Source organism: Humulus lupulus, chromosome 8 (assembly GCF_963169125.1).
Source record: "Humulus lupulus chromosome 8, drHumLupu1.1, whole genome shotgun sequence".
NCBI classification, from domain to species: domain Eukaryota; kingdom Viridiplantae; phylum Streptophyta; class Magnoliopsida; order Rosales; family Cannabaceae; genus Humulus; species Humulus lupulus.
The window spans coordinates 3,398,138-3,542,316 of record NC_084800.1 but is presented as its reverse complement, the minus strand read 5'-3'; the positions used below and the strand labels follow the sequence as shown (position 1 = coordinate 3,542,316).

The following is a 144,179-nucleotide window of genomic DNA, read 5'->3' as shown; positions in this document are numbered from 1 at the left end:
AAACTTGTGTTTTTATCGAGCACGTTCAACAGGCAATATATCGCAGTGTCTTAGGCGATATATCGGCACAAGCTGGGAATCACTGAAGCATTGAACGGAGCTGGCCTTCAGCTCCTGGGCTACCCTTAGCCCGACCAACAAAACTTCGTATTCGGCTTCGTTGTTGGATGCCTTGAATCTGAATCTCAGCACCGAGTGGAATCTATGCCCTTCTGGGGATATCAAAATGATTCCAGCCCTGGAGTCGTTCTCATTAGATGAGCCGCCCACGAAGATCTTCCATGACGCCTGGGCCGAGGTGACCTGGGGTGAATCTTCCACAGAATCTTCTCTGAATCCTGTGCATTCCGCCACAAAATCGGCCAGGGCCTGGCTTTTTATTGCAGTTCGTGGGGTGTACAAAATCTTAAACTGACTGAGCTCAATAGCCCACTTCAACAGGCGTCCCGATGCTTCAGGTTTTTGCAAAACCTGCCTTAAAGGTTGATCGGTTATGACGTGTATTGAGAGGGATTGGAAATACGGCCTGAGCTTCTGGGAGGCCGTGATAAGACAAAATGCCATCTTTTCCATCAGCGGGTATCGGGACTCAGCCCCGAGAAGTCTCTTGCTGATGTAATAGACTGGTTTTTGAACCCGGTCTTCTTCTCGGACCAATACGGCACTGGCTGCATCTTCTGTGATAGCTAGGTAAAGGAAAATAGGCTCCCCTGTCGTTGGCTTGGACAATACGGGCAGCTCGGCCAGATGTGCCTTCAGGCCGAGGAAGGCGCTTTCGCACTCCTCTGTCCACTCGAACTTCTTATTTCCCCGGAGCAGGTTGTAGAATGGCAGGCACTTGTCGGTGGATTTAGAAATAAACCGATTGTGGGCCACCACCCTTCCTATTAGGCCTTAAACGTCCTTTCGCGACCGTGGTGAGGGCAGCTTGAGAAACAACTTGATCTTATCGGGGTTTGCCTCAATTCCTTTAGTGTTGACAATGAAACCCAGGAATTTTCCAGACGCGACCCCCTGTGGGTTAAGCCTCATGTCGTACTCCCTTAGTATCTTGAAGCATTCCTCCAAGTCAGAAACATGGTTATCGGCAGTTTTTGACTTGTTCAGCATGTCGTCCACATATACTTCCATGTTCTTCCCGATCTTTTTGGCGAACATCCTATTCACCAATCTCTGGTATGTAGCACCGGCGTTCTTCAGTCCGAACGGCATGACCTTGTAACAATAGATGTTAGTTGGGGTCATGAAGCTAGTGTGCTCCTGGTCCGCCAGATTCATGGCGATTTGATTATAGCCTGAGTATGCATCCATAAAGGACATGAGCTCGTACCCCGTCGTGGCGTCTACCAATTGGTCGATCCTCGGCAAGGGGAAGCAGTCCTTGGGGCAGGCTTTATTCAGATCAGAGAAGTCAATGTAGGTCTGCCATTTCCCGTTGGGCTTCGGGACCAGCACGGGATTGGCGACCCAAATCGAAAACTTGGCTTCACGAATAAAACCGCATTTCTTGAGCCAGGCTACTTCTTCTTCTAGGGCTTCAGCTCGGGTTGTTCCCAGGCGCCTTTGTTTCTGGGACTTCGCAGGAACGCTCTTATCCAAATGAAGGGTGTGCATGATGACCCTTGGACTGATTCCCACCATGTCCTCATGTGACCATGCGAACACATCCAGGTTCTCCTGCAGGAACTTGATCAGCTCCGCTTCCTCTTGCCACAGAGGTTTCTCCCGAGCTTAACCATCCGTGAGGGATTCTGTGGATCGATATTTACTTCCTCGAGCTCTTCAATAGCTTGGAGCTCAGAATTATCCTCGCCTATTCGGGGGTCAATATCCTCACTTAGGACGACATTTTCCCCTTCGGCGCTCTGAGGTTTTTCAATTTCAGGATTAGGCAAAGGTTCCTGAGATTCCTCTTCTCCACCTTGGACGACCATTGTTAACTGCCCGGGTTTCAATTTTCCCTTCATAGAAATGCTGTAGCATTCCCTGGCAACAAGATGATCGCCATGGACGGTGCATATCCCTGTGGAAGAAGGAAATTTCAGCGCGAGGTGGCGGACGGAGGTGATGCCTTCAAAAGCTATAAGTGTAGGTCGACCCAAAATGGCATTGTATGCGGCGGGACAGTCGATGACCATGAATTCAAGGAGTTTTGAGACTGTCCGAGGTCCCTCCCCTAAGGTGATCACCAGCTCAATCGTCCCTATAGCCGCCGATTCTTCTCCAGAGAAACCATAAAGCATCATGGAGGTCGCCTTCAGCTCGGCGACAGACAATCCCATCTTCTCTAGCGTGGACCGGAATAGAAGGTTTACCAAGCTCCCATTATCGATCAGCACTCTCCTAACCCTCCGATTAGCGAAATGCACTGCTACGACCAGAGGCTCATTATGAGGGAACTGAACGTGGCTGGCATCTTCTTCAGTAAAAATGATTGGTTGCCTTTCCAATCGCTGCTGCTTTGGCAGATGCTGCTCGGGGACGAACTCGACTCCATTATGAGCCTTATGTTCGTTGACGTACCTCTTTTGGGCACCTCTGCTCGTGCCAGCCAGATGAGGACCTCCAGAGATTGTGGAGATCTCTCCTCCTATCACTAGAGGAGGGACGTCCTGATCTACCCTAGACCCGGGCTGAGTGACCGGGACTTCCGGAGCTGGACAGGCTGCGGGAACTCTGTACTGCGCGTACTGATTCAAGGGGCCGGCTCGGATGAGAGTCTCAATCTCATCCTATAGTTGTCTGCAGTCATCGGTATTGTGGCCAACGTCATTGTGGAAACGGCAAAACTTGGAGGGGTCTCGCTTCCCCTTCTGGTGCTTTAACGGCTCCGGCTTCTTCCAGGGGAGGCGAGCAGAGTTTGCTAGGAAGATGTTCTCCTTGGAGTGGGTAAGCTCCGTATAAGTCGTGTAGACCGGCTTAAATTTTTCTACGGACTTATTCTTCTTTGGGCCGTGCTGGTTTCCCTCGTCGTTCCCCTTTCTCTTGCCTCCACCAAACTGTTTATTATGTGTAACGTTCTGGGTCGCTGTCACGACCTCCGTTCCCACTCCAGTGAGCTGCTCAGGGACCTGGCTGGTTCCTGCAGCTGAGGCTTGGGCCTCCTCCAAGTTGATCCACCCCTGGGCTCTATTTAGGAATTCATTTACGGAGCTGACTCCCTTCCTTTGTATCTCATTCCAAAGTCCCCCTCCGACGAGGATTCCAGTTCTAAAAGCCATGAGCTTGGAGCTGTCATCTGCGTCTCTAGCCCAAGCAGCGACGTTCGCGAACCTGCTTAGGTAAGCCTTCAGAGGCTTGTCGAGTTGTTGCCTCACGTTGGCCAGGGAGTCGGCCTTGACGCGGGCAGCCTGGGAAGCTCGGAATGCTCTCTTGAAGTCAGTAGAGAAAGTTTTCCAGGTGCTGATTGACTGTTTCTTGCTTTGTTTGAACCACTGCCTGGCCGGCCCAGTTAGTGTGGAGGGAAATATTAAACACCTCAGCTCGGGGCCAATGTTGTGGGCCATCATCAGGGTATTGAACATACCAAGATGATCTGACAGATCTCCGTCTCCGTTGAATTTGGACAGGTGCGGCATACGGAAACCGGGTGGGTATGTCGTTGCTGTTATGCTGGGGGCGAAGAGTTCAAGTTCGTCCCCTGAATCATATTCGTCCTTTTCTTTCTCTGACATGAGCTTCCTCATTAGATCCTCCATCTGAGCCAGGCGCTCAAGGGTTTTGTCCTGATTTCCATGGTTATTCCGGGGCTGTTCAACAACTCCGGATCCATTGTACGCATTTGGTGGGTTATTGTCCCTCCTATCTTGAGATAGGTTATATGGGACATTCCTGCTGTCGCGTACCTCGGACAGGTCTTCCCTTGGGCGAGCATGGCTGCCATTTCCCACTGGGTCTCCCCTTTGAGAGGTAAGACGATCTCAGAGATCGCCCCTCGGGGCGGCTTGAGGACTCTGTGCCGAGCTTAGGCGTTGACGCAGGTCTCTACCGGAATATCTCAGACTGCTCCCATAAGCTGGAATATCTCAGACTGGCCGAGGAGGAGACGGATATCTTATCGGTGAAGGAGGATGTCTGACCAGGGATGCAATCTTGGTCCCGTCAGGGCGGACTAGGTTAGGTAAGGGCCTCTTGGCCCTGCCAACCTGCGGGTCTTGCGCTTGGCGGTCTGAGCGGGGCGCAGGACGGCTGGCCGAGACGGGCTGTCGCTGTGAGCCCTCCCCGAATCTCCTTCTAGAATTCCCTCAAGCCCTCCTGGGTGCGCTTGAGGGTGGTAGTGAGCTGGGAGTTGAAGTTCGGACCGATCGGCTATACTGTTGCTCGGCCCTGGGTAGTTCTTCGAAGGTTGTCTCTCGATGGTGCGATGAGGGAGTAGAGTTGGATGTCGGGGGTCTGGCCGACTGGTTAGGCCTGGACCGATTAACCTGGCGGGACTTATGAGTCTCGCCTTGCCTCTTTCTGATGTTAGCGTCGGTTGTAAGAAGGGGTAGTCGGGCCAACACCTCCTTAATCTGTTGATTAGCTTTCGCTAGCTGACTCCTCAGCTGAGCATTCTCCATTTCTACTGCCGTGTAAAAATTCGGATTCGGATTAGGAAGCCGGGGTGCCGAACTTCTAGTGTCATCCTGGCTTATTGGCTGCTTGCCCGGCCGCTGCTGAACTTCGAGGTCCTGCTCACCGGAGATGGCAGCATGATGGGCCTCCTGCCCATCATGTTGGTCCGCCTCGTTACCGTGTCTTGAGCGAGTGATCACCATGGTTGGGTATTTGCGATAGCACCAATCTAACAAGCTCTCAATGAAAGCACCAATCTGTTGACGCGGTTCTTCGCCAACAGGTAATTAAGAAAATAAGAGAATGAGATTAGTGCTAAGTAATGAACCGAAACAGATGAATGATCTTAAAATGAACTGACGATACGAATACTTTTCTTAGGTGGTTCAAAGGTTAAAATCCTTCTACTCCACCAGCCACTGTTATTGCTATATTTCAGGTATTCTTTACAGGGTATTTCTTTACACAATTGAATCTAACCCCTTGCAACTCCCAGGGTCTCCATATTTATAGGAGAGGACACCTGGGGGGTTGGCAAGGGGGGGGGGGGGGGGTCATCCCGTGACCTCCTTTCCCATCATGTCTCTTCAGTGACATTCATGATTAATTCCTAAAACCTGACAAATGAAGTGTGGTTTAATCAATAGGTAAGGGGGATAATGGGCCGCACGGCCCGACCCAGTCGTGGGTGCCTGGACACGCACGTTTATGCTACGTGTCCGAGAATTCAGGGATATATCAAACATGTGATGTCTGATATATGCACGTTTACATTGCGTGGTTGACTCTATAAAGGGTCACGGCTTCCAACGCAAGCTCGTGCCTCGAGCTGGGTGCCTTCTCAACCCGCGGTCTTCATACCTCCGATTCGGCTCCTTGGTAATCTTAATAAACTTTCGGCTACCTCAAGCTAAAGAGGTAGGACCTGATAGCAGCAGCTTCGGCCTCGTGGCATCCACGTGGCTGATATAATTATGCCATATCTCAGCTCGCTAATAGCCCGTGGAAAATTAGGGCGTACATAATCCATATTAATATAATTAATAAAAAATCAGGATTATATAATAATATTTTATAATATTTAAATTTATATTAATATAATTATTAAATATCTAGTCTTGTATTATATATTATTATAATAACGATATTTTATAACATTTAAATTTTAATTTATATTAATATAATTATTATATATGTAGTATAATATTTAAATTTATATTAATATAATTAGTAAAAAATTAGGATTATATATTATTGTCATAATAATATTTTATAATATTTAAATTTATATTAATATAATTATTAAATATCTAGTCTTGTATTATATATTATTATAATAATGATATTTTATAACATTTGAATTTGAATTTATATTAATATTAATATAATTATGTACTTTTATATTAAATATTATTATAATATTTGAATTTATATTAATATAATTAATAAATATCTATTTTAGTTAGTTTTAAATAAATATTCCATTAAATATTTAGAATATTTTATTAAAGTTAACAAAACAAACCATTAAATCAAGAATTTTCGTTATCTACACACTTTTTATTAAATATCTAGTCTTGTATTATATATTATTATAATGATATTTTATAATATTTAAATTTATATTGATATAAGTATTAAATATCTAGTCTTGTATTAAATATTATTATAATAATAATATTTGAATTCATATTAATTAAAAATTAGGATCATATATTATTATCATAATAATATTTTATAACATTTAAATTTATAATAATATAATTATTAAATATCTAGTTTTGTATTTGTTACACCCAGATTTCGAGCCTTAAGAATTGTGATCTCGAAAGCTGGATTCGTTAGGAATGGGTTCATAATGTCTGGAACACGTGTCAGCAAACCTAAGCACTAGACCTACAAGCAGCGGGCAGCTTTGAAGATGGTAGCCTCGAAACCATTACAAGCTCGAAAGACAGACATCATAACACGTCTGTTCTCGGATGGCCTCGGATCAAGGTCTCCGAGCCTGACATAAGTGTGAGCTCGAAGTCGTATGACCTCCGGGAAATGTCATAGCTCGAAAGCCAGTAAGAGACCTGGGTGGGAACAGCATTAACAATGTAGATTGATAACTCTGAATATCCTAGTGAGTCATTTTGGATAGACACGGTCTACATTGATTGTTGTAAATCCCCTATAATAAAGGGATATTTATTATTTAGTTATACGCCCCCTGATCTTCAGGGGACGTTTCCTTGTATATAGGATTACAGGCTTTTAATGCCATTAAATTTATTTACATATCCAGAATAACTTCCCGAAATATGTGGGATAGTATTATGAAATTTCCTCTATAAATAGAGAGGTCATGCACCATGAAAAGAGACCGAAATTTTGTGATCTTGAGAGAAAACTCTGGTGAATTCATTCTTGAAGAATTTCCAGAGATCATCTTAAGTTTTAATAACAAAGACTTGTGGACTAGGCAGAGTTAATTGCTGAACCACGTAAAAAATCTCATTTGTGTTATCATATTTCCTTGCCCATAACCAATTATTGTTTTTGTGCTCTTATTTCACTGTTGACGAAAAATGGCGTCAACAGTTTGGTGCATTCATTGAGAGCCTTAAGCATCCAGTCCCTGAACAAGTTATGGCCGCTAATGATTAGAACGTTCCTGAAGAAAATTATCCGAGAGGCCCTGGGAAACAGCCGATGGTAAACCCAGATGTTGAAGAGAGAAGCGGATCCTCCGATTCTCGGGGACCACCCGCACCACCAAGGGATGAGGATATGTATTACAATCTTGAGCGGTACGTTCCCATTGTGGAACTTGAAAACCGGAAGCTGAAATGAGGAGTTAGCAAGGATAGCCACACAGGCGCAGGCGACTCAGCCCCCGCCTCCGCGTGAAAACCAAGCTCCCCCTCCTAAGGACGTGCATGTTCCTCCCCGCAGGCCTCGTGGGGGTCCACGAAAGAATGCTGCCACAAGAAGGCCGGAACAACCTCTGGCACTAGCAGAGCCATCCGCTCCCTCGAGACCCCAGAGAAGTACTTGAGCTAGGGCCCCGGTTAATCCACCTGTGGAGGTACCTGCAGGAACTGAGAACAACCGAGCCCCTACAGAGGCTCGAACTCAAGTCCCTGGGAACGCGCAAGATACAACCAACCCATCTCGGGCAAACTCCGGACCGTCCAGACCATGAAATGGGTGGCAGCCACCGTCACCCATACGGTTCCCTCCATCGCCTATAAGATATCCTACACCTCCTCACAGGAATGCTCAACCAGTTCGAGATCAGGACGAAAGGCGTGCGGGGAGGAGACAAGGAAACAGGGAAGCTTTCCAGGAGCGGAGAGGCGCCCTATCTGAAAAAAGTCAAACGTCTCGGTCTCGCACGGCAGAAACGAGGCGGCACGAAAAAGACCGATCTCGAAATAATCATGCGACAAGTTTTACTAGTGATGACTCTAGAGATACTAGATCGGTCAGCATGATCGAGGTCGAAAGAATACTGGGAGCCGTAGGAATCGCTCCGACCTACGGGAACACTTGAATCAAAGTCGGGGTAATGTTAACCCGGTAAACCCGGACATGAGGGATCGCTTAAATAGGCGTAAAGACCCCCTGCGGAGGCGCGAACCTGGAATTGTGATCGACGACAACCGATTCCAGACAAGACCCCTCGCGGACCCAGTCCAGGAAAGAATTGATCAGTTAGAAAAGACCTTCAGGCTTTTGAAAAATGAGCAAGGTCAGGATCGATATGAAGATTCTGATGAAGAGCTTGAACCGTTTGCTCCCCATTTTTCCAACACTCCATTTCCCCAAGGATTTTAGATCCCTCACGTCCCAACGTTTGAGGGAAAGTTCGACCCGCACAGCCACTTGAGTACATTCAATACCATATTGAGAGCAAGTAACGTGGGTTACGAGCTCAGATGCATGTTATTTCCAGCATCACTGACAGGACCAGCCAAAAGCTGGTTCGAAAAATATAAAAGACACTCAATAACTTCTTGGGATCAGCTGTCTAAAGACTTCAAGAAGCAGTTCAGATCCATGATGGGGATTAGACCTGAGGCGTCAACCCTGACTAACGTTCGGCAGCAGTCAAGAGAGACATTGAAAAGTTACCTTACAAGGTTTAACTTGGAAGTTGCCCGAGCTCAGAATGTGGATGACATCGGTCACTTAATGGCTGTCCAAGCTGGAGTTATGCCAGGAAGTGTTCTCTGGGACAACATGCAAAGAAACCCGGTGAGGTCCTTAACCGAGTTTAACAAACAGGCACAGAGGTTTGTCAATGTAGAGGAAGCGAGGTCGACACTTAATGTGACTTCCCAGCCCGTAACTACAACGACAAACATGAACTCTGCCTCAACCTCGGCAGACCCATCAGCTTCAAAGCCTGCTGCGGAAAACCCTTCCAAGAGAAAAAAGAACGAAGGGAGTAACCCCGAGGCCGAAGGAGGAAAGAAAAAGAAAGGGGAGAGATATTTCTCCGTGTACAGAGTGTACACCGAGCTCAACGAGTCTTGGGAGAACATATACCTGGCTAATGAAAACCAGGTCCCCTTCAGGCGTCCTGACCCAATGAGAAATCAGAAGTCCAAGAGGGACTCCAGCAAATATTGCCGATTTCACAGAGACATCGGGCATACTACTAACGAATGTCGACAGCTGAAAGACGAGATCGAAGGATTGATCTCGAGGGGTTACTTCAGAAAATATGTCAAGAACCAGAGTACTAATCAAGCGACCGCGAGCCAGAGATCAGCCACGTCGCAACCCACACAAAACAATAATTCCCGAGCTAGGGAAGAGGATAGGCCCCCGCCGATAGATGGAGAAGACATGATAACCATCTCGGGAGGGCCTCATCCCGCGGGCATGGGCAGAAATGCCCAAAAGATATACGTTATAGAGCTGAAGACTGGGGATGGGTCTCCCTATGAACCCGAACCTAGAGCTCCAAAAATTCAAAGGATTGAATCCCAACCAATAACCTTCACTGAGGAAGACGCGTCCCATGTTCAGTTTCCTCACCATGATCCGTTGGTCATCACTCTCCAGCTGGCAAATAAAATGGTCCACCGAGTTCTCATAGACAATGGGAGCTCAGTTAACATTCTCTATAAAGCAACCCTTGAAAAGATGGGACTCTCCCTTCGCGACCTGAAAGCATGTGCGACTACATTATACGACTTTTCAGGAGAAGGGACCGCCTGCATGGGGTCCATCGAACTCCCCGTGACCTTGGGAGACTACCCAGTCTCGACGACCAAGATGATGGAGTTTGTGGTAGTGGACCTGCCTTCGGCCTACAACGTGCTGCTCGGGAGACCCGCCCTGGTTGGGCTGGGGGCAGTCTCGTCCGTCAGGCATCTGGCCATTAAATTCCTGACCCCTAGCGGCGTCGGGACGTTGAAGGGAGATCAGTTAGCTGGAAGGGAATGCTACAACATTTCCTTAAGAGGAAAGAAACAGACTAGCGCACAAGCACTCGTCATTATTCAAAGTAAAGACAGGACAGTCCTAGAGATTGATGAAGAAATCGATCCAAGGGTTGAGGAGAAAGCTGACCTCGAACCCTTAGAAGAGCTCGAAGAGATTCAGCTCGAGGAGTACGATCCCTCGAAAAAGGTAAAGGTTGGAAAACACCTCCAAGAAAAGACAAAATAGCAACTAATTTGCTTTTTAAAGAAAATCAGGACGTCTTCGCATGGTCACATTCGGACATGGTAGGGATAAGTCCAAATATAGCAAGCCACACACTAAATATAGACAAAATCTTCCCTCCGAAGCAACAAAAGCGAAGACAGCTGGACGACGACAGAAAGAAGGCACTGAAGGAGGAGGTCGACAGGTTAAAGGCGAACCGATTCATTAGGGATGCTTTTTACCCTAAATGGGTAGCCAATCCAGTGTTGGTCCCAAAACCTAATGGGATGTGGCGGACCTGTATTGACTATTCGAACCTCAACAAAGCTTGCCCGAAGGACTGTTTTCCATTACTGAGGATTGACCAGCTCGTGGATGCTACGGCGGGGCATGGACTGATGTCGTTCATGGATGCCTATTCTGGATATAACCAGATTCCCATGCATGCCCCCGACCAGGAACATAAGAGCTTCATAACGGATAAGGGGCTACACTGCTATAATGTCATGCCATTCGGGCTCAAAAATGCTGGGGCCACATACCAGCGACTCGTGAATATGATGTTTTCAGAAAAAATAGGGAACAACATGGAAGTTTATGTTGACGACATGCTTGTCAAGTCTCAACTTAACAATAACCATGTTGATGACCTCGAAGAGTGCTTTGGTGTGCTCCGGAAGTATAACATGAAACTAAATCCTCAGAAGTGCACCTTCGGGGTATCTTCAGGAAAATTCCTGGGCTTTATCGTGAACGCTTGTGGAATAGAAGCCAACCCTGACAAGATTCAGGCTCTGATCGACATGCCCTCACCTCGAAGACACAAGGATGTCTAAAGTTTGACCGGCAAGATGGCGGCACTGAGTAGGTTTATATCAAAATCTACAGACTGTTGTCTCCCGTTTTCAACCATTTAAGGGGAGGCAAGAAATTCGAATGGACAATGGAGTGCGAGCTGGCCTTCCAGGAGCTTAAAAAGCACCTCGCAGAACCCCCCATCTTATCAAAACCTGTTACGGGAAAAGTACTATACCTATACCTTTACACCACCGAACACGCAATAAGTGCAGTGCTCGTGCGAGAAGAAGAGAAGGTACAGAGACCCGTCTATTACATCAGCAAAAGGTTACTGGGGGCAGAGTCGAGATACCCCTTGATAGAAAAGCTGGCTCTCAGCTTAATTCATTCATCTCGTAAACTTCGACCCTACTTTCAGGCGCACCTCATCCATGTGTTGCCTGATCAACCACTTAGGCAAGTCCTGTCTAAACCGGAGGCTTCAGGTCGACTTCTTAAATGGGCGGTTGAACTCGGACAGTTTGAGATCACTTACCACCCGAGGACGACCATTAGGGCCCAGGCATTGGCAGATTTTATAGTGGAATGTACTGGCATGACCAATGATGAAGTTATAATCCCAGCCCACGAGTTGTGGAAACTTTACGTCGATGGTTCATCTAATGAAAATGGATCGGGGACAGGGGTCATTTTGATTATCCCCGCAGGGAGCAGATTTCATTCCGCCTTAAGATTCGACTTCAAGGCGTCGAATAACGAGGCCGAATACGAAGCTTTACTGGCGGGACTTCGTATAGCCAAAGAGCTCAAAGCTAAAGCAATACATTGCTACAACGACTCCTAGCTTGTGGTCAATCAAATCTTGGGAGAATACCAGGCTCGTGGCACGAAAATGGCAGCTTATTTAGAGAAGGAAAAATCCGCATTGGAACATTTCGAGTTTTATGCAATCGAACAGGTTCCCAGAGAGAAAAACTCAAATGCAGATGCCTTAGCTCGACTCGCTACTTCCACCGAGAATGATGAACTAAACGTTGTGCCCATAGAACACCTCTCGGCACCCAGCATTAACGAGCCGAAGGAGGAAGACGTGTGTATGATTGAGTCTGAGCCTACTTGGATGACCCCGATAGTCGAATATCTTGAGACCGAAGTCCTTCCAAAAGACTGGAACCAGGCTCGAAAGTTAATGTATCAGCTTCCCCGTTACACCATTTTGGACGGAAAGCTGTTTAGAAGGGGGTATTCCATGCCATTACTTCGGTGCGTAACTCCACCCGAAGCCAAGAAAATCATCGAAGAAATTCATGAAGGGTTCTGTGGAGACCATACCGGGGGGCATAGCATGTCCAAGAAAATCATACGCCAAGGATATTTCTGGCTTACCATTAAATCAGATTCTTTCGAGTACGTAAAGAAATGCGATAAATGCCAGAGATTCGCCACGATTTCTCGAGCTCCACCATCCGAGCTGACCATGTTGACTTCCCCATGGCCATTCGCGGTATGGGGAATCGACCTCATAGGCTCTCTCCCAACTGGCAAGGGCGGTGTGAAGTATGATGTAGTTGCCGTAGATTACTTCACAAAGTGGACGGAGGCTGAACCATTAGCAACAATAACTTCCAAAAAGGTCCTTGACTTCGTGGTAAAAAACATCGTATGCCGAGGAAAATTGTATCCGACAACGGAACCCAGTTCGATAGCGACTTGTTTACCAACTTTTGCGAGAAGAATGGAATAATAAAGAGTTTTTCGTCAGTAGCTCATCCTCAGGCGAATGGCCAGGTCGAGGCTGTAAACAAAACTCTCAAGAGTTCGCTAAAGAAAAAGTTGGAGGAAGCAAAGGGACGATGGCCCGAAGAATTGCCCCAAGTCCTATGGGGATATAGGACTACAGCTCGGACGTCAACGGGACATACCCCATTTTCTCTAGCATACGGTTGCGAAGCTATGTTGCCTATCGAGGTCGAAATTCCTACAATCCGAACTCACATTTATGACCAAAACTCGAACCACACTCAGCTCGAAGAAACCTTAGACTTGATTGAAGAAAGAAGAAACAAAGCTCAGTTGAGGAACGCTGCCTACCAACAACGAGCTACCAGGTACTTCAACAAGAGGGTTCGAGATCAAAAATTCGGTGTGGGAGATTTGGTGTTAAGACGCGTATTTTTTACAACACGAGATCCAGCAGCTGGTGTGCTCGGGCCAAATTGGGAAGGACCATACCAGATAGAATCAGTCATCCGGCCCAGTGTTTACAAGCTAGCGAGATTGGATGGGAGCCTGGTACCGCGAGCATGGAATGGCAAACACCTAAGACCTTACTACCAATAGTATAGGAAGGATGTTGCCTATAACCATGATTGTTTATCTGTACTATTTTGTCTACTTTTGAATTCCATCAAATAAAGATCTATTTCGTTCAATATGTTATGTTTCTCTTTATTTTTGCAATCTCTCTTAATTTAATAACCTATGATCACACTCATAGGATATTAAGGGGGCATCATTGGTATATATACCATCAGCTTGAAAAATAAAATAACATAAACGAAATACATGCAAGCATTTGGAGATAACCAAATGCGCCAGTTGGGACGGCTTGGATATAACCAAGCTGTAAAAAACGTACAAGTGTTTGGATGTAACCAAATGCGCGAGCTAGGATAATCTGGATATAACCAAATTATAAAAAAAAAAGTGTATGGATTACAAACCAATCACAACCTTAAAAGGTTTGGAACAAACCAGCTAGAACTAATCGACGATAAGTTGGAACCTAAACCTACTTCGAGATAAGTCGAGATCAAGGCTGGAATATCTTATGGAAAATTAGTTTCGAACTCATAACCTTGGAGAAATAACCGAGGACGAGAAAAAGTAACTAAGCAATAAGATATAACTAAACCGTTTGCATTACACACCATACAAGTACTTTCGGGTTCATGGTTAAAGTAATATCCGACCTTGATAAATAACGAGATCGGAAGCGAATAATTCGAGCAAACGATGCATGAATGCATTGAGTCTTGAGCCTAAATCCAAACTATGTTTGTACGAATAAATAAACATATACGATTCTTTAATATAAAATGTGCAAAATATTTCAAACCAAGAAATAAAAAGCATGAGTATTAAAAGAAAAATAAATTGTATCAGCCATACGGGCAAAAAATAAAACAATTACAAAAATAAGGGGACACAGCCCCAAGATGAGATTCAAGAAGGAGCAGTCTCCTTGGCCTTCTCAGCATCAGTGGCATTGGACCCCTCAGGATGAATTGCATGACTATCCTTCTGAGCAACCTCGGTGGCGGCCTCCCGAGAAGCCTCCTCCGCCTCAAGCCGAGCATTCCACTTATCAAGGAGCTTTGCCTCAAGAGGACCTAGGAAGCTGGTATCGAGGTCTTCATTATTGGCCCACATTATGTACATGGCCAAATCAACCGCCTAGTCCTTCTTCTCTTTATACTTGGCAAGGAGGCGAGCCTTTTCACCTTCAATTATATCAAAAGTGGCGGCCTGGTCTTCTTCGAGCTTTTTGTTAGCCTTTTGGAGCCGAGTGTTCTCCTTCTCAAGCTCTGTGAGCCTGGCATTCTCCTTCTCAAGCTCCGCGAGCCTAGCATTCAGCTTCTCAAGCTCGGATGCCATGGCCTTAAGCTCCTCGGCTCCTGCCTCAAGCTTTGCATTTGCTGCCTTCAGGTCATCACTCACTTTGATTTGAAGATCCTTCGCCTCCTGAGCATAGGACTTGCTCGAATGGATCTTGTTATTCAACTTATATTTGAGCTGGGCAGAAACAGCAAGAGTCTGACACAAAAAAAAACCATCATTAACACTCGGACCGTCTATAAATATAACTAAGAAAAAGAAAAGGGGGGACGAAAAGTTACCGCGGCGGCAAGCTCGATACTCTTCTCATAGAGGGCGGTGCAGTCTCGGGCGTTGTTCAAAAATTGCCATTGGGGAGCGTCGAAGCTGCTAAAGCTTTGGCCGATTCGGGACAAGACGTCCGAGCCCAGCGTAGCCCCATGGGATCCAGTAGCATTGTCAACTACATACTCCTCAACGTGAGTACAAACTGACAGCTTGTGAGTTAGAGAAGCAAAAGGCTTTTTGGGAGGTGGACCGAGTGTCGGGTGAACCAATACAGGAGGTTTAGGCTCGGCCATAACGGAGGCACCGACCTGTGAGGTCGGCACCACAGTAGAGCTCGTGGCAGGTAGAGCCGGGGGAGGAGGTGTCTTTTTGGTCCTCTTAAGGACCTTGGCAGGCCGGTCGACCTTTTGCGACCCCCTGGGGCGTTTGCTCCTCTTGGCACCGCCACTCTCGAGGATATTGTCGAGGTCGGAATCCATAGCACCTGCACAGTTCCAATCAAGGTTGAACATATTGCTAACAAACTTGGAAGATAAAAAAAAAACCAAGTGGAGAGAAACCTAACTGGAACTCTCCTCCGAGCTTGAACTCGGAGACCACGAAATTCCCCCATCTTCAGAAGAGGCGGGGGGAGTACCTTCCCTATAGGTGGACGTCAACCTCGAAAGGTCCCTATAGTCATTGGTCCCATATTGGACGGCTATTCTGTCCCACACCTCGTTCAGACTGTACATAGTGTCATACTTCCCGAGCCAACTATCAAACCTATGAACCCGATCATCTACCCAAGTCCATATATAGAAATGGTCCCTATCATCCTTGCATAATACTAACCTATCGGGTTTGTGTTTTAATAGGGTGGGGGACCACATTTTTGAGCTTAGGATGACTGTACCTTGATCATCCGAGCCCGAGCTCGAGGCTTCGTCGTTGGCCTCGTTCCCCGACTGCGGGCTCCGTCGGCGAACCGGAGGCGGGGGCCTCGCCTCTCTCCTTGGAGGGAGGATGCCTGTTGGCAAAGGCACGAGCTCCCAGAGGTCGTACTTTTTGTTGGACCAATCCGAGGTGGACTGGCCATCTCCCAAAAGCCCGCAAGCTCGGAGCTTACTCTCATGCAAAAGATATGAGAGAGACCTCCTGCCATAAGGGAGTTGGAGCAGAGCCTCTTTATGCTCCTTCATCACGTCAATGGGAGTAGGACGATGATAGTTTGCTGGAAAATAAAACACATTTAAACTAAGTACGAGCCTACAGACAAAAGTCTGAGCACAGAGATAAAGAGGGTTGGGGTACTTACGAATCCGTCTGAATGAATAGTATCGAGACGGGGACAGGCCATCTGTCCAGAAGAAGGCCTTCTTGAAGTTAGGAGGATGGTTGGGAAGATCCTTGAACACCTTTTTCTCCTTGGGATAGCTCGAAAGATAGTAGAAGCCGTCCCCTCCTCGAGCTCGGGAGGGATTGCTTTTCAAACAAAAGAGATACAAGATCTCTTCTGGCGTGGGTCCTTCCCACTTCAACTCGTGGTACAACGACTTCAGGGCAGACAGAACCCTGTAAGAATTAGTACTGAGCTGTAATGGAGCCAACCCAACAAAGTTTGTGAAGTCCTTGAAGAAAGACTTCAAAGGCAGTAACGCTCCTGCCTTCATATGCTCCTGCCTCCAAGTCGCGTACCTCAGCTTGTTATCAGGATTTCCATCTCCTGGGGCGCGACAGCTTCGCTCTTGTGAGGTAGGAGCTCGACACCTCAAGGAGCTGGACAGTCTGAGACCATGGAAGGCCAGGTCATCATTTATCTGACCTAGTGAGGTAACCGAGCTCCAGTAGTGCTCTGCCTCGAAGAAATCCCTCCTCGGCTGCGAGGTAGAAGGCTCCCCCATCAGTGAAAATTGGAGCTCTCCCGGACTGTACGCGATGGTCACTCTTAACTTAGGGTCGAGGGGGATCGGCCTGGGTCCTGAATCAGATTCTGGATAAAGGGCCTCTCGAAGGGTTATCTTCTTCATTTCTATGACCTCGACGATTTGGCGGCGATAGTGAGCTCGGGTTTCCTCTTGTTCGCGCGCGAGATCGTATTCACAGATCAGACGTTGATTCCGAGCAAACAGCGGCTCTGGGCTCGGGGTTTTTGGCGAGTAAGGAATTGCCAGTGACGACCCCCACCGTCTTTCCAGATTCTGTGGCATCTAGCGAGAAAGAAAAAATGGTGAGGGCCATGCATGAAAGGATTCAAGAATTGCGAGCTTGACAAGACAAACTCAGGTGCTTAGGAGCGAAACGAACACGATACTAAAAACCCGATTAAGAGTCGGAACGTGTATTCTACGAGAAAAAGGAGGAGAGTGGATAAATTTTTTTAAAATCCCAAAATATCAAGAAAAAAGGGTGACGGTTATTCAGAAATGGTAAACTTGGGTATCGTGCATTCTTTAAAACCAAGATTTTGTACCCGATATCTTGGTGTGCAAGATATGTCTTTTAAATTTTGAAAACCCAGAAAAAAGAGACCTTGTTCTACATCAAAACAGGATTTGGAACCAGTGACTTAAACCTAGCATGGAGACTTAAACGTGAAAGCCTATCGGTCAAAAGCTTCCTAGCGTGTCAAACTAAGAAAATAAACTAGTGCATCCCAGAAATAAAAGAACAACACAGACAGAATCCGGCATAAAGGAAAATGAAAAGATCATCAGATACTTACACAATGATGGCGATTGCAGAGAAATTGTTGATTGAAGGAGAGGCTGCAAGTTTAACCTTACGGTCTCGAACAAACTGGCGGTCCTTTGTTTCTTTGGCAAGGAGAACATGCACAAGCAAAAAGCTCTCTGAGATGGCTTCTGGTTTTGCCTCTTTTCTTTTTTTCTTTTTCTGATGAGTGTAAAATAAGAGGAAGACGATGACTAGGGCCTTATATATAGATGGTAAAAAGTGGTAAAAAAGGGATTAATCTGAGCCATTGGCAAGAATCCTTATAAAATCCGACGGTCAGGGACTAATGACACGATGGCACCGAAAAGGTGGCAGGCGAACGATCGTGGGCAGATTTCCAAGGTACTCGAGTACCTTGGATGGGAAATACCCAATTGACACGTGTCCATTCTCAAATGTGTGACGGTGCGATTCCCGAAGAAAGTAGTTTAAAATTTCCTTCTCATAGGATTCGAACAAATACTTTTGAGGGGGAAAAATGTTACACCCAGATTTCGAGCCTTAAGAATTGTGATCTCGAAAGCTGGATTCGTTAGGAATGAGTTCATAATGTCTGGAACACGTGTCCGCAACCTAAGCACCAGACCTACAAGCAGCGGGCAGCTTTGAAGATGGTAGCCTCGAAACCATTACAAGCTCAAAAGACAGACATCAAAACACGTCTGTTCTCGGATGGCCTCGGATCAGGGTCTCCGAGCCTGACATAAGTGTGAGCTCGAAGTCGTATGACCTCCGGGAAATGTCATAGCTCGAAAGCCAGTAAGAGACCTGGGTGGGAACAGCATTGACAATGTAGATTGATAACTCTGAATATCCTAATGAGTCATTTTGGAGAGACGCGGTCTACATTGATTGTTGTAAATCCCCTATAATAAAGGGATATTTATTATTTAGTTATACGCACCCTGATCTTCAGGGGACGTTTCCTTGTATATAGGATTACAGGCTTTTAATGTCATTAAATTTATTTACATATACAGAATAACTTCTCGAAATATGTGGGATAGTATTCTAAAATTTCCTCTATAAATAGAGAGGTCATGCACCATGAAAAATGACCGAAATTTTGTGATCTTGAGAGAAAACTCTGGTGAATTCATTCTTGAAGAATTTCCAGAGATCATCTTAAGTTTTAATAACAAAGACTCGTGGACTAGGCAGAGTTAACTGCTGAACCACGTAAAAAATCTCATTTGTGTTATCATATTTTCCTTGGCCATAACCAATTATTGTTTTCGTACTCTTATTTTACTGTTGACGAAAAACGGCATCAACAGTATTATATATTATTATAATAATAATTTTTTATAATCTTTGAATTTTAATTTATATTAATATAATTATTATATATCTAGTCTTATATTAAATATTATTATAATAATAATATTTTATAATATTTGAGTTTATATTTAACATAATTAAAAAATATATATTTTTAAGTTAGTTTTAAATGTATATTTCGTTAAATATTTATAATATTTTGTAAAATATTTAGAATATTCTATTAAAGTTAGCAAAACAAACCGTTAAAACAAAAAAATTTCGTTATCTATGAGTCTGATTGGTATGTAATTTGAGTCTAATTTTATAGTTTTGAAAACTTAAAGTTTGTGGGTCCCATCAAAATAAGTGATTGGTAAGTTATTTTGTAAAATCAAATCCAAATCAATGTCCAGATTTTGCAATGCAAAATGAAAAATGAGAAAATATCATTTTCTCCTTTTTGTGAAAGCTCTTCTCCAAAATCCTAAAATCTAAAGCCATTTATTCTCTTTCTCTCTACTCCCCTACCCTCTACCTCTCTTCTACCATTATCAACTTAAAGTATCACTAAAATCTTCTATGTTTTATGTATATATATGTTGTGAGATTTTTATTTTTAATCTTTATGAAATAAAATCTGTTATGAATATATATGTTAAATGTGAGTTTCTGTGTGCGTATATATGTATATACATGCTAAATAGGAGAGAGAGTGGACTCTTATTAATGAACATACATTTATCATTTTAGAAAGAGAATGAGGAGAGAGTGGACTTTGTAGTGCCATTCTATTGTGTATGCATGAGGAGACTGAGAAGAGTGACAAGTACAAAAAAATTAAGCATTTTATGTTGCTATATCTTTGTTGTTTGATGTTTTAGCATGTATTGATCTATTAATGACATCATGTTTCAATAAGGTGGAGATCAATGTGAAATTCATAAGACACCATATATTAATTTCAGTCAAAACTTATACCATGAAGATGAAGAATGTTGGAGATGATTATTAAATATGTAGTCTTATATTAAATATTATTATAATAATGATATTTTATAATATTTAAATTTATAGTAATATAATTAATAAAGATATTTTTTTAATTAGTTATAAAGGTATATTCCGTTAAATATTTTATAATATTCTATTAAAAGTTAACAAAAAAAACTGATAAAACAAAAAATTTATGTTATCTACACACTTTTTATATAAAGAGATGTGTTATACCCACTTTTGGAGTATCACTACCCTTCAGCTCAGATCATGCCTAGGGCCTAGTGAATTGTAACTTTGTATAATTCTTGGACCAAGCCCAATTACTTATGCCCATTGTAGAGTCTCAAATTTTCTAATAAGGTTTAGGGCCTTGATTTGTGTGCTGGGAGGGCAATAATTGATTTAATTATGTTTATATGTGAATTTAATGATTATGTGAGTAGAAATGCATGTTTAGGTAAATTAAATATGCATGTGGGTCCTATTTGGCTATTAAGGGCATATTTGTAATTTGAACCCGTTGAGGGTATGATTTTGCGCTTTGTGTGGTGTTTCCGGCATGAGGAGATCCTGTCCCGCGGTGTTAGCAGATAGTCACGAAATTGGTGTTTGGTTGTGAGATTGGTAACTAATAGTAGTTCTGAGAATTGGTGTTGTTACTGAAATAATAAGTTAAAGGTGGCATTTTCGCAAAAGGGTGAAAGGACCTAGATACCCTTGTGGGTTAGCCTAAAACTAAGTTAGAGGAAAGGGTAGAATGGTTGTTTGGGCAGTAATTAGATAACCTTTGGCTGAGGGAAAGCCATAATCGTTCAACACTCTCCCATTCATACTCATTTGGTTCTTAGGAGCTCTAGAAGGAGAAAACCCAACAACAAGCTTGAGGATTTTGGGTTTTGAGGAATTGGAAGTGAAGTTCAAGTTGTGGATAGGGATTTGTTAGGATTAGTTTTGGTATGTTTTAAGATGAAACCTTAGTCTTTTATTTGGTTTTGTGCGATATTATGAGGGAGTTTATTGTGTTTTCAGGATTATGTGTGGTTATTAAGGAAATAGCTTGAAATTGGAGGAAAATTGCTTAATTCTTGAAGTAACGGTGTTAAACGAGCTAAGGAATGGAAATTGGGCGAAACTGGGGATCAAATTGGTGATTTGGTGAACATTTGGAATTAGAGTCACAACTCGATGGTGTAGAGCTGCAACCCTAAAAGTTACAGAGAAGAAAACAAAAGTCAGCTAGAATTAGAGTTGCAGCTCTACCAGACAAAGCTACTGTAACACCCTGGATAGCCAATGTAACACCCTACTACCTTAGAGTCGTTACTAAGTGAGTTTAAAGTGTGCAATTAGCTTGCTAATCGAGGTTTTAGGACAAAAGTGTAATTAAACCATAATCAGAGTTATAAACTTGAGAATAAACCTTTCATTGAAAATTATAAGACATTTAACACTTGGGATCCCAAAAACATTGTTTATAAATATTTACAATTCAAAATATAACCATAGTCGACTAACCGACAAAATTCAAGTTTAGTACAATCATCTCCCAAAAGAACCCCTGGTCGTGGCAGCCAGGCAGACCAAAGATGTACGCGCCGCTCGTCACGCTCACCATACTCAAGGTTGATCGACTTTCCCCTTACCTTTACCTGCACCATAGAGCACCCGTGAGCCGAAGCCCAGCAAGAAAACCCTCACAAGCAGATAATATATGCATATCAAACACTTAATATAAAATAAAGCCATCATTAGGCAATACACGTACGGCCATGCCGTCCCAAGCGTTTTACCAGGCCCTGGGCTCGCGGTTTATACCGTAAGGATATCCCAGGTATCCCTTAGGCTCTCGCCCTGGCAACTCACACTCCGCGTGCTAAATGCTACTCCCGGCCCCTCGCCGTTCTCGGCCTTCGCCGTTCCCGGCCTTCACCGTTCCACCATTTATATTACACATAATATAACTGAACATATATTTAAACACATATAAATGCAATCAAAGGGCCACGCCCTGCAACATAGTCATATAGGGCAGAGCCCTGCAACTCAATCATATAAGGTCGAGCCCTGCAATACAAGCTTTATGGGAATAATAGTTTTCTTACCTGTGTCCCGAGCTTTCCCAGCACCGATGTCCCCAGCATAGTTCCCTAGTCCGAGCCTCGCCGAAACCCTAGTCACAACGCATTAACAATTTCCACCCATCAAGTTCTAATCCATTAACTAGCTTTGGGTCATAATTCTAATCTCTGGAACATTGAATTCTATCAATCCGGGTGATAGAATCCATCCCGAGCCTTAACTATTGAATTCTCGAGCCTAAAACCTCTTAAAAACCCAAAAATGCACTAAGCGTCGCATCCCTAGGGACTCATACCGCGACCCCTAGCTCAATCCGAGGCCCTGCCTCAAAATAGCCCACACGCGCCGCGGCCCTTTCTGAAGGGCGCCGCGGCGTGCCTTCAATTCCAGACGCCCCAAGTTCTAAGGGGTCGCGGCTCAACAAGAATAGCGCCGCGGCCCGACCCCTCGAGCCCAGAAAATCCCACCATTTTCTCTACCAAAATCAGTCCAAATACCCCTAAAATCCATCTAACAACCTTATTTATTTATCCCGGAAGTTCTGCTATGATTCCAGCAGCAAAACCTAACAAACTCTAGCTTTAAAACTCATCAAACCCCAAAATTCAATGTCAAACTTTAGAACCTTAAGATAACTAGATACTCAGCCAAATAATCATATAATTCAATGGTTAGAATCACAATTAAAAATTTACCTTAGCCCTACTTGAATCCACAGATTGATATTGAGCAATTTTCCAAGTTAGAAGCTCAAATTCTAGCTTGATTTGCAAAACTCCCCTTGGTAAGACTTAGAGAAAATAAAGAGAAAGAAGGGAGGATGCTTGGGTCAGTTTAGTGTATTCTGCATGCTTCTTATATTTTGTTTTATTTAACTTAGTCTCTAAGGTTACCTCAAGGCTCGGGGTACCAAAAACGTCCCCGAGGGAAAAATGGTAAATTTCTCCAATAATCCCTCCTAGACATTCTAACCTCAAATATATCTCCAAATATTTATTTCCATAACCTGATAACCCTATAAAATGATTGACACCCGAAATACCCCTCGACTCGCCCCGAGTCGGATTTTCGACCCCATTGTGACTTTTTAGCTAACCGCTCCCTAGAACTGTCTCGGATCATGCAACACAGATATATCGCAGATATATCACTATTATCACATCTATGCCCTGAGCGGGCTAAAACCAGACGGGGCCCACATGCATATTTAATTCACCTAAACCTGCATCACTAATCACATATTCACACAAATTCACATATTAGACAATAATTCACTTATTGCCCTCAAGGCATGCTAATCAAGGCCCTAAGCCTTATCAGCGAATTCAGGTCGTTACAGCCAAGACGCTACAATGTATATTTATAAAGGTGCAGGACTTGCTAAGCAAGTCATTTAGTTAAAAACATGTCACTGAAACCATTAATGAACTAGGGTTAAAAGGTTTTGCTCACAAAAGATACATTTTATTTAACTAAACATTTTGTACAAGGGATCCCAAAAGAAACAGTGTTTGAAAGTCAGTTTACAAAATTTCCAAAGTACAAACAACCACTAGCCAGTCTAAGGTCAAAACATATATTATGGCCCTCATGTTCCTGTCTCCTCCTCAACCGTGGTGGCCGAGCAGCTGATCATGTACATTCTGCCATCAGAGCTCTTCGATTCAGGGCTCGTCAATCTTACCCTTGCCTTTACCTGCACCACGTAGCACCCGTGATCCAAGGCCCAACAAGAAAACACGACTTCTTATCACAAACAATGATAACAATTAGATAACTCTTTAAGCATGTTCGTACACTTAGCAGTCCACATTAATCATATAGTTCATAGACATAACTAGAGAATCCATAAACCAACATCCAGCTATTTAGCATGACAACTTCATTAATCAATAATAATAATCAAATCACATGATAAGTAGGGTCGACGCCCTTAGGTCGCACCCTCCATTTACTCCACTTACTTCGGTCTGCTTAAACTGAGCTCAGTGATTAATAAGCTGTCCTCAGCTACCAGTGGCTGAGCCGCGCCCTGTGCGCCAATGTAAACTCCGACACTCTTAGTCTGTTTACTTGTTATTCACATGGAATAATACCATCCTTCAAAAAGCATACAAAACAGGGAACCTTTAGTCCCATTATAAATTCATAACCGGGTACATTTTTCTTACCTTTCATTTCCAAGTGTACTGGTTACGTGAGACGCCTCTTGAGCACGATCTGTTTCCCGAGCCATAGCTTATACCTAGTCACAACCAAGATAAGGGATACCATTAATAATTATAACAAAGGTTTCCGGATAAGGTTCTAGCCTCCGGGACATCGAATTCCACCCAACACGGTAGTAGAATTGATCTCGAGCACCCTAGGTTATGTTCCTGCGCTTAAAAACTCCATGAGGCCACAAAACACAACTAGAGGCTTAGCCTCGCCCAAAAACTGACACGGCCCGCGACCCTACATACCCCATGCCGCAGCCTGCCCTCCATCTCCAGCACCCATCAGCTTCAGAGGGCCGCAACACACCAAGAACTATGTCGCGGCCCGACCCCTTCGAACCCAGAAAAACCACCATTTTTAACACCCAAACCTCACTCAAAACCACCCATAACCATCCCAATAATATACTCCAATTATCACAAACATTCTTGCATGATTTCAGAAGCATAAGCCAGCATAAACCTAATCTAAAAACTCATCAAAACACCACTTTAATTTCTGAAATCCACACACTCAAGAACACCAAAACCAGTCAGAAAAAACCCAGAATTCAAATACTATATCATAAATTGGAGCTTACCTTCACTGAAGAATCAATCCTTCAAACACTCACTGAGCTAACTCCCAAGCTTTCTGCCTTAATTCAACCTTTAATGCCAAAACCCATAAACACTTTAGAACTCAGCCATAATCACAGAATTTAACCACCATGCATAAAACTCATAGCTTACCTTAACTCTTGACTGAATCCTTAGCTAATCTCCTAAATCACAGCTCCAATTCTCTAAGTTCCAGCCAAGTTCTTCTTGGTTCCTTGTGGTTTCCTTTAAGAGAGAAAGAGATGAGGAAGGAAGGTCGGTTTGGATTTTGTTCTACCATTTTCTAGATTTTATTTAGTCTATTCTTAAGCAATTAAGTCAATCCCGAGGCTCAGGGTACCGAAAACGTCCTCGAGGGGAAAATGGTAAAATTCCCTAGTATTCCCACCTAAGCTTCCTAACCTCAAATATATCTCCAATTATTTATTTCCATAACTGATAACCCAAATAACCATCTAGTACCCGAAATACCCCTTGACTTGCCCCAGGTCAAGTATTAGGTCCCGTTGTGACTTTCCCGTTAACTAGCTCCATAAGATCGCCTCAAGTCGCATGCTGCAGACTTACCCACATAATAATGTGGTCCTCAAAATTATAACATATAATCACATTTACGCCCTCAACGGGCTAAAATTACAAATATACCCCTTTAAGCTAAACAGGGTCTATATGCATACTAATACTCGTAGACATGAATTTCACATATACATTCATATAACCATACAAGCATGCTTATCACCGAATCATGCATTAAACTACTTAATTTACACATAATCCAATTGTGCTCTTCCGGCACACTAATCAAGGCCCTTAAGCCATATTAGTGATTTTGGGTCGTTACAACTATCCTCTCCTACTGAGAATTTCCTCCTCGAAATTTACCTAAATAGCTCGGGATACTAATCCCGCATCACCGTCTCAAGCTCCTAGGTCGCTTCCTCGACCTTACTATTCCTCCACAATACTTTAACTAGCGGAAGAGGTCTTATTCCGTAGAACTTTTTCCTTCCGATCTAAAATTTGAACCAGTCGCTCCTCATAAGACAAATCTGTCTTCAATTCTAAGTCCTCATACTTTAGCACATGCGTTGTATCTGAGACATACTTCCTCAACATAGAAACATGGAACACATCATGAACTCTCAACAACGACGATGGCAAGGCCAACCTGTAAGCCACCTATCCAATCCTTTCTAGAATCTCGAAAGGTCCAACAAACCGAGGGCTCAGCTTGCCCTTTACTCCAAATCTCCTTACCCCTCGCATTGGTGAGACTCGTAGAAACACGTGGTCCTTGATTAGTGTGCCTGGAGGGAAATAATTGTTATATTGTGTTAATCTATGGGAATTTAAATGATTATGTGATTGGAATGCATGTTTAGGTGGAATAAATATGCATGTGGGCCCCGTTTGATTGTTAGGGGTAAATTGGTAATTTTAGCCCGCTGAGGGCATAAATGTAATGTATGTTAAATTTATGGTATAATGGTGATATAATTGTGATGCACGTGCCGAGACGGTCCTAGAGAGCTAATTAGTTTAAAAGTCACAACAGGATTAAATACCCGGCTCGAGAAGGGCCTAGGGGTATTTTGGGAATTTGTAAGTAATGCTTAGTGACATTTTGGTAACTTGAGTGACCATTTGTTACCATTAAGTATAACTATTCTTGGTGAGAAAATGGTATATTTGTAAGGGATGTGAAATGTCTAGGATGCCCTTGAGGTTTAGTTAGAAAAGGGAATTAGATGGAAGGGTAGGATGGTCTTTTGGCAGGGATTGGGATAAGTTTGGCTGAGGGAAAAAGTCATTCACGTTTTTACACTTAGGCAAATTTTGTTTTGGCTGAAAGAGAAGGGAAAACTAAGAACCTAGAAGGAAAAGTGGAAAGGAAGGGAACTGATAGTTTGAGGCTTAGAAGGAGAATCAAAGTGGCTTGAGGCAACTAAAACCAAGTATAGGCCAAGATTTTCTCAGAGGTAAGAATTTATCTCTGTTTTGTTAAGTTCTAATATTGATTTTTATAGTGTGAGCATGAAAATTGAAAGTTGGTTTGTGGCTGGTTTGTGTGGGAATTCAGTTTGAGAAACGAAGAGGATTTAGCTTAAAGCTGGAATTGAAGGAAGCTTAAGGTCGAATTCTCCACTTGAGGTAAAAATTCTATGTAATTCTGAGGTTTGTTTCTGGTATGGTTTAAGAATTTTGAAGCATGGTATAAGTTTTTGGTTTACTGGTTTAAACTTCTGAGATTTGAAACCAAAGTATGAATTATGGGTGTGATTATGTGTTTGTGCTTGTTGTTGGTGTTTATAGGTTGCTAGATGGTTTATTTGAGGTTTTAAGTTGAATTTGAGGCTTAGGTATGCATTGGGAATGATTTGGGAGTGTTTTGGCTCGGGGAAAATGCAAGGGAAAACCCAGAAATCTGGGTTCGCGAAGGGGCACTGCGGCCCTGTCCTTCTGCGTCGCGGCTCTAGGTTGCATCAGGGAAAGAGGCCACGTTGGGCACCGCGGCCCTTGAGGGCTAGTGTCGCGGCCCTAGGCCATTTCTGGGTAGGGGAAAATTCAGTTTTTAGGCTTTTGCCCAGGGGGCTCGGGGGACGCTTCCGCGACCTTGTGTGGGGGTCTGGGAGGTCCCGAGAGCTCGGGATTGGTTCTGGGAGATGTTCTTGAATTGGTTAGCAATGGGGATGCTATTTATGTGTTGTGACTAGCTTCTCGGAGAGGCTCGGATTAGAGGATTATGCTCGAGGGTTCAGTGCTCAGGAAGCTCGAGACTCAGGTAAGAAAACTATTGTTTCCCGTAGAGCATGAGTTGTTGGGCTCGACCCTATACGACTGTGATGTGGGGTTTGACCCTTTGGTTGCGTTTAAGTATGTTTAGCTTATTGATTAGCTTTTTCATATGAGAGTGTGATGACTGAACGGCATGAGCCGTAAACGGTGAAGACCAATAACGGCAAAGGTCGAGAACGACAATGGGCCGGGAACGACGATAGGCATGTGGAGTGCAAGGCCGAGAACGGCGATAGGCACGTGGAGTGCAAGGCTGAGTGCAGCAAGGGGATAGGGCCGGAAGCAGCGTTTAGCACGCGGAGTGCGAGTTGCTAGGTTGAATCCTAAAGGATGCCTGGGATATCCTCACGGTATGGATCGCGAATCCAGGGCATGGTAAAGCGCCTGGAACGGCTTGGCCGTATGTGTTTAGCCAGTTGGTGGCCTGTTTAACTAATAAGTGTTTGATATGCATATATTGTCTATTGTGAGTTTTCTTGCTGGGCTTCGACTCACGGGTGCTCTGTGGTGCAGGTAAGGGCAAGGAGAAAGTCAACCAATCATGAATATGGCAAGCATGAAGCGGCGTGTACATGTTTGGTCAGCCTGACTGCCACGGTCAGGGGCATTTTTGGGAGATGAATGTACAAAACTGGATTTTTTCGTTTAGTCAACTGCGTTTATATTTTGAGTTGTAAATATTTCTAAACTGTATTTTGGGATCCCAAATGTTAAACTCTTATAATTTTCAATGAAATGAGACTATTTTTAAAGATTATGACCTTGATTTTAGTTTAGTCACACTTTTGTTCTAAGAACCTCGTTTAGTGAGTTAATTACACGATTTAAACTCACTTAGTAACGACCCTAAGGTAGTAGGTCGTTACAATGTCCTCTCACTTCCACTCGAGGATACCCAAAGGCTGAAGCAATCCTGCTGGTCGCTTATGCTCAGCCTTCACCTGTTGACATGTCAAACATCTGGCCACATACTCCACCACATCCTTCTTCATCCCAAGCCACCAATATAATGTCCGTAGATCCTGGTACATCTTCGTGGTACCCGGATGAAGCGAGTACGGCATAGTGTGAGACTCGTCTGGTATCTCTCGTCTGATCCCTTCATCTGTCGGAACACAAATCCGTCCCTGATATCAAAGCATACCGGCCTTGGGAACAGAATAATCCTTAGCTACCCCCGCTAAGACATTCTGTCGAACCTCCTGTAACTGCACATCTACCAATTGAATTATTAAGTTTATTTTAATTTTATATATTTTTGTGTATTTTTATAGTTATATTGTTGTAAAATATGGTACTTATTTGAATTGTTGTTATCAAGTTTGAGGTCAAAAAAATCTTGTTTTATTGAACTTAAATGCTAAATTAAATTAAGTTATGATTAATAGTTTCAAAGAATTAATATGATTTATTTTATACTTTAAAAATATTTTATTATGACTTAATTTATGTTTATTTGTAGGAAATTATTGTATTGTTGGCGCTTGAAAAACAAAGAAAAATGAAGAAAAGAATATGGAAAAACTGAAAAGAGAAGTGCTAAAAGTGTCAAGGCCCAAAGCCAAATTTCCTCTCAGCCACGCACCCACAGGCCCGAAGCTCCTCCTCGGCCCGCCTGCTCCCCCAGCCCATTCGAGCCTCCTGCCCTTCCGAAGCCTAGCTGCCCACCCTTCCTCCAGCCTAGGCCCGCGCCAGTGAGCCTCCTGGCCCACCCGAAGCCCCCTGCAGCACAGCCCAGCCTAGCCTCCCAGCCATTTCCTTCACCCATCCGAGCCCAACACGCCCCCAGGCCCACCACCGAAGTTCACACAACTAGCTGCCCCCCTGCCGGGCCCAACCATCCAACCAGCCCCCCGTTGTGCTTTTTGAGCCCAAGAATTGCATCCTTGTCCCCTTGTCCCCAATGTCTAAAAATGCAACATTTTTACCCAAACTTTTCCACAAATTTTACCCCAAAATCATCATTACACCCTAAAATTTACCCCTATTTGCCATATTATGATTAATTTATTCAATTTAATTAATTTAAATTGATTATTTTAATACTCTCATTTTAGTTATAAATGGGGAATTTTCAAGACCATTTGGGGGGTGCTTATTTTAGGAGAGGTTAGACTACACAATTTCTACACTTTCAAGACCATTCCATTCTCTTCATCTTTTTGGTCATTTTTTTACGAGTTTTTAGAGGAAAAATTTGGTGGTTCCTCCTCCAAAATTTTCTATTTATGTTTGTAATTTTTGGTTTGTAATTTCTATTCTAGTTATGAGTTTCTAATATTTTTAAGATTATTAAGGTAATGATTAAACAATATGTAACTAGATAATATTTATGTTGTATGTTGATTTCCCTTGTAATGCAACAAAGTTTATGAATATCTCATATTTTGGATTGTTAGATAATATGTACTTTGTTCTTCATGTTGCAAAACATAATATTCTTTGTGTAAGATGTGTCATTAAATTGTACACATCCAATGCTTAGAACAAAAATATTATGTTTTGCCTTATAATTAATGTTATTTGATTTTTTGTTGTTTCATTAGGTTGATTCACATTAAATACTTTGAAATTATACTTTTTGAAAAGTGAAGAAAAATCATATCTTTTTAGAAGTAATTTGTGCTTAAAATTATAAATCTATTTGGAAAATGATAGTTTGACTTATTTTAACTATCACTAAAACTTGGGAATCAATATACTAATAAGTATTATAAAACTTTCATTTTGTGGATTCTAGTATCTTAATAATCTTTCCTTCTAACATTTATTTTCAAATCATTATTGGTTTATTTTTATTCTCTTAAATAGCTTTATTTTAAATCTTTTATTTTATGTTCATGATATTAAATCTCATCAATCTTTGGAGCTAGGTTAGAATTTATTAATTTTGGTTTAAAATAGTTTTCTTTTTTATTTTAGACAACTCCTTTGGGTTCGATCTCGTGCTTACACGAACACTATATTTCATATACGATTCGTGCGCTTGCGAGTTATAAATTTTTAAAACATACCCGTTTTGGGTCCATCAGCAAAGGAAAGGTCAACCAACCATGAGTGCGGAGAGCGTGGGGCGACGGGTACATGTTCGGCCTACCTGGCTGCCACGACCAGGGTAATTTTGGGAAGATGTATTGTACTGATTGTTTTGTCGCCTAGGTCGACCTTAGTTGTATTCTTGTGTTGTAAAGTATTTTCTAAACAGTATTTTGGGATCTCATCTGTATAACTTTTTCAAAATTTCAATGAATGTCCAAATTTTATAATTAATGATGTTAAACGAGTTTTGTTTCGGTTTAGTCACACTTTTAACCTAAAACCACGATTAGTGAACTAATGGCACATTTTTAACTCACTTAGTAACGACTCTAAGGATGTAGGGTTTTATACGCACACTCAAATGTAACATTAACTCTTCAATATAAATAAGAGGAGTAGGGACCAAAAAGAAGGGAGAAGGGCGGCAGCTTTTTACAGAGAGTGCTCTCCATCTTCAATGGAGTCTAATAGCTAAAAGCTAAATACAAATGTAATCCATGATTTGCAAGAACAATGACAATAATTAAGTGGATGAAGGTCATCTTTTTGGGGCTAAACAACTATAAAATTCTCTCTCTATCCATTATTTCTGGGCACTAGAAACATCTCATATACTTTATTTAGCTCTCACAAATCTTCTCAATATTATTCTTTTGGTGTTAGATGAATTAACGAAAAAAATGAGTCAACATTTTGGTGCTTTTATTGAGATTTGAACACAAGGAAAAAGACATTGGTGTCATTGAAATTAACCCCAGCAACAGGCTGCACCAAACCACTCTGTTCAGCAATATTTCAGACATATGTGTACATTAGCTCGCAGATCCTCATGTCTGGAGTCGCTTGGGAGTGCCTGGAAGGAGGAGTTACTTTGGAGCATTCCTTCTCCTATGTTCCTAAAGGTCCTCAAGCCTAGAGGACCTCGCCTGGAGGACCACGCCTAGAGGGCCTCACCTGGAGGACGACGTCTGGAGGGCCTTAGCCCTGGAGGACATCTCGCCTGGAGGACCTCTCACCTGGAGGACCTCGACCCCAAATAACCTCTCGCCTGGAGGACCTCGGCCCCAAAGGACCTCCCCTGTATGACCTCGCCTGGAGGACCTCGGGCTTGGAGGACTTCACTTGGAGAACCTCGACAGTGGAGGACCTCGAGCCTGGAGGACCTCGAGACCTAGGGAACTCCAAAAGAGGAGCCTATATGGGGCACCTTAGAGTAAACCTAATGTCACAAGTCCCAAGTGTTAGAAAAAGCTTATACAGGATCTTTATTTATTTTCATGTATATCTAATATTAAACAAATTAATACGAGATAGCCTAAAACATGTTTCTAAAATTGAACTCAAAGAGAAACAAAGAATAGAATACTTACAGTATACGCAGCGAAATTAAAGAGTTATTCATTCAGTTTCTCTAACTCTTGAATCTTCTCTGTCGCAGAGTATTATCAAGAAACTAAACCGATCTTCTATTTTCTTCACAATCTTCCAATGTATCCTTAGAACCACCTAGACCAGTGTGGGCAATTCTCAACACATGAGATAGATATAGGGAGAAGAAGAGAAAATAACAAAGAGGCTTAGAAAAAGACTTATGTTTAGAGAGAATCTAAAACTATCAGATGTTATCCCCAAAATTTGAAAATGATGATGTGGCAATAGAAATGACAAGTGGCAAGGAATGGTTGGGTGACCTGGCTTAGAGCAGCCCAGTGCATCAATGAAGAGTTTTGACTGCTTGAGAGGTGTCATGACCGACCGGTTAAGTTGATGCATCCGACCAGGAACGGCTTTGCTGCCCAGTAATGACTTTGCTGCCCAGCAATGACTTTGTTGCCCAGTAATGGACTTGGCCGATCGGCCATGCGCAGGTCCAACCAAATACATGCATGTCCTACCAGCTAAGTGCATGTCCTACCAGCTAAGTGCATGACTGCCCAGCAAAGGTATGACCGACCAGAAAGTGATATTCATCAACCAGGTAGATTAGACTACGTCAAGATTCCCAGAAATGGCTTCAACAAGAATCGGTCTTGGCGTACACGGGAATCTCTCATTCTTCCCACAAATTGGGGGTTTTGTACATTTTGAATATTTTTGTAATTTAAATATAATAAATATAATGGAATATCCCAATCCTAGGGGATATCAAGGTATGATCCTAAGCCTATAAATATATGGCTTATGGGATCAGAAATGGACTTTTGGAAATTCGGAGTTTTGATCTGAATTATCAAGAGAGAGAAGGCTTTTCTTGAGAGAACTATTTTGTATTATGAGAATTTACACTAAAGAAACTCAGTTGACACAGGTTCATCTGATCTTGAGTGTAGATAAATAATCATATCTCTAAGTGGATTAGGCTATTATCAACATATTGGGGCTGAACCACTATAAAAATTGCGTGTGTTATTTGCTTTCTGTTCAAAATTGTCTGTGTCGTTTAATTTCTCTTGAAGGCTTTATCGTTTTTGACGTTCTCACGTCGTTGGCCAAAAACGCGGTCAACATCAAAAAATCTAACTTGTGACTTATATTTTTACTTCTCTCTAAGCACTCATTTTATAGACTCAATTAGGCCATTTAATTTAATTAAAAAATCAATAAATAACAGCCATTTTGAAGCCCTGGGTCGAAATTATCATGGGCTATAGGCCTGTGAAATTTCCCATTTGATTATAAGTCCATTGGACTTAAAATCAAGGCTTGTGTTATTTTCTATTGATTTAATTAATTAAATAATTATTTAAATCCTTTATCAAATTAATTATTTATAATTTGAACCTTGATTTAAACTTATTTATTAATTTAGATACCAATTTATCTTAATTAATAAATCTGCCATAATTTCTCTTTTCTTCTAAAAATTACACAACTCTCTGAAACTATCCAAAATTGACCAAGTCAACTTTGATAATTCTAATTGATGATTAAATCAATTAATTGAGACTATCTAGATGATTTTATCCAAGATACAATGGGGACCATGGGCCTATGAAATCAAGCTCCAATAATTTATCATAAATCTAACAAATAAATTTACTAACTTATTAATTCCTCGTGACTCCACTATAGACTTGGAATTGCACTCTTGAATTCATAGAACGCTCTATAACAAATATAGATACGCTATTAATTATCCATTGTTACAACCATAATTTTCACTCAATCCTCTATAGACGGTCTATAATGAGATAGGACTAAAATACCGTTTTACCCCTCATTGTATTTTATCCTTAAAACACTTAGTTCCTTGTAAATGATATTTCAATAAACTAATTTAATTACTGAAATGAGATCTTTATCATTTAACACATTGAACCAAACTAAAAGGAAACTATCGTTTCACTTCTTCATCAGAAGCTATAGATGTTCATATCTATGATTAACACTCCCACTCAATAATGCTACCGAGTTCCCAAGATGTAAGTATGGGCTAGTCCGTAGGGTAAGCTGGTAACGAACAAGTCAAAGAACTCAAATAATACAATCAGTTAGAATACTAACCACTCAGAATTGAGATTGAATTGACCCATGGTCAACTATATGATATGACTCGAATAGATAATAACGGTATGTTTACTTATCTTATCAACTGTCAATATCGGTCTTGTCCGATGTAACAAATACATCCAATCTTATCTACTTTGCTAATGTTTTGGAAAGAACATAATACTGTAATGTGTAAGTAGATCATATCGTAGATTGGCAAGTCAGTGTAAATCCTGTGCACTGACTAATCTTATGACTAACTTATTTTGAACATATAATCATATTTATATTCCACTGTGATTACGTCACTATAAATAAGATTAGTTATATGCTCGGGATTTAATAGAAGTTCATATTAAACAAATAATCATGAAAATAAAACATGTGAGCAAAGTGATTGACCAAGTCAAAAAATGATTTCTATTCTTTTATTGATAATAAAATGAGATTACAAAGAATTTGAGTTTTAATTAGGGCATAAAACCCCAACAAACTCTCACTTGCACTAATTGAAACTAATGCCTTAATTCTATTAATCACATTTCCTTGATATGCTTATCAAATGTAGCTTCTGGTAGTGTCTTTGTAAACGGATCTGCAAGATTGTCTTCAGTTGCAATCTTCATAACCTTCACATCTCCCCTGGCCACATATTCTCGAATAATGTGATACTTCCTTTCTATATGCTTACTCCTCTTGTGATTTCGAGGTTCTTTCGAGTTGGCTATCGCTACTATATTGTCACAAAACAACACAAGCGGTTTATCCATTTCTGGAATAACACCAAGATCCGAATAGAACTTCTTTAGCCAGACTATTTCCTTAGCTGCTTCTAACGCAACTATGTACTCAGCCTCCATGGTGGAATCTAAGATTGCAAACTGCTTTACGCTTCTCCAAATCACAGCTCCACCCCCAAGAGTAAACACCATTCCAGAAGTAGACTTTCTGTCATCGACATCAGTCTGAAAATCTGAATCGGTGTAGCCTACAGGGTTCAGATCACCATCCTTGTAGACTAACATATAATCTCTAGTCCGTCTCAAATACTTAAGGATATGCTTAACTGCTATCCAATGTTCCGGTCCTGGGTTTGACTGATACTAGCTCACTACTCCCACTGCATAGCAGATATCTGGTCTAGTACACAACATGGCATACATCAGACTTCCAACTACAGATGTGTAAGGAACTTTTCTCATTGTATCTTCCTCTTCAGGAGTCTGGGGAGTCTACTTCTTTGAAAGATGAATTCCATGGCGGGACGGTAGACGCCCTTTCTTGGAATTTGTCATTGAGAAACGTTCAAGCACTTTATCAGTGTAAGCTGCTTGAGATAAAGCTAAAAGTTTGTTCTTTCTATCCCTGATGATCTGGATACCTAGAACATAACTTGCTTCACCCAAATCCTTCATCTGGAATTGAGTGCTCAGCCAATTCTTCACATCTGATAATTTCTTAACATTGTTTCCAATGAGTAAGATATCATCTACATAAAGAACCAGGAATATCACTATTTGATTTGCCTTCAGTTGGTAAACACAGGGCTCATCAATATTTTGTTCAAAGCCATAGGTTTTGATTATTTCATTAAACCTAAGATTCCAGGAACGAGAAGCTTGCTTAAGTCCATAGATGGACCTATTCAACTTGCAAACTTTTCCTTCTTGTCCAAATACTTTAAATCCTTCTGGTTGATCCATATAAATGATTTCGTCAAGCTTTCCATTAAGAAAAGTTGTCTTGACGTCCATTTGCCAGATCTCATAGTCGAGAGCGGCTGCTTTGGATAGGAGGATGCGAATGGATTTGAGCATGGCTACCGGACTAAAAGTTTCCTCATAGTCCACGCCTTCTCTTTGGGTATAATCCTTTGCCACTAATCGAGCTTTATAAGTCTCGATATTTCCATCAACACCTCGTTTCTTCTTGTAGATCCACTTGCACCCAATGGCCCTAAAGTCCGCAAGATCCCAGACGAAATTTGAGTATATGGACTCCATTTCCTATTTCATGGCTTCGAGCCATAATTCCTTTTCAGGGCTAGCCATTGCATGTTTGAAAGACAATGGATCATCATCACTAGTGTCACCAACAACCATATTGGTTTCACCATCCAAACCATAGCGAACTGGGTTTCTAGAAACCTTCCCACTACGATAAGGCTCTGTAACTATTTGCTCAGGAACAGTGGTACTTTCTTCATTTAAATCGATTAGCGTTGGTTGGACATGAAAAGTGGGAATTTCATCATTAACTTTAACTTGCGTTGATGATGATGGAACATTGGTTGGAGTCAATTCTTTAACCATCTCCTCTAAAACTACTTTGCTGTGAGGTTTCAAGTTCTGGACATAGTCATTTTCCAGAAAAGTAGCATTTGTAGAAGTAAACACTTTCTTTTCTGAATGACTATAGAAAAGTCCACCCGAGTACCTTTAGAATAGCCAACAAACATGCAAACTTCTGTTCGCGGTTCTAGCTTTCCCTCATTTTTCCTCGGGACGTGAGCGGGACACCCCCAGATTCTATAATGGCGTAAACTAGGTTCACGACCATTCCAGCGTTCTAAAGGTGTTTTGGGGATTGATTTTGAGGGCACGACATTGAGAATGTCATTCGCAGTTTCAATTGCATGTCCCTATAACGAAGTTGGTAGAGTTGAGTAACTAAGCATGCATCTAACCATTTCCAATAAAGTTCTGTTTCGGCGTTCCGCTACACCATTTTGTTGCGGAGTACCTGGGGCAGTAAGTTGTGATAAAATCCCAAGTTCAGTTAAATGATCTTGGAACGGCATAACCAAATATTCTCCACCCTTATCAGATCGCAAGATCTTTAACGTTTTACCTAATTGATTCTGAGCCATTGCTAGGAATTCCTGAAACTTTGAAAATGTTTCTGATTTCCTATGCATTAGGTAACAGAGGCTAGCATCTCCCTGAAGCACACACGGGCCGCGGCGCGCATCAAACATCTCGGCCTCCCATGGCCGCGCGTGCACACGGGCCGCGGCATGCCCCTCCTAGGGCTGCAGCCCTAGCCTCCAACCCAGAAATATTCATCATTTTTCTACATTTTTCCTCAAACCAATTCACCCAAAACTTAACTAACAGTCCTAGATTATCACCACAAAAGTTCTAACACAGTCTCAACATCAAAACCTATCAGGAACCAGCTTCAAAACTCAACCACAATCAAGAACATCCCAAACTTAGCTAACATGCAATCTCTAATAGCCAATAACAATTCTAAACATAATCTTTATAATTAAAGCTTATCCTTGCTGGATTGAACCTCAGTACCAGCTCTTTATGCTCCAAGCTTCAAGCTCCCCTAAATCCCCAGCTGCAATTCCTTAGCTTCAAGTTGATTTCCCCAAGTTTTCCTTGCTAAGCCTTAGAGGAAGATGAAGAGAAGAAAACCAAGTGATGAGGGAAAGATATGGGTCGGTTTCTATGTGTTCCAAACTATTCCAAGTTTTGTTTTATTTAACTAAAGCTTCAAGGTTACCTCAAGGCTCGGGGTACCAAAACGTCCCTGAGGGCAAAATGATAAATTTCCCCAATACTCCCTCCTAGACATTCTATCTTCAAATATATCTCCAAATATTTATTTTCACAACCTGATAACCTCATATAATAACTAATGCCCAAACTACCCCTCGACTCGCCCCGAGTCAGATTCTCAACCCTGTTGTGACTTTCTGGCTAACCGCTCCCCAGGACTGTCAGAATCGTGCTGCACAAATATATCACATTTATACCCCTAATATCCAAACGGGGCCCACATGCACATTTAACTCAACTAAACATGCATCATTATCATTTATTCGCATAAATTCACATATTAACATATTAAATCATTTATTGCCCTCCAGGCACGCTAGTCAAGGCCTTAAGCCCTATTAGCAGATTTGGGTCGTTACAATATATATACATATATATATGGGCACAAGAAGCCACATAATCACAAAACATAACAATCATCATCATTTTTAAACATCATAGGCCAAAAAAAAATTAAAACAAGACAGATAAAAAAAATATAAATAAAGACATATCCAAAAAAAATGAACAAGCAAACAAGGCAGATAGAGTTCTAATTTAATTCCCAATTTGTTTTTTATAAGAATGGAAAAACTAGCAAAATAAATAACTAAGTACATAAAAAATTACTAATTGAATAGACAAAGATACAAAATTTTATTTAGAAACAATAAACAAGATTTATATACACAAAGTAAGGTAAAAAGCATTTCTCATCAAAATAAGAAAGCATAGGAGAACTCTGTGAGGATAAAAAAAACTGAAAAATATAAACATGAAAACATAAACCAGATTACAACAATGACACATAACTGAAAAACTCTAAAAAAAATCACAACTAAATAACAGTGAAACAACTCAGACCTGAAACAGAGTAATAATCAAACCAAAATTTTCTCAAATCATAACAATGAAAACATAAATCAGATTACAACAATGACACATAATTGAAAAACTCTAAACAAAATCACAACTAAATAACAGTGAAACAACTCAGACCCGAAACACAGTAATCATCAAAACAGATTTTTCTCAAAACATAACATTCATAAAGCCTCAGAACAACAATAACAAAGCCTCACAACAAAAATAACAAAGCCTCAGAAAAATGAATCATCATTAATCTTTCAGATCAATGGGGATTTAATAAAAAAAAATCATAGATTTATACCTTAAAGCCACCAAGCCAATTTTTCCGAAACTCAAAGCCGCAAAAAATCATACTTCCAAAAATTTTGCAGCAACCAATCCAACGTAAAAAACACTCGAAAAATCACAAAGCCAGACCAATCCACCCAATTCGAAATAATCAAAGCCTCTAAAGAAACCAAAATCAAACCTTAAACAAAAAATTACCCAAAGAGAATTGACCAACAATGGTGGTGGCATAGAGAACTCAACAAAGATGGAGGCGGCTCAGAGAACTCAACAACAATGGCAGCGGCTCAGAAAAGTGAACAACGATGGTGGCGGCTCAGGGGTTCAAAGGATGATCGTGGCGGCTCAGATATTCGAAGAAAAGTGGCAGCGGCTCAGGGATTGAAGCAAGCGTCGATGACCATGGACAGAGGTCTGAAAATGCCAGTCGACCATGGAGAGAGGTCCGAAAATGGGAGAAATATGTTGAGAGGGAGTCCGAAAATGGAGAAGAGGTCGTGAGAGGGAGGTGAGAGATCTGGTGAGAGGGAGTCAAAAATGGAGGGAGTCGAAATGGAGAGGAGATTGTGAGTGGGGGAAGCGGCAGATGAGTGAAAGAGAGAATGAGAGTTATGTTAGGGTTAGATAGATTTTATTAGGTTTATATAAAAAATATATTAAATTAAAATAATATTAATTAAATTTTAATTTATATAGTTTTATAATTTATTTTTTAAAATATATTATCAGTGACACGTGTCACATAGTGATACACCCACATGTATCTGTCACTTGACATGTCACCATATTCATCATATGTCAGCAGCCACATCACCTTATTTTTCTGCCACATCACCTTTTTTTTAATTATGTAAAAATGGGAGGGAAAATAAGTGGGAATCATTAACAAATTTCCCTCCAAAAATAATCGTAGGTAAATCTAATACCTACAAATACTAATAGTAGGTAATAATAAATTTTATAGCCCCACCCATTTTCTTAAGGAATCCCCTACCAATAGTCGCTACGAAAATATAATCGTAGGAAAAAGAATTCTTTAGCTACCAATAAATATATGTAGGTAAAAAATTGGTAGGAAAATGCCGAATTTCTTGTACTGTGAGTGAGTCACTAACTTGGGCTCCGCACCCTTAGCCATGTGACGATGCAATCACCTGGGCCTTCTGGCACTAGCTCTAAGTAACTAGCCATTACATAGACAAGCACTTTTGTTTTCATCGAACTTAAGGTCGGTCAAGCATTTCATGTTTATGACGATAATGCTTTTGTCGATTAGATTTAGTCTTTTCGGCTTGCGTTAAACACGCTAATACCGTTCTTGACTCATAAGCCAATACCATACGACCAGTGCTCAGTACTACTGCCAAACTTGACTAATAAGTCGCAGCTTCACAATCAATATTGTCGATTCCTGACTCATAGGTCAGTGCCATTCATAGATAAGCAAGATTGCTAAGCATTTAATATGCAATCAATGTCCACATATATAACACTCAACATGCCTCATTAATAACCATGCATGTCACATACTGGATGCAGTTTTCTTATCTCTTGTTCGAGCGAGAAACAAGTTAAAAGATCGACCCTTGAGAACGATCAATCATTTGATTCCTTAGCGGTCACCTAGTCATAACCAAATATAACTTCCATCAATGAAAATGACCAATAAAAGGTTCTTTACCTAAACCTCACTCCCAGGACCTCGAATCGTACCCAAACAACTAGTAGATTCGATCTCGAGCCTTAGGAGTTGAAACCCCAAGCCAAAAAACTCTCAAAAGTGCCCAAAATAGGAACTAGGAAAAATAGGGTAGCGCTGCCCCCCTAGCACCATAGCGCTACAGATAGGGATGCTTTGCCCTGGTTAGCGCTGTAGCGCTAGGACTAGGCTGGTCGACCCTGGTTTTTCCCTCCTTCGATTTCTTTACTTCCAAGCTCCAAAACTTGGTACCAAACTTCATTCAAACTCCCAAATGAACCCAAATACCCACTCTACAAGTCCTAGGCATCATAACCCAAGCAACCTTTACCAAAAACTCCCATCAATTCTCACTATCCAAATAAAAGTTTCAGCTAAAAATCAAATGGAAAACAAGGCAAGAACCAAAGTTTCTATGGTTAAAAACTTACCTCAAGCTCAGTATGGAACCCTCTTCAATGGTGGAACACAACCCTAGACCCTCAAGGCTCACTTCCCTAGCTTGATTCCTCAAATGGAGCTCAAAAATTCAAAGAGAAAAGATGAATGGGAGAAGAAGAAACTATGCTCTGTTTTCTTAAGCTTTCTACAGCTTCAATGGTTCATATATATCCTTAGGTCAAAAGACAATATTGCCCCTAGGTCATTTAATTCCCTCTAAATGCTTCCAAGGGTAAAACCGTCATTTTTCCTCTAATCCCATTAATCATAATCAACGCCCTCCAATTCTCGTTATTCTCAATATTCTCAAATGCTAATAAATCATATTCCATTACCCTTTAATTCCCGGAAATGCACTAATCACCAAATTACCCCGAAACTCACCCTGAGCCCCGAAATCAACCCCGTTATGACCAAACCGCTAACTTGCATTAAAAGATCGTCTCATGCCGAATAGCTCGAAAAAATCCACATTATAATGTGGCATTATCAATAATTCACCAACATGCATGAAAATATACAATTATGCCTTTAACGGGCCAAAGTACCAAAATGCCCTTATATTGAATGTGGATCCACATGCATGCATTTATCATCATATAATAATATAATTCACATAAACATGTACATAATCATTTAATGACATAATAAATCAATTATGGCCCTCCCGGCCTACTAATCCAACCATTAAACCTCGTTAGGGATTTTGGGGCATTACACCTAGTGTCACAAGTCCTAAGTTGCCCAATCTTTGAAGGACCTCGACTGGAGGACCTCGAACACCTTGGCCCTGTAGGACCTAGAAACCTGAAGCACTCATCTTGCTTGGTTCCCTGAGGTCCAAGGAGCCTGGAGCATTCATTTTAGCTTGTTTTTTGGAGGACCTAGGAACCATGCAGGTCAAGTTTGTCTCCTTGAGTCACTTGGATCTTCAAGTAGAAGAATTGGCTAAGGTCTTTGGGCATCTCAGATCTTTTTATCCTTGTGAGGAAGAGAGTTCACACGATAAGTCAGCCTTATGCAAACATGAAGACTGTCTAGGGGCAATTGTTATAAAACAAAAATTGTAATCTTAAAAATAAAAAAGGGATATGATTATTTTTTGAGAAGGTCAATTACAAAGTGGAATTTCTCAACCAGTAACAAGGATGTCAACTTATTATGATTACAATATTGTAAGGATGGTAATATTGGAAAAGAGTAAAGAATTATTTGTAAGGATGTTAATTTAGGCTGAGGCTGAGATATAAACACTAAAGCTTTTGCCATAACCAATCCAATTGGTTCTGCCATCCCATGCAACTTCGAGGAAGATTATTAAATAATTAGGAGAGAACAAACGGCCATGAATGCTAGCTGTATTATTATATTACGTCAAAGTCAATTGCCTCATCACCTGTGCCCTTTTGTATTAATAAGAACTACTCCTTCCTCATCAACTCTTTCCTTTTAACCCTCTAACTAAGCCTTAATTTTTGTTTTACTATTACATTAACAAAAAGTTTTAATTTATTACATTATTCTAAATAACACTCAACAATCTATTGTTGTGTAATTAATAAAGAATCGATTAAGGGTATATTCATGTACTCAATGATCTATTCATGCATTTCAAATAGAATTTTGGTATGGAAAAGTAATTTAATATCGAGACTCACATATATTGTTGACGCAGTTGTGGTCAACTTAGAATTAAGTATAAAAATACGAGTTTTAGGCTTATATAAACATAATAAAAGAGAATAATGAAATCATACAACAATTTTTAAGTGATTTAGTAGTTAAAATTCACTTAGTTCATGATCTAAAAACCGTCTAGTAAATCCAAGATCGTTAGGGATTTGCTTGCGCATCTTCTTTATCGTCAATCATCTGTGAGCTGTAGTTACACCATGACGACTCAAGTAGATTTATTACATTGAGTGATGAGCATGAGTCAAACTTTCGAGCTATCGTGATGAGCTGAAATAACCTCCATCATAATACTATGCCTTGAACTCGACTTGACTTTTGACATAGAAACTACAAACTTAAACAAATACTTAGTTCGTATTTGATCTTAACCAAAGAACCATGATCGCCCTTATCATGTTTCAAATGGGCTCAACCAATTTATCTGCCATCATTTTGTACTACCATCGCCTGCTCGTATTTTTTGATACAACACATATTAATTACTATAAGCTCATTATGTAGTATGGGATATCTTAACCTAATATTTGGTAGAGGAGAGAAATGGATGGAGAGCAAAATTTGAAGTTATTAATTTGGTGAAGGAGAAAAAATGAGAGAAAACAAAATGGAGAGAAGAATATAGGTGGGTTCCACCAAATTTTTTTCTCTTAATGCATGGAGAGAAAAGTAAATGCCAAAGTTTTTTTACAAAAGTAAAATGTAAAAATTTACTAAAGTAGAATTAATTATACGAGTTAAATAGTAGAATTATAAATATACAACTTTTTTTTTCTCTTCATTTTTCAACTTAAATATAAAAACTACTTTTCTTTCTTTTCCTAAAGACTTTCTTTCTCTCCAACTTTTTCTATCTCTTTCTGTTCTCTTTCTTCCTTACCAAACATAGGGTAAGTGTCATAACACTCTTAAAAGAGAGAAGCATACGTCAAGACCCGACTAATAATTGGTATTTCGTGTAAAAAATAAAAGCAACTGTTAACATATAAAGTACAATTCCTTGTACCGTTCGGTAAAAGCACTCAAAACTCTTGTTAAACTACATATCCATATATAATAGGAAAAAAGTATTGGATGCTTCCAAAAATGGATTTCCCTGAAATTTCTTGGGAATTCCCTTCAATTGTAGTCGTATTATTAGGTTCTTTTGCTAAAAACTCTAGTGCTAGTGGTTCAAATATTTAGGTTGATTACTTTTGAATTATCTTGCATTGGATTTGGCATGGCCCAAAAATTAGTGCCAATTGATCTTACTCTATTGAACTCCCTGGACATACATACATATATATATATATATTTGTATGATATTCACTATATTATATGGAGCCAACAATTGTAGGATATACATGAGCTCATATAGAAGGAGCCATTGTATCCATCTTCAATAATAGAGGAACCACACGAAGATATCTGACAAAAATGTGTGATGGATGGCAGAAATAGTAATTATATATATATTCTTGCAAAAAAGACATAATAATGCTCCATGAGCTTACCGTCCGTACAATTCAAATTTATTTTTAGCTGTGGCTGATAATTGTTTTCTTGTAAATTATGTTAGAATATGGTGCTCTATTTTTTTTTCAAAGTCCAATCTGAGAAAGTTGTTGGGCAATATTTATTGTGGACATCACTCTTGCATGATAGTTGATATTTTTTTTTTCTAATATTTTTCTATAGTGATCTTTTTTTTCGTCAATTGCTTTTTTTTTTTTTACATAAATGTATGTGTGTTTTACTATTATTGTTTTAAATCACTTATAATAAAGTAACATTAATTAGTTATATGTGTGAGAAGCGTAGGGAAAAAAACGGCGCTTGATATAATAGCAAATGTAAATGTGAGGTGAGACATATATAAAGATTTCCATACCGACATGAATCTAGTCTAGTGCCCTTATTTTTATTTTTATTTTTATTTTCATTATAGCGCCTTTAAAATAAAAAATTAGAAAAATAACCCTCCCTCAATTAATGGTACTCTGTTCCTTTAATTAAGTGTTATTTTAATTGTGTTGTTGCATCTTAATTAATTAGAGTGTTGTTATTTCACACTTTAATGTGTTCAACAATATATGAAGTGACACTTTATGATTGGTTAGCGACACTTCATAATTCTTATTAAAATCAAATATGTGGGACCCGATATTGGATTCCACCAATAATAGTATGTCACCCCCTTATAGTGTTGGACACCAATAATACCTCTTAGCATTTCTCAATTAATTAATCATATATGGGAACGTACAAATATTAAGAGTTACACGAACGAATGTGGATGTGGCACATAATAGATTCTTTTCAAGAACTCAAATTCTATGTTGCATATGTTATATGTCCTTTATATCCTAAATCAATTCAAATGCAAACTTTATTGATTATATAAAATTTATTAAACTTAATTATAAGATGTTATTTTAATTGGGTTGTTGCATTATAGATTGTTTTTGTTTTCAAAATTTTCCTACTAAAATAGGATTCTCTTTGCTTTGCTTTGCTTAAGTCAATAGATCATGATTAAAATTTAATAAAGTTATTAACAATGAGGATTTTAATTAGAAAAATAATAAAGTAATGTAAACGGCATAAAATATACAAGTACTACAAGGCACCGCCACGTGGCACACAATCGATTCCTTTCAAGCTCAATCCTCTACAACTAATATTCACATTGACTACGAACGCTTGCAATCAATGCTTTTTTTTTTTATTACTTACAAGAAATTATATGACACTTTAGCTTCCTATATACAATTTTAAAGAAAACTTGAAATGTTATGTTTCAAAAAGAAAATTAAATAATAATAATAATAATAATAATTACTTGGGCTTGGAAAAACCTGGCATTTTTGTTGGCTGGGTCAAATTATACTTAAAATAGCTAAACGACTAGTATTAATTAAGAACTAATAATGCCTTGGCACGAAGGTCATCGATGGAAACAAGTTAAGTTATTATTGGGAAATGGTTGCCATGATATTTTCTTCTTCTTCTGGTACTTCCCATGCAACTTCGTGGAAAGACATAATCCAAAACAGCTTTCTCAACACACTTAAATCAAAACCCATGCCAACGACCTCCTCCAATAGCTAATAAATTCTAAATTTATTTCAACCAAAGCAAATTTAACTCCTTTTTACATGTACCCTTTGGTCTCATCCATTGCCACCTCTCTTTCCTACAAAACTTCCCAAAAGATTTCATCTTATATATATATGAGCCACATTCTTTGCACAAACACAAAATATCTTATAACTTAAATCATCAATCAATTATTAGCTCCGATCGAGATCCTCGATCTTCTAATATATTATATATTATGGCGTGCGAAAACGGGGTTATGTTTGAGGATTTCTTTCCGGCCATGGTGGACAAGTTGGGAGCTGAAGGTTTCATGAAGGAGCTCTGTAATGGGTTTCGGTTGTTAATGGACTCGAGGAAGGGAGTCATCACTTTTGAGAGCCTGAAAAGAAGCTCAGCTTTTCTGGGTTTGCAGGGATTGAGCGATGAAGAGCTAATGTGCATGCTTAAAGAAGGTGATTTAGATGGAGATGGGACTTTGAATGAGATGGAGTTTTGTACTCTAATGTTTAGGTTGAGTCCTGCTTTGATGCAAACCTCAGATGAATTGTTGGAAGAGGCTCTGATTAGTGGTATTTAGTACTATATATAGCTTAGTATAGTACTGTGGTATATCTACATGATTTTTTTTTTATTATTATTATTAACTTAATTATTATTGATTAGAGATTAGAGTCTCGTGTTGTTGTTGAGAGCGTATTTTATTTTTCCATGAGTTCTCCTGATCATTCTGATTTGTATTCTGATTATTTCTTAGAAGGATTATTATATATTGCGTGTTTGATTTCTTAATTTCATGACCTTGCATATTTATTTTTATTTTTTTTAAATAATCGTATTAATTACAAGTTATCAGTACAAAAAAGAAGAAGAAGAAGAAGATGATTGGATTTTATCAGTGATGGAACAAGTATATAAAAAGGTACTTGAAAGAAAGTGACGACTTCGATCTTCTGACACTTCCGTCAGAAAATTATTAATCGCATATACAGAGTTTAGACATGGAGATAACCAGAGTTTCAGATGTACACAATCTACATAAATTAATAAATTTAATCATGATCCTCATTGACAACAAAAAATAGATTTTTTTTAAAACCAATTGTAATTTTTTTTTTTAAAGATATGTGATTCAGTCATGCCTTGTACAAATTTTGGTTTTATCTGTAGTCCTAAAGTTATTTTGTGAATATATAAACACAATTAATTTCGGTTGATCGAGCATTATACACTCTCAAATTTAAGTCACTGTTTTATCTTCTAACGAAAGTATGTTGACTTGTTTTCTTGTGGACTATTTAAGTTTTACTGTGCGTATGTACACTCTTCCAAGTTGATCAACGTCCCAAAATTGTTGGGAGAGGAAACTAACTATTAGCAACCAATAAAAATAAAAACTAAGAAGAAAAAAAAAAGCCAAATTATTCATTTGAATTTAAGGGTTCTTTTTAAAAAATAAAAAATAAATAAAAGAATATCAATGCATGTTACAAATGGATAGAATAAGGTGGAAATACTCTGCGATGTTGATAGCACATTCTTTAATGCTTATTTGGAGAAAAAGAGTGTCGAACTAAAATACCATCAATATGAGGACAATAAATACAACCCAACATCGTCCACAATATATAATATAGATTTGAACCCGATCAATTATCAATACCAGCCAACGCCCTCATTACTCCACCTATGGGTAGGGTTTTTTAAGATGCATTTCTAATACCCAAAAAAAAAAAAAATTGCTAAGGGGCACCAGTGATGTACCATAAGGAGGTGTGATAATGTTTTGGGATACAACTCAATATCGAGTCTCACATATTTTAATTTAATAAGTATTATGGGATATCGCTAACCAATCACAAGATGTCATCTCATGTGGTGTTGGACACCTTAAGTTGCCAAATAACAACACTCTAAAAAAAGGAAGGGAAATTCACAAAAATACCTTAGGTTTTTTTTAAAAAATACAGAATCTGTAAAAAATTAAAAAAATACGGAGTGGCATAATCGTAAATACAAAGTTTATAAATTTGTAACAATACAATTGTTTTGTAACCAAAGTTTACAGATTTATAATTAAAATTTACAAGTTTGTAACTGTATGTTACAATTTTGTAAACAACATTTACAGACTAAATAACAAAAATGTAACAAGTGATTACAGAACTGTAACAAATTGTTATCTGTATTTTTTGTAATTTTTGTAGAATTTCGTATTTTTCAAATTTATAGTACTGGGTATAATTTTTCCTAAAAAAAAGCTCAATTTGAAAGAAGGAATAAAAAAACAGATGCACAATAAATAGAAAAGTCATAATAAAATGTTCATAAGGAAACAACCAAAATTTTTGTCTCAAGAACACAAATTCTAGCCACCCATAACCACTTTTTGTATGGGTAAAAATTTCGAAAGAAAAATGAGGTAAGAACAATGTTGTTGTATGCGGTAATCATGACTAAAATGGTTATTTTTCAAATAGAATGGTTAAGGTTAAAAACGTTCTTATAATATAAGGTTAAAAACTTATTATATGGCTTTCTTTGTGGTTGAATCTCTCTAGGATTTTCAACTCCCAATTTTACCTTTTTTCTCCTTAAAAAATAAAATGAAATTGTTACCAAAAAAGCATACTACATTTTTGAATACTAGCTAATTGGGAAAAGCAATGACAAAAAATAAGCTATTTTTCTACCCAAATTGGATAAAGCCAATAAATAAAAAAGTGTAAAATTGGTGCCAGGTTGAGTAACTTCGTTTTTGGTGTGGTGTGGAAGTGGGCCTGTACTATGATAGCCCAAGCCCTCTTTTCTGCTTAGCTTAACATAGTTGATGGTCCATCCCAAGTTTATCTTTGAATTATTCTTCTATTTGTCTATTTGAGATTTTAAGTTGTCGAATTCCACCATAACATTTTATAATTAACTAGTTGTATTTTATAATACTTATTAAATTCAAATATATGAGATCCGATATTGAATTACTTTAGCAACTGCAGTGACTCTTACCAATTCTTTTTTTTATTTTTGTTATTAGTCTAGTGTTACGTTTTAGAGCACACCGACGAAGACCAAGAAAATAAAGGAGCAAGAGTTTTGTTTTTAAAAAAATATCGTCAGAAAGATCATGAACAGAGTCTAACATTATGTATGTTCAACTAAAACAAACTAACATTATTTTTTGAAGGACAAAATTAATAAAGCTACTTTCGTACATGCATGCTTACATTATCTGCTATTTATTGTATCAAACTTTCCACCTATAGATATAAATACTATTTTAATAATTAGCATCAATAATGCACGAGCTACATATGGTACATCTACTTCATGCACATTAACACACCTAAGCCACTGATTAATTATAATTTTGTTTTCTTAATGTATAATGAGAAACGAAAACCAGGTTATTAGAAGGCCATATCTGATCTGGGGTAGACAAGTTAAAAGATTTAGTACGAAAGCAAGTTCCATCATAAGATAAATACAGTCTGATGCGATCCACCTAAGCCATATATGTACGTCCCGCTCGTACAAAATCGCTATACCAATACACATATACGATGAACCATTTTTGTCCGGCCAGGTTCGGTGGTATAGCTTTGTAAACTTTACAAGAACAAATTCTTGATATCATTAGAAAACCATGTTTCATGCTGACATTATCAATTCTGGTGTAATTATTTAGGGGGTGTTTGGTATGAGGTTTATGTTTGAGGGAGTAGAGTCAGAGGAGATTTAGATTAAGGGAATGTGAAACTCAAGTGTTTAAAGGAATTAAGATTATCTTCAAATTATGCTAAAAAATGAGACTCACTTGGAAATACAAACTCCCAAATCATTAAAAATAAATTTACTAAACATGAGTTAGATTTGACATTCTCATTCCCACTAAACCAAACCCCCATACCAAACACCCTCGTAGTGTAACACTCTATTAACATGTCCTCGTAGTGATTAGTCAAATGATCTGTTTACAAACCTCGAAATCTCACCCAAAAAAATGACCTATATATATGCATGGGCGGACACAATATGGAACGAGTGGGGTCAACTGACCCCAGTGAACTTTTATAAATTATATGTACATATGTTAATATTTTTGTAATATTTTAAGTATTTTAATAATTAAATGTATTGACCCCACTAAAATATTTACATTTTCTTTTTTCTTTTTTAAGATTTTATAATTCTGTTTATTTATTTCAAACTTTACCTTATGTACTTTGCTTTTAATTCATGATAATATGATTCATATGTATTTTTGTTTATAGATGTTTTTTTTTTTTTTTACCCCAGTAAAAATATATTCTAAATCCGTCATGTATATATGTATATATTTGCTCAAAATGCTGTTGCAGTGAGATGTGTTTATGAAGATAACCACAGTTGGTGACACACGTGTTTATAAATTCATCTCTACATCAAGTCCTAGGTGAGCGAGTGAGTGAGTGAGTGACTTCTTAGTCATGGCCTTGACATAACTTATAAGAACCACTCAATAGAAGATTGCCACGCCAGCATGGATATTGTTCTAGCCACCCAACTCAACCCTGCTCGATCTCAATCATCACAAAACTATAAACTATCCAGTGTAGCCACAGAATTGAGAGAAAACATCTAATGGTATCATTAAAACCAAGCTGTGTGTGCTAGCTAGTAGGAATATGGGTACAATAATTGATTAGCCAAGGACTGTGGGAAAGTTCCCAAAAAAAATCAGATAAAACCATAAATGGAAAGAAAAGCTTGTCTTTACTTTGGCATTAAGTGCCAATAGCAGTATGTACAATGCACAAGGAACCACAAGTTGCAAGAAAATTGCAAAAAAGAAAGAGAGTGTCAAAGCGAAGAAGGTAGCATTAGATGCATAGATGGACCTCCCATATGCCCCACATGGCCACAGTAGTGACCCATTTGCGGTTGGTGCCATCAGATGTGTCAAAATGTTTGGTTTAGTGCTCGGCTTCAGAAACCGCACCTAATTCCCACCATGAACTCGTACAAGTCTATGACCATGATGCAAGCCAAAGATCTTGAATGATCCACATTTTTTTTTTCTTTTGTTTCTTTCTCTCTCTCTCTCTCTCTCTCGTCATTTTCAATTTTATTTTTCTCTCGTAAAAACATCTTGTCTCTCACTCAATAAAATAATAATAATATATGACAGACTTTATCTTTCTATTCTTATTTAATAATAAAGGGTAGGTAATAATTTGTTAATTGTATTTTTGTAAAATATTGTTTAAATATTTTGTATTTATAATAGTGTTCCTTTGCTATTTTATATTTTGAAATCATACATATTTAATACTTTTTATTTTGAAATCATACATATTTCGTGCTATAAATTTTACCAATTTAATCAATATATTTTTTAATTATGTGAGTTCTATATTCAAATTTAATTACTTATTTTCATATAACTTATGATCGTTTGGTCGTATTGATAAAATTTAGGGAAATTTGCGGCATAAATACCTATTTTGTTCATTTTGTTGCTAATAAGTACCCAATTTTTAAAAATTGCGGCATAAATACCCATTTTGTTCATTTTGTTGCTAATAAGTACCCAATTTTTAAAAAATGCTGCATTAATACTCAAAATTCCACTTTTTAGACTCTGTCGTTGGTACTCACTTAACAGAGTTACTATTAAGGACACGTGTACTATCCTGATAATTTTTCTTTTTTTTCACCTAATTAATTAAGAAAATACATAAAACTAATTAAAATAAAAATTAGTACTCTAAAGTCTTACAGACAGATGACATCTGATAGTAAGTACTCTAAAGTTTCCTCTTGGACTTTTTATCGGGCTAAAAATAAAGCTAGACACATTATTGATGGTACTTATTGTATTTTCTTAATTAATTAGGTGAAAAAAAAGAAGAATTATCAGGACAGTACACGTGTCCTTAATAGTAACTCTGTTAAGTGGGTACCAACGGCAGAGTCTAAAAAGTGGAATTTTGAGTATTAATGCAGCAATTTTTAAAAATTGGGTACTTATTAGCAACAAAATGAACAAAATGGGTATTTATGCCGCAATTTTTAAAAATTGGGTATTTATTAGCAACAAAATGAACAAAATAGGTATTTATGCTGCAAATTTCCCTAAAATTTATTTATCAAATATAGGATAGGATATAAAATATGTATGATTTTAAAATACAATGTACTATATGAGCATTATTGATAAAAGGGTGTATCAAAATAATACTTTGACAAATGAGTAAATTCACTTTAATAAATCAAGTTGAAGAAAACTTTAGTTTTGGTTTAGACACTTGTGATTGCTTCCTAGTTTCCTCCTATTATAAGAAAGGCTCATTTTGTTTCACTTCTCTACCTTCCCATAAATTTCCCACTCAAATTCTCGAAGTGAATAATTAAACCAACTCCTAAGTCCAAACTCAGAAGTTTCTAAAAAACAACAGATATTCCAAGATGCCGCACTGCCTCCACGTTTTTTATTTTTTTTCCTATTAATCCTTATTTATATATACGTATACACACAACTGAGGGGGGGCCTTAATAGTAATAATTATAACTATAGAGAGAGGCGAAAACTGTTAGATGTGATTCAGAGTCTGAAGACAGAACAGAGAGATTAGTCATCAATGATGAAGAAGTGTGAGCTCTGTGATTCACCAGCAAAGATGTACTGTGACTCGGATCGGGCTAGCCTATGCTGGGACTGCGATGCCCGAGTCCACAGCGCAAACTTCCTGGTAGCTAAGCATTCGAGGACTCTGCTCTGCCGTGTGTGTCAATCTTTGACGCCTTGGAGCGGCTCAGGCCCCAAACTCAGCCCCACTGTCTCGGTCTGCCAAAACTGTGTTAAGGGCTGCTATCAAAACGACACCAGAATCCAACCAAACGATAACGAAGAGGAAGAAGGAGAAGAAGACGACGACGATGATGATGATTACGAAGATGACAGTGAAGAAGACACCGATGAGGATGTTAGTAATGATGATGGTGGTGGTAGGGACGAAGACAACGATGAAGAGAATCAAGTAGTTCCATGGACAAATAATCCACCTCCACCAGTGCCAAGCTCTTCAAGTTCAAGTGGCGAGTCTTCCAAGTCCAACGGCTTGTTTAGCAGTCGAGAAAAGCTTTCTGAATCAGAAACGACATTTTTCTGGAAAGTATGTATGTTGTCATCTAAGTCTTTCTGGTTCGTTTGTTTTGTTTAATCAGTTTCTGGCTCTGTTTTTTCATTCTCTGATTGTTCGAACTTTGGTGTAAAACAGAGAAGCTTTTCAAAAGCAGGGTTTTCATAAGAGCAGCTTGCCATTCTCAAACAGAGCACAAAAAACACAGACGAGGGAATTTCGAAGCTGGAGCAGGCTAGACCCAAAGGATCATGGCATGGCTTGTGTCGTTGGCTGGCCTGGCTTAGTAAAAATGCTCCACCATATTTTGGTAAAATGTGACAATTATTTCTCGTACTAACTAATAGACCTCTAATCACTTTCACATGTAAAAGTTTTTCTTTTTTTATTTACGTGTAATCGTAATTAATGTAATGTAAATCAATTTGCTTTAGAGATAATCAAGTGTCTGGTGGACCATATTCGCAATCCTTATTTGCTCTGTCTCGCAACTTGGTTTTATGTAAAGCACTTAACTTAGCAGCAGGAATGTTGTTTACCCAATTTTGTTGTTTGTTTTTTTCAGGAACCAAAACTGTTATCATAAACTAACAAAAAAAACTTAAATGTAGGGTAAATATGCTAATAAATGTGTAATAAATTGTTAGATATGCAATAATGCACCTTCTCTCTAAGGCGACATAACGATTGACCTTGGGGAATGTGGAAACCGTTGGTTTAGGCTTTGACAAGTGACCCTCTTGAAACCAGAAGACAAAAACCATCAACTCTCGTTCAAAGGTGGTTTGGTTGTATTCAATGTCTCTATACTCTTTCTCTCTATCTGCCACGAGTTTTTTCTTTTCTTTTTTTTTGTTTTTTTTCCCAAATACATTACCAAAACCATCGTACACTTTTCTACAAACTTGACAAACAAGTAAAACTTATGCTTTGACATTGAAATTTAGATTATTGACGGCTTCCCTTTTTACATGTGTTGAAAGATTAAACCCTGATTGGCTCCATTAAGTGGAAACTACTAATGCTTTTCTTTCAACGGCCGATATCACAAATAAACATCTTGAGATTCTGATCACACGCACTTAGCATAAATTACATTATTAAAGTTGACAGGTATTATTCAATCACCTTACAACTCAGAACGAGGGTAAGAAAGAGAAAGAAACAAAATTGTATTATATTTTAGTCATAACAAATCAAAATATGCTTAATAGAGAAAATGAAGGATTGGAAGGGATGGTGGGGCCACCCTTTTGGACATGCCCACGTGCTCACCACAACTCATTAATTAGTAGTTTAATTGCAAGTTGAATAGGGATTTATCAGAAACTCTATTATATTAGAGAAGTTAAAGAAATAAAGAAGGAATAAAAAATAATAATGGGGCCAGGTCCCTATCTAATTAGTCTTTTTTTTTTTTTTTACTTAATTTTTGTGGTGGGAAATTGTTGCTTGTACAGAGAGACAATTATGTGGCTATGGCATACTTTGAATTATTCTTTTGCACCCTTGGAGTTTGAGATTTTTATTGTTTGCATTTAAATTGTTCTGTGGATTCTGTTTTCCTTGACTGTTCATCTTTTTCATTTGTAAAGAGTGACATCCACAAAGTATGTGATATTCTTCTAAGGGTACAAAGCTTATATTGTTCATATTATTAGATTATATTAGTTTATTAGTTAGAATTGTTATTATTTATAATAAAATAATATTTTGTATGAGATTGGGAGTGTCAAAGATATTTAGTTTTTAGTTTGTTACGAGTATCCACTCTTGTTATATAGAGTTCTTGGCCACTTCTCTAATAACATCATTTGTATAGTGAAAATGAAAATATCTTATCTTTTTTAACTCATATATATAGGACAATTTTTTTACACAGCTTCACTTTAAGCCCTATTAATAGGGCTCTCAGTATTTCTTGACCTGTGAACAGTTTTCGACGCGATTTTTTTATATAACCGTGTATATTGTAGCTATTTAGAGCATCCTGTAAATTTTTAGAAAATTTCGAATAGTTTACAGTACCGAAAACTATGTTCAAACATGTTATTTTCCACTCGCATAAAAAAAATTAGTCATGCTTGCAACAACATGTTTGAACCTAGTTTTCGGTACTGTAAACTATTCGGAATTTTCTGAAAATTTGCAGGATGCTCTAAATAGCTACAATATACACGGTCATAAAAAAAATCGCGCTGAAAACTGTTCACGGATTGTAAACATTGAGAGTCTTACCGGTAGGGCTTAAAGTGAAGCCCCTATAAGAGAATTCTCTTATATATATATATATACTAGATACAATTAACTTGCAATGCAAATTTACTTAGTTTTATTTATAAAATTAATTAATTATTTTTATTAAATTTATATTTGTTCTAGTTTTTGAATTTGGAAGTGACAACAAGAGATTATATATTATATGTTTAATGTAATATTAAATATTATACATGGATTTTAAATTCAAGTTTTTTGCTATTTTTTTTAAAAAGTAATTTGTTGTTAATTGATAGCAGATTATATTATATGTTTAATATAATATTATTCTATGAAGTGAGTTTAAGTTTAATTAAATTTTATTTAAATTATAAAAAATATGATTTTATTATTTTTAAATAATTATTATTATAAAATATCTAAAAAAATATCATATTTTAATTTATTTAATTATTTATTATTTTAAAATAATTATCATGGTAAAATATCTTAAAAATATTTTATTTTAATTTTTATAATTATTTATTTTATTATATTTAAGTTTAAATATTTACAAACTACCATTAAATATAAAAATATTTTGTTTAATATAAAAATATTTTGTTAAAATTAACATTAAAAAAATAAAAAATCATTAAAATAAAAAAAATTTAATATCTACTCATTTATTATATAGTAGAGATATATGAAAATAGTTAAGAGGGTGTTACAACATTTCAAGTACAAGTGTTTTTAAGTGGCTTCTATAAAATTCCCTTTGTCAGTCGATTTCTCTCTTTCTCTCTCTCTCTCCTTTTAGAGCTTTCCAAATTCAAGGATATGTGATATGAAGTGATGATTTTCACTTTCTAGCACTGCGAGGGTGTTTAAAATGAGTCCCTACGATATTTTTACACTACTGAGATCGAGAACTGCCAAAAGAAATATATAGCTTGTTATTTGACCTATTCGGTTAGAAAAACCAGGTTCATTGCTTCAGAGTTCATGTGTGCACTCCTTACAAACGACAAAGATCACTAGTCACTGTTAGTGAAAAACGACAAAAACTCAATTGTATGAGATTAAGATAAGAATCTATGATGATGCCAAAGTCCAATCCCAATCGGTGACGTGCCCAAATATTTTGTCTTTGTGAATTTCACTCTCGGGATAGCTAATTCTTTTTAAAATATATATATATATATCGATTTTTTTTATTGTAAGTCGTAATCTGCATTCCATGATAAAATATTTCTTTTCACACAATTTATTTAAAATATTCATAGGTATGAACCCAATAAAAAAAAGTTTATACTTTTTTAGAACTTTTTTTTGTTTAGATATCTGTTAAGATTTTGTATTTTGATAAGTTATTTTTTGAATTATGTATTTTGTAATATGATTTAAATAAATATTTAAATCTGATTTTGACAAACAAAAAATTGAATATAACAACACAATTATTAGCCAAAATAACTATAATTTTGTTCTGATTTTGTTAGTTTGATGAATTATATGTGATTTTAGTTCAAAAAATTTTGATCAAAATCGAGTTTAAGAGTTTATTTGAATTATTTTAGAAAATACAGGGTCTAAAAACTAATTAGTCAAAAATATAAAATCCAAACAATTAATTACGTAAAATCCAAGATCTAAAAAGACAAACCCTACAAAAAAAAGTTGCTAATATATAAGGACTTAAATTAGGGACAAAACTATGATCTCATAGATTGAAGATTAAAGTATTTACAAAGATTGATCAAACCACAAAAAGAAAAAGAAAAATGTTTCCTTTACCATTATCTCCAATCTAGAACTAAAAATACACAACCCAATATACTTCCCCCCCAATGGACTTTGGAGTTGGGCAAACACAGAGAGTTTCAATTTTACTCTTTAACATTCCTTTTCCAGATTTTTTACTAACTGAATGAATTATATTGTAAGCCTAGTTAACTAATTAAGGATTTTCTGCTTAGTGGTTCAATTTGGCACCAGACCAGCTAAAGTTTTTATGACTAATCAAAACTTGGAGCTAGAGATGTCAAATGAGGTTTATGCTGCTAAGCTAACACTAGACATGAACAATGTAGACCCATGTGCCTTGTGCATGATAATTTAACACAATTCATATGAACTACAAACATATAGTGATACTTGTAGTTATAATACTAATATTATTGTGTTAAGTTGTATACTTTAATTTGTACAACTATAAATGTCTTACATTTATATAATTAGTAGCGGATCTAGAATTTAACGTAAGGGTGACATAATTTTTTTAAAAATAATATATAATATGACAAAATTATTATTTAAAAATTGACACGTATAAACTTTGTACTAAAATCTAAAAATATTACTAACACATCCAAAACAATAAATATTTCAAAGATTCTATATTGCACTTTACATTTGACAATTTTCCAATGGAGTTGTTGCAGAGAAGAGAATTGGAACAAATTTTACTCTCTAAACGATACGAGACTTTCTGTTTCTTTTTTCTTTTATGAGAACTTGTGTTTATCTTATATTAAATAGTATTCAACGCTTTTAAATAAAAAATAAAACTATTGACTTAGATGATTAAGCTGTCTTTTACCCATTTTAAGGCGTGAGGTTTAATCCTTGCTGAAGTAAAAGTTACATTTTTTTATATAATGTATTTTTTTTTCAACATGGGCAGCTACCTACCTTGTGCACACGAGGTTTGCTAGTGGATATAATATATAAGTAATGATACATGCACTCAAATTATATACTTAAATATTACATACAATGATAATATTTTAGCCTAATCAATCACATTTATTAAAATTGACTCACAATTTTAAAAAATAATAACATAGTAATATATATAATATTTGAGTATATATTTTTGGTTTATAATTCATTACTCATAATATATACAGCAGAATATTCAAAGTAATAATCATTGTTTTAATAAATGGTTGAGACGAGGCGGTGAGAAAACGTATCTAAGGTTACACCTCTTAGGTTGGCAGTGAGGCACACACCTCTGAGGTGAAACGCAGTGAGGCGCATGCCTCATCTTATTTATGTGATTTGACAATTTTATTAGGCCTCACATGGGCTTTTTTTAATTAAGAGTTGTTTTTTGGACTTTTAAATGAGTTAAATGTGCTTTAATTTGGGCTTTTTTTTAGCATAATTTTAATAAATGAAATAGGCAAAAGAAAGCCCTAAAACATTTTCTTCCTCTTCTGCTATCATCACCTCACGACAACTCTTCTCCCCTCAGCCTCCTAAGTCACAAAATAGTTGCCCTCCTCTCTCCTCTCACGGCAGATTTTAAAACTTATATAACTAGTCCTTTTATGATTTTGATATAGAATTATGTATTGTTTGTTATGAATTTTATGATATTTTTTTAATTTTATTTGTTCTTATTGTTAAGGCATTTGCCTCACAACATAATAGAACATATATACATAATATGAACAATTATCTAATGAATAATTATATGGGCACTAAAATTATGTACCAAGATATTATAACAATTGACGTGTCTTAAAATAGTGAATCTCACTTTAAATAAATTTGATTAGTTAAAAGAAACTATTACATCAATTAATATAATGTTTAGTCCATATTTTTTGTACAGATATCATTACTCTGAATATGCTTATATGGTAAAAAAAATGAATAAACAAAATGGCTGAAATTCTTATACTGTACTGGTATCTTGTGATGTGTTGGCCACTGTGGTTTCAGTCATATTAGGTGGTGTTTTTATACCATTTTTGTAAGAATATTGATAAGGAGCATGCTTGAATCAATAACACTGTCCAAGTGTCTTTTGTTAGTTTCTACTATTGCCCACATCAAGAAGAATTTTTTTTTCTTCAATTCTTAGCTGAATCATAATTTAGCAGCCTATAAAAAAAGAGCCACCTCTGGCTCGTGATGCATCCCGTTAAAAAGCTTGTTTATCGAACTTTTCTCAGACCACCACAAAAATACAGAATTTTTTTTTATCAGACTACAAGATAAAAGACCATACATTTTGTGGAATAGCAAACTCGAAACAACTATTTATTCTCTTTTTTCTTCATTTTCCCAGTTGATGTGATCATGCCCTGAAAAGATATTCCACAATCCATAATGTTAAAATGGTGCCTATGGTTACTTCTCAAACCCTAGTTGACAAGAGACTCTCTCTCTCTCTCGTGACTTTTGTGCGTTTGTCATTGGATGCCTATACTCTGATAAAAGCTAAATTTGTACCGATTCCACTAACAATCTTAGCACCAACATAATTTTCCTTTAAGGAAAAAAAAAACCAATACAACAACTACTTTTTAATATTATTTTTTTTATTAATGGAATAAAGAGATTCCAACATAAATTATAAAGTACAACAAGAAAAAGAAATCACGCCAACTTCATCATCCCCAACTCTACACATGCGCGAGGCAGTAAAAAGTTAATAGAACCAGACATCATCTCCACCAGACTTTTTGTACAACATTCAACCATATTGAGTATTTGAGCTCAAAAACATCTTAAAGCGCTTCAGCATCTACTCAAATCCTTCTATCTGCAAGGAAGGAAAGTTTCGTTTTCATACCAAAGCGGCATAAGCAATATAACAAAGCCCTATTTTACTTGGAAGGAAAACTCGATGAACTGCAATATAACAAAGCCCTATTTTACTTGGCACTTAAGGATAAGGAGTAAATGGTTTCACAGTACGATGCCTTGAAGCAGAGATAGCAAAAATTATTATGAAACTATGACCATCAAAACCTGCTGCATTGACGAGGACAGTCAATATATTTGGTTGAAAGTTTTAACAACCTGCATTCTTTAGAATGACTTTTTTAACTATGACTTAGTAGTGCCTAAAGATGCAATGCAAGTAACAAGAGAGATTCAATGCCAAAAAAAAAATTGCAGAGGAAGCCTGTTAATCTGCAAAAGTACAACCTCAAAACCTGTGAATTTATTACTACCTTTCAATGCTTGTTTAATGCTTCAAATTTCATTCACCCAAATCATATTGAAAATCTACCCCAGTTAGTAGATTTCTTTCTAAAACAATATAAAGATTAGTAAATTATCAAGAAAGCTTCTAAGGTAGTATTATGACTATCCTTCTATTTAAGAAGTCCCTGAATCTTACACTATTTGTGTTTTTTACTTGCAGCATTCAGATAGTAAAACATTTGAAGATCGTATCAACCTTTACTAGAGTATCATCTATTTCTTGAATGAAACACCTTAGGAATTCATTACTATTGAGAGGCAGCATCATCTGTTACCCTATAACTGCTTTAGTAATTAATGATGCAATGGCATGATATTTGCGCAGGTAAAATATAAGTGCATATATAAGAAACCATCAATAAGAAAGTCCAATAAGAATAAACGGATGTGTTGGTGGACACACTAAACATTTTAGAAGTACATGAACCAAAATGGTGATCCAAACAATTCAAGGATGCTTTTTTTTTAATCCCAATAATAGATCTTTAAACAAGCATACAACTTTATTCCCAGTTTTTTCTTCTCTTTAAAAATACAATAATCTACAACTAGCAGAGCCAGCTGCTTACCATCGAAAAATTACACTCATATATCACCTCAATTCCCCTATGCTTACTAAGAAACAAATTGAGTAACTTCTGAGCACAACAAAATTTCTCTTACAAGCGAGACACCTACTTTCAAAAGTTAAATCTGCGCTTGGCCAAACAAAGCTTATAAGGGTGGAACAACTTAGACACGAAGCCTTGATATTAAAATTGTTGAGGGAAAAACTAGTAGAAACCATTAACTTTAATGTATATTTTGGCCTACCAAGAAAGAAAGGGTCACTTCAGCGATAACAACAACAATTATATGAAACAGGCAAACCAACCCAATAATCACTGTCTGGCATTGTCACTTCTGAAATCAGATGTTTCTGCATGAAAGATAACGTTTTATACTGTTTAGGATTTCTTTCTGCTTCGACGTATAGGCAAAGCTTAAGCAAGTAAAGTATTTGCTTTGGCTACATTAGTTAGCCAACAAACCCATTTAGCTAAAGTAACTACATTTAACCAACAAACCTCAGAACATTTAATTTGTCATTGAACAAACAACTAACCAAGTATCATCAAACACGTTTGTTCCATTCAGTAACCAAACATATTGAAGATTTCAAAAGCAATAAGAGAATATTAGATTAGAGATGAACCTGTTTAGTTGTCCAAAGCATCGTGAAACTCTTGGTCGTCCTCCGATTTACGAGTCTTAAGATCAGTAGAACCATTCCCGTCCTTTTCTTGGGCAGACCTAACCACAATAACGGGACAAACACAGTGATGAACACAGTAATCACTAACGCTACCAAGCTTAGCTTCGGTCTCACGCTTGGAGGCGCCGAAGCCTCGACTGCCCGTGATAAGGGCACTGAGACCAAGGCGCTCCACCTCCAAGCAAAGCCGCTCCTTCATGTCGTGATCCTTCACAACATGGATCTTGTAAGGGATCAACGCCTTCTCCAGTGGCCGAGCGACGTCGTTGGCTTTGGATGTCGTAAAGGCATCGAAGTCGTTAGCGAGCTTCCGCTTCGCCTCCTCGCCGTCGTCGGCGTTGGCCACCGTGGCATCGACAGAGCCCCAATCCGCACCGTAGAGGACGTCCGTGGGGCTGACGTGGACGAGGACGACAGCGTCTCCGGGGCGGAGGTAGTTCTGGACGGCCCATTTGACAGCGAAGGCGCTCTCGTCGCTGAGGTCAACGGCTATGCCAATCTTCCGCTGGGCACCAGCAGTGGGAGTCCCACTTGCCTGAAATCTCGGGGAAGATGGTTGGACCAGTATTGCAGTGGCCGGAAGTTCCGATTCAGCTGGGCTTCTCGGGGATGTCATGGCTAAATTTACAATTTTGATTTTTGTTTCTTTTTCAAATGTTGCGTTTTTGGATTGGGGGGGTTTGTTCTTGTTCGTTGTTTTGATGGGGTTTGTTTGGGTGTCGGTTTTTGGTTTGGGTTTTGGGTTTTGGAGAAGATATAATATTAATGAGAGAGAGAGAGAGAGTTGTGTTTAAGTTTATGATACGATAAGGACCGGGAGAGGGCCCTACTTTCATTGAATGCTTGTGCAGCCAGTGATGGTGGTGGTGGCTATTGTTTATTCTAACGCAAATGACGGTGCTGCTGGTGCTAGCCTCCTACCTCACTCTTTCGTGCGTTTAATATTTATATTAACACCCTACACTCTTTTAATCACGAAAATTGCCAAGAGATAGGGTTGGTACCAATGGTGTTTAATATTATAAGCAGACGTTATATTTTTTATTGGTGTAATATAATATCGGGTGTCATATTAGTATTAGTATAATCTAATATCGAGTCTTATATATTTGAATTTAATAAAGAGTTATTTAGCAAAATTGTCTATTTTTTAAAGTCATTTTATACTCTAGTTTAGTTTTAATAATATTTTGCAAAATTGTCTCTCATAATTTAAATAAGTAGTCGAAAATTTTAGACAACTGATTGATTTTTAAACAAATATTATTTTGCAAAGAATGATAAAAAAATAGGGCAAACCGCAAAATCACTTAAAAACATGTCATTTTTACAAATTTCTCTTTAATAAATATTAAGAAATATCGTCAACCAACCATATGGTACCACCTTAAGTGGTGTTAGATACCTTATGATGTCAAATAGTAATTCTCTTTAATCAGGCCATCTTGTACTATACATTTGTCCTTTCTTCCTATAATTGATACCCCCACTTTCCACTTAGTATTGAACTCCAATGAGGAAAAAAAATAGAAAAACAATATATGGATTTTAAGATGGTTGAGTTGAGTGGAAAAACAAAAGAACTATTTTTGTGAAGACCTTTTATTAAAATATGTTTTTATTAAAAATAAAAATTTATATGATGGTACTTGTGTCTATTTATTTTTTAATTACATTTTAGTACAAAGTCTGCATTTTTATCTTTCTACTTTTCTTTTTAAAAAATTAGACATTTAATCCTTTTAAAAAATAGATATTTAATCACAATATGATTAAAATGAGGAAATACAATAAATAAAGGGATCATTTTATCTCAAATTTATTGTCTAACAAAAAGCATCCAAACAAATATATTAGTCACTTTATAAGAAAAACAAGCAATAAAAAATAAAATTATCCTAAAAGTTTAAACAATAAAGCTATAAAAATAAATTAAGAAATTTAAAAATGAGAAACGAATATTGCAGCCGAAAAAAAGTCTATTCAATAATAGAGTTTCTGTTTGAAAAGTCATTAATATACAGTAAAAACACTCTCAACGAAGGATTTATAATATAGAGAAAAAATTATTAAATAGTCTTCTAATAGGTGATGTAAAGTTATATTTTTTTTTATCTAAATAAATAATATTCTTTATAGGTAGTGAAATATTATTCATCAAGTTATAAATACTTTATTATTTTTTATAAACTTTTGTATATATATAAGTATGATACTATTATATTTAGTTATTTTATTTCTTAAAATGAATAAAATATTTTTTTTAAATATAATATTTAAATAATGTTAAGAAAAAATAGAGAAGTTGATGTATGGTATAATGTAAAAGTTTGAGGTAAATTATAAAAAAAAATATTTTGGTGGTGTATTTTGTAAGGGAAATTTGACTTTTTATGCTTAATAGTGTAGTGTAATACAAAATAATGCTAGGCATTTTTAACATTACAAAATAATGCCAAATTTTTTGCTAGTACCCAAAATACCCCTGTCACAATTCCCCCCATCCCAGTTTTGATTCTCCCTCTCTCTCTCAAACTCTCGGTCACAAACTCCCAACCCCCCGACCATTGAACTACCCAAATCTCCCCATCGGTTTCTCAAGCTTTCTCAAGCTTTCTCTCTCTCTCAAGCTTTCTCTCTCAAACTCTCGGTTCGAGTCCCCGTCGCGCCCCCCGTCGAAGTCGCGTTGCCCCCCGTCGAAGCCGCGCTGCCCCCCGTCGAGCCCCCGTCACAGCCCCCGTCGAAACCCCGCGCCTCCGTCTTGCCTCTCGCCGTCTGTCATCCAAAACCCACGGTTCAAGTTTCTCCATACCCAAAACAAAGGTAAGCTTATTGTTTGTGTTTGTGTGTATGTGTATGGATTAGTGTGGAATTGTTTGTGTATGGATTAGTGTGGGATTGTTTGTGTGTATGGATTAATCTGGTTTGTTTTGGGTATGGAATAGTGTGGGTATGTTTTAGTGAAGCCTGGGATTTTTGTGGGTCTGTAAGGTTGCTCGATGGGAGGTTCGATGCATGCTCGATGGGGGTTCGATGCATGCTCGATGGGGGTTCGATAGGTTAAGACATTAAGGGTTCCAAGTTTAGGTTCGATGCTCGATGGGGGTTCGATGCATGCTCGATGGGGGTTCGATAGGTTAAGCTGTTAAGGGTTCCAAGTTTAGGTTCGATGCTCGATGGGGGGGTTCGATGCATGCTCGATGGGGGTTCGATAGGTTAAGCCGTTAAGGGTTCCAAGTTTAGGTTCGATGCTCGATGGGGGATCGATGCATGCTCGATGGGTTGTGTATTTTTTGGGTTCGATTCATGCTCGATGGGGTTCGATGCATGCTCGATGGGTTTGGTATTTGTTGGGTTCGATGCTTGTCGATGTTGGTTCGATAGGATAGGCCTTAGGGGTTCGATGGGGTAGGCCCATTATGGGTTCCGGGTTTAAAACTAAGAAATTAGATGCATGCTCGATGGGGGTTCGATGCATGCTCGATGGATTGGGTCTTATGTTGGGTTCGATGGTGGTTCGATGCATGCTCTAGGGGTTCGATAGGGGGTTCGATGGGTACTCGGGTTGGGGTTCGATGGGTGTTCGAGATGGGTTCGATGGTTGCATGTATGTTTATTTATGGATTTTTCATGCGACTTTATTTAAGTGTATTATTGTTATCTTTATTTTTTGCAGATGCCGAAGTATCTTTTACCCTTGACAGATCACTTTCCTGGACGAGTCACATATAGGGGCAATGGTTACTTTAAAACAATCAAGGACAAGTTTGAGGAGCTCGGGTTGATAGAAAGGGTGAAGGAATCCCCATTCAAACAATTTTTCATGGCTGAGAAATTGGACTTCTCTGCATCTCTCATGCATCAATTAATGTTGCGCAAGATCCAGTGCTTCAAAGAGGATGAGTTGCATTTACATTTGGGATCTAGACCCTGCAGATTTGGTAGAGGCGAGTTTGCTTTGGTTACGGGGTTGAACTTCAGTTCCGGGCCATCTGAGACTGATTTGAAGAAACACTTGACTAGTGACCGCTTAATCAAGGAGTACTTTAATGATGAAGAAACAGTGAAGTTAATGCATTTGGAGGCTGCTTTAAAAAACTGCACTATAGTTGAAGATGCCTACAAGTTGGGCCTATGTTTCTTTGTTGAGGGGGTTTTACTTGCACGAGAGGGCAAGTTAAATGTCTGGATAGATTCGCTGAAGATGGTGGAGGACACTGAGTACTTCTTTACTTACCCATGGGGGAAGGTGTCTTTTAACAAGCTTATGGATTCATGTAAGAAAGACATGCATCATCAGAAAAGGAACTATGAGAAGAAAAAGGAAGTTAAGGGGAAACAGAAAGAAGCAAAATACAGTTTGTATGGTTATGTCCCTGCATTGCAGTATTGGGCATATGAAGCCATCCAGCAGTTTGCACGTGAGTATGGTATTAACCATGGAAACCAGTTTCCGAGGATGCTTAGTTGGTCGAGCAATAAGGAGCGTCCTATTTCGAAGGCCGACCTTGCACCGATGTTCAAGAAGACGAGTGTAAGTTCTGCTATATTATGTCAAAATAGAGTATTCTTTGGTGGTTTCAAACTGACTTAATGCTTTGTATTTGATGCAGTTGATTGTGTTGTCCATGTTGAAGCCCCGGCCTTCGGAGATAGATTATTATAGCGCTCTGACGGAGGGTGATGCTCCCTTGTATCCCGGGTTGGGCCAAGAAGAAGAGGTAGAAACTCCCACTGATTTTGAGAAGGTGGCGGAGATAGCTGCTGAGGTTGCGAAGGCAGCAAATATTTTTGTTGATGGCCCTGATGATGAGGATACCCCAGCCCCCATCGACCCCACACCCTCGGCCCCAGCCCCATCGGTACACCCCAGTCCTGATCAACCTGATTTACGGGAGGTGTTGGAGAGGTTGGAGCGAGTCGAGAGTCGTCAGGATACCATCCTAGAGAACCAGGCGGTCATCATGGATGTTGTCAATAAGATCTTGACATTCGTACAAGATCTTCCAAATGATTCTGATTCTGATTCCGACTCACTTGACCTCCCAGATGATTTTGTCTCACATGACATAGGCACTCCTCCCCCGATAGTACTCACAGCAAATCCTGAGACCCTAGGTGTTGCTATTATAGAACCTGGGGATGTTGTTGGTGTAGAGTTTCAATTGGCCAAGAGGAAAAGACGCAAACCTAAGAAATTTGAAGACTACACCGACCCAACCAGAAAGAAAGCTCGTTTGGATGCGATTGATGACGTGCCATTAGTCCTCGACCCTCTAAAGAAGCCACTTGCTACACAGTACAGAACGGTCGGCAAGTGGTTGCTTGGAGATATTCCGAACAAGACGAAGAGGGATGTCCAATCTGGTGTGTATGGTCCGAGTTGGTTTCTGACGATGAAGACACCACAGTTTTGGATCGATGATGGGGTAAGTAATTTTATTAAATTTATTAATATTTGTTATCTGGTATAAGCAGTGGGTTCAATAGGGGTTTCGATAGGCTGATTAATTACTTTCCAATCATTTTTGCAGCATATTGATGCGGCCATGCATATGCTACGTAGGCGTCGACAGTTCTATCCCGGGGCGTATCGGCAAGATGGTGTTGTGATGAATATTATGTTCTCACAAGTGGTACCGGCTCGTTATGATGCATATCAGACTGCCAAGGAAGCGGATAAGAAAAGGTTTTTGTGGGATTCAGATGTGATATCAATGATTACGGGAATTGACAATCAATTTCTGGCATCGTGGAAGGGAGTAGACACTGTATATTGGTGCCAGAACTACCTTCAAGCGCATTGGTTTGCAGTTGAAGCCTCCATTTCTACTTGGACTCTGAATGTTTATGATTCGGACGTGACCGTGATAAGTGATAAACAACTGCAATCTTTTATGAAGTCATGGTCTACTTTGTTCCCATCGTTGTTATTACAGTCACAACTTTTCAAGGACGACCCTCGGTTGACGATTCCACCTGGAGCTAAAAGATGCAAAGAGTTCAATGTGCACCGCATGCCAGTTGATTCAGTACCCCAAACCAAAGTCAGGTAAACAAAAGTCTAGTTTTTATTCAAGTTTTTTAAATTAAATTCCATGTTGATTTTGTTACTAATGCAATTTATGTTTTGGTTACAGTGGAGATTGTGGTGTGTACGCCATCAAGCACATCGAACACTTATTGGGTAGGCTACCACTTGACACGATTTGCGATGACAACATGGAGTTGTTCAGAAACAAATGGACAGTTGACTTATGGTATCAGAATGTTAGACATTGAACATTCTCATGTTATATTTATTTGCTTAAAATGTAGATTTTTAAGAAATTTTTTTGAGTCGAGTATCTTTTTATTAACGACAATTAACAACCAAAATTCATTAACGACAATAAAAAAAGAAAACGAAAAATAACCTTCAACTTCAAGTTTAAATAAAATACAACAAAAAATAAACTCAAAGCCGAGCTTTGCATGAGGATTTGTTGTGGCCACGACCACCACATCTACTACACTTACGCATTGTAACTGGTTTTTCCCCGCCAGATGGCCAACGATTTGTCCTTGGTCTTCCTAGCTTTGGTTTTTTTGGGCGACCAACTTGTTGTTTCTCTATGGGTACACCAACTACCATATTCTTAATGTCATCTGGAAGTATCCAGTCATCCTCGTTCCCAGTTGGGTAAATGGTTTCTTTGTACGAATTCCTCCATGACTCAATGGTGTAAAACGGTGAACACAAGGAGTAAAGGTTCACTCCACGCTCTATAGCTGCTGCAGCTGCATGGGGACAAGGTGTGCCTATGAGCTGGAATACCCCACATGAGCATGATTTCGTCATCAAATTCACCTCAGCATCGCTGTCTGCACCAGTTACATGAAACTCGAATTGACCAAGGGCATAGACATTCATGAACCTTCCTTTGTCAGCATTGTTCGATACATCTGCCTCCATCAGGGTGGATAATTTGGTGGTAGTCTTCTCTGTCACACTACGTCGTTCAGAAAACCAAGACTGTAGTGTGAACCGAATGAATTCTAAAAAAATTGTAACTGGAAAGGTTCTTGCATCCTTGGTCTTGTTGTTGAAGCTTTCAGCGTAGTTGCTAGTCATTATATTGTATCGTTTTCCAGGAAAGAAAGGACGAGACCACTTATCGAAACCAATTCCCTCCAAATAGGCAGCTATAGGAGGATCCATTCGCTTAATATTTTCATAATGCTTTAGAAATTCCGTCTTCTTCCATGCATAGGCTGCTGCCCACATCTCACTGTGACAGTGATCAGTCTTGAACTTGGCTTTCACATTCATACTGATGTGATGGTAGCATGCGCCGTGGTAGGCATCAGGAAAGACAACCTCTAGAGCATGAATAATACTCGCATGCCTATCTGACACGAAAGCCAAGTCATCAACGTCCCCAATGGCTTCCTTCAACTTCGTCATGAAATATTTCCACGAGTTGTGGTTCTCACTATCCACCAACCCGAAGGCAATTGGATATAAATGACTATTCGCATCCAAAGCAACGGCACATAGCATGTGGCCACCGTACTTATTCTTCAAGAACGTGCCATCCACACATATCACAGGACGACAAAATCTGAATCCTCTCCTACAAACTCCAAGGGCAAAGAAGCAATATAGGAAACGACCATCTTCAGTGACAAAATCAGTAATTGTACCTGGATTCTTTTGCTGCAACATGTGCAAGTAGGATGGCAACTTGCAATACGAATCCTCATATGTCCCCCTAACATACGTAAGTGCCTTCTCTCTACATCTCCATGCCTTTTCATAACTCATATCAATACCAAAATTTTTCTTCATATCCTCCTTTATGTTGTTTGCCATGTAACTGGTCCCATCAACTGCGTATTTGTTCTTTATGAGGTGTCCAACGACCCACGGTGCAGCTTGACGATGACCTTTTTGTCGCACTTCTAGTGAGCATGTGTGTACGCTCTTGTATACCGTGATCTCAAACATGGGGGACATTGGTTGTTTTTTCCCTCTCAATCTCCAACAACAGTCAGGATCTTTGCATGTGATATACCACACGTCAGTACCAGACTTTTTCACCATATACTCAAAGTTATTCTTCATTGCAAATAGAGCAGCTTTGGTTTTTAAATCATTCTTGTCCTCAAAAGTCTTCCCAACATATATTTCTCCCATTGGTCCACCAGATGATGAGGAATGGGTTTTAGCAGATGCCTCAATATCTTCTTTTGTAAACATTGGGGCACTCCATCTGGTGTGATCTTCTCTTGATACAATTGTCTCTCTCCACCCAGTGTTATCTTCTGTCCTAGCAGGTTGATTACTGCTTCGAGCAGGTGCTCGGTGTAACGCCCTACTTCCTTAGAGCCGTTACTAAGTGAGTTTTTAAGACAAAACAGTGTGCAATGGACTCGCTAACCGAGGTTTTGAAACAAAAGTGTGACTAATTAAAAGTTAAGGCTGTAATCTTTGAAAATGCGTCATTTCATTAAAACTTCTATTATTAAACATTTGGGATCCCAAGATAAGGTTTGAAAACTATTTACATCTTGAAATAAGTTCACAGTTGATAAATCATAAAATCGTAGATTATTACAGCCATTTTCAAATAAACCCCCAACCAAAGCAGTCGGGCAGGCCAAACATGTACGCGCCGCTTCACGCTCTCCGTACTCATGGTTGGTTGATTCAGTCATTGCCCTTACCTGCAACACAGAGCACCCGTGAGCCGAAGCCCAGCAAGAAAACTCATGCAGAACATAACATATGCAATGTATACAGTTTATCATAACAGATAATCCACAAATAAACAAGTCAATCATTAGACTAAGCAAACACGGCCATGCCGCCCCAGGACCCTTACCAAAGCCCTGGGGTATCGGTTCTCACCGCGAGGATAACTCATGTATCCCTTGGGTCCCACCCTGAATATATATCATAACACATGTATCCACCGGGCCCCGCCCTGATTATAGCATCCCATGTGCTAGGTGTTACTTTCGGCCCACGGCCGCCCCGGCTTACGCCGTACTCGGCCCACGGCCGCCCCGGCTTACGCCGTACTCGGCCCTTGCCGCTCATTTCATCATAATCACACGTATAGTACATTTGAAATAATCATTCACACACATCATGATTCATTTAAGGTTAAACATTTGCACATAATACAATCTGGGGCCATGCCCTAACCTCGGGTGTTATAGTTTTCTTACCTGCAGTCCGAGCCTCCTGATGCACTAGAGCCACGAGCACGGTCCTCAAGCACGAGCCTCACCAACAACCTAGTCACAACACACAAGAAACATCCCTCAATACTAATCAACCCAAAACCACTTCCCGGGACCAATCCCGCACTCTCGGGACCTCTAAAACCTTAAAACAACATCCCGGAGACATCCCCCGAAGCCCCGGAGCAAAGGCCTAAAATTGCCTAAAAATGCCATCCTGAAATTTGCCTTGTGCCGCGGCACAACTTTCTTGTGCCGCGGCACCCAGAAACCAGAGGCTCCCCGCCGCGGCAAGCAAAACCCGTGCCGCGGCACGCCCTCGCAGACCCAGAATTCTGGGTTTTTCCTTCGCGTTTTCCCGAGCTTCAACCTCTCCAAATCCTCCTAAACCAATACCTAAACCCCAAAACTCAAATCCAAACTTCATATGAACATTCTATCAACCTACAAACACTAGAATCAAGATCCAAAACACACTCATACCCAAAATTCAACCCTTGATTTCTAACTTCAGAAAAACTCAAACCAAGGCATGAAACTAACTCAAGCTTTAGATCCACAACTCAAAACAGAAATCAAACTTAAATATGCACAAGATCCTTACCTCAAATGGAGAATCCACTCAAAAGCTCCCTAGATCCTCCTCCCAAGTTCCCACTTCAGCCCTTCACCCTTCTTCTTCTTTTCTCTTCACTTGCCCTAGCTCTTCTTTCTCCCCCTCTTTCTTCTCTTCAATTTCTATCAATGCCACAAGTGACCCCAAATGCCCAAACCGTACCCCCTTAGATCACAGCTGAAATTTTCATAATCCCCTTGCCAAAAGACCAAATTACCCCTTCCTATTAATCTTTCCAATCTAAACCTTCAAGGGCACTTAAGTCATTACTCTTCTATTTCATTTCTACCATTTTCTTTCTAAAACTTGTTACTCACAGCAGTAACTAATGGTTACCCAGGTTACTAAATCTCCAATAACCATTACCCGCTAAACCTCAACTTAACCATAAAATCCCCGAGGTACCCCTAGGCTCCTCCCGAGCCGGGTACAAAATCCCGTTGTGACATCTAAGTTAACTAGCTCTCTAGGACCGTCTCGGCACGTGCATCACAATAAAACAACCACACCCACGTGGTACAATTCACAGAATACAATTATCACATATCAATACAGTTATGCCCAACATGGCCAAAATTACAATTATGCCCTTCTAACACGATCCGGGCCTACATGCATACTAGTAAACATAGCCATGCATCTCAGTTAAACAAATAGCCAAATAACATGCTTTAAATCATAATCATGCATTTAATTCATAAAATCACACATAAATCCCAGCCTGCCCTCCTGGCACACTAATCAAGGCCCTTAAGCCTTATTAGCGAATTTGGGTCGTTACAACTATCCCCTCCTCATAAAAAAATTTCGTCCTCGAAATTTATCCAAACACACCAGTCAATAAACCCGCAGTTTTGACCATAACTTCCAAGGTCCACCGCCTTTACTTTTCTTTTCAACAACACTCTTACAGGAGTAACAATCTTGCCCTTCAAGATTTTGTCTAATAGCCATGCTCCCGATAGCTTCTTGCTTACCCCGCAACCCTTCTTGAACTTCAGGGTCTGCCTAGATTACAATTACTAATTCATTGTCTTCTCGATAGCCAATTCATTGACCAATTCATCACCTCTACTAGGTGGGATCAGCTTATAGGCCCCGCTGGCCTAACCCTTAGTACAACTTCTGAATTTCATGTTGAAATAAGAGTCAGAACTCTCCCTTCTTTCTCTGAACACCTTACAGATCCTCGTCTGCTATTACGTAGAGCTACAAATCTTTCCTTCCGGAACTTTATTTCCTCAACATTTAACAATTTACCTGCTCTTTATTCTCTCGAATATGCAGACACTCCTGCCTTAAGGATTCCAACAACCTCTCTGGCATTCTCTCTAAACCAAAGCCAACCCATAGTATTCATTATGCGTTACATTAACAAGACACCAACAACTGCCACCGCGACTAACTCGTCAGGGATTACACTTCCCTTAATACCTCAAGTATTCGCCTACTCAGCGCTTAATTCTTTAAGATCTTTAATAACTTTCAGACTGCCAATTCACTTGCAATCAACTGACAATTCCAGGTTCCCACTCTGTTCTTTTCGTTCTCTAAGTCCATTCCAAAATTTAAACTACTAAAGGGTCTCAATTCGATATCATCGACGCTCCGTCCTGAAGCCAGTTCACTCGACCCAACCAACATTAACTCAAACAACCGAGTCAAACTTTTCATGTCCAAATACCTTACTTAAGGTCTAATGTGGTCTATTCCCATGATACACTACCACATCACCTAACCCCTCAGGGTCCAAAGGAAAACGCTATATTCCGGCACCCGCTCGACCCTCCCGGTACGACGTACCCTAGGAGGTGGAATGATGTCCATTCAGAATTCTCATTCACAACCCGAATCTAATTGGATCCTTCGTCCATTTCTGGTATTCCAACTTGTACCACCTTAGCAGGGTCCTTCTCTGCTTCAACCAAAGCCGACACTTCGGGTTCCATAGCTCAGTGACACTCACGAGCTAATCATACCTGCTAACGTTACGCCAATCTCAGTCGTTGCCTTATATCCTCCATCGCAATCTATGGCATTATTCCCTGACTGATACTCGCCTCACAGTTAGGGGCTCCGCCTCTAATTAAATTTCTCCTCGTCCAATCGAGAATTCAAACACTGATCATCAGTCTGTTACTTTTCACCACAACTGGGTCTCAACATTAACCTTCTTACTAATACCCACAACTCAAGTACCTCATCATAGACCAAGTCCTTTATGCCACCACTCTTAACTTAGCCATAACACACACACATTCCAGCATTCCCAGATATTAATCAATTCTTACCTTGTCTTCTGAATTTCTTTCTGATTCGACACATTCAGTCCGTCTAACCTCAAGTTTTACTGTTCTCCTCATCTCTGATGTAGTTGTCTCTGGAGGTGCTTGTGCAATAGATGACGCGCTTACCAGTCTTGTTATGCCTTCAATTCTTCGGACGTTCTTCATTAGCTTCTTTGCGGCTTCAGATCAAATCTCCTCATGCCTGACCTTTCACCTTGTAGCTCTAATCTGAGTATTCCTGACGACGCTCAAACTAACAATCCGTAGAACCTTACCTGAGACTCTGCCTTCTGGGTACAAACGTCTTTCGCATAGTCACTTGCTCACCATTTCCGTCTGGGAGTAATCCACATGTACTGCTCGTGAACTTGAAGGGAACTTGCCTGAACCATTCTTGTATCCTCTACTTAAAGAACTTACCTGTGCTGCCGTAGCTTGAACCAAATCTAGAATCTTTGATACCAACTCCTCGCACTTTACTCAGTTCAAAACAAAATTCCTGAAATGTCTCTTTCCTCGGTTTCCAACTGAAATTAACAGGTCATAGATCAACTCTTGGAGACATCGTCCTACCTTGTATCCAACATCGTACTTTTCGTCCTACCCCGATGATGCTAACAATCCCCGTAGTATAACACAGTGGCTACACCAGGCTCAAATTCCTTCGATTGTTTCAATAGGCTTTCTGTCGACCAAAACCGTCTTTTACAACATTCCCTATACCAATCCTATCCGTAGTCTGACCTTGAAGTATTCCCTAAATCGTCCTTTGCATACCCACATAATTTTCCCACTGATCAGCTCCGTCTCCTTTACGTACTCCAGATGACATCCTCAACAATCCATCTGCCAGAGTTTCTAATTCCTTCTCAATAAGTATCACTATCCTCAGCCTCTCGAATGGCACCATAGAGGCACCCTCTCCATGTCCATCACCCTCTCGGAGCATTCGCAACACCGAATCCTTCCAGTTCGCTACATGACCAAAGCATAAGCTCGTCAGATACATACTCACCCTTGAGGACTCGGCCTCGAACTTTGAATGTATCGCTGCACTCTGGTTCTCCGTTCCCTCACCATGGGAAATCCATCCCAACATCTCCAGTCCTTCTACGTAGAAGTCATGCCCTCACCTGACCTCCTCTCAGGTGGCATCCTCTTCCTCATATGCATACCAATTAACCTCCTGGTTCCTGTCGCCATCTCGATATCTACCTTTTCAATCAGGCTTCTTTCAAATCTCAAATTATGTGCCCAAGCACTGTCTGGGGTCCTTCTACCTCAACAATCGTGAATCCAACCTTGCTGCGTTCTATCAAATAACAGTACCATCCTTTCACCCAGAACTCTCCCCTTTCTTGGCAATTCCAGAAGCCACAACCCTATCCGGGGTTCTTTCAACTTGATTATCACGAATCTATCTTTGCTAATTCCATCAAAGGAAGCACCGCCCTTGCGGCTCTAGCACTCATGCTCTAAACATCAACCATCAGTTCCTCAAACAATATGGCCCTCTCCGCCATCCACATGCAGACCAAAAACTCTTTCCTCAAAGCAGCCCAAATGCCTTAGGTTATTCCAGATCTCATGCCCTTAAATGGGTCGTCATCCAATTCCGGATACATCCATCAGTATAACTTCCTGAAATGGACTACCCGCTTTACCAAACCCATTGATCTACGCTGTTGTTACCCCTAACAGTCCAAACCAGACTCACACATTTGCCCGCCTCCACGATTCTAATCATGCCTTTAGAATCTCTTCTAACCATTCATCAACTAGGTTCTTTCCAACCCATTAAGCCAGTACCTCCGCCCGAGTACCAAATCCAGGCATCTCCCTGCCTCAATATTTAACACAACCCTCTAATCAGGATCTCTCATCCTCTTAACCAAGGGTGGAATTAACTCTGCTCATCTATTGATAAATTCCTTGCCAACTCGAACTCTCCTCAAAAACCGAGGTTAACACCCTTTAAGCCTTTCATGTAATACCCTTATCTGTCCATACCTCATAGTAGACCAACACTGGCCACCTTACTGTTAAAACATCGAAATCAGCTATTTCCCCAGAGAAATCCGCTGCTCTTCTATCCCGTCTCAACTAACAACTCCACAGCTACCCACACACTAGTGACCCTCTGCTGCTACACTCAGGGGTAACTGGAGATTTCAACTCCAACTTATATCTAAAAACCCCCCCTTTCAACACAATATCAGGTCCCCAAACCCTTCTAGGAACCAACAACACAATTCCACCTGTCAAAACTGACCCAACACTTGAACTCTGGGGTTCCTACTCTGAACCAAACCACCACTAGGTCCAAATATCCACAGGTATAATGCACACCCAAGCATATACTAGCTCAAATCCACAATGATATACATTTAGCTACCAGATTCAATCATCACCAAGTATATCCAGGTCTCAACATGCTTCATACAAGCAAATAAACGGATAAACTTATGAATTTAATTCAGAAAATTAACCACATACACTCAATATTCAAACCATTATGCCAATATTCATCCACATGCATAATAGTATTATTCAGCATGCATCAATCTCAACATGCAATACTAAAGGGCTCAGCCCAACAGCATCTTCTGCAAATGTCAACTCATTTCTCATGCTCCATATAGATAAGCAGGCAAACAGGGCATTCAAACATATATTCAGACATGTCAATTAATCATACCAACCAACCCTGAGTCGAGCTTGTCACTGACAGCGAGCGTACATGTTCGGTCGATCTCCAGAACCAATAAACCTTGGCTCGCTCTGATACCAAGTTGTAACGCCCTACTTCCTTAGAGCCGTTACTAAGTGAGTTTTTAAGACAAAACAGTGTGCAATGGACTCGCTAACCGAGGTTTTGAAACAAAAGTGTGACTAATTAAAAGTTAAGGCTGTAATCTTTGAAAATGCGTCATTTCATTAAAACTTCTATTATTAAACATTTGGGATCCCAAGATAAGGTTTGAAAACTATTTACATCTTGAAATAAGTTCACAGTTGATAAATCATAAAATCGTAGATTATTACAGCCATTTTCAAATAAACCCCCAACCAAAGCAGTCGGGCAGGCCAAACATGTACGCGCCGCTTCACGCTCTCCGTACTCATGGTTGGTTGATTCAGTCATTGCCCTTACCTGCAACACAGAGCACCCGTGAGCCGAAGCCCAGCAAGAAAACTCATGCAGAACATAACATATGCAATGTATACAGTTTATCATAACAGATAATCCACAAATAAACAAGTCAATCATTAGACTAAGCAAACACGGCCATGCCGCCCCAGGACCCTTACCAAAGCCCTGGGGTATCGGTTCTCACCGCGAGGATAACTCATGTATCCCTTGGGTCCCACCCTGAATATATATCATAACACATGTATCCACCGGGCCCCGCCCTGATTATAGCATCCCATGTGCTAGGTGTTACTTTCGGCCCACGGCCGCCCCGGCTTACGCCGTACTCGGCCCACGGCCGCCCCGGCTTACGCCGTACTCGGCCCTTGCCGCTCATTTCATCATAATCACACGTATAGTACATTTGAAATAATCATTCACACACATCATGATTCATTTAAGGTTAAACATTTGCACATAATACAATCTGGGGCCATGCCCTAACCTCGGGTGTTATAGTTTTCTTACCTGCAGTCCGAGCCTCCTGATGCACTAGAGCCACGAGCACGGTCCTCAAGCACGAGCCTCACCAACAACCTAGTCACAACACACAAGAAACATCCCTCAATACTAATCAACCCAAAACCACTTCCCGGGACCAATCCCGCACTCTCGGGACCTCTAAAACCTTAAAACAACATCCCGGAGACATCCCCCGAAGCCCCGGAGCAAAGGCCTAAAATTGCCTAAAAATGCCATCCTGAAATTTGCCTTGTGCCGCGGCACAACTTTCTTGTGCCGCGGCACCCAGAAACCAGAGGCTCCCCGCCGCGGCAAGCAAAACCCGTGCCGCGGCACGCCCTCGCAGACCCAGAATTCTGGGTTTTTCCTTCGCGTTTTCCCGAGCTTCAACCTCTCCAAATCCTCCTAAACCAATACCTAAACCCCAAAACTCAAATCCAAACTTCATATGAACATTCTATCAACCTACAAACACTAGAATCAAGATCCAAAACACACTCATACCCAAAATTCAACCCTTGATTTCTAACTTCAGAAAAACTCAAACCAAGGCATGAAACTAACTCAAGCTTTAGATCCACAACTCAAAACAGAAATCAAACTTAAATATGCACAAGATCCTTACCTCAAATGGAGAATCCACTCAAAAGCTCCCTAGATCCTCCTCCCAAGTTCCCACTTCAGCCCTTCACCCTTCTTCTTCTTTTCTCTTCACTTGCCCTAGCTCTTCTTTCTCCCCCTCTTTCTTCTCTTCAATTTCTATCAATGCCACAAGTGACCCCAAATGCCCAAACCGTACCCCCTTAGATCACAGCTGAAATTTTCATAATCCCCTTGCCAAAAGACCAAATTACCCCTTCCTATTAATCTTTCCAATCTAAACCTTCAAGGGCACTTAAGTCATTACTCTTCTATTTCATTTCTACCATTTTCTTTCTAAAACTTGTTACTCACAGCAGTAACTAATGGTTACCCAGGTTACTAAATCTCCAATAACCATTACCCGCTAAACCTCAACTTAACCATAAAATCCCCGAGGTACCCCTAGGCTCCTCCCGAGCCGGGTACAAAATCCCGTTGTGACATCTAAGTTAACTAGCTCTCTAGGACCGTCTCGGCACGTGCATCACAATAAAACAACCACACCCACGTGGTACAATTCACAGAATACAATTATCACATATCAATACAGTTATGCCCAACATGGCCAAAATTACAATTATGCCCTTCTAACACGATCCGGGCCTACATGCATACTAGTAAACATAGCCATGCATCTCAGTTAAACAAATAGCCAAATAACATGCTTTAAATCATAATCATGCATTTAATTCATAAAATCACACATAAATCCCAGCCTGCCCTCCTGGCACACTAATCAAGGCCCTTAAGCCTTATTAGCGAATTTGGGTCGTTACACTCGGCGTCCTTGAGTTGGGAGAGGTGCCTGTGCAAGAGGCAGTCCTGACTCTTCTTCTACTTGTTGGGCTTGGGAAATGTTTAACTCCTCATTTGAAACATCTGCACTATAATACGAGTCATCCTCGGAACCATCATCATTATCTTCAAAGCAATTACCAACTGGATCATCATTCACATAGGGATCGTACTCATATGCCTCAAGCACACCTGTGGGACCTCCTTGTGGTATATCAAGCTGAATAGTAGCCATCGGATCAGTAACTGGAACAAAAGTGCCCACCTCGCTAAGATGCTTGTAACTGCTACCTGCAAGAGATGGATCGATACTAGTCGTGTCTTTTTTGTTCACACTAGGAGAAGGATCTGATATGAAATTCTTCTTAAGTGGAGTCACACATAAGACTACCCGTTCATTCAAGCTTATTCCTAAGAATACACGAACTTGACGATCATTCTTCAATTGAACCGGTGCAAATGGTTGCTCGCCGCATACGTATGGCACCTCGAGTTTCAATTCATACACCTCTCTATCCACCTGAAATGTCTCGTGCAGTATGTCAAGTAGTTGCAAGTAAGTGACATCATTCTCTACTGGTATCACTTCACCTTCAGCATCCTTAAAATACCATTTCCTACCATGCATTTCCCAAACACCGTTGTAAGAAACAAATACGTAAACAGTAGAACCTGAAATAAAAAAACACAAACACAAATGGTATTTTAATGATGTTGAAAAACATGACCATCGAGCTTGCATCGAGTAGCTACCGAGTAACCATCGAGCACATGCAACGTAAAAAAATATGTGCAATCGAGCTTGCATCGAGCATCTATCGAGCATGCATGAAAAGTGAGAATGCACATTACCATCGAGTACCCATCGAGTAGGTATCGAGTACCCATCGAGTACAACATGCAACGTAAAAAATGATGTACCATCGAGCTTGCATCGAGCAGGCATCGAGCATCTATCGAGCATGCATGAAAAGTGAGAATGCACATTACCATCGAGTACCCATCGAGTAGGTATCGAGTACCCATCGAGTACAACATGCAACGTAAAAAATGATGTGCCATCGAGCTTGCATCGAGCAGGCATCGAGCATTTATCGAGCATGCATGAAAAAGTGAGAATGCACATTACCATCGAGTACCCATCGAGTAGGTATCGAGTACCCATCGAGTACAACATGCAACGTAAAAAATGATGTGCCATCGAGCTTGCATCGAGCAGGCATCGAGCATGCATGAAAAAGTGAGAATGAACATTACCATCGAGTACCCATCGAGTAGGTATCGAGTACCCATCGAGCAGAACATGCAACGCTAAAATTGGTGTGTCATCGAGCCTGCATCGAGCAGGCATCGAGCATCTATCGAGCATGCATGAAAAAGTGAGAATGAACATTACCATCGAGTACCCATCGAGTAGGTATCGAGTACCCATCGAGCAGAACATGCAACGCTAAAATTGGTGTGTCATCGAGCCTGCATCGAGCAGGCATCGAGCACCCATCGAGCACAACACTAACCCAGAAAATTCCCAGAAAACGCAGATCGACAAAAAACCAGAAAAAACCCAAAAAAATGTACAAATATTGCTTAGATCTATACGAAATGCTCAAAAAGTTTAAAGGAAACATCACTAATCCAAGTATTTAAGAAAAAATTGCTTACCCATTAAATTTTTCTCCAAGATTTCTCAACCCTTACTTTAGTCTACAAATGGCTTTCTTAGTGGCGGTCCCAAGCTCTACCGTGGTCTCTTAGTGGTGGTGTGAGGTGAGGTGAGGTGAGTGAGAGTGAGAGTGAGGAAGAAACAAGAAGAAGGAAGAGATGAGGAAGGAAGAGAGGGGGAGGGAAGAGATGAGATAGTTGTTTTTAGGGGTATTTTGGGTACTAGCAAAAAATTTGGCATTATTTTGTAATGTTAAAAATCCCTAGCATTATTTTGTATTACACCATGCTATTAAGCATAAAAAGTCAAATTTCCCTTTTGTAATATATTTTCTCTATAATATTTAGCTAAAACTCACAAAAATATATTTTATCAGCTCTTTTATACATATATTTATAATAGTTATGCACATATTTTTTATATAATATTTTAATATTATTATTTTTCTTTATAAGTTTTCTCTCACTTATTTAGTATATATTTTTTTTTCTTTTTTAATTATTTTATTTTACTTTAATTAATAAAATATATTTAAAGATATAATATTTAAATGATGTAGAGAAATATATAGAAAAATTGATATATGATATAATGTAAAATTTAAAAGTAAAATAGAAAAATATATGTTTTTTTAAAGTATTTTAAATAATAATAAAGTATTAGATGAAGAGCTTTATTTAAAGCCTACCAAAAGAACTTGAGCTTTTCCTTGATAGAGCGATAAAACACAAGTACATCAAAACCAACCAAAATAAATAACAAAATAAAGCAAAAAAATGAATAAAGTCAATCCAAGGAACTTAAAAATATTATTTAGAATTAAAGATAATGATAATGACTAAAAAATAATAATAATAATAAAATATAGTTGCAATTATTAAAATTAGATAAAAGAACTAATTGCCAATATTTGAGGAAAGTTTTTCTTTCTTGATAACGTGTAACATCATGTTTGTTTTCACACTAGTCATAACAGAAATATTATGACTGGAAAGTAGAGAGATTTATGCAAGCATGATGTGATCAGCTTGTTGACATGCACCAGATTTTTTTATTTTTTTTACGAGATGCTCCAGCTTAAGGGAAAGATTTGATTTTTTTTTTTTTCATTTCAATCATGTTTTTTAAAGGTATATTTGTAGTGAAAATACTTATTTATTATGTTTGTAGTACTTAAGTACTCAAGTTATATTTTTAGCAGCGAAAATATATTTTGTTTATGTTTTAGTGCAGTTTAGTACAATCGTTAATTTTCACAGTTAATTTCGATTGTGATACATAGGCGAAAATATCCAATTAAATAAATATTTGCGGGGAAAGTACCTAATTTAAGAGATATATACGGTAAAAGTACTCAAGTTATAAGTAAATTTCACGCGCATGGTGACAGACTTAACGATGAAATAATAAGATATTTTCGTCGAAAGGTATTTTCATCGCCAAAAAAGTAACTTATGTACTTAAGTGCTATAAATACAATAATTTAGGTACTTTCGTCGTATATATCATGTTTACCCAAAAAATAGCTTCTGATGACATGGCAGGATTGACTTACACGTGGCTGGCACATGGCAGTTTCAAGTGGATAAATCCTGTTCGACCATCGACTAGAAAATTATTGATTCGTTAAGCTTCACGCTTAGGTGCGACCAGTCTAGTCGCATACTTTCATTTACGGTCTTGTGGATATGCAATCTTGTAATATTTGCATTAATTGTATTTTCCTTCATTATATTGATACGCAAGTCTTAATTGTAATTAAGGCCCATGAGCCTATGTAACTTTCTTGAGCCTATAAATAAGAAAGGGCTCAAGGAATATACTTTTGGACTTTTGAACTTTTTTCCTTGTACTTTGAGAGGAAAAGATAGTGGGATTATTTTATCGAAGTTGTAATCCTCCCAAGGCTTGTGAAACTCGTGAACCCTAGTTCATTGATCACAGTGTTGGGATTCAATATCAATAAGAACTCTAAGTAGACGTAGGTCATTACCATCCAATTGGGGCCGAACCACTATAAATTGTTTGTGTCATTTGCTTTCCATTTGATTTTTCTTATTGTTTTCATCTCATTTTCTATCGTTTATCTAATTCTGTGTCGTTGACCAATTTGAAGGTCAACATATCATTTTTTCAACAAAAAAATCACGAAAATAATGTTTAGAGGAGATAACATTGCTTCAATGGGAACGATAAAATCAAAATACAATTTTATGCCAAAAGTTACATGATAGATAAATAAGTGTTGCAACTCTATTGCTAAAATATAAGGAAATAGAGAAAGATGATGGTGAACAGAAAGATGATTACAACTTTGTTGCAAAACAATACAAGTAAATGGAAATAGAAGGTGGTACACATATAGAAAATACAACTCAAAAGCATAATAATACAAATAAATATATAAAGAGTGAGGCGAAATGTAAAGGAAGTAGAATAACAAAATAAAAAGAAGAACAATAGAAAAACTCTCACACGACTAAATAAGTGTAGAGTAGTGATGATCACCAACTTAAACAATGTTTAAGACATTTGCCAAAAGCTTATTTTCTTTGTTCTCTAAGCACCAAGGGAACTTTCAAATGGAAGTAACTCTTTCGACCTATTAAGCGTTTTTTGTGTATTTCTAGCCAAGTGTGTATAGTGGATAGAAATGGTATGTCTTGCAAGTTAACACTAGACTCCTATTATAGATTTTGAGACACTATTTGAATTTCAAATTTCACCAACCTCCTTGATTGTCACCAATATTTAATTGAATTTTTATGGAATTAAATTAAAGATTTGGGAATTACTTAGGTTGTTGAAAATATTCAAATTGAAAAAAAAGCAAATGGAATTCGGCTGTGAGCATCCCATGGCACGACCATGAGCTTATGACTTCTAAATCGCAGCCTGGGATACTTTCAGTACTACAAAAACTAGTTTTAAGGACACTCACCTAGATACGACAAGCTCTGATAACATCTTATAGAATTTTTAGGATACTCAATAAGAGTCCTTAAAAAATATATTTTAGGACACACAGTGTGAGCCCTAATTACTAATGTGGATCTTAAAAGACTATAAGGAAATTTGAGTTAGTGGAGACTTTTAAAAGCACATTTTAAGTGTCCTAAAGAAGTATTGAGAGCACACAAAGTGGTCTCTAAAAAACTAATAATAAATAAATAAAATAAAACTTTATTAATAACTAAATTAAAAAAAAGCGAAGAAACATAGTCAAGAGTAAAATTAAAACTTTAAAAAGTTTTCTTTTAATTTGAATTATTATTTTTTATTAGAAAATAATTAATAAGAAATAACTAAATTGATAATTGAAATGGCTTATTTGGATATAAACATGGATTGTAATTTTATTGGAAAAGTATTATAATTCATATTAGGTGAAAAAGCAGTAAATTTAAAATTTTGAGTGAGCCTGGAAAATTAATAAGCACCAAAATGAGAAAAAAAAATGTGGAAATTAAACTCGATGTTTATTTTAAATATTTTACTTTAATTTTTACTTATTATTTTTAACTTTTATTTTAGTACCCAAATTTTTAATTAATGTACTCATTATACTCCTTTAATTGTATGTTTTTTTTTTTCTTATTAAACATGCTACAATTAGAATGTAATTCCAATCTAATTATAATATAACACATATAATATATATTACAACAATACTTAAAATTATGTGCTCAAATAAAGATAATGATAATTTGAGAAGTCTGTTAATAATAATAATGAGTAAAGTTTAATTTTAGTTAATTATTCTTAAAAATGTGTGGAGTTATCAACTTTTCAAAAATTAAAATTAAAAAAAAGGAAAACACGTCTCTCGACACTCCCAACTCACTCTGTCCTCACACACTTTTCTTGTTTTCTCTCTTGCCGAAGTCACTATGTCTTCTCTCCTGTCACTCTAGGGAGTTGTGCCTCGACACTCCTTCATCTCACTCTCTCCCTCAAAATCCTAAAACCTAATGCTCTCTCTCACCTCCGACTCCGGTTCCGGCATCCCTCTCTATCGCGCTCTACTCTCGGTGTCTCATCCCCTTACGGTAAGGTTTTAAATTTTATTTTCCTTTTCTTTGCAGTTTTCATGTATCTCGACAAATACCATCAATCTTTGTGAATCGTGACCCAATATTGTCATCATAAACTGTTCTCTAATTGACTAGTAAGTTTTTTTCTTTAAAAAAAAATTCACGGCTTTATAATCTTTCTTCTAATAATTGTGAGTTAGTGTTAGTGTTTGTATTTGATTGTTGTGGTTGATTATTCATGATAGTTATATAATATTTGTTGGGTCAGCTAAAAACTCTTAGTGTTTGATCAAATGCCTAAATAAACTAAAAAAATTGTTGTTTGAAATATTTTGGATATTGTTCAAGAATTTGAATGATGACACAATTTTGGAGTTACTAATTTAAACATTTAGTTATTTTGGGGGAAATTGCAGCTAAAAAATTGCTTCTTGCGGTGATGGATTATTCATATGATTGTTATTTGCTGGATGTGCAAAATGAAATCTAAGTGTTTGATGAAATGCCTAAGTAAGCCAAAATATTGTTGCTGGAACATTTTATTTTAATGGAGTTGTCACTGGCATTCGAAAACAAAGTTGATACAATATATAATTGGTACTGTCATGTGCAGTAGGATTTATTTTTAGGTTAATTATATATCTTTTGATTGCAGTGGATGGAATAATTATGTTTTGGCAGGTTGTATGCAGTACAAAGCACAAAGGAAGTATGCATTTACATTTAAAGGCTAGGATGCATATATATGCAAGGTAGTAACTAAAGGGAGATGTGTTTAGGTAAGTCTCTTTGGCTACTTTTGTTAGTTTCTGTCTGGCTCTGAAATTCATTTCACAGTTCAAGAGGCAATGATTCATCTACTACTTTTCATTTTTCAGTCCAATATAGGGGCCAAAATCCATGTTGTTGTCTTGCCTGGTGCAAGTGAGGATGCTACTTTGAATGCCCTTGTTGCTCCTGGATTTGGTGTGGCAGCACAGAGGTGCATGGTGCTAGGTACAGTTGGTATTGAGACCTTTTATTCTTTATGTTTTTTTTTAAGTGGAATTAGCGACAAAATTACCCAAATGTTTTGAAAAATTTGTCAATTAATACATTTTTTTTTTTAGAAAAAGTACCCAATGTCCACTTTCTTTAGTATCCGTGGGCCAATAAGGAGTTGACACATGTGTCGAGGGTCAGCTTTTACCGCATTTAATAGGCTGGGTACTGATGGATACCAACTAAAGTAGACATTGATTGCTTTTCCCACCAAAAAAAAGAGATTAGGTATTAATTCACTAATTTTTCAAAATATTGTGTACTTTTGCAGCTAATTCTCCTTTTTTAAAGAAAAAAAATCAGATTTATGCCTTCTATAATTAGTTAGAAGCTCTTGTAAAATAAAAGTGTAGTTTTGATTAATATTAGTTTTGAACTTGTTAGGTGGTCAAGGATTTGTTTTGATAAAGTTTTGGGCAGCTGCACTATTTGCACACTATAACGAGTTGGCAGAGTATGGTAGGCTTAGAGAGGGAACAAGTGTTATTGAAGTGGTAAGTCTTGCCTAATTACTTGGAGTGGTAAGTCTTGCCTGATGAAAAATATTGGTATGGTGGTTGGTAAAATGTCTTTATGAGTTTTGAAAAAAATGGTACAATTATATGCAGCTATTTTGTTTGTTTCTCAAGAAATTTTTTGGGACAATTGGTTGTTTTGTTCTATGTATATTATTTTAAGAGTGATGATATGTGCACCCAAAATATACACCAAAACATTACACACAATGATGTAGCGGTTTAGCATAGCCAATCACATTTATAAAAATAGAGACCCATTATTTTAAAAAACAGTGACACGTCACTGTGTGTAATGTTTAGGTGCATATATCATTACTCGTTATTTTAATTACAGGGTGTTGCTTAGCTTCAGTAATTTAATCCACATTCTACGTGGTATTATATTTATGTTCTTTTCCTTCCTCTCTCTGTGCTCTGTTAATGTATAAAGAGTTGTATGTTACCTTGTTTTGCATTGATTAAGAACCCATTTGTGTTTGTTTTTGGGAAACCTTCAAAATGCCTTTTTAGGTAGTATATTATCTCCACTATAGTATAGTAAGAATTTAGTTCAAGAATTTCAAATTGGATATGTATACATCAATTTATTAGGAAGCATGCATGTATATATTCTCAATGATCTTTTTTAATTTTAATTGTGACAAAATTTATTTACTATTTTAAAGCAACGAATGAAAGAAATAAGTATTAGTTATTACAAAAAAATGTTGAATGAGACTTACTTGATAATGGTTTCTCTAATTTAGAATTATAAATGGATTAAAACTTGTTTAAAATTATGTTTTTTTTTTCTATGATCGCTTGCTTGGCAATTTAATTTACCATATTTTTTTTACCTATGAATTGTTATATATGCTTTATTATGCATGTTTATAATTTTTGGGATATCCGATTTACAGGCTGTATTGTTCTGTATTGTTGTTGGATTTCTAGTAGAAATTAAGGTTATACATAAGATAAGTCATAAATCTTATCGGACGATTTAAAGTTAACAATAACTAATTATTGACTCAAGCTTTGGAGTGTTTTATTATATTTATAATTACAGAAATGTTGTGATTAACATTATGAGTAAGCTTGTATTTTGAAATTATGAGTAATATTTCCAGTATTTAAATGACTACTTGTTCATGCACGAGACATGCTCTTTTTGGACAGAATTAATTAATAATAAGTTTTTGGTAATAGCGATATATTTTTTTTTTCAAAGTGCACATATCTACTTTGTTTTGTATAGAATAGCTATAAGAAAAATGGGTGAGATGACTATTGTTGTGACTTTGGATTCTTTTTTCTTCTTTTATGTGCAACTTCAAATTATGAGAGACAGCAAGTGAATACTACTAGTCAACTAGTCAACTTCAAATTATGATAGGCTGATGCTAGCTTAAAGAGGCTAACATAGATGGACTTGATGGGAATAAATAGTTCAAACATCTTGTAAGACTTGTCATTTTATATTTGTAATGCATAGTGCAAACATCAAGATTGTTTCTTTTTTGAGATTGGGTAGAAGTTTAATATATTTAATGTGTACATTATTCATATTTGTTCCAAAATTTATTTTTTTAGATTTGTACCTAACTCATTGAATGAATAGGTTTTGTTATTTTAATGTATAAGTTTTCATATTTATATATAAATGTTTTTATATAAATCATAATTTTTTAATTTAAAAATAAATATAAATTAATATTTTAAAAAAATTAATTATCTTTTAAGAGCACTCGTTGTGCGTCATAAAAATATTCTTTTAGGGTATGTGAAGAGATCTCTAAAATCTTTATTTAAAGGCATTTAATGTGATCTTTTAGGATACAATATAAGTTTTAAAAACATTCTTTTGGTGTTTGCAATGGGTGTCTTAAAAGATTTAATTTTTTAAAGGTCTCAAATAAAAAGTTTGTAATAGCATCCTAAAAAGTCTTTGTGTAGTAGTGTTTTGGTCATGACGTGGAGGGGGTTGTAACTTTACAGTTTTGCACATTTTTTTAAAATGTTCTGATAGATTTTTCACATGATTTTGTAATTTTTATATACCTAATGGAAAATTTCATTACTTCTAATAACAACTTCATACAGAAAACAATTTAGCACCTCAATACAAGGCCAAACAAAAGAATCAAAACAAACAGCCCTTTTACAAAACCCCAAACCAATCTCTATCTCTTTGACTAATTTTCTTTGGCAATATGTACAAAATTCTATTTTTAACACTAACTTTAGTATTTTGAACAATTAACTCAGGCCGCATAATCTTCCCGAGCCATAAAGCATCATTCCTAGCCTCCCAAATTTGATAGAGAAATGCTGCTAAGGCAGCCGAAAAAACTTGTTTATGAAATTTGCTATTTGAAGCCCTCTCAATCCACCTAATGACCTTCCTCGAGGAAGATAGGTTAGTTCTCCAATTCAGCCACTGTAAAATCTGATGATAGCACGCTAGACTAAACTGGCAATTAAAAAATAAATGTTCACAGGATTCTTCAACATCATCACAAAACAAACATTTAGATTGGTCAAGAACACCATGTCTTTTAAGTCTATTTTTGGTATTCAATCTATTATGAATAGCCAGCCAAAAAATAAAACTATGTTTAGGAGTATTCAATCTTCCCCAAACCTCCTTACTCCAATGCACTTTATCAAGTGGAGGATGAATATAAGAATACCCTGTGCTGATCCGATACTCTTCTTTGTGCACTTGCAGCCTTACTATCAATCTTTTAAATTTTCTTTTAACTTCATCAATTTTCCTCCAATGCCAACTACTATAAACAGGGCCGAGTAAGTCCACCAATCTTCTTGCTTGATATAGACATGATGAACCCATTTAACCCACAAGTTATCCTTCTTCTCAGCAACAGCCCAAACATACTTTCCCATAGCTGCAATATTCCAAGCTGTGCTATTTTTAAAACCCAATCCACCAGCTTTCTTTGGCTGGCAAACAGAATCCCAAGATAGCCGACCCAGACCTGCCAAAGAAGCTTGACCACTCCAAAGAAAAGCCCTACACATAATAACATATTATGGCTTCTGAAATTCAATCTTAAAATGTGTAAGTTTTAATATATTATTGGATGATATTTAGAAGTTACAAATTTGTAATTGATTTTATATTTTTAAAATATGTTATAATTAGATATATATTTTTTACATTATTTAATCTAACATTATATTATATAAAATAATATAATAATATATAATATAATAATATGAGAGATATAAAGATACAAATGTATTATGCGATAATCATTTGTTGGTTTAATGAATATCTACCCTTTCAAAAAAAAAAAAAACACTAAAGCAGCATATAAATATATTATGTTGGAATTAGGTAGAGTTGATTAGAATTAATTCCATGTGAGGAGAGGAGAGAAGTACATAATTCAATTGTACTTATCAAAATTTATGCTCCTGCCATTGTAATATTATTATTATATTAGTCATTGTACCCCAACAATTAATGAATGATAGCCAAAAATGTGCAGACATCCCAGAAATTAATCAAACATACAACGTGGTTTTAGAAAAAAACTGAAAAATTAATCAACGTCTATTTTAGCGATTCAAAGTGATTGCCGTAGATAATCTTAATTAATTAGATGATGGAATTAAACTCCAATCCATCTTGTCAAAGGTGAATTCATCTTAACAAAGATGGCTCTTGAAATAATCTTTTGTGCAGACTCCAAATTAGTAGATTAGTTATTTTGTAAATATGTTGAAACATTTTCCAACAGATTTTAACTCAAGAATCAATAGCTGAAAATTTTGTGTGCTAGTTGGAGCTGATTAATTGTTAATAAAAAACCAAAATTAAAAAATAAATATAAAAGTAATTTTCTCTAACTTTGTTGTTTACACTAACTAATGTCGTCTTTTATATATATACTTTTTGCTGTTTTTTTCTATTAGTGTCGTTTTTCGGATTATTGTCGTTTCATTGATGTTTGTCGTTTCATCCGTGTCTTTTTCTGATTACTGTCGTTTTTTGTCGTTTCTTCCAAATAGTGTCGTTTCTGATTATTGTCGTTCTTTCAAATATTTGTCGTTTTTGATATTATTGTCATTTTTAATATTTTGTCGTTTTTTCTCTTTCGTGTCTTTTTCTGATTATTGTCGTTTTTATTATTTTTTGTCATTTTACTTGTCCATGTCGTTTTTCTAATTATTGTCGTTTTTATTATTTTTTGTCATTTTACTTATCCATGTCGTTTTTCTAATTATTGTCGTTTTCCAAATATTGTCGTTTCTACTAATGATGTCGTTTGTATAATTTTAGGCATATCTATTGTGTTCGCGAACATACCTGCTTATTTTTTTCCTACTGCAGAAGCAATCCCAAATCCAATCGACCCAGTTGGACCTAGCAGCGCTCACTCCTCTCGCAATTTTCTAGGGTTTTTTCCCTGCTAAATTGGGTGCGAAGCCATATCGATCTGAATTCAAATCGTCGAGGTTTTGAATTGGGGCTTCGTTTTTGCGATCGGACGGAGAAGAAGGTAAAAGGGCGAAATGCCTCAGAGGCACTCAAAGAACAACAACGACTTAGCTTTCTTCACTTACGATGAGAAGCGTAAGCTTGGTTATGGAACTCAGAAGGAGAGGCTGGGCAAGGACTCGATAAAGCCTTTCGACGTTTGCTCTCTTTGCTTGAAGCCCTTCATCGACCCCCTTTGTTGCCAGAAAGGCCATGTCTTTTGCAAGGAATGCATTCTCGAGTGCATGCTTTCTCAGAAGAAAGACATTCAGAGGTTGATTCTTGTAACCTTATATCTTATATATATCATGGTGCATTTACTTGTTTTTAGTTTTGATACTTATCACATAATTGTTGGCATGTAAGAATACATAAGTTATACAGTTTTTGATTAGTAGAAGAGAAAGTGTTGGGAGAAAGGAAAGAGGAAATTAAATACCGTCTCTGTTGTTGTTGAGAGTGATAGCAGTTTGGTAATGGGGTGAGTGTTTGAGGCCCATAGTTTCCCCATTGAGTGTAGTGTTCGGTGAGACACCCTAGTATTAAAAATGAGACGCCATAGTTTCCCCATTGACGTTTTAGTAATTAGCACATAGGGTTTTTACCTTGCGTTTAGAATTGCTTGGTGGGGAATCTTTTCAAGCATCATTTTGAGAATGTCTTCGCCATTCATTTCCCTCTTATGGGAAAACAAATAGAGAGAGAAGATGTTACTAAGAAAGATCTAAACTTCTCAAATATGTGGTCAAGGTGACATAGTGTGCTACCGGCCTGTAGGTGCGAATATAAACTTATGTTCCTTCTCAACATAATGGTCTTCAAACTTCAAAATAGGTAGTAAGGCTAGCAAGTTAAACAAGTACTTGTTTGTACATTGGTGACGCGACCAAATAAAATTGCTTCAACTTGGTGGGTCAAATAGTTTACACTAACGGCATTCATGGATCATTTTATATGCGTGGTTTTTGGCTCTATAATGGCATACCAACTTGATTTATAGTTTCTTGTTTTCTGTATCTTTTGTTTCCCTAACTTAGCTTGTCGATAATTTTAATTATGCACTAAAGATTTCTTCAACTTGGCAGGAAGTTAGCTGCACATGTTGCACAGCAGAAGCAAGAGAAACACGAGGAAGAAGAGAAGATAACCCAGCAGAAAGCTCGGGAGCTTGTTGCATTTGATCAACAAAACCATGGTGCGGTACCCCAGTACAGTGATAGAAACAACAGCCGAGATAAAAATGGCTTTCATGGGGCAAATAGTGTGAAGGCCACATCTTTTGAAGAAGAAGCACTCCGCACGATGAAAGCTTTTTGGCTTCCTTCTGCCACACCTGCAGCTTCTGTCAAAGTAGAGGCCCCCTCCACCAGTACTGTGTGTCCTGAAGGCAATGAGAAACTTAAGCTGAAAACTCTTTTTCCTGTAATCTTCACGGAGGACAATAGCGACAAGAAAAAGTCATCTTTGGATAAGAGCTATATCTGTCCCAGCTGCAAGGTTACTCTAACCAACACACTTTCTCTTGTAGCCCTTAGCTCTTGTGGGCATGTCTTCTGTAAAAAGTGCGCTGACAAGTTCATGGCAGTTGACAAAGTTTGTCTCGTCTGCAACAAGGTATGCAAAGAGAGGAATCTGGTAAACTTGGAAAAAGGAGGGACTGGGTTTGCTGGGCATGGAGATCATCTTGAAGCAAAAGACTATAAGCATTTGGGGAGTGGTTCAGGACTGGGGTTGGTCAGACCCTCAACGAAGACTTGAGTTGTTAATCCAATGCAGTAGGTTTATTTTCTCAGTCCCCTTTAAATAGTTATACACTATGCTTCTCTATGTCTCTTCAGCTGTGAATGAGCTTATTGTAAGATGGCCCCAACATCAACGCATCCTTACATGCAAAGTCAAGTATGGTTTTTGGCTAATTTCGTTTTGTTAAAAACAGTTATTCCGTATTTTGGATCCTAGCATTATTGCTAGTTGTTGGTTCATCCCTTCACTTTGAGTTGCATTCGGAATTTTTATCTTAGAGCATCTTTATGGCAATGTTACATCTAATACATAACTAAATGTTGTATCAATTGTAACTAACACAGAGTTGGGTCAAATTTTGCACTTATATGCCAAATCAAATTTAGCATGATAATAAAAAAAAAAATTAATACATACTCCTTAAAGTTGATAAACTATTTTTATTTGTTACTAATAGAGTTTGGAGATGAAATAAATTTTTATTTATTTTTTTAATTTTGACATGGGTGATTACGTTAATAAAGAATACAATGATTTTTTTTATATAATTATACATACCAATTTTTTTTTGAAAATTTAATCATTTTTTTACAAATGTAAACAAAATAATTCCATATTTTTAAAATTTATTTATTTTTAATTTTTAAAATTATATTTGCCTCTTAATCTAATGAATTATATAGCCTTTGAATCATGTTGGGGTGCCATCATCTAAGGAACTAATCACATTGTTCTTGAAGGTTCGAGCGGGAATAGTTCAAATTCTTGTCCACCACTCGTCGGGGGCTACTGTTGAGTGTAATTCCCAAACATAGACATTGGGTGCCCAAGGTGTGTTAAGATGGCTAGGGCTATTCCTCTGGTGTCCCTTCAGTGACCATATATGCCCAGTCCTAAACACTTGTGTGGACATCCCCTAGGTCTAGAAGACTCTGCCAAGTGCTCAGACTCTTGAGCTATTGCATGTGGCTTCCCTCATACATTATGGGAATACATCGGGCTCGTCTTTGAATACTTCAAGTCAATTCTTTTATAAGAAATGGGGTGTCACTGTGAGAGTCAGAATCTCACAGTGGGTAAAAAGTTGTGCAATCCCACACTGCCTGGGAAAGGTCAAGTGTGATAATTCTAAGACTGTGTAAGTATGGGACTACAGAGTTGAAGATGACTTAAATAGATTGATGGATACTACCTATGCCAATAAGATGCATCTTCTTTTCGGTAGTCCATCACTTGAGAACTCCAAAGTTAAGCGTGCTTGACCTGGAGTAATCTTAAGATGGGTGACCTCCTCGGAAGTTTTCTCAAGAAGCATGCGAGTGAGGAAAAAGCACGCTAAAAAGACTCGTGTTGGTTTGTAGGGTCAGTCGTCATTCCAGAAAGCAACCATAGTGACGTGGGGCGTTACAGTCACGATGCCAATCATTGACCCGTCGCAATGATGAGAATATTGACTTTGGAAACCAACAAGTGGACATTGCATGCAGAATTGGAAAGGTCAACACAGACCACCTCAATATGCCAATCTACTAAATGGATTCGCCCCCAAAACCATTACATGGATAAAAGGGTGAAGCCTTCATTTTGTCTCCTAGGACAAGTTATTTTCTAACACGTCTATTGTAACGCTCTGGACAAAATCATTACACCGTGTATTTTAAATAGTGCTAGACTCGCTAATCGAGTCATTTGGTCATATACGTGCAACTAAAACGTGATTAACGACTTATGGTTAAAATTTTGGTAAAAAAGAATAGTTATTTCATTAAAACGTTAAGTATGTACATGAGATCCCATAATAAACGTTACAAAGTTATTTGCAATTTCAAAAGGGAGATTACTACTCAAAAGTTACAACCAGCCGACCTAAGTGGCAAAATAGGGCTTGACCCTAGTTCCTCTAAGGAACTCCGACCGTGGTGGTCGAACGATTGCATATGTACATAGCACCATCGAAGCTCTCAAACTCATGGTTGGTCCAACTTCTCTTTCCCCTTACCTACACCACATAACACCCGTGAGCCAAGATTTAGCAAGAAAAATTTAAACATGCTCATAAGTAGTTAATAACATATTATTGAATCATAATAGGCATGCCTAGCAATAATAACCTTACTCATGCATGCATTCTATTAATATAAGTGACTACAACGTTATATCGGGGCCAGTTGCCCTAATTAACTGACTAATAAGTCAGACTTGGGCCAATGCCCTAGGATATGGGACTAATAAGTCACCACGGGGCCCGTTGCCCTATCCTCTGTATAACCAGCTTTGGAGCTGGTCCAGCATACCTAGCGCTTTAAATTTCCACGACCATTGGGTCGGACAAGCGTATAATCCGCTCCTGATTAGGCCTAACCATATCGACCAGCGCTCAACGCACTATTGCCGCCCTTGACTTATAAGTCAATGCTTTCGACTATCGCTCAGCGCAATTTTTCCGTTCTTGACTTATAAGTCAAGTCTTTTCAATCAGATAATGCAAACAAGCATATATCATTTAACAATTATCCAGATACAGAGCATTCAAGCGTGCTCAATCAAGCAATCACATGCATAATCATAATCATGCTCATTTACAGGGGCACAAGCCTTAATCAAATCTATATTCAACAACTGGGCCAAGCCCTAATCACGTACATCACGTATTGGGTGCAGTTTTCTTACCTCGGTCTAAGTAAAATGTAAATTAAGAACGACCCTCAAGCACGATCCTGGTTCCGAGCTCCTGGCGATAACCTAGTCACAACCATAATATAGAATCCCATCAATAATGATCGAATAAAGGCTTCCGGGCCAAGTCCTAGCCTTCGGGATGTCGAATTCTACTAAACTGAGTAGTAGAATCGATCCCAAGCCCTTAGGTTTAAGTTCCGGCACCCAAAACCTACTAGGGGCTCAAAAACCTTTCAAGTACCACGGCCCAAAACAAAAGAGTCGTTCCTCGCCCCAAGTCAGAGAGCCCACGACTCTCCTCTAGACAACAAGTGCTGCGACGTGCCACTACCGGCGATGTGACTCAAATAGGCTTTCAGCACCTGCTTCTCCCCGCGTTCATAAGAGTCGTAGCGCCCCAAGAACAGGGTCGCAGCTCAACATGAAAAACCAGTTTTTTCTTTGTTTTCTTCTCGCCAAATCCCACCAAAAACCTATCCAAACATAGCTAAATCCAAAAAGCAAGATTCCCAATCAACTCAGTAGCTCAAAACACCCAAAACCCAAACTTAAACTTGGCCAAAACCTCATCGAATTTCCAAATTCAGATTGAGTTTCTTAAACTCTAAAACTAAGCCAAATACCAGAGAAACACTAAGATTTAGGGCTAGAAATTGTTACCTCTATTGCCCCAAATCGATGTTAAACTTTTCCCCAAGCAATCCCGAGCCTAAGCTAGCCTCGATTCCTTCTAAGTCGTAAGAAATCCCAAGGAACTAGGAGAGAGAGAGAAAGAGAGAGAGAGAGCACCTCCTCTGTTTTTATGTGTTGTTCGTTTATGAGAGGTTACTTAGAGTTCAAGTAACTCTAAGTGAATCTCGAGGGCTCGGGGTACCCAAAAACGTCCCTGAGGGTAAAATGGTCAAAATCCTCACAATTCCCTCCTAATCTCACTAACTCCGAATATATCCCTGAATATTTATTCTCATTACCCCATAACTCGATAATGTACTGGGTACCTAAAATACCCTTTGACTCACCCTGAGTCGAGTATTAGGTCCCGTTGTGACTTTCCCGCTAACTTGCTCCCTAGGATCACCTCGTGCCGAGTAACCCAAATATATCCACATAATAAGGTGGTCTCACACACATATCACATATATGCACATATATTCCAAATATACATGTAACATGCCAAATTACGAAAATTGCCCTTCTGATAAGAAACAGACCCACATGCATATTTAATACACCTAACACATGCAAATATAGTCATATTATAATATAACTCACATATTTCATATAATCATGCATAAAATTCCAAATATGCGCATAATATTCATTTATTGACCTTCTGGCCCCCTAGTCAATGTACTAAGCCTTATTAGGGAAATTGGGACTGATAAGTACCGAATTTGTCTATTTTTAATTCATTATTCCTCTATTATTATGCACTTGATTATTTATTTATATATGTTTAATTAGTTTATTTTGTGTTTTTAGGATTGTCAAGACATTTGGGTGAAAATGAATGAATTTGTGATGTTTTATAAGCAATGGTTAAACTCGGAATTACAAGTCTAAAACTTCACACTTGATTTTGATAATTTTTCAATATTTTTTTGGAAATATACCTAGAAATAGAAGTTTTAGATATTTTTTTTAGTTTTCTATAGCTTTTTGAATTGTCCAATTCCGAGTTATATCGAGGACGTTATGCTTAAAATACTTTCGGTAACTGCAGCAGAAGAAAACCGAAAAACGGGAAAACTTGCTACGGCCGCAGCCAGCCTTATTCCAGGCTGCAGCTTGGGGGACAGAATGTAGTGGCCGCGGCCAGAAATGTCCCAGGCCACGGTCGGAGCCCGATTTTCTGGAAAATACATTTTTCTAGTGGCCGCGGCCACCAAGAATCACTGACCGCGGCCGGCGATCGATTTTTTCTTAAATTTCAATTTTTAAATGTAATTTGTGGGGTGCTATAAAAGGGATTAGGGTTAACTTTTATTATAACTTTGGATTGCGATTTTTAGAGGCTAGAGCAGAAGAGAAGGAGGAGAAAACATCATCATCTTTATTCTTCAATCTAGTTTTTCTTTCTTCTCAAAACTCTTTTATTTTCATTAAATATTTATGTTTATGAATATGAATATGATTATGGAGTAGTTTTCTTTATAGTTAAGGGTTATTTCAAAACCTTAGACATGAGATCTTGAATGCATTGATGAATTTTATTCCTTTTATTCCCTTATATTAAATTGCTTCTATTTTTCTATTTGAATGTCATGGATCTTGTAAAATCTTGTTTAGATGGCCACTAATTAAGGTTTTGCATTGTTCTAGTATCATCTTAGGATTTCTATTCACCTAATAGTTTAGGATTCTAAGTAAAGTGATAAAGTGCAATTAAGGTATTGTGACGGGTATTTTAATTGTGATGAGAAATAGAACCTAGGTTAAATGAATTGCATGCTTAATGAATTTGTTGCCTAGATTAACTTGTTTCCACAAAGTGTAATGCTTTTACTAGGTTAAATAGATTGCATGCTTAATGGGTTTATTGCTGGGTAAAAAGGGTTAATTAAGAGTGCTTAGCTTTCATTAATTATATTAGGGAAACTGGGATAATTGACTGCTTAAGTGTTATCTGCGGGGTTAATAGTTTAATTGGGAATAAGGAATATTATTCATCATTGTTGATAGATTGATTGTTGAAGGTGGAGAGTAATTCTTGACTATTTCATTAATATCGTTATATCCTTAGTTATTCAATCATTGATATTTATATCATTTTATGTTTTCAGCTATTAAAATTAAAACCCCTTTTTAATTTCAATCTTGTATTATTTTGAATAATAATTTGATCACAGTCCTTGTGGGTTCGTGTAACACTCCAACTCCAGGGACCGCTACAGTGCACATAGTAAACAGTGCTAAACTCGCTAATCGAGTCATTTGGCCATAAACGTGTAACTAAGCATGATTAGCGGTTTAGGGGTTAAAAACTTTGGTTAAGATATAACGTTTCACTAGAACGTTTACTGTATACATTGGGATCCCAAAAATATAATTTCAGAGTTTATTACAAGAAAGTGTCTACAACAGGCCGTTCTAAGCGGCAAAACAGGGTTCAGCCCTAGTTCCACTTTCAAACCTCGCCCAAGTATTGGTCGAGCAGCTGCATATGTACACGTCATCACCTAAGCTCTCAAACTCAAGGATGGTCTAACTTCCTCTTGCCTTTACCTGCACCACAAAGCACCCGTGAGCCGAAGCCCAGCAAGAAAACTCATATGCTCATAAGCAGTCATATCGTGATATCAAATCATATCTGGCATGCCTAGCAATCATAGCTCTATTCAGCATGCAAATGAATTCAAACAAATGCTGGAGTATTCAGGATAAGAAATCATGGCCTTCTGATTGGAGGACTATCAAGTCAATCCTAATCAGATGAGTGTCGTAACACTAGAGGTTCCGATAAACCATGCTGAGTGACCAACAAGCAAGTCACTAGGGGCCTCAGTGCCCAAGCCATGCATATGATGATCAAAATGATCATACAGAGCTCATAGCCCTGATCAGACGAGTGAATATCACTTGAGGTTCTAGTAAACCATACTGAGTGACTGACAACTAAGCCACTAGGGGCCCAGTGCCCATTTCCCACAATGGCTCTACATGGCTAGCCCTTGGCTAGATAAATGCTTGTTTATATTCATCGAACTTGAGGTCGGTCCTGCATTAATGCACTTTGAGTCATTCAATGCAGATGGTCGATTAGGTCCAATCGACATAGCTTGCACTACACACTAGGGTTGTCATGACTAGTGAGTTAGCACAGTGTGATCAGTGCCCAGCACCACTTCCGAACCTGACTAGTGAGTCACGGCTTCACAGTTGATACCGGCACCTTTGCCAGATCTGACTAGTGGTCAGCCCTGTGTGACCAGTGCCCAGTACCACTACCGAATCTGACTAGTGAGTCACAGCTTCACAGTTGATACCGGCACCTTTGCCAGATCTGACTAATTAGTTAGTGCGTGACCAGTGCCCAACACCACTGCCGAACCTGACTAGTGAGTCATGGCTTCACAGTTGATACTAGCACCTTTGCCAGATCTGACTAATTAGTCAGTGCCATGCACAAGTAAGCAATGCTATCAATGTGTATCATATGCCAATTATCCAAGAACAGGGCATTCAACATGCTTACTAAACAGTTGCTAGCATAATTATGATCATGCACAAACTCAGAGACTCAAGCCCTGACCAATCTCATATTCATCATTCATGGCATGCCCTAATCACATGTTTCTCGTGCATCACATGCATCACACTTAATCATCCAGCATGCCTCAGTAATAATCATATGCAAATGGGCAAGATTTCCAAGCATTCATTATGATATCAATGTTTACATTTAAACATCCAACATGCATCAATCATAGCCACGCATGTCACATATGGGGTGCAGTTTTCTTACCTTGGGTCCAAGCACAGGTTACCAACAAACGAGCCACAAGAACGATCCCGATTCCAAGCCTCTAGTGATAACCTAGTCACAACCATAATATAAAACCTCATCAAAATGAGTAAATAAATACTTCCAAACCCAACCCAAGCCTCCGAGACATCGAATCCCACTCAACTAGGTAGTAGGATCGATCCCAGGCCCTTAAAGCTAAGTTTCCATCACAAAAACACATTTTTGGGCAATTTTTCCCTTAAGGGCCGCGGCCCTACATGGCCATGCCGCCCCCCCCCCCCCCCCCTGGCAGAGCCTCCTCCATCTTCTTCAAGCTAGGGCCGCAGCGCCCAAGAACAGGGCCGCGGCCCAACCTCGCACCAGCCACTTTTCTTCGTTTTTTCCATTTATTACCTCCAACTGAGTTGTTTCCAACTAAATCCTCTGGTTAATAAGCTTCTAATTCTCCTTAGGACTGCTATGTCTCGATCCTTGCTTGATTCTGAATCCTAGAACTCAAGTTATCTTCAAAAATGCGATCGGGAGACGAAAAGGGAACTTTTAGGGAGAGAGAACGTACAGAACGTTCTTTTTATTTTTCTTAAAATGTTACTTCAAGCTTAAGTAGCTTCTAATAAAACCTAATGCTTGGGGTCCCGAAAACACCCCTGGGGACATTATAGTCAAAACTTCCAGAATTTCCCCCTGATCTTACTAACTCCCAATTTATCACCAAATATTAATTCTCATTACCCAATAACCCGGTAATGCTCTAAATACCCCTTGACTTACTCCGAGTCAAGCTTAAATCCCGTTGTGACTTTTCCACTAGCTTACCTCCTAGGATCGTCTTGTGCTGGGTAGCCCTGGCATAACCAAATAATAACAAAGCACCACGCCCATTTCACATATATGCCAAAAATGCGCGAAATGGCCAAAATATGAAAGTCACCCAATTAATCACAAATGGGTTCACATGCATATTTAATGCACCTAAACATGCATATTATCATTAAATAGCATAATAAATCAATTATGGCCCTCCCGGCCTCCTAATCAAGGTCCTAAACCTTATTAGGAAATTTGGGGTATTACAGTTTGACCCTTATTTACCGCTATACTGAAGTAGTTGGTGTAAGTGAAAAAAAATATATTTAAATTTGATACGGCATATGACACGCATCAGGGACGTTACATCTATGAGCTGGCCTAGTAGCCAAATTGCACGGTGCTAACGTCACCTAGGGATTCCTCAACGATATGCCAACTTTGGGGCTTTCTTCTCCACTTATAAAAGGGAGCCCTATCCTTCTACAACTACACAAAACATCAGACTCTACTCAATCAATACACAAGTCTATGCTTGAGATTATAACTAACTCTCTTTCAAAGAATTTTATCCACTCGAAGAAACTCCCTACAGAAACTCCACTTCATCTCCTAGTGAGATAACAACTAAAGTACCTTCTAAGGTACGCCCCTCGTTATCACACATTTACTACACTTGTACCAACACAGAATTTTTATACATTTTTGGACCTTGTGTTTTGTCTTATTACCTATTTAAATCATATGTTTTGACAAATTACTTTGTTTACCCTGATAATTTGTAAAATTGTTCAAATAGAACTCTAAACTAGATTTTGGTCAATTTTTTTTTTTAATTAAAGTCACAAATATTTCAACAAACTAACAATTCAAAACTAAAACAAAATCATTTTGCCTAACAGCTGTGTTGTTATACTCAAATTTTTTTCTTCATTAAAATTGAGTTTATGAGTCTATTTGAACAATTTTACAAAACACAGAGTCTAAAAGGAATTTGTCAAAATACATGATCCAATCAGGTAGTGAGACAAAATACATGGTAAAAGAAAAAGTATAAATCATGTCACCGTGGTCATATGCTGATGATTCCAAACTCTAAGTAGAGCCATGAACTCATGTTTATGTTTGCTGAAAATTTTATTTTATTTGTCATGATTTGTTTGTGTTGACTTGTTTTTTCGTCAACAACGAATTAAAGTAAAAAGCTTAAAGAAAATAGAAATCAAACACCAGATTTTATGTGGTTTAGGCTATTAATTAACACTAGTCCATACGTCAGTTGTTTTGAAGATGAAGAACTTACAAAACTTAAGTTCTCTTAGGGTTTAGGCAGTAATAAACAAGTGATCAATTCTAAATTTATAGTTGAGTAATTTCGAAATTAATAAATTAAAAAATTTATTTAATTTTTGTGAGAAAAAATTTATTTAATTATTAAATATTGAAACTTGTTATTACATGTCCGTCCAATCTTGTCTCTTAATTAACAAAAAAAAAACATTACATGTAAGGATTTCTTCTAGATTTTAATTGTCTTGAAAATAGTTTTTACCCATTATTTTTTAAATAAATGAATTAATATTTAAAATTAGATGATATTTAATTATGAATTAAATATTAGAAAATTATTTAAATTTATAATTTAAAAACTTTTAATGATAGTATATTCTATAATCGTTGTTCGTATTTTTAGCATACGACAACGTGGCATGAATCATCATGTCGTTCATCATACGACATCATGGCAAGAATTATCTTGTCGTTCAACCTTTTTCGAAGGGTGGAGCCTGATTCGTGAAGTGTTGTTCTTATCACTCCCAGAGGAAATGTTAGACTATGAGCGCCACCTCTCGAGAGCCTAGTTGGAAGGCGATCCTTCTAAAGCTCCTCGAGCCATGGGCAACTTGCAAAAACACCAAGAACCCTTTCTTTGAAATCGGAGAACAATTGTTAAGTGTCAACTAGGGAAATACTCGGGACCACAGACACCTCTCTGACAACTAGTGGTTGCAGGGATCATGCTGTCGATTCTGTACAAGTGGCAAAAAAGATGTCCCACAACGTCGCCTGATATGGAAATACGTGCAACAACCATCCTCATAATACCGTGAGACTCTTTTCCAATAAAGCAGTAAGCTTGAAACCTTCATATTGGGCCTGCCACATATCTAATGAGACCTACCAACTTATTTAATGTAGGAAATCTTCATTATGTTGTAACTAATCCCACAATGAAGACAATTATCATAATTAGCTTCAATTAATGTGATGAATCACCTCACTGGACTAGGACATTACTTGTAAAAGGATCCCAACTTTTAGAGTGAGCAAAGTCGTTGCCTGAATTCTAAGATAACACTAACATTGCAAGTTCTTCATCTTCAATACAAGTGACTCATAGACTAGAGATAATTAATAACCTGAACCATGTAAAAACTGCGAGTTTGATCTTCTTCTTCTTTAAACTTTTATTAATTTGGTAGTTGACGAAAAATCCGGTCAACAATAATATTCTTAGTGTTTAACCAAAAAATATTTGCTTGCTGACGTGGCATGATCGGGGTGCACGTGGATAACACGAGATTATTTAGTGATGAGAGTCTGGTCGATCAACGACCAGGATACCAAGCTGCTCGATGGATTTAAGAAAGATGCTGAATAGTACGACAAAAGATATGCTGATATATGCGACCAAGTCTGATCGTAGTAATGAAGCCATAGTTCAAATACAGTTATAAGTAAGATATTTGACCCTCTTTATGTGTAACTTTGGTGATTTCTGTTATTATTCAAAGATGCTTGTAACAAAGTTTAAACACGGCCCATTGAGCCATATGTACATCCTTAAGCCTATAAATAAGACTCATGAGATTCATTTAAGGGGAATGAATTTTGTATTCAGAGAGAACGAGTGTTTTTATACACGATTTTTGTATTTCACTTTGGAGCTTGTGAAACTTAGTAAACCCTAGTTTGCTGATTGCATATTTCAAGGTTTACATCAATAAAATCAATAAGTGGACGTAGGTTATGTTAGGAAAATATTGTTTTGCCTCAATGGAAATGATTATAATATTACAACTCTATGCAATAATATTACAAGTAAATATAGATTGATTAAATAAGGTTACAACTCTATAACTGAAAATACAAATAAACTAAAGAAAGGAAGAAGATGATGATGAAGAAGAGAATAGTGAGAATACAACTCTAAGCAAAAAATTACAAGTAAAATAAAGTGTTTAGACCAAATGAAAAGATTACAACTCTTAAACAAAATATACAAGTAAATAGAACAAGAAAATAAAAAGAAAAACAATAGAATGAAAGGAAGAACAGGAACACAAATAAACTCTCACTTACACAACCTAAGTGAAGAGGATTGTGGATTACCAACTTGAACAAGATTTAAAACCTTTGTCCAAAAGCTTATTTCCCCCTAACTCAAGCACTAAGGGATCTCTCTCAGATATTGGAAAAGCTTTATGGAATTATCAAGCCTCAAGGTGTTTCTAGCCAATTGCTCTAGTGGATAGAAAATGTTGTGTCTTACAAGTGAGCTATAGGCTCCTATTTATAGAGTTTAGAGACACCCTTTAAATTCAAATTCCACCAACCCCCATGGTTGTTACCAATGTTTAATTGGATTAATATGGAATTAAAAAAGAGATTTGAGAGTTATTTGGGTTTTTTGAGTCGTTCAACAAATATTGAAAAAACTGAATATTTGCTTAGTTTTTGGCCTGTGGCCGTGGCCACTGGTCTCTGACCCAAAGGCCGCGGCCACTGAATGTTGGTGGCCGCGGCCACTGACCAATTTCAGCACAAAAAATTGTGCTATTTTTCCAAACGGTTCCAAACCCTCCCAAATGATTTTGTAATTCCCAAAACACATTATTGGGGCTCAAATCATATCTCTAACAGCCGTATCTCATATGGCTTTATGAAATTCATCTCAATATTGTGTAACAACAATCTTACACAATAAATGGTAATATTTGGAAGTTACAAATTTGTAACACCAAATATGTTACATTATTTGGATATATCTCATATGTTTAAATATTGTAACTTTCAATTATATGTTACAATATGTGACACACTTTGTCACATTTATTTAATCTAAAACATTATATTATATTATAATATAATATAATTCTACATTATATTATAAAATAATATAACATGTTATTACCAATCTCTAGGACCGAACAACTATAAAACATTTGTGTCATTTAGTTTTTGCATTGAGCTTATAAATTCTTATTGTTTTAGTGATTCCGTGTCGTTGGTTAAATCATTAGTCAACACTTAGGTATTTTGAATTTTTTTATTTAATTTAAATAAATATCTAGAAATTATATAATTATCTTTTAATTAAATAATACAAATATAAGATTAGAAAATCAATATAAATGAGGAAAATTTGGGGGTGAGAGTTTTCTAAATCATGTTCTTATTCTTTGAACTTATTAATCACTGTAATATACATGGTTGCTTGCATGAGCCTTATATTGATTTTCCAACATTTCCGCTCCCAGCAACGTTAAATATTTGCGAAGAATAAGGTAGTCCCTTTTCCTACTCTATATACTGTGGACGAAAATTCCAATAGCATTTACATTCTTAATCACAACACATATTTTGGGATAGGAATATCAAACCTAAATAAAGTGAAAAACTCAAAGTCAACTTTGATTATCATGGAGGAACAGTAATTTAGTTAAACCAATAAACTAAATCCGTGATTACTTCTAATAATTTAGTGCTAAATAAAACTAATAATAAAATATCAACTTTATGCACGTGGGCTGGCTGAGAAAAGAGCCATTAGTCTTCTAGATAAGACCTTCCTCTCCTCCTCTTTCAATGAATCAAAACACAAAACAATCTTATCCAAACAAATAAATAAAGTCCACTCAACCAGCCAGCCACCCTATGATGTCCCCACTTACAAAATTTGTTTTTAATTAATAAATATTATTATTATTTTTCTCTGATAGACCACTTGGGTCAAATAACATAAGAAGTGCTCATCAAATATTTTTGATAAAGAAATAAAGAATAATATATCAAGTCATAGAGAATAAACAAAACGAGGGTTTGAAGCAAATTGCAATGTACAACTAAAAGTGGGTTGTCTTCACGGATGGTTTGGGTGGTGGTGGTGGCACCTCACGGCACGCTGTCCATTGCCAATTCTCAATCTCATCCATCCCTATTAGCATAACTTTTCATCCAATCCAATCTATTCATTGTTTATAATTTTTATTAAAACCAAACATTGATTCTAACCCTTTTAATAAATAATTCCTCACCCATTTTAATAACCCATTTTATTTATTATTAAATTACCCAATTATTTCATCCACCTCTTTTCGGTGGAATGAAATTTTGTCTCCACATCCTTAACTAATAAAAAGTAGAAAATTCAAATATCATTTTAATTAGGGAAAATCCTATTTTGTCCCTTATATTTTTTTTTAATACGCGATTTACTCGTGTGTTTTGTTAAATGACAATTCGAACGTTGTGTGTTTATAAAATATATCAAAATAGTATTATAGACTAAAATTTTTGTTAAAATATTTTCAATTATAAAATCAATTCTTAGGTCGTTAGAAATGAAATGAGTTCACAGTAACAGAGAATGTGGTCGAAGAGCTGAGAAAAAAAATATTATATTTGAAAATATTTTAACCGAAGTTAGATATAAAGTACTATTTTAATATATTTTGTAAAACAGATAATTTGGATTGACATTTAACATAACACATGAGTCGATCGTGTATATATATATATATATATATAGTAAAATCAAAACCGACAAAAGGATAGTTTCCCTCTTATTTTTATTAGTTGGAAAGGACAAGTGAAAATAAGTCAAAAATTTGGGTACTCTTTTGTATAATGTTAATTGTTAATTAATATTTATCATTAATGATAGATTGTGTTCAAAACTGAGAATGTAATTGGGTAGTGATTACTATAAATACTCAATTATTTATTAATTTTTAAAAGAGAAGTGCTCAATTATTATTCCTAAGAGAGGATGGTTGATTAATTTTGCCGGAATTGACACATAATTGACTAATTTAGAAAGGAAAAAAAAAATCATGTTGTTTTTTAGTACTAAATTTTCTCAACAACTAAATTGGGAAAGTAGAGAAAGTTATAACTTTATTATTTATTAGGCTATTTTTGTTGGTGGATTACCAAAATAATATCAACTGTGAAAATTTAATTTGAAAAAAATGGCCGGTGGTAGAATCTTTTGTGTCATTGTTTACACGTGGCAAATTGTACGCCGTTAATGATCTACGATTATAAAAAGGAAGATAATGGGCCCAAACAGTCAGTCACCATTATTACGCGCCGAGTTGCCAACCCAAACACACCAAATTCTTCATCCACTTTCTTATAAAAAAAAAAAAAAAAAACTCTTCTTCCTCGCCAGACACAAAATCTCGTCACTATCCTCTTATTATTATCTTTTTTTTTAAAAAAAAAAAAGGACTTTTGATTTGTTTGAACAATAAAGTTTATTTATTTATATATTTATTATATTTGTGTACGTATGTATAGTTGGAATCCTTAAAGAGGAGGGAGGGTTGGGTTGGCTTAACAAAGTTGATATCAAATCAAACCAGAGGACGCGAAGAGAGGGAGAGAGAGAGAGACGGGAACAGAAGAGGGAAAACCCTAGCTTTTACTTGGTTTGGTAATGGCGGATTTGGAGAAGCAGGTGGAGGAAGAGGGTGAGGTGGAAGGCGTAGAGAAAGAAAAGTTACTGGAGGGGGGGATGGCTGTTCTGGATTTCGACCTGCTCTGCTCAACGGTGGCCTTGCAGACACAGGGAAAATGGAGGAAGCTTGAGAACCTTGATCAAGATGGAGATGGAGACGGAGATGGTGGGGAACTCGGAGGCGTTTTTCGGATGTGGGAAGGTGAACTTCTCGATTGCTTTGAAGACCGCCGTATCGCTATCGAATCTGCTTGGTGAGTCCTTGCAAAAAAGAAAAAAAAATTAATGCGTCTTCGTTTTCCCCTCTCCTTTTCGGTTTGCCCTAAAAATGTTTTCTGAAAGGGTTGAGTATATTCCCAAAGCTTTTTCTTTTTCTTTTTCTTTTTCTTTTTAAAAAATAAAATACAAAGTATATAAATCTGGGTTTAAAAAACTGTGAAGTCGTTTCAATGGTTTAGTTATAAACAACTTATTTTTCTCTTTTGATTTGCTCTAAAAATATTTCCCTGAAAAAGTACTTTCTCTATGTTTTTTAAATGTATATTTATTTATTTTGGGTTTATGGTGAAAGAAATACATTTTATGTTTTGATTTGGTCTTATTAGCCTATTTTAAATGGTCAATTTTAGTGGGCGTAAAGCATTAAAAAAATAGATTCTTTTTTTTTCTTTCAAGTTCATAATTACGTGCTTTTATAATTAATAATTGAGGAACACTGGTTATTTTGGTTAATTGTTAAACCAATTACTAATATGTAACTGCTTATTTGTCGTTTCAGCTGTCCTTGCTACAGATTTGGCAAAAACATGAGGCGAGCTGGTTTTAGTTCTTGCTTTTTACAGGTAATTTAGCCCAAAATTTATAATTTAGTAAGTACTTTATCCAATTGATTCAGCTCTGTCCTTTCAATGTTTGTTGACTCTGGTTTCTGGTGGAATTGAATTTGCTATAGCTGCCTATGGAAATTCTAATTTTTTCCATATAATTATGCAGGGAACTATTTATTTCAGTCTTGTCCTTGGTGCTTTTCTAAACTGTGTCGCCCTCATTGTCACCAAGCGGAGTTGTTTCTTATATTTGTCGATTGCTTTCACGATTTCAGTAGGAGTATACCTGGGGTTCTTTCGTTCCCAGATAAAAAGGAAATTCAACATCAGGGTAAGCTTTCTTTCTCTCTGTTTTCATGTGATTTTATCTTTTTAGGAGTTATTTTAGTTCTTTGACTAATTTTCAAGGTTTGTAGATGCTCCATTAATGTAATGCGTCAAGGGGTTTAGCAATGTCATAGAGTTTACCCCCCTGAATTCTCTGGAAAATTACTGCATTTTATATATTTAATCTGCAACGACTGTTCTCGAGAGGTTTTGGAGGGTTTTGGGAGGATTGGCTGGATTAGGGGTTTCCCTTAAGATGCAAGATGTATATATATTTCCTTGTCAACACAATATAGTTTCTGTTTTCACCTCAATTTTCAGAGCTACTTTAAATCTAAATGTTTATCCTGCAACAAGAACTGTATCATGAGGTTTAAAAAATGCCCGATTATGCTCTACGGAGAAAGATAAGCTATGGAATTGGAGGGTTTTGGGAGTACTGTTAAGAGGATAAGGTATTATATTGTTGGAGTTGAGGAGAATTTGGGAAATACCTTCAGTTCATTAAGTATAATGAGAGTTTTTAGAGACCAGTATATTAGAATTGAATCAAGTGAAACTCACTATGTTTCATATGAAATGATTTAAAATTTTATTTTGTTCTTTGATTTACAAGTTTAAGCCTTTCATATGAAATATCTTCCTCCATTCCCTTGCTCTCTTTCAGGTTTACTTGAATTTTAGTATTTAAAATTTGAGATATTTGTTTTTGCAGGGTAGCGATAGTAATCTGGACGATTGTATCTACCATCTTGTCTGCCCGTGCTGCACGTTATGTCAGGTCAGTCTCACAAAACCTACTACCCTTGCATGCATGACTGACTGAAACTTTAGAGAAGAAAAAGTTCTCAAATGGTAGAAGTAGATTTTTTAGGACTCAGTTAATCAGGTCACATAGGCTAGGAGAAATGGCAGCTTATGGGATAACTTTTTTGCACGGTCAATTGGGACATCTGGCCTATGTAGGGTTGAGTGGAAAGGAAAGAGGGCATGAAATGAGTAGTAGTGTATTGAGCACTGGGCTCTTGGGAGGTTTCCAGGTCCCTCGAAGGACCTGGGTTATCCATTTTACTTTATATTTTTCCATTGTCATCAGCATTAGAAATCTTGTCCCAGGAAACTTACAAATAATCAAATCAAATATTGAACAGGAATCCAGAACGTTGGAGATGAACAATGTCCAAGATGGCATTTGGCACGGTCGTGGCGATACAATATGCGTAGGGAGCCTTGCTGAAGGAAGAAAACCATTCTTTGAGCTGCAACCCCCTCCTCTTATTTCACCCGTGTTCCCGGAGACCTGTACTGTGCAAATAACTACAGATACTAATGGTCACTCTTGAAGTGGGCAATTCTAAGAACTGGGTCACTCTTCCCAGTATCAATGCACAGCTACTGCTGGGAATCATGTTTGATATTGGTTATTGATTTTTCCCACGTGGGAGTGATTCTTGCCCTTTAATGGGAGAAAGCTTGTTAAAGCCAGGGATTTGGCTATAGTCAGGTTGTGTCTTCGCTACTTGACCTCGGATATCTTTCTTCAGATAGGTGAATAGAAGAAAAGTTGATTAGAAAAATGTGCAAATAGTAGACTGTATACTTCTACCTCGCCTAGCCGTGGGGTCTTCTAAGCGAGCCCCGGCTCTATATGTATGTACGGGTAGAACATGTGGTCATTGCTCTTGATGCTGAAATGTACAGAGTTAGCCATTGGCGAGGGAACGTGTATTGCTAGCATGTTTTTCCTTGCTCTAGTTTTATTTTTTGGGAAAACGATTTTGTTTCTTGAAACGACATATTTCCCGACCAACGACACCATTTTAAATATATTTTTTGTAAAGACATCAAATTTGTAAAAAAAAAAAAAAATGTTTCAAGCGCCATTGTTTGAATAACTTGATCGTAAAAATCACGAGATGATGATATGTCTTACAAATCACAGCATCTTTATGAACACGACATCAGATAAGTGATTCACAAAGAAAAACGACAATCATTGGTATACGACAACATTAACTTCTAAAAGCGGAAAACTGACGATGTTACTATTTCATCATTTTTTTTTTTTGCTTAAATTTCTTGATATTTTTATTTTATAGAAATCTGGAAAAAAATTAAATAGGTAAAACATAAAATATTATTTTACATTCTAGAAGAATTAAAACAAATAAATCATTTTAAGTAAAAAAATAAAATAGATTTATAAATATTTTAAGAAATTAGATTGTTAACCAAGTTTATTTATCACACCTAAAAATAAAATTTTATTTCAAAAAGTGAATTAATATTTGTTAATATTTTATTTTATTTAATTCTTTCTATATTGTTATATTTAAAAAAAAGTAATTTAAAGTAAATAAAAGTATAATATTTGTCTTATTAAGATTAATTTCAATCAAAATTTTGTTCAAAATAGTATTATTAAAATCAAATTGGTGTAAATATGTGTATAAACAAAACATATTGGTATTTTGGTATGAGAGGAATGTAAATAAGTATTTAAGCAAAATACGATAAAGTATAGAAAATTACTCTAGTGCAACCTTGCATCTATTTTAAGGGGCTGGAAATTAAAAAAAGTGAAAATTACATATTATATGGGAATTTTAATAGATTGTGCAAAAATACGGTTTTTTTTCAAGAAAAGTTAATCTATGGCTTTTTTGTTTTAATTTCACTTTTATGGGTTTTGTTAACCGAGATTTTCGGCAACTATAGTAATGAATGATATTTACTAGTAATAATAATGAAAATAGAAGATCGACACGAGTTTTTTCGTGGTTGGGGCGTTAACTAGCCTTAGTCCACGAGTCCATATATTAGAGCTAGAAGAAGCTTTTACAATGGAGTTTTCTAATTATATCTGAACAAAGTTTATGCCTTCTCCCTCGCCCCTTTTACGTTGTTCTACAGCTTATATTTATAAGCTGAGGGGGACACCGGGTCTGGGCCGGATCCGACCTGGGCCCATCAGAGGAATGTGCACCAGGGGCCTTTCTAGTGGAGGCCCAATATAAAAAGGTATACAATACACAAAATTCAAACCAGCTAAGGCCCAATTACTTGATCTGTGACACAAGCCTTCGCCCGACAAAATGGCGCTTTGGCTCTGGCCACTTCGAGTCACGAGGCTGATTCAGGAGACAAGACCGGTCAGGGTACTTGGCTGCGCAGTCCTGACACACTAGTGGGCAATCCCGAGGCGACCTTTTCTGCAGGCGAAAAGTGGGGGACAATGCCCACGCGAAATGAGGCGGTTTAAGGATTCTGGACGCCTGGCCCTTCAACTGGGGAGGAGGTGATCCAGGTCCGTTTACCATCGGCCCGCTCTGTTTACCTCGGGCCCGGACCATGCCATGCTCCGGGATAGGGACGCATAGGCCGCGACGGTCCAGGCGCTCTGGACATCACCGGGACCGTTCAAGGTGACGACGAACCCGGAGGTACGTCCCGGACCCCTCCAGATGGGCCCAGTCTAGAGTCCCCGGTCCGTACCAATTCCCTTGGGCGATATTCAGACCAAGGGACCTTGGGCTAGGCCCATATGCCGAGTAGGACCTCTGACCGTGGGCCAGGGCGAAGGCCCAAAGCCCTTCCAGGAAATGAGGATAACACTTACCCCCCAAGCCTTCACCCGGGCTTGCCGGGAGGAGGGTTGCATCACCCTCGCGGCGCTCGCCAAGTTGTCTCCCCAGTTCCTGCCCAAGCTAGGAGGCTTGGCCGAAAGGTCGTGGCAGTGGCAGGTTGCTCAGCCCGGATCGTTCATCGTGATCCGGGGACGTTTACCCTTGGCCCGCTTTAAGAAAAACGACACACTTGTCGCCATGTGGTTGTTGCAAGGGCCTCGAAGAGTTGCCTAGGCCTCCCAGAGATCGCTAGGCCTAGACTAGGGGTCAGCGCACGTCACGAGGCGTCACATCCGCACGGGGGGGGGGGGGGAGTCATCATTAATGTCCCTGGAACGAGGTGGACCGTAGGATGGGGCGTCCTTTGGCATTCGCCACTCCTGGGCCGTCGGATTTGAGACGTCGAGGATCCATACCAAAAGGACTCATAAATGCCCCCTGCGCAATTCTTGATCGCCGGATGGAGAGGCACCTGACCGTTGGATCGTGGGCCCGAATTTGGGGGCTGATATAAAGACTCCGAGAGAACAACATTTGGCACTTTTCCATTTTCGAACCAGCTTAAGAAAAAAACCCAAACGCTTGTTAGAACTTTGCATGTCCGACCTCGCCGACGAACTACTCCGCCGCTTGCTAGTTCTGCGCCACCGCCTGTTCCCCAGAGCCTCAACCTTCGTTCCTCAACCTGACGGCGTTTCTCGGGTTTGTCACGTTGACGAACTACTGCATCGGCTGTGCCACTTCAAGAACGAAGTTCTGCCATCCTTACGGTCGTACAGCCACCATCCTCAACGGTCGACACCACACAGTAAGTCTTTTCTAGTTCCGTTACCAACTTTGTGAACTTATGCTCTCTAGATGCATGCACCTAGGCCCTGTGCTTTAGAATTTGTTAGGGAGGCTGCCTGGTTTGGGTGGCACCGTGCTCGGATGCCTCCCGGACAAGGGGTGGACCTTAGTAGCTTTCTCTCCCGATCAGGGTCCCGGGGCTTTTCGGGGTCCCGGGCCTGGTCCGACGGGACTCCAAGCAGTCCTTAGGAGACTCCCTGTACCTCGACCGACTTTTTTGGGTTTAGGTACTGACTGCTTGGTTTTTTCTTTCTCTGTTCCCAGATCGTCAACCATGGCCACGGGCGTTACACTCCATTCAGAAGAAGAGGTCAATAGGGCCCCTGTAGTCGCTCCCGGATCCAAGACGCCCACAGGCAACAGGTGGGAAATGGACGTAACGGCCAACTCGTTCCGGAACTACCGGATGATGCCGCTCCTGGAGACGAAGCTGGGCATCGAATCGACTCCGGGCCTCTTCCACAATCGCATGGCTAGGCTAGAGGAACGGGCGCATACGTCCGTGGATGGATTCGGGGCTTGGAGCGCCGGACATATTAGCGCGGGAGCTACGCTCCCGCTTCATGACTACTTCGTGCGGTTCCTAACGTACGTGGGGATCGCACCTTTCCAACTGCTGCCGCAAGCGTACCGGCTGCTTGTTGGGTGGAAGGTGTTTTGTGTCGCGAAGGAGATCGCGGTGCCCACTCCGGCGGAAGTCTTGTTATTTACAAGTTGGTGCCGCAAGTCAATGTTAAAAACAAGAGCTTGGACGGCTTTTACAGGCTGCAGCCGCGGAGTGGCTACCCTGCTCCTACCAGCACCTGGAAGCACCCTCCGGATGTCAGGCATTACTGGTTCATGACATCCGGGTTCCTTATTGACAAGAACCCCATGCTACTGCTAGACTTCCAGCGAGTGGGTAAGTATTCCCCCAGACCCTCTCTTTTACCCATCTTTTGCTTCCACCTCTTATCGTATCTTCCGGGTCGCAGGTCCCTTCATTCAAACCCCCCTTACCAAGTTTCTCCTGGAAAGGAGGAGGTTCTATGCCAAGTTGACCGCGGAGGAACTGGACGTTGGGGGCTACGTCAATGATAAAAACCTCCGGCTAATAGGGTTGCTGGCGGCCACCCAGACCATTGTCGTCCCGAGCTTCCGGGGCATCCCGTGTGAGAAGGACAATGAGGTCCGGGAGCAGTTGGCCCTCGACCACATCGCCGAGGTGGTGAGAGCGGCGCGGGCCACGGCAGCCCAGCGTAAGAAGAATCAGCTTCCGGCGGAAGAGGCCACCTCGGAAGAGCTGGAGGAGCTTTTCGAAGACGCCCTACCAAACGCCGGGACTCCCGGGGCTAGTGTATCGGGGCGAGGTAACTCCCCTTTAATCTTAACTTATGCTCCGCAAGTCGGGGACTTAGCTAGGGATAGGCTAGAGCCGCCGGACCCCGCGTTTGGGGCTGATGGGGAGGTGAGGCCTTCATCTCCCGTCCCTGTAGGATCAGGGATCCTAATGTTCCTGTCTGGGTTCCTCCAGTATGGGGGGTTTCTAACCCCGGATGACGTAGGAGACCGGATACACTCATTCGCTTTAAGGGAATTGAGTCTCGCCCGGGGCCCAGATGAGGGTTCATCCCGGGCTGCTCTTTTTTATTGCTGTGTTTTCCTGTCTGGCTTATCATACCTGTAATATCCAACATTTTCATAATACATTTATTTATAATAAATCAGAGTGTTAATACATAAAATGTACAAGTTTACAAATTTAAGAAATAGTAATGGAAAAATAGTGTTTAAAATATGATTTTATGTTTTTAATGAGATTAAAGAGAGAGAAACTTGAGTAGTCAAGTATTGGACCCAAATGTCATATAATTTTAATTGGGGATTTTTACAAAATTAAGAAAGTTTTGCTAAAGGGCTTATTTGAAAAGAATTTTAATATTTTGGGTCCAAGTGTAATTTTAAAAATAATTTAAAAAAAAGAAAAGAAAAGGCTTCAGCCTTTCTTTTTTACCCGAGTCTCTCTCTCTCTCTCCTCAGAAAACCCCTCTCTCTCTCTCTCTCTCTCTCCTTTGCGTATTACTGTTGCCGACGACGCAGGAGTACTTTCCGGCCACCATTTTTAGCAACGCGCCGGACCGTTGGATTCAGAGGCCTCCGAACTATCGACCCACGCGGGAATCTAGAGCTCACTCGCCGATTAAACGCCTCAACCACTCGATTTAAGTTCGGCCACCCCGCGACTTCAAAGTTGCGATTCGGCCACCTCGGGCATCCGTTTGCCGATCCGTCACCACCATCGTGCTCCTCGTGTTGTGGGCTTCAAAACCCAATAACTTGTTCCTACATCTACCATAGTTGGGTGGTGGGCCCACCACGAGCCACCGCGATCCACCGTAGACCGACGGTCGAAACTTAGTGTTCGAGGTTCCGAAGTACGTTTTGAGTCTCAGAAAATCATCGTTTGACTTATTGTGGAACCCGATAATTTTGGTATAATTTCTTTAGCCTATATATTGTGATTTAATTGTGATTGATTAGAGTAATTGTTATTATGTGTATTTATAGTATATAATTATATATTATTGATATATGAAATATTTTCTGTAATTTACTGGCTGTCTGGGATTATATATATTTTTTATACAGGTTTTGATTTTGGAATTGTCCACTTTATAGCCGTTGTGCTGTCTAATTTTCTAGAAAATATTAGATATTAAATAAAGTATAAAAATACATATTTAATTGATTTTATATTAATATGGAAATTATTATGATTAAGTAATTTTAATTATTATTGTTATTATTTTGTTAAGTAAATCAAGAATACAGATTCATATATATATATATGAAAAGTATGATTTATAGTAAACCTATTATCTAACCATTATTATTGTATATTAATATTTGAATATTAAAATAATATCAAATATTAGTTTCTTACAGTTATTGATATTTGTAAGACCAGTGAAGTTTGGAGAAAATATATTTATTATATCACTGGAATTGATATTATGACTAATTAATAATAATATAAATATTTATATTTATATTATTATCATTATATTGATTATTACAACTTTATGTTAAAAATATGATTTCTTTTATAAAATGACTATTTGAATATATACATCCATATACGTATTGCTATTGAAGTATTTTGTTATTAATATCGAAATAAGTTTAATTATAGACGATAATTATTATTTTTGTTGGGATTATTATTATTATTATCATAAGGGTATATTATCTTATGAGCAAGGTTTAAAGCATGGTTTTATATGAAGAGTTATTTGCATTACGTTGATAATAATTTATTATTATCATTTATATAGTTTCTGGTATTATTAATATACACTATCAATAGTGTATATTTATGATTTTGATAGAATTTAATAAATGATGTGCCTTGAATAGGATTTGTATGGATTTGATTGATTGACTCTTGGTGAGGAATTTTAAAATAAGCTAAGGACCTAAGGTAAGTAAATCTCACCTTTTGTGCTTAAGTGTAAGATGCATGACTACATTGATTGTGTACATCTGATGAGTTAAGTATGGTATGATGATGATGCATATGATAAGTATGTGAAGAATGGTTATATGAACACCATAAGGGTGTTGTGTGATATGTAATTGATGAATTCTGTGATATGTGAAAGACGTCTTACTTGGTTAAGAATGATATGAATTATGTGCAAGTATGTGTTCTTATGTTGATGGATATGTGGATTACTCTATGTTCATGATTTGTTATATGTTATGATATATGAAGCGTTTAAGTTTTTAGGCTGGAAACCTTAGACCTGAGCCATAGCTCTACGTTAAGGTATAACAACGCCACCAACCCAAAGCTTCATGTATTATGACTAAAGATGTTTTGAGTTATATGAGATGTGATATAATGCCTTGATTGAATACCATCAACACGAATCATGAACATGAACATTGGCATTTCAGCATCAGCATGTATGCATGGCATGTACAGTTATGTGATACATTATTATGTGATATAAGACCATGCATATGAATATGAGAAAAGTTATGAAATGCCTTGAAAAGTTTTATGTAAAGTTAAACATTTTAATGACACAAGGCTTAAGCAAAGTGATAATAAGATGTTAAAAAGGGTGCCACTGTTTCGATGAAGCAATCAAGTAAGTTCAGTAAAGAAGACGGAGGTCTATTAAGGCTTATAGTGGCCGTCCACTAGTGTGGGCTAGGTCAGAGTTGACCATTCAGATATGTTTGCCATGTTCCCGTCTTTCTCCTCCATATGTGTAATAAGTATGGCAGCTATGGCAACGATGAAATGAGTGTTATGATGAGCCTAGCTGAGATGATGGCTAGCCGGAGGAGAACCCATGGGATTCTATATGATATGTGTAACAAGCCCTGCAGGCATTGGCTGAATCAAACAGTGTGCACAAGTGATATTGGGCCCATAAAAATGTGAAACTAAAAGAAAGAGCATAAAAGTAAAGTTTGAAAGTGCATGAGCAATAAATGAAATGCATAAGTATATAAGTCAGCATATTAGTATATGTGCACTACAAACTCACGACATTCATGTGTATGTGTATGCATGAGATTTGCTTACTGAGCGTTAGCTCATTATGTTATTTTCCAACATTTTTCCAGGTGTGGCTTTAGCTGTTGAGCAACTTGTGGAGCACGGACTCAGTAGCAATGCAATAATGGTTTAGAGTTTTCATATGGCTGCCTTAAATTTAAAGTATTCATACGTGTAATAATTTCTTCTAATAAATTTATATAAAAGTTTTAAATTTTTCTGTATTTCTTCGTATCATTTTATTTAATTCTTTTGGTCAAGTGCCTTACATACTCGTAAACCCTAGAATTACGAGTATGTGGCAGACGTACCCTACCTTAGGGACGTTACAATACCAACTCCTTTCTCCTATACTTTTGCAGAGAATTCTGATATGTCTAACCCGGCCAGCGAGATGAGGAGGCTCATCAAGGAAAGGTCGGCAAAGAAAGCGGCCAGGAGGTCAAACGTCGTGGCAGGCTCGGAGCCCCTCCCCACCAGTGAAATAGCCGGGCCAGTGCCCTGTCCCAGTGAGGCTCTGGCAGTGGTCCCCTTCCAGGCCGTGGAGCCGGCCGCAGACATCCCTTCGGACCGGCCCCCCAGTGATTGATTTGGAGGCGGGCGACGCCGTAAGCCGGAGCTCAGGAAAGAAGGGCCCGGAAGACGACGCCAGGGAAGGTGAACGCGGGAAGAGGCCTCGGACGACACGGTCGGAAACAGCTGAGGAGTCGCATGGGGAGAGTCGACTAACCACGAAGGAGATCCCTGCTTCGCCAGTCCTTCCCCTCCGCCCAACTCCTCTCGAGGAGGGGGAGATCACCCTGCGGGACGAACAGTCCCGGCTGATCAACCGGACCTGGGAAAATGGCCGGTGCTGGAGGGACGACGCTTACAAGGCCCTGACAATCCGTCGTCAGGTCGAGTTCTCGGACCGTCTGATGGACCCAAAACGGGTATGTTTTAAATATTTATACTCGCAAGCGCACGAATCGTATTTATAGAATAATTTTCGTGTAAGTACGAGATCGAACCCAAAGGAGTTGTCTAAAATTGAAAAGAAAACTATTTTAAACCAAAATTAATAAATTCTAACCTAGCTCCAAAGATTGATGGGATTTTTGTATAATAAAAATAAAATAAAAGACAATAGTATTGAAATTAAAGACAATATATATAAATAAATAAAAGACAATATATATAAATATAAATTAATAATAGAAATGAAAATGGTAAAATAAGATTATTAAGGATTAAAATCCACAAAATATAAGTTCAATAATATTTATAAGTACATTGATTCCCAAGTTTTAGTGATAGTTAAAATAAATCAAACTATCATTTTCTAAATAGATTTATAATTTTAAGCACAAATTATTTCTAAAAATATAGGATTTTTCTTCACTTTTCAAAATTATAATTTCAAAGCATTTAGTGTAAATCAATCTAATGAAATAACAAATAAATCAATGAACATTATTTATAAGGCAAAACATAATATTTTTGTTCTAAGCATGGATGTGTACAATTTAATGACACATCTTACACAAAGAATATTATGATTTTGCACTAATGAAGAACAAAGTGTAAATATGTGCTAACAATCCAAAATACATGATATTTAAGATGAAAGAAGATATTTGAAGAAGAAAATTCCATAAACTTTGTTGCACAAAATGGGAATTCAACATACAAAATAAACACTATCTAGTTACATATTGTTTCATCATCACCTTAATAATCTTAAAAAGATTAGAAACACATAACTAGAATAACAAATACAAACTAAAAATTACAAACATAAATAGGAAAATTTGGAGGATGAACCCCCAAATTGTTCCTCTAAAAATACATAGAAAAAAAATAAAAAGAAGAAGAAGATGAAGAATAGAGAGGTTTTGAAATGTGTAGAGTTTTTGGTATGGTAACCTCCCTCTCAAATGGACACACCCAAATCCCTTATTTATAGCCAAAAATGATGATTAAAATAATCAATTTAAATTAATTAAATTGATTAAATTAATTTAATTAATTATAATATGGCAAATAGGGGTAAATTATAGGGTGAAATAATAATATTTTGGGGTAAAATATGTAGAAAGTGGGATAAAAATGTGGTATTTTTGAGACAAATGAGACAAGAGTACATATATGTAATTTAAGGGCTCAAGGCAAAATAAAAGTTGAGTGGGCTGCTGGTTGTGTACAGGCTAAAAGTTGGCTGAAGGAAGGCTTGAGGCAGGCGTGGTGGTGCTTCAGAGGCTAGGTGATAGCCGAATGATGGCAGCTGGAGGCTACTGCAGCTGGAGAGAGGCGTGGACTGCTGGCAGGGAAAGATTGGTGTGATGTACATGGGAGCTACTGGGCGTGAGGGAGAAGCTTGGTCTTCAATTGGGCCTTCATGGTGGGCCTTGGGCCTTCTTTTGGTGGGTTGAAGGCTCATGCCATTTTTTTCCAATCCTCTTCAAAATTGCTATAGTTCCTTCATTTTTCTTGCTTTTTCAACCCCAAAAACATGCAACAATTCTCTACAAAAATAAACATAAATAAAATTAAAACTAAATATTTTCACTAATAAAGTATACAACAAAAGTTCCATGAAAATATTAATTAAACTTAATTTACTTAAACATTTAAGCTCAAAATTGCATCTTTTTACTCATAACTTAACAATATTAATTTTAAATAATGAAACTATAACATTTTACAACAAAATAACTATAAAAACACACAAAAATATATAAAATCAAATTAAGACTAATAAATTTTAAAATTACTTAAAAAATTAATAAATTACTTAAAAACTCAAGAATTAAGCAACAATTAGCACATAAAAAGTGGTCAAATAACTCTATTTTGTAGAGTTATCACCGTCCTGCCGAGTTCAGCGCTCCCCAGCCGATCGTAGACCGGCTAGCCGCCGAGGCGGGCTTCCGCCCCAAGCTGGGCCAAGACATCGCCCCCATGGCTGCTGACTTGCTGGATCAGGTTGGGAGCACTATGTCCAACCTTCAGCTGAAGAGGTACGCCACGATAGCTAACCCGGATGTGCTGTTCATCTCTCAGGCTCTCCGCCACCAGGCCACCGCGGTAATGTTCACTTCACTTATATTCCTTCCGTCACTTGTTGGTTTTATTTTCTAACTTTTCTTTGCTCCAGGTTGACTTACTGTCCTAGAGGAGTGCCGACCTAGTAGCCGAGCTTGCCATAAAGATGGAGACGGCCAAGCTGGAGCTGGAGGCGGCCGTGAACCAGAGGGAGGCTGTCAAGGAGACCTTCAGCCGGGAAATGGCCCATCTCCAGGAAGAAGTGGCCCGCCTGAAGGCGGAGCGCGAGGAGATTGGCCGCGCCAAGGCTGGGCTGGAAGAGGAGCTGTCCCGGAAGACAAGAGTCGCCGATGAAAGGGCGACGCTCTTGGAGACAGCCGTGGCACAGTCCGCCTTGGACAAGGAGGAGATCCTGGCTCTGAAAGCCCGAGTCTGCGAATTGGGCGACTCCCTGCTTCAGGAGAAGGCGGCGCATGAGACGACCCGCCAGGAGAAGGAGGAGACCGATAACTTGGTGGATGTTACCTTCGACGAGGCCATCTATATGGCCTGGTGCAAGGATAAGAATATGAACCTCCTCGTCTTCCCTGACCCGCAATCGAAGCGTGCCGAATACGAGGCCAAGGAGAGGGAGGATGCGGACCTCCGGGCGGATGCGTTGTAGGCTCGTGTCCTGGCCTTGTACTTTTGTTACTGTTTTTGGCTTGTAATTAAACTTAAAACCTTACTACTTTCTTTTGTCTTTTAAGAAAGCTTCCTTCCATTGTTCAGTAGAGATTTCGATTTGTTGCCGCGACTAACTGATTGGAAGGGGTTTTAGTCCTGGTTTCAACGGCTGGGATCAGGCCCAACTAAATTTTCCAAGTCTCTAGCCTTGGCGTGGACATCGTTCGTCCGGGGCGGGACGAGCCTTGGGCTTGGTCCCCTTTTTTAATATACCCCTGGACATCATTTCGTCTGGGGCGGGACAAGCCTTGGGCTTGGTCCCTTTTATTATATACTCCCGGACATCGTTCGTCCGGGGTGGGACCGGTCTCGGGCTCGGTCCTATTTTTTAATATCCCCGGACATCGTTCGGCCGGGGTGGGACCGGCCTTGGGCTCGGTCCTCTTTTTTAATATCCCCGGACGTAATTTCGTCCGGGGCGGAACGAGCCTTGGGCTTGGTCCCTTTTTTAATATACCCCCGGACACCATTTCGTCCGGGGCGGGACGAGCCTTGAGCTTGGTCCCTTTTTTTATATACCCCCGGGCATCGTTCGTCCGGGGTGGGACCGGCCTTGGGCTCGGTCCTCTTTTTTAATATCCCCGGACGTCGTTTCGTCCGGGGCGGGACGAGCCTTGGGCTTGGTCCCTTTTTTAATATACCCCCGGACACCATTTCGTCCGGGGCGGGACGAGCCTTGGGCTTGGTCCCTTATATTATATACCCCCGGACATCGTTCGTCCGGGGTGGGACCGGCCTTGCGCTCGGTCCTCTTTTTTAATATCCCCGGACGTCGTTTCGTCCGGGGCGGGACAAGCCTTGGGCTTGGTCCCTTTTTTAATATACCCCCAGACACTATTTCGTCCGGGGCGGGACGAGCCTTGGGCTCGGTCCTCTTTTTCGAATGTGCCTGGGATGATACCCCCCGCAAGTGAGCGGAGACGGGACTGGGGTCACTTGGGAAAGAAATTCGAAAGGAATTCGCCCTGCGGCGTACATTTTCTTGGTGAAGATAGCCCTTTACGACGTTTTACACACGTCGTTTTCATTGTTCAAAAGGGAATTAGCCCTGAGGCGTACATTGCTTACAACGTAAATACTAAACTGGGACAAGTCCTAGGACTACTGGTAGTATTTGCGGAGATGCTCCGCATTCCAGGCTCGCAGAACCTCGGAACCATCGAGCCGCTTCAAGCAGTACGTTCCAGGGCAGACCTCGTGCTGGATCTCATACGACCCTTTTCAATTAGGGCCCAGAACCCCTACTCCCGGATCCTGAGTGGCAGGGAAGACCCTCCGCAGGACTAGATCGCCGGTTTCGAACTTGCGGTTCTTGACTTTGGAGTTGAAATGCCGCGCGATCTTGCCCTGGTACATCTTCAACTGCACTTGCGATTCCTCCCGGATCTCCTCGATAAGATCCAGCAATTCCTGGAGCAAGGTGTGGTTCTGGGCAGGATCATATGTGTCGCGTCGATGGGACGGGACAGTCGTTTCAATTGGGATGATGGCTTCGCATCCATAAACCATTGAGTAGGGTGTGTGCCCGGTTGACGTCCTTTCGGTCATCCGGTAGGCCCACAATACGCGTGGGAGTTCCTCGGGCCATTTGCTCTTACAGGCCTAGAGCTTTTTCTTCAGCGTCCCTTTTAGGATTTTGTTCATGGCTTCGGCCTGCCCGTTCGCTTGCGATCTGGCGACTGCCGAGAAACTCTTCACTATACCGTGTCTTTCGCAAAAATCCATGAAGTGGAAGCTGTCAAACTGCTTCCCGTTGTCGGACACGATTTTGTAGGGGAGGCTATATCGACACACTATGTTGTTGACGACGAAATCTAGGGCCTTTTTGGACGTGATCGTGTTCATGGGCTCCGCCTCGACCCATTTCGTGAAATAGTCTACCGCCACAATGGCATATTTTACCCCTCCTTTCCCGGTCGGGAGAGATCCCACAAGATCGATCCCCCACACTGCAAACGACCAGGGACTGTTCATCAAGGTTATCTCTGTCGGGGGGGCCCGAGGGATCTTCGCGTACCTCTGACACTGCTCGCACTTACGGACGTAGTCTATGCAGTCTTTCTTCATGGTGGGCCAGAAGTATCCTTGGCGCAGAATCTTCTTGGACAGACTGGGCCCGGCCTTGTGATCTCCGCAAAAGCCTTCGTGGACCTCATGCATAATGGCTCCCAGTTCGGTCCCGGACACGCACCTGAGGTAAGGCATAGACAGTCCCCGGCGATAGAGTTTCCCGTCCATCATGACGTACCGGTGGGCCTGGTAGAGGAGTTTCCTGGCCGTGGCTCGATCGTTCGGAACTTCCCCGGTGGACAGGTATCGGATCAGCGGCCCCATCCAGGAAGTGGAGTGGTCGACCATATTGACGGTGGGAGCCCTAATGCTTGGGATGGGGAGATGGTTGACGGGAACCAGTCCGGCCAGTTCGGCCTCTGTGTCGGTTGCCAGCTTCGCTAATGTATCCGCGAACACGTTCTTCTCCCGGGGAATTTGGCGGATGGAATGCGCCGCGAATGTTTGGAGCATCTCCCTCGTTTGAGTCACGTATGCCGCCATCCGTTCTCCCTTGGTTTGATATTCCCCCGAAATCTGTCTGACTACCAGCTGAGAATCACTGTAAATTTCGAGGTTCGTTGCCCCTACTTCCCGGGCCAGACGCAGGTCGGCTAGGAGAGCTTCATGCTCCGCCTCGTTGTTCGAGGCTTTGAACTGGAAATGGAGGGCATTTTGTAGCTGGTGCCCCTGCGGTGACACCAAGATGATCCCGGCGCCGGCCCCGTTCTCGTTCGAGGCTTCGTCCATGAAGATTTTCCAAACGGGCGCCGCAGAAGATGCGGGGATACTCTCTTCTGGGGGGATCCCGGAACATTCGACGATGAAATCGGCTAGGGCCTGTCCCTTAATGGACACCCGGAGCACGTAGGATATATCAAATTGGCTCAGCTCCATTGCCCATTTCAGGAGTCTCCCCGACGACTCAGGTTTCTGCAACACCTGCCGCAGGGGATGGTTGGTTAAGACCTTTATGGCGTGAGCCTGGAAGTAGGGTTGAAGCTTCCGGGATGCCATCAATAGGCAGAAGGTCAGCTTTTCGATCAGCGGGTACCTAGATTCAGCGTCTAGTAACCGCTTGCTCACGTAGTATACCGGGAGTTGTGTCCTTTCCTCTTCTCGTACCAACGTGGCGCTGATGGCATGCTCGGTCACGGCCAGGTATAGGTACAAAGGCTCTCCTTCGACTGGTTTCGCCAGGATGGGGGCCTTGGCCGAGTGTTCTTTCAGCTTCTGGAAGGCTTCTTCGCACTCGGGTGACCATTCGAACCGCTGGCTCCCCCGAAGGACGTTGAAAAAAGGGACGCACTTGTCCGTGGCCTTGGAAACGAAACGGCTCAGGGCGGCCACTCGCCCCGTCAGGCTTTGAACGTCCTTGTGCTTCCGGGGAAAGGCCATGTCGATCAGTGCCTTGATCTTCTCTGGGTTGGCTTCGATCCCTCGGAAGCTCACTATGAAGCCCAGGAACTTCCCGGAAGCTATGCCGAAAGTGCACTTCTTAGGGTTTAGCTTCTTTTTTTACTTCCGGATAACCGCGAAAGCCTCCGCCAAATCCTCTTAATGGTCCCCTGACGTCTTGGACTTGACCAGCATATCGTCGATGTATACTTCCATGTTTCGCCCTAGCTGGGCCCGAAACATTCGATTGACGAGCCTCTGGTAAGTTGCTCCGGCATTTTTGAGTCCGAAAGGCATGACTATGTAGCAATAGATGCCCTTGTCGGTTTGGAAACTGGTGTGCTCCTGATCCGCCACGTGCATGGAGATCTGGTTGTGGCCCGAGTAGGCGTCCATGAAACTTAAGATCTCGTAACCGGACGTAGCGTCCACCATTTGATCTATTCGGGGGAGCAGGAAACAGTCCTTCGGGCACGCTTTGTTGAGGTCTGTGAAGTCGATGCAAGTTCTCCAGGTCCCGTTAGGTTTCGACACCAAGACCGGATTGGCCAGCCACACGGGGTATACCGCTTCGCGGATGAAATTGATGGAAGACAACTTCTCCACCTCCAGCTTGAGGGCCTCGACCCTTTCCGTCCCCAAAGGTCTGCGTTTCTGGCGGACCGGGGTCGCGTTTGGGTCAATACTTAACGCGTGGCAGATGATATTGCGGTCGATCCCGGTCATATCGGAGTGGGACCATGCCAGAAGATCCTGGTTTTCCCAGACTCGGGCGATAATGGTGGCCCGAGTGTCCGCCGGTAGGCTCTTTCCCACTTGGATGACCCTGGTCGGGTCGGTTTTGCTGATGCATACCTCTTCTATTTCGTCCATTGGCTCCAGGACACGCTCGTCCCCTATTCGCGGGTCCAGATCGTCCTCATCCTGGACTACTTGCTCAACTGGGCGGAGGGCCGGCTCGACGGGCTCTTCCCGGACCATATATACGGGACGGGCAGAGACATGGTAACACTTACGAGCGCTTTTTTGGTCTCCGCGGACAGTCCCTATTCCTCCATTGCTGTACGGGAACTTCATGCATAGATGGCGGATGGAAGTGATGGCCCCGAACTCGACCAGGGCGAGTCGGCCAAAGATGACGTTGTAAGCGGTTGGACAATCCACCACAACAAAGGTGCATAACTTGAACGAGTGCTGCAACTCATCCCCCAGCGTCACCGGCAGTTGGACCTTTCCCATGGGGAAAAGCGCATCTCCGTTGAAGCTGTAGATTTGGGTCGGGCAGGACGCCAAATCAGCCTCCGTCAGGCCAATGGCGGCAAAGGCAGGTTTGAACAGCAAGTTGACGGAGTTTCCGTCGTCCACCAACACGTGGGATACCAGTTGTTGGCAATTTAGGCATCTACGACCAGCGGGTCGTGGTGCGGAAAATGGACGTTGCGGGCGTCGTCCTCCGTGAACGTGATGGGGAGGTTCATCAGTTTAGGGCGCTGAGCCGGGACCTGGACAAGGGCGCAAACTTCTTGGTCGTGGTCCAGCTCGCTCAGATAGCGCTTTTGGTCATTCTTCGAAGGTCCTCCTAGGTGGGGTCCGCCCGATATGGTCGCCACGTGCCCGTCCACTCGAGGGGGCGCTGCTTCGGTAGGATAGGGCATTCCAGGGTCGGGGGCCTGCGCGGCGATGGTCCCCTGAGGGGCCTGCGCTGAGGGTCCTGGTGCATACCCTCCCTGGGGCAGGTATGCACGAGTCGTCACCAGCGCCGTGGAATGTCCGGGGATTGCTGACACGCCCGGGACGCCCACGGGCACTCTTACCCACTGATGGAGGTTCCCTAGCTTGATGAGGTTCTCAATCTCATCTTTGAGCTGTCGACACTCGTCGGTGGTGTGACCCACATCTTTGTGATAGGCGCACCGTTTGCTGGTATCTCTGGGATTCCTTCCCCCCTTAAACATGGGGCTAGGCTTCCGGTAGTGGACTGCTCTTTCTGTAGCCAGGTAGACGTTTTCCCAAGTGTCCACCAAGTTGGTGTATTCTGAATATTGGGGCTCGTATCCTTCTTCCATTTTTTGGCCAGCTCTGTTCGGTTCTGGCCTTTGCCGGACCACTTCCCCCGGGAGGGATTCACGCTTGCCTCGGTTACTCCGGTCTGCGATTGCTGGGCTACGATGGGGGCCATACTGTGCCCCGCCGGCGCGACGCCATAACCAGAGAAATGCACTGATTGGCCCGGGGCGTACCCCGAAGCAGCGGAGCCGTATACCGTAGGCGTGTAACTGGCACCGGGCGCTACAGCCGTCCCCGGGACTATGGGGGGCGTTGCGTAGGACTGCGTAGGGAACTGCCCCGCACCACTCGGGATCGTCTGAGAGATGGGGTGAGGAGTCGGCGGCCATCCGAAGGCCTGGATCTAAGCTTCCTCCCAGTTGATGAATCCTTGGGCTCTCCTGATGAATTCTTCCAGAGTGGTGGCTTTACTGCGCTGCATGTCGTCCCAGAGTGGGGACCCGGCCCGGATCCCAGACTGCAGCGCCACCAGGCACTGCCCGTCATCGACCTTGGTCTTGGAGGCTTCTTCAGTGAAGCACTGGATATAGGCTCTCAACGTCTCCGCGGGTAGTTGCTTAATATTGGCGAGGGCGCTGATTTGCATGTCCATCCTCATGGCGGCCACGAATTGCTTCCGGAACGCCGACTGTAGCCCGGACCATGTTTGGATGGACCCCGGTTTAAGCCTTTTCCACCACTCTTCGGCGGGACCACCCAACGTGATGGAGAAGCAGAGGCATTTGCCGTCGTCGCTGACGTGGGCCACGGTCATGAGTCGGTTGTACCGGGACAAATGATCCCTAGGATCCGTGCTTCCAGTGTAGGCGGTGAGGCTTGGCATCTTGAACCCCTTGGGCAGTACGGCATCCAGGATGTGCCTCGCGCATGGCTCTTTATCCTCTTCGTCAGAGTCAGTGTCCGCGCCTTCCTGCTTGCGGACCAAGCGGTCAGTGACCTTTTTTAATGCGGCCATTTGCTCCATGAGCTGCTTGGCTGTGCTATCATCCAGGGGGATTCTCTCGTTCCTCCTGTCATTAATGTCGTTGCGGTCTCGAGGAAGGATTTTTTCCTTGCGGGCCCGCTCTTTCCGGGCATTCAGTCCGTCACGTAGATCTACCCGGGAAGTGTCGTCCCCTGAACTGAGAGCGTGACGATCCTCGTGGCGAGACTTGTCCCGGCGGTTCTTGTTGACCGAGGCACTTGGGTGCAAAGATCTTTCCCGCCCATTCGCCCCTGGGGCGTGCCGGGGCTGATTGTTCCACGACCGCTCTCCCTGCGGATTGATTGGGTGGCCTCGTCCTGGGACAGGGCGCACCTTCTCTTTCCTTGGTAACGGCCGTGAACGTGCCCCGGCTTTATTGACGGGGGTGGTCTTTTTCCGAGACGTTCGTCACTCCTTGTCCGGGACTTTCGTAGCCGTGTCGGGAAAAGGCTCTGGGGGACGGATCAGGCTGGCACCCCTGAGGCCCCCGGCTTGTGCTTGGGGAGCGGGTTGTTGCGTCTCTGGTTGCGGGCCAGCTGTGGGGTTGGCTGCCGGGCCCTGCTCGCCCATCAGTGCTTGCAGGGCTCGCAGAGACTCTTGCACCCGGCGGTGCGCCTCCGCCTGCTCAGCCATCCTGGCTTCCTGATCCAGGATCTGCTGCCTCAGTCTAGTCACCTCCGAGTCTTGTTGATCGTCGTGAGGGACCTCGGGGTCCGCGGCTTCGTCGTGATACTCTCCCTCGTTCTCCTCCTCGTAGTACTCTTCTTCGTTTTCTACTTCGTACTCTGCCTCACCCTCGTAGTCTTGCGACTCATCTTGGTGAGATGTCTGAGGAGGCACGTCTTCAGGCAGGTCTTGAGGAATGTGCTGAGAAGGCAGTGGGTCTCCGTTACCTTGCTCTGGGTTGGTAGGGTCGAAGGTGGTGTGACGCGTGTTCACCATCGTAGTAAAAAGGCCTGACGTTGGCGCTAGCTTCCTTCAGCTCTCAATGAAAGCACCAAACTGTTAACCGAGATTTTCGGCAACTATATTAATGAATGATATTTACTAGTAATAATAATGAAAATGGAAGATCGACACGAGGTTTTTACGTGGTTGGGGCATTAACTAGCCTTAGTCCATGAGTCCATATATTAGAGCTAGAAGAAGCTTTTACAATGGAGTTTTCTAATTATATCTGAACAAAGTTTATGCCTTCTCCCTCGCCCCTTTTACGTTGTTCTACAGCTTATATTTATAAGCTGAGAGGGACACCGGGTCTGGGCCGGATCCGACCTGGGCCCATCAGAGGAATGTGCACCAGGGGCCTTTCTAGTGGAGGCCCAATATAAAAAGGTATACAATACACAAAATCCAAATCAGCTAAGGCCCAATTAGTTGATCTGTGACACAAGCCTTCGCCCGACAAAACGGCGCTTTGGCTCTGACCACTTCGAGTCACGAGGCTGATTCAGGAGACAAGACCGGTCAGGGTACTTGGCTGCGCAGTCCTGACACACCAGTGGGCAATCTCGAGGCGACCTTTTTTGCAGGCGAAAAGTGGGGGACAATGCCCACGCGAAATGAGGCGGTTTAAGGATTCTGGATGCCTGGCCCTTCAACCGGGGAGGAGGTGATCCAGGTCCGTTTACCATCGGCCCGCTCCGTTTACCTCGGGCCCGAACCATACCATGCTCCGGGATAGGGACGCATAGGCTGCGACGGTCCGGGCGCTCTGGACATCACCGGGACCGTTCAAGGTGACGACGAACCCGGAGGTACGTCCCGGACCCCTCCAGATGGGCCCAGTCTAGAATCCCCGGTTCGTACCAATTCCCTTGGGTGATATTCAGACCAAGGGACCTTGGGCTAGGCCCATATGCCGAGTCGGACCTCTGACCGTGGGCCAGGGCGAAGGCCCAAAGCCCTTCCAGGAAATGGGGATAACAGGTTTAGTTTCCCATATTTTTGTAATAAAAGTTTGTTTATGTCATATTTTCACTCTTAATCAAGTTTTATGAATTTGGAAGGGTATGCTTGTAATTTGATTATTTTTTTTAGCTTATTTGATTATTTTTTTATATTAATTTTATATAACTATTTTTATATTAAATTTTTCCATGGATGTTTTGCATTTTTTTTTTAATATGAATTGTGTTTATTATTTTTTTTATTTATTGTAAATATTTTTTTTCCTTTTTTTTAGGTTGTACATTTTTTTTTTCAAATTCTAGGTAGGGTAACCAGTTACTTGATTGATCTTAAAAAAAAATCTTAGAGCTAGGTTAAATAACATGCACCAGGAGGGGTAACCAGTTAATTTGAGATGGGTAACTTTCTGCCATAAGAGAGGTAACCAGTTACCTAAGAGGGGTGACGAGTTACTTATATTAAATATGAAAATAAACATCAAATTTGAAGGGAAAAAATGAAAGAACACTTCATTAAAAAAGGAAGAATAAGTAACTATGATTTTAGTAACATAAGTAACTAGTTACCACAAAGAAACCATAAATATACACACACCAGAACGTGAAAGTAACCAGTTACCCTCATAAATATGCACACAAAGAATGTGAAGGTAACTAGTTACCCATTCACGTTTTCAGATTTTTATTAGTTTTCTTTCCAAATTTTGGTATTCCTATAAGTGTTACAGTAAAAAGAAAATGCTGAAAAAATTGATTTGAATTTTTTTACATATAGTGGAAAAACTATAAAAAAAATTACAATAATAAAAGATAATAAATAAAAAAAATAGTAGAATAATTATGTAATGTTAAATAATATGTGTGAAAAAAAAGAAAAAAAAAAGAAATAGAATGAGAAAAGAATAAGTACAAAAATGAAAAAAAACAAAAGAAATGATTAATGAAAAAAAAAGATGAATAAATAAGAATGAAAAGAAGAAGAAGAAAAATAATGGAAAAATGAAAAGAAAAAAAATATAAATGAAAAAATTGGTAGAAAAAAATAGAAGAAGAAAAAAAAGCTCATATGTGTGAAAAAAAAAGAAAAAAAATTAAAGGAGAAAATAATAAATACAAAAATGAAGAAGAAAAAAAACTGAAAAAATATGAAAAAAAAAACAATACAAATGAAAGAAAAAAATCGATAAATGAATAAAAATGAAGAAAAAAAAGTACTCCTCCTTTTGCTCATTTGTTTTGATTAATTTTGATTTCCAATATGAGATTAGTTTTTCCATAAACTAAGTTTTCTTAATTAAATTTTCCCATACAAATTAAATAAAGTTAAACTCCCATATTTTTGCACATTGATGGCTAAAAAGCCATATTTTTTAAAAATCCCCTTAAAAAAAATGGTAATAATTTTATTAAATAATAAATTATGGGGGTCTTACATAGATTGTCATTCTTATTCATTCTTAAAATAATGCATTGACAAATTTGTTCTTATTTTAAAAGTTAAAATTTGAATTAAAATTTTTATATTAATTTTATTTAAAACTATTTTTGTAACTTACAATTTATTTATTTTGATTCAAAAAGTGAAGTATACACATTAATGGAAATACTATTGAATCAAATTTGGACAACTTCTTCTGATTCTGATTTATTATTCTGAATAAATGCGACTCTGATTACTAAGGAATCTAATTAATTGTTAATCATTCTAATTACATGCAAGTAAACGCACAATGAAAATATTCACGTCAAACTTAGTACTCATCAATTATAAGTCCAAGATAAAGAGAAATGAAGGAAATATATATTTTCAAGGAAGGAAGATAGAAAAGAAGAAGAGCACTTAAATATTAAATGTTTGACCATAAGAATGAGATAATTAATATGTACATTTGTTATTTTATTTTTAGTACGTTGTTATTTTATTATACGAAATTAAGAGTTATATTTTGTCATCTGTTGTGTGGTGGAGGATAATTAATCCATATATTAAGGATTTTATTATGTACCATGACACCATTAAGAATATTCGTTAGTGCTCTAATACCATTAAGCAAAATAGTATTGATTCCAATAATATTTTATACTATTATATTGTAATGACAACATTTTATACCATGGAATTTAAATACTATTATATTATTTAAATGGTGTGTCTTACTATTATATTATTTAAATGGTGTTTCTAGCCAAGTGCTCTAGTGGATAGAAATGGTGTGTCTTACAAGTGAGCATTAGGCTCCTATTTATAGAGTTTTGAGACACCCTTTGAATTTCAAATTCCACCAACCCCATGGCTGTTACCAATGATTAATTGGATGTTTTATGGAATTAAAATAAAAATTTGGGAGTTACTTGGTTGTTGGAAACGTTCAAAATTGGATAAAAACCAAAGTTGGAAAATGTTGTCAGCCGCTCAGGCCGCGGCCTGAAAAACACGAGCCGCGGCCTACGGTGTGTTTTAGCCTATTTTCGCCTCTTAGGCCGCGGCCTGAAAAACATAGGCAGCGGCCTAAGTCGTTTTTCAGCAACCAATTTTTCAGCTTTTTTCCAAAACGTTCCAATTTATTCCCACTTGATTTTGTAACTTCCATACACAATATGGGAGTTAAAATCACATCTCTATCAGCCATTTCTCATATGGCTTTAAGAAATTCATCTCAATATTGTGTAACAACAAATCTACACAATAATGGGTGATATTTAGGAGTTACAAATTTGTGATGCACCACTCTGCCATAAAACTCTAGCTCTCCACACAGATATCATCGGCATACCAAAGCTATGCACAGCACCAACTGCCTCAAGGCTTTCTATTCTCAGATCACACCCAAACCAGTCATAACCAGCTTTACTCAACCACCGAGGGGTCCTTCCATAACCCAGCTTACCTTTTAAGTTGTCAATTCCATACTTTGTTCCCACCACAACATAGCCATGTGATCATCATATCAACTTTATACCTCTCTATAAGCAACAAACAAAGAAATAGCATGGTACCAAAACCAATCGGTACAACTCAGAAATAACAACCAGAAAACTGACCTGCCACTCCTGAGGAGCTAGTCCCAGTCCCAGACTCTGACTGCTCTGGAATAAACACTCGAGCTGGAGTCGAGCTGTCTATCCCCTTTTGCTCAAGCTCCTTTAACCTTGGACAATCCTTCTTGAGATGTCCAACCATGTCACATAGGAAACATGCTTTTGCTCGGCACTCTCCCAGATGATGCCTCTTACACCGAGCGCATTCTGGGTAAGGCTTCCAGCTTTTCTTCTTGCTTGCTCCACCAAGTGGAGGTACCATTATCTGAGTTCCGTGTTCCATGGAACTCTTTTCCTCATCTCTGATGCTCTCAACAACAAGAGCCTTCTCTACCACCTGAGCATAGGTAGAGACTTCATGCACTGGGGCAACTCTAATGCCCTGAACTATTCCAGGATTCAATCCTTGAACAAACCTTTCCTTCCGAGCCACATCTGTGGGTACCATGTCTAAAGCAAACTTGGTCAACCCATTAAATTTATTAACATACTCGGTTACTGATGCCTTTCCCTGAACCAGATTCAGAAACTCATTCATCTTGGCAGTCTTAGCCACATCACAGTAATACTTTTCATTAAACAGTTGCCTAAACTCTTTCCAATCCATCACAACTGTGTCTCGTGTCTGGGATATCACTTCCCACCACGTCTGGGCATCATCCCGCAATACAAATGTAGCACAGATCACCCTATCGTGACCTACCAGCCCCATACTATCAAGAATGGAACTGATCATGCTCATCCATTGCTCATCTCTGAATGGATCTAGGCCTCCCTTAAAGACTGGAGGGTAATACTCCTGGAATCTTCCACAGAGAAATTCCCATCTGCTCTCAACCCTAGGCTGAGCCAAACCTAGTGCCATTCCTGACACAACATAGGAAGAGGTGCTTCCCAACAAATTCTGTTGTTGCCTCAGACACCTAATCTCTTCCTCATGCCTCTGCAATCTTGATTGCAAATCTGTGACTATCTGTTGAAAACTCTGAGGGGTAGATGAAGAACTCAACCCCTGGTTGAAACTCCCAGCCTCCGAATAACCACCACCAGGCCTCATATCCGCCTTGGCTATATACCTGCTCTGCAGTCAATAACTTGACCCATTAGTCACAATGAGCATATCATGAGTTTTCTCCCACGGGATCAATCTTTCCACACCACATTCACAAATAGCTTGCAGTGCTATAAACATTTCCATGGCATTCTTACAACAATCAAATCCCTGCTCTTCCAACATCCACACCATGCCTCAACTCAAGCATGCAAATATCACAATTATGTAATCATGGAGCAGGTAATCAAATGATCATATTCATAAATATATCCACGGAGCATATAATCAAATAGTCAAGAGCCAAGCTCTATCAGAATCTCATGCTCCCTAATGCAATGTGCAGGTAAAGCATTCACAATCTATTTAAGCAGCTAAGCGCATAACTACAAAAATAGTTACCATTCCTTCAGTGAAGCTATCTTCAGTGATGAGTGTACATGCCCAGCTCGTCTTCAGGAACACATAAACCATGGCATTGCTCTGATACCAAAATTGTAACGCCCCAACTCCAGGGACCGCTACAGTGCACATTGCAAACAGTGCTAAACTCGCTAATCGAGTCGTTTGGCCATAAACGTGTAACTAAGTATGATTAGCGGTTTAGGGGTTAAAAACTTTGGTTAGGATGTAACGTTTCACTAGAACGTTTAATATATACATTGGGATCCCGAAAATATAATTTTAAAGTCTATTACAAAAGAATATTTACATCAGGCCGTTCTAAGCGGCAAAACAGGGTTCAACCCTAGTTCCACTTTCAAACCTCGCCCAAGTATTGGTCGAGCAGCTGCATATGTACACGTCACCACCTAAGCTCTCCAACTCAAGGATGGTCCAGCTTCCTTTTGCCTTTACCTGCACCACAAAGCACCCGTGAGCCGAAGCCCAGCAAGAAAACTCATATGCTCATAAACAGTCATATCATGATATCAAATCATATCTGGCATGCCTAGCATTCATAGCTCTACTCAGCATGCAAATGAATTCAAACAGATGCTGGGGTATCCAGGATAAGAAATCCTGGCCTTCTGATTGGAGGACTATCAAGTCAATCCTAATCAGATGAGTGTCGTAACACTAAAGGTTCCGATAAACCATGCTGAGTGACCAACAAGCAAGCCACTAGGGGCCTCAGTGCCCAAGCCATGCATATGATGATCGAAATGATCATGCAGAGCCCATAGCTCTGATCAGATGAGTGAATATCACTTGAGGTTCTGGTAAACCATACTGAGTGACTGACAACCAGGTCACCAGGGGCCCAGTGCCCATTTCCCGCAATGGCTCTACATGGCTAGCCCTTGGCTAGATAAATGCTTGTTTATATTCATCGAACTTGAGTTCGGTCCTGCATTAATGCTCTTTCGAGTCATTCAATGCAGAGGGTCGATTGGGTCCAATCGACAAAACTTGCGCTACACACTAGGGTTGTCATGTCTAGTGAGTTAGCGCAATGTGACCAGTGCCCAGTACCACTGCCGAACCTGACTAATGAGTCACAGCTTCACAGTTGATACTAACACCTTTGCCAATTCTGACTAATGAGTCAGCCCTGTGTGACCAGTGCCCAGTATCACTGCCGAACCTGACTAATGAGTCACAGCTTCACAGTTGATACTAGCACCTTTGCCAAATCTGACTAATTAGTCAGTACCATGCACAAGTAAGCAATGCTATCAATGTGTATCATATGCTAATTATCCAAGAATAGGGCATTCAGCATGCTTACTAAACAGTTGCTAGCATAATTATGATCATGCACAAACTCAGAGACTCAAGCTCTGGCCAATCTCATGTTCATCAATCATGGCATGCCCTAATCACATGTTTCTCGTGCATCACATGCACCACACTTAATCAGCCAGCATGCCTCAGTGATAATCATATGAAAATGGGCAAGATTGCCAAGCATTCATTATGCCATCAATGTTTACATTTAAACATCCAACATGCATCAATCATAACCATGCATGTCACACATGGGGTGCAGTTTTCTTACCTTTGGTCCAAGCACAGGTTACCAACAAACGAGCCACAAGAACGATCCTGATTCCAAGCCTCTAGTGTTAACCTAGTCACAACCACAAATGATGACCCAATGAGTTCAAGTTCTAAAACCAACCCTTGAACTAAAACTTAGCCTCCAAGACATCAATCCTCACTAATCCGGGTAGTAGGAATGATCCCGAGGCCCAAAACTATGTTTCCGGGGTCAAAACGAGCAAACAGGGTGAAAACAGGGCAATGGCTGCGGCCCTAGCACCTTGGGCCGCGGCCCTCAGGGTTCTCTGAGGCTAGGGCCGCGGCGCCCAGCAAGGCCAAATTCCTGACACCTGCTTCTTCGAACTAGGGCCGCGGCTCCCAAGAACAGGGCCGCGGCCCAACTTCGGGGCAGCCATTTTTCCTTCGTTTTAACCTTTTAAAACCTCCCAAAAACATGTCTAAACATTCCCAAATCATTAAATCAAAGTTCCCAAACTTCCCAATGGTCCAAAACCACCAAAACCCGAGGTTCAAACAAACTAAAAACCCAACGATTCACAAAGCCCAATTCAAGCTTAAAAACTTTTAAAAACTTAAAACTTAAACTTGAATTACCTCCGATTGAGTTGTTTCCAACTAAATCCTCCGGCTAACAAGCTTCTAATTCTCCTCAGGATTGCTATGCCTCGATCCTCGCTTGATTCCGAGTCCTAGAACTCAAGTTATCCTCAAAAATGCAATCGGGAGACGAAAAGGGAACTTTTGGGAGAGAGAACGTACAGAACGTTCTTTTTATTTTCTTAAAAGGTTACTTCAAGCTTAAGTAGCTTCCAATAAAACCTAATGCTCGGGGTCCCGAAAACACCCCCGGGGACATTATAGTCAAAACTTCCAGAATTTCCCCCTGGTCTTACTAACTCCCAATTTATCACCAAATATTAATTCTCATTACCCAATAACCCGGTAATGCTCTAAAAACCCCTTGACTTACTCCAAGTCAAGCTTAAATCCCGTTGTGACTTTCCCACCAGCTTACCTCCTAGGATCGTCTTGTGTTGGGTAACCCTGGCATAACCAGATAATAACAAAGCACCACGCCCATTTCACATATATGCCAAAAATGCCCGAAATGGCCAAAATATGAAAATCACCCAATTAATCGCAAATGGGTTCACATGCATATTTAATACACCTAAACATGCATATTATCATTAAATAGCATAATAAAGCAATTATGGCCCTCCCGGCCTCCTAATCAAGGTCCTAAACCTTATTAGGAAATTTGGGGCATTACACTAACTCTAGTTGAATAACTAGTGTTAAGATATGTTACCATCAATCGTGAATCTCTTTAGGGAGTTTAAGTCCCATCCCTCGAGATGATGCAACCACTAAATCCCTCGTTAGTGGCTTAGTGAAAGGATCCGCCAAATTTTCACTTGTTCTCACATAGGATATTGAGATGACTCATCTTTGAATCAATTCTCTTACGTATCCATGTCTTAGACTAATGTGTCTAGACTTCCCATTATACACTCCGTTGTATGTTCTAGCCAATGTCGCTTGGCTATCACAATGTATCGATATAGTAAATACATTCTCTTTGATTAGGGGAATCTCTATCAACAGATCCCTTAACCATTCGGCCTCTTTGCCGGTAGCAGCTAGAGCTATGAACTCTGCTTCCATAGTAGAATGAGATATACAGGTTTGTTTCTTGGAGCCCCAAGAAATTGCACCTCCACCAAGTGTAAATACCCAACCAGTTGTGGACAAGTTGTCCCCAAGATTGGATATCTAACTTGCATCTGTATATCCTTCTAATATCGAAGGAAATTTGGAGTAGTGAAGGCTTAGTCCTTTGGTTTTCTTGAGATAACCTAGGACTCTTCCAATTGCCTTCCAGTGATCCACACTTGGATTACTTGTAAACCTACTAAGTTTACTTACCGCAAATGCTATATCAGGTCTAGTACACTGGGCAGCGTACATTAGACTCCCTATAGCACTAGCGTACTCTAATTGAGCCACCGCTCTTCCTTCATTCTTCTCTAGTTTTACACTATGATCGAATGGAGTATTGGCATCTTTAACCTTGAGATGGTTAAATTTGTTCAATACTTTCTCAACATAGTGGGCTTGCCCTAACGCAAAACCCCCACTATGTTTCTTTACTTTGATACCGAGTATGGTATCAACTTCTCCAAGATCTTTCATCATGAAGGTTGATGATAGAAACCTCTTCGTTTCTTCTATCCCTTTCATGCTATTACTTAGAATAAGCATGTCATCCACATATAAGCAAACAATGATCACATATCCCTTACAAGTTTTGGAATACAAACACTTGTCTCCATTGTTATGTATAAACCCATTAGACATGATGGCTTGATCAAATTTCTCATGCCATTGCTTAGGAGCTTGTTTTAATCCATATAGGGATTTTACAAGTCTACAAACTTTATGTTCATATTTTGGTAGGACAAACCCTTCGGGTTGTTCCATATAGACCTCTTCATTGAGGTCACCATTAAGGAATGTCGTTTTGACATCCATTTGATGAACATACAAGTTGTGTATCGAAGCTAAAGCGAACAAAATTCTACGATATGATCTACTCACACATTACAGTGTTATGTTCTTTCCAGAACATTAGCAAAGTAGATAAGATCGGGTGTATTTGTTACATCGGACAGGACCGATATTGACAATTGATAAGATAAGTAAACATACCGTTATTATCTATTCTAGTCATATCATATAGTTGACCATAGGTCAATTCAATCTCAATTCTGAGTGGTTAGTATTCTAACTGATTGTATTATTTGAGTTCTTTGACTTGTTCGTTACCAGCTTACCCTACGGACTAGCCCATACTTACATCTTGGGAACTCGGTAGTATAATTGAGTGAGAGTGTTAATCATAGATATGAACATCTATAGCTTCTGATGAAGAAGTGAAACGATGGTTTCCTTTTAGTTTGGTTGAAGGTGTTAAATGATAGAGATCTCATTTCAGTAATTAAATTAGTTTACTGAAATATCATTTACAAGGAACTAAGTGTTTTAAGGATAAAATATAATGAGGGGTAAAACGGTATTTTAGTCCTATCTCATTGTAGACCTTCTATAGAGGATTGAGTGACAATTATGGTTGTAACAATGGATAATTAATAGCGTATCTATATTTGTTATAGAGCGTTCTATGAATTCAAGAGTGCAATTCCAAGTCTATAGTGGAGTCACGAGGAATTAATAAGTTACTAAATTTATTTGTTAGATTTATGATAACTTATTGGAGCTTGATTTCATAGGCCCATGGTCCCCATTGTACCTTGGATAAAATCATCTAGATAGTCTCAATTAATTGATTTAATCATCAATTAGAATTATCAAAGTTGACCAGGTCAATTTTGGATAGTTTCACAGAGTTGTGTAATTTTGAGAAGAAAAGAGAAATTATGGCAGATTTATTAATTAAGATAAATTGGTATCTAAATTAATAAATAAATTTAAATCAAGGTTCAAATTATAAATAATTAATTTGATAAAGGAATTAAATAATTATTTAATTAATTAAATCAATAGAAAATAATACATGCATTGATTTTAAGTCCAATGGGCTTATAATCAAATGGGAAATTTCACGGGCCTATAGCCCCTGATAATTTCGACCTAGGGCTTCAAAATGGCTGTTATTTTATTGATTTTTTAATTAAATTAAATGGCTGAATTGAGTCTATATAAAATGAGTGCTTAGAGAGAAGATTTGAGAGACGACAGATAAGTCACAAGTCAGATTTTCTGATAGTTTTATATTCTCTCTAAACACAAGCCCTTTTCTAAGCCACTTTGTTATTTTCTCTTCTTCTCTCTATATCTATCTCATGTGTTGAGAATTGCCCACACTAGTCTAGGAGGTTCTAAGGATACATTGGAAGATTGTGAAGAAAATAGAAGATCGGTTCATTTTCTTGATAATACTCTGCGACAGAGAGGATACAAGAGTTAGAGAAACTGAAGGAAGGACTCTTTAATTTCGCTGCGTATACTGTAAGTATTCTATTTTTGTTTCTCTTTGAATTCAATTTTAGAAACATGTTTTAGGCTATCTTGTATTAATTTCTTTAATATTAGATATACATGAAAATAAATATAGATCCTGTATAAGCTTTTTCCAATACAAGACACCCTACAAAACAAAGAGGCAACTGCCTTAAAAAAAAAAAAAAGAGAGAGAGAGAGAAACAAGGCAAGGCATGGTAATCAAAGATTATAAAAAGGCGAAGTCAGCTTACAGTTAGAGCCATCCCCAGGGAATACTCCACGACACTCTCCGGGCTCCTTGCTTCGATGGCCCGCAGGTCCCTCTCGGTGGCGTGGTAGAAGTGGTCGACGGCGTAGTTCGCCGTCTCGTACACAGTCCCCCGGAAGACGTTAGGAATCTTCTCCAAGGCCCGGGGATTCACGGGAATGCGCACCTCTGGGACTACGGTCGACAAAGTCCCGGCCTCCACCTCATTGTTCCGAGCAAGGGACTGAGCTCGCGGAGGAGGCGGGGGCATCTTCTCCACTGCCGGAGGAGGTGGAGGCACCTTGGCCAGGGCAGCCGTGCCCTGGTCTTTCCCCTTTACAGGGGATTTGGATGACGTCCCGATGGCCTTCTTTGCCATCCGGAGTTTCTTCACCATGGGCCCAGAGGCCCCAACGGAGGAGCTCCCTTCGAAAAACTTAGCCCGCAAGTCTTTGTTCCCGGACTGAGACATCTCCTCTGGCAAAGCAAAGACATTATCAGTACGCAAGTTAGCATTTATGCAAAAACAATAAAGATAAGGAGAAAGCAGAATTCAAAAAACATATTAAGGGATCCTACCCCCCGAGCTAGAAGATGAATCTATGGTCACGACCATCGGCCCCGGAGCTTCTGCTAGGGAATCTAAGTCAATAATTACCCGAGCTGGCTCTGGTTCGGGGTCCGAATTTGGCTCAGGATTAGATTCTTCTACATACTGCCTAAGACCTCGAGCTACGGTACCCTCCTGGAGTGATGGCCATGACCGAAGGTTGGTCCCATACTCCTCAAATAAGGCCGACCTAAAGGCTAAGCTATTGTCTACGACTACAGTACCCCTAGGGCAGCTACTTTGGTAATTTAGCACGAGCCGGTCGACACAGTGGAGCAGGGTTATGTCAAGGTCAGGGTCGCTTCGGTGGCGCTGGAGGGGCTGGTTGGGATTAAACCTAGCTAGCCGGGGGTCTGCGATGGCCCTATCTAAGTTCCTAAATAGGTATGGGTTACCTTGGCCGGAGGGGCCGGCTGTTGCCCCGGACTGGGCCCTCTCCATGTTGATTGATTGAGCGACCTCCAGCGCCCTCTTCCGCCTCACGAGGGGCACCTCGTCCTCCTCTCCCTCGACCTCCTCCTCAGGAATGGGCCTCATCTCGCGAGCTTGGGGAGGTCCCCGTGGTCTCCTCAGGTTCAGAGTCTGACTCGGGGAAATCAGCTTATAGGCCAGCATCGTCTCGTCTGTCACGAGCTGGCGGTAGTCTTTTTCACTGGGGGGCAGACCCGCCAGCGTCTCGTACTGACCCCCGAGGGTCGCATACTTCTCTGTCCTCGCAAAAATGGCTGCAGAATCATTCTAAGTCAGAAATGGATAAAGGGGGAGCTGATCAATACTCAATTTACGAAACTAAGGGTAAAAGGAACTTACGAGGTCGGTTGAAGTAATGGAGCTCGCAGTTGCGGAACCCCGTGGACATAAAAAATTGGCCTTTGAAGTCGTTGGGGTGGCTGGGGAGCTCGATCACCGCAGCCGTATTTGGAAATCGGGTCAAATAGTAGAACCCGTCGCCTCGCCCCCGCTGCTCCGGGCTGGCCTTGAGGCAAAAAAATACAAGATATCTACCGGGGTGGGGACCTCCCACTCCTGCTTCAAGAACAGATATCTCAACCCCGCCAACAAACGGTAGGAGTTGGGGGGGGGGGGGGGGGAGCTGGAAAGGATCCAACTTCACGAAGTTGAGGAAGTCGGCGAAGAATTGATCCAATGGGAGGAAGGCCCCAGCCTTGAAGTACTCGTCACTCCAAGCTGAATATTCCTCATCGAGCGGCGCGCAGCTTCGCTCACCTTCTAGGGGAGGTCGGGTGATCAGGGCACCCCTCCCCAACTCGATGTTGTGGGAAATGAATATCTTATTCACTTTCCCCTGGTTGGTGACCTTCGAAACTATCCTCTCAGCCTCGAAGAAAGCATCGGGCGCCACCTCGAGCTCCCGCTCCACGGCCGGCCCGAAAACGGGGATGGGGGAGTCTGTCACCACCTCCTTTCCTTTGGACTGTTGGGTGGACGAGCTGCCGACGGTCTCCTTTGGGGCGTTCTTCTTGGGTCCCATCTGGTCGCCTAACGAACAAAAGAAGAAAGTTTAGAAAAGGCGACCTGATCATAAGAAAGAGTTTGAAGGTGTTTCATTTACACGGGCTAAGGTAAGCTTAGCCCGTGGAGAGTGAGACTACGCGGTTCTATGAACACGCGCCTATGCTCCTAACAGATCCCCTATTACTCGGAATTCATGTGTTAGGAGGGTCAAGATAGAGATTTGCCTTGGAAGGAAAGTTTTGGGCAAGAAATGCGAAACCGCCTGTGAAACGTGTCACCTAAGCTACTCGGTTTTGCACCCAAAATGCTGGATATTTTAAACAAGCATACCCAGAAAATTTCCCCTGAAAACGCACCCTAAGAGCCAGGTTCCTAAATGGTTTTCTCCTATAATCGATGCCCTAAACTAAAAACCTACACCCTTCATACCCACAAAAAACCAACAACATAGTGCATGCAACTACAGGAACTATTTACCTAAGCTACAGTCAGAAAAATAAATTTTTTAGAAAAAAAAAGCATGGATAGTCAGAAAACTTACGAAGTATTGTGTTGTGGGAGGGATGAAGGGATCGTCTGGATTGTGGGCCTCGGCGGAATGACTGGTTCCAAAGCCTCAGAGGAATCCTTGCACCTGACCTTCTGGAATACTGCGAACGGTGGCGGGAAGGAAGAGGGTTTTTCTTTTAAGGATGAGAAGAGAGAGGAAATCGGAAGTTCAGAAAATTTTCAAATAAACGGGTGGCCCATGCGTGGGGTGGCCACCCCTTTTATATACGTGAAAGGCCATGAGAGGAGGGTCGTTGGATTGCCCTGATGTGGGATCCGAGGCTCCCCACTCGAAAGGCGAAACGACGGCTGGGCATAGGCTAGGCCATTTAATGTGGTTCTCGTAAGACGTACCGTCACCAACCACGGCGCTCCACGTATTCGGCGCCTGCGCCTTGGGTGGAATATGGAGAGTCCTTGGAGAAGCCTAAAAGCCCCTACTGTGGTCCCAAGGGATGTCGTGAGCCACGAGCAAGGGCTTGGGGGGCAGATGTACGCCCTAATTTTCCACGGGCTACCAACGAGCTGAGATATGACGTGATTATATCAACCACGTGGATCCCACATGGCCGGAGCTGCTGATGTCAGGTCCTACCCATTTAGCTCGAGGTATCCAAAGTTCTGTCAAGACTACTCTCAAGGACCGACTCAAGATTATGAAGACCGCAGGCCACGAAGGCGCCCAGCTCGAGGCTCGAGCTGGAATTGGAAGCTATGACCTTTTACAAAGTCAACCACGCAATGTAAACGTACATATATCAGACATCACGTGTCTGATATATCCCTGAATTCTCGGACACGCAGCAAGAACGTGCGTGCTCAGACACCTACGACTGAAGATGGGCCATGCGGCCCATTATCCCCATTTTCATTGATTAGACTACACTTAATGTGTCAGGTTTTAGGAATTAATAATGAATGTCACAGAAGTGACATGATGGGTAAGAAGGTCACGGGACGACCCCCTTACTAACCCCAGGTGCCTTCTCCTATAAATATGGAAAGACTGGGAATGAGAGGGGGTTGGATTTTATGGTGTAACAATATACCTTGTAAAAAATACCAGAAAGATAGCAATAATAGTGGCTGGTGGAGTAGAAGGATTTTAACCTTTGAACCACCTAAAAAAAGTGTTTGCATTATCATAAGACATTAAAATCACTCATATGTTTCGGTTCAACACTAAGCACTAATCTCATTCTCTTATCTTCTTAATTATCTATTGGCGAAGAACCGCGTCAATAATTGGATACGAACCTTATTTGAATAATGTTCACATATATCTCTTCTATACTTGATCGAGTTTTCTCTTATCCTTAATAATTAATTAAAAAATATAATTTCTTTAATCCAATTTTCGTCAATACGTTACAATAATTATTATTGTTAAAAAAAATCAGTTTCAGCCGTTTTTATATTATTGTTGTGAAAACACACATGATTACACATTTCAATTAATGGGACATGCCCATAATTTATCCCATGCAGATGAGCTAGGAATTTTTTTAATATTTTAAAAATAATGATTGCTTTTGATAAAATTTTTACTTTTTATTTTCTTAAATATAAAAATAAAAATATTGTTTTCATTTTGTTTTTTTATTTTTTTAAAAATAAAAATATATTTGGTAACTATATTTTATATTTAAAAACAAAAAGATAAAAATATATTTAATAAACATTTTTGGAAGTCATTAATGTTAGAAGGGGAAAGAAGCCCAAATATTACCTATGTGAAAAGAAAAAAAAAAGAGAAAATGTTTAAAAAAATATTAGAAATGTGTTTTCAAAATTTGATAAAACTTAATGAAAATTAAAAAAAGTAAAAAATGAAAATAGACTTGCCGAACAAATTTTACAATTTTATTGTCAAAGTTTTAATTAAAAAAATGAAAAATTGTTTAAATAATAGTTATCGAACAAGCCCTGTTTTTTGAGTTAAAGAAAAACAATAAAGTGCTTTAGATGGGTATTATATAATGTTTTCATTGGCTTGGAAATTAGTTTATATGCAGATATAGTTAAAAACCAATACCGGCCAATGGACTTTAAAGGGTTGATATTAATATATTTTGTTTCATGAGCATGCAATTTATTGAATTGGCCAGTGTAATTTAGAGTAAGCAGGATAACAAAGTCAAAAAATCATTATTGTCGATAC

At 39.4% G+C, this 144,179-nt stretch overlaps 6 protein-coding genes across 9 annotated transcripts; 5 read left to right on the top strand and 1 right to left on the bottom strand.

Moving 5' to 3' along the window:
* Window positions 1-45,751: 45,751 nt before the first annotated feature.
* Window positions 45,752-46,496, top strand: LOC133794196 (calcium-binding protein KRP1-like). Its single transcript, XM_062231403.1, has one exon. The coding sequence runs from the start codon at window positions 45,940-45,942 to the stop codon at window positions 46,279-46,281; it is 342 nt and encodes a 113-aa protein (XP_062087387.1). The 5' UTR covers window positions 45,752-45,939; the 3' UTR covers window positions 46,282-46,496.
* A 5,531-nt stretch (window positions 46,497-52,027) lies between these two features.
* LOC133794195 (zinc finger protein CONSTANS-LIKE 4-like) lies at window positions 52,028-53,296 on the top strand. 2 transcript variants are annotated; one of them, XM_062231402.1, is made up of 2 exons: window positions 52,028-52,859; window positions 52,961-53,296. In XM_062231402.1, coding segments are annotated over exons 1-2 (540 nt in total). In that variant the 5' UTR covers window positions 52,028-52,321; the 3' UTR covers window positions 52,963-53,296. The 2 variants fall into 2 exon arrangements, with proteins under 2 accessions (XP_062087386.1, XP_062087385.1); XM_062231401.1 differs by having other exon boundaries at window positions 52,033-52,855.
* A 6,038-nt stretch (window positions 53,297-59,334) lies between these two features.
* Window positions 59,335-62,067, bottom strand: LOC133794194 (universal stress protein PHOS34). 3 transcript variants are annotated; one of them, XR_009875134.1, is made up of 3 exons: window positions 61,224-62,057; window positions 59,483-59,579; window positions 59,335-59,447 (listed from the first exon to the last, which is right to left on the bottom strand). XR_009875134.1 is itself a non-coding variant. In XM_062231400.1 (3 exons), the coding sequence occupies exon 1, from the start codon at window positions 61,897-61,899 to the stop codon at window positions 61,228-61,230; it is 672 nt and encodes a 223-aa protein (XP_062087384.1). In that variant the 5' UTR covers window positions 61,900-62,067; the 3' UTR covers window positions 59,335-59,579; window positions 60,903-60,947; window positions 61,224-61,227. The 3 variants fall into 3 exon arrangements, 2 of the variants coding, with proteins under 2 accessions (XP_062087384.1, XP_062087383.1); XM_062231400.1 differs by adding an exon at window positions 60,903-60,947 and having other exon boundaries at window positions 59,335-59,579; window positions 61,224-62,067; XM_062231399.1 differs by having other exon boundaries at window positions 59,335-59,579.
* A 1,798-nt stretch (window positions 62,068-63,865) lies between these two features.
* On the top strand, window positions 63,866-67,642 carry LOC133794193 (uncharacterized). The gene is made up of 5 exons (XM_062231398.1): window positions 63,866-64,106; window positions 64,960-65,817; window positions 65,897-66,712; window positions 66,818-67,335; window positions 67,424-67,642. Exons 2-5 carry the CDS (start codon window positions 64,960-64,962, stop codon window positions 67,563-67,565), a joined length of 2,334 nt encoding a protein of 777 aa, XP_062087382.1. The 5' UTR covers window positions 63,866-64,106; the 3' UTR covers window positions 67,566-67,642.
* Window positions 67,643-84,021: 16,379 nt separating this feature from the next.
* LOC133794192 (E3 ubiquitin-protein ligase CSU1) lies at window positions 84,022-92,242 on the top strand. Its single transcript, XM_062231397.1, has 6 exons — window positions 84,022-84,222; window positions 84,889-84,986; window positions 85,086-85,203; window positions 85,633-85,742; window positions 90,055-90,526; window positions 91,338-92,242. The coding sequence occupies exons 5-6, from the start codon at window positions 90,288-90,290 to the stop codon at window positions 92,008-92,010; spliced, it is 912 nt and encodes a 303-aa protein (XP_062087381.1). The 5' UTR covers window positions 84,022-84,222; window positions 84,889-84,986; window positions 85,086-85,203; window positions 85,633-85,742; window positions 90,055-90,287; the 3' UTR covers window positions 92,011-92,242.
* Window positions 92,243-106,345: 14,103 nt separating this feature from the next.
* LOC133794191 (protein PLANT CADMIUM RESISTANCE 12) lies at window positions 106,346-109,658 on the top strand. Its single transcript, XM_062231396.1, has 5 exons — window positions 106,346-106,948; window positions 107,473-107,536; window positions 107,688-107,852; window positions 108,564-108,629; window positions 109,000-109,658. The coding sequence occupies exons 1-5, from the start codon at window positions 106,674-106,676 to the stop codon at window positions 109,189-109,191; spliced, it is 762 nt and encodes a 253-aa protein (XP_062087380.1). The 5' UTR covers window positions 106,346-106,673; the 3' UTR covers window positions 109,192-109,658.
* Window positions 109,659-144,179: the final 34,521 nt, after the last annotated feature.

What these genes read in the sequence shown, in the direction of transcription:
- LOC133794196 (XM_062231403.1), top strand. Translation starts at nt 45,940, where the DNA reads ATGGCGTGCGAAAACGGGGTTATGTTTGAGGATTTCTTTCCGGCCATG.
- LOC133794195 (XM_062231401.1), top strand. Translation starts at nt 52,322, where the DNA reads ATGATGAAGAAGTGTGAGCTCTGTGATTCACCAGCAAAGATGTACTGT. An exon ending in AAACGACATTTTTCTGGAAA is followed by an intron (nt 52,856 to 52,960) that starts GTATGTATGTTG and finishes GGTGTAAAACAG; the next exon opens with AGAAGCTTTTCAAAAGCAGG.
- LOC133794194 (XM_062231400.1), bottom strand. Translation starts at nt 61,899, where the DNA reads ATGACATCCCCGAGAAGCCCAGCTGAATCGGAACTTCCGGCCACTGCA.
- LOC133794193 (XM_062231398.1), top strand. Translation starts at nt 64,960, where the DNA reads ATGCCGAAGTATCTTTTACCCTTGACAGATCACTTTCCTGGACGAGTC. An exon ending in AGTTTTGGATCGATGATGGG is followed by an intron (nt 66,713 to 66,817) that starts GTAAGTAATTTT and finishes TCATTTTTGCAG; the next exon opens with CATATTGATGCGGCCATGCA. An exon ending in GTACCCCAAACCAAAGTCAG is followed by an intron (nt 67,336 to 67,423) that starts GTAAACAAAAGT and finishes TTTTGGTTACAG; the next exon opens with TGGAGATTGTGGTGTGTACG.
- LOC133794192 (XM_062231397.1), top strand. Translation starts at nt 90,288, where the DNA reads ATGCCTCAGAGGCACTCAAAGAACAACAACGACTTAGCTTTCTTCACT. An exon ending in CAGAAGAAAGACATTCAGAG is followed by an intron (nt 90,527 to 91,337) that starts GTTGATTCTTGT and finishes TCAACTTGGCAG; the next exon opens with GAAGTTAGCTGCACATGTTG.
- LOC133794191 (XM_062231396.1), top strand. Translation starts at nt 106,674, where the DNA reads ATGGCGGATTTGGAGAAGCAGGTGGAGGAAGAGGGTGAGGTGGAAGGC. An exon ending in ATCGCTATCGAATCTGCTTG is followed by an intron (nt 106,949 to 107,472) that starts GTGAGTCCTTGC and finishes TTGTCGTTTCAG; the next exon opens with CTGTCCTTGCTACAGATTTG. An exon ending in AAAGGAAATTCAACATCAGG is followed by an intron (nt 107,853 to 108,563) that starts GTAAGCTTTCTT and finishes TTGTTTTTGCAG; the next exon opens with GGTAGCGATAGTAATCTGGA.